Source organism: Panthera tigris, chromosome B1, assembly GCF_018350195.1.
Source record: "Panthera tigris isolate Pti1 chromosome B1, P.tigris_Pti1_mat1.1, whole genome shotgun sequence".
NCBI lineage: Eukaryota > Metazoa > Chordata > Mammalia > Carnivora > Felidae > Panthera > Panthera tigris.
This window is the reverse complement of record NC_056663.1, coordinates 25406105-25550283: the sequence shown is the minus strand read 5'-3', so window position 1 is coordinate 25550283 and position 144179 is coordinate 25406105. Positions and strand designations below refer to the sequence as shown.

General features: G+C 42.6%; 1 protein-coding gene and 1 long non-coding RNA gene across 2 annotated transcripts; both read left to right on the top strand.

The window, feature by feature from the left end:
• The first annotated feature begins 43665 nt into the window (after positions 1-43665).
• TRMT9B (tRNA methyltransferase 9B (putative)) lies at positions 43666-110967 on the top strand. Its single transcript, XM_007093985.3, has 5 exons — positions 43666-43765; positions 84736-84935; positions 97048-97256; positions 103041-103214; positions 109790-110967. The coding sequence occupies exons 3-5, from the start codon at positions 97103-97105 to the stop codon at positions 110818-110820; spliced, it is 1359 nt and encodes a 452-aa protein (XP_007094047.1). The 5' UTR covers positions 43666-43765; positions 84736-84935; positions 97048-97102; the 3' UTR covers positions 110821-110967.
• A 20337-nt stretch (positions 110968-131304) lies between these two features.
• Positions 131305-134139, top strand: LOC122237853. Its single transcript, XR_006216546.1, has 2 exons — positions 131305-131434; positions 132086-134139. It is a non-coding gene; the product is annotated as an uncharacterized LOC122237853 (long non-coding RNA).
• Positions 134140-144179: the final 10040 nt, after the last annotated feature.

The following is a 144179-nucleotide window of genomic DNA, read 5'->3' as shown; positions in this document are numbered from 1 at the left end:
AAAGAGCTGAAAATGGGACCTCAAACAAGAACATGTGCTCATGTGTTCATCGTAGCGTTATTGAGAACAACCAAAAAGCAGAAGAAACAACCCAAATGTCCATCAACAGATAAAGAGATAAACTGTGGTACCTACATTAAGTGGGACATTATTTGGCTACGAAGAAGAATGAAATACTGATATATGCTACAATGTGAATGAGCCTCCAAAATTATGTGATGGGAAAGAAGCCAGACACAAAATGTTACATATTATTTGATTCTGTTTATGAGAAATAATAAATAAATCCATAATAAATAAATCCACAGCCAGAGAACACAGATGAGTGGTGCCAGAGGCTGGATGGAAAAATGGCCTAATGGGTAAGGGTTTTACTTTGGGATGACGGCAATGTTTTGGAACTAGAAGGAAAATGGTGCTTGCCCAACATTGTGAATGTACTCAATTTCCATGCATTGTCCAGTTTAAAATGATTAATTTTATGTTATGTGAATTTTACCATGATAAGTTTTTTTTTAATGACACAAGGGAAGTAGGAGTGGATGTTTTAAAATTCTCCAATGTATTTGATCAATATAGATGCCAAGGCCAACAACTTAGGTGTAAATTTTACTTAAAATTTATCCAGGGTTCCAGAATGTCTTTTCCCATTAACTGGCAAAATTGCGCCAAAGAAAAGGTTTATTCCATTTCATTTGAGCACTCTTAATACCAGATATTTTAAAAGGAAAAAGAGGTCAATTTATTGGGGTAAGTGGACAAAAGATGAAAAGAAAGGTTGGAGAGTAGGTAAATCATGCATTCTCTACTTATTTTCCTACCCTTTTCTTAAAGGAGGATATGCTCATGGTCTGCATTTGTTTTTGTTTGTTTTGCTTTTAAAATGTTTATGTATGTATTTTTTATTTGAGAAAGAGAGAGGGGGTGGGGCAGAGAGAGGGAGAGAGAGAATCCCAAACAAGCTCCACGCTGTCAGCAGAGAGCCCAGTGGGACTCAGTCTCATAAACCATGAGATCATGACCTGAGCAGAAATCAAAAGTTGGGTGCTTAACCAAATAAGCCACCCAGGTACCCCTGCATTTGTTTTTTTCATGGAGCTAGATACTGCTGGAAATGAATGGGACATTAGAGATCTCTCTTGGACTATATATAGCTTGACTATAGCTACACTCCACGTTCAACTGCTTGCTCCGTAGAGAAACAGATAGTGGTTATGTCACTTAAACTCATCTGAAGCAAATACAACATACACCACCGTGATGGTTAATTTTGTGTGTCAACTGGGCAAAATATGGTACCCAGCTGTTTGGTCAAGCACTAGTCCAGATGTTATTGTAATGGTATTTTTTTATTATTATTTTATTATTATTATTATTATATATTTTTTTAATGTTTATTTTTATTTTTGAGAGAGACAGAGACAGAATGCGAGTGGGTTAGGGGCAGAGAGAGAGGGAGACACAGAATCCAAAGCAGGCTCCAGGCTCCGAGCTGTCAGCACAGAGCCCGATGCGGGGCTTGAACTCACGAGCTGTGAGATCATGACCTGAGTCGAAGTTGGACACTCAACCGACTGAGCCACCCAGGAGCCCCTGTAATGGTATTTTTAGATACGATTAACATTTACAATCAATTGACTCTAAAAATTACCCTCTGTGATATGGGTGGGCCACATCTAAGCCATTGAAGGCCTTAAGAGCTAAGACTGATGTTTCCTGCAAAAGAAGGAATTCTGCCTCCAGAATGCAACATACAAATTTTGCCCGAGTTTCCAGCCTTCAGATGCAAGACTGAAATGTTACATAAGTTTCTAGCCTGCTGGTCTATTATACAAATGTGAGACTTGTCAGCTCCCCAGTCCCAGGAGTTAATTCCGTAAGACTAATATGAGATAGATAGATGGTAGATAGATGGGTCAATTGATCTAATTCTGTGTCTCTGGAAAACTCTAATACAACCACTTCAGTGTCATCTCCTTACACTGATCTGAGGCTCTGCTCCTGGCTCTTAAGCAAAGCCTGTGCCCCCTCACCAATATCCCTCCCTCTGAGGCCATTCTATCAAAAGTAAGGGTTTAGCCCTCATAGGTTTATTTACCTTCGACTCAGAGAAACCAGGGCTTAATTATTATTGTTCTTTAATTCACGCCTCTGAGCAAGACAAGGTTTAACAACACCCAAACCACAGAGGAGTGGTGTCATCAGGTCCCAGTGACAGCATAAAATGACTGCAAACCAAAGGATATTCAATAGCTAAATATATTCAACATAATGTTAATTCCTTAGAGAAAATGAATTACAACATTCAGAAGGAAGTAGCTGACAGCTGTTTTCATTATCCTCCAAGATGAGATAATAACAAACAGAATTTTAACAATATCTTATGCATAGCCTGAATCAAATGAATTTGGAAGTGGCTACAGTTCTATTTCATCATGTTCCAGGGAGACAGAAGATGTTTAATGCACAGATGGAAAAAAAAGAGCAAGGATCTGCACTTACGTGTGGTGTGCAATAATTCAGCTTCCTCAGGGGGAACAAACCTTCCTAGGAGACCAAGAGAAAACTGTGGCTTTTAGCGTTCGTATATAATTCAACAACTCTTTTGTCTAAGATGCTTAGTGTTATTGGTAGTCAAAAGAAATATAAACTAGAAAAATAATGAAACCTAAAACCATATGATAATTTCAATAGACGCAGACAAAGCACTTGACAAAGTACAATAGCTATTCATGATAAAAGCCCTCAACAAAGAAGGTTTAGAGGGGACATATCTCAACACAATAAAGGTCACATATGGAAAGACCCACAGTGAACATCATACTCCTGGTGGGAAAACTGAGGGCTTTTCCCCTAAGACGAGGAACAAGGCAAGGATGTCTACTCTCACCCATTTTATTCAACACAGTACTAGATGCCCTAGCCACAGCAATCGGATAACAACAACACAAATATAAAAAATAAAAGGCATCCAAATTGGTAAAGAAGAAGTAAAATTTTCACTATTTGCAGATGACATGCTACTCTATATAGAAAACTCCAAAGACCTCACACACACACACACAAAACCCTACTAAAACTGATAGATGAATTCAGTAAAGCGTAAAATACAAAATCAATGTGTAGAAATCTTGTCCATTTCTATACACCAATAATGAAGTAGCAGAAAAAGCAATTGTTAAGAAAACAATCCCATTTACAACTGCACCAAAAAGAATAAGATACCAAGGAGCAAACCTAACCAAAGAGGTGAAGGACCTATACTCTGAAAACTATAAAACACTGATGAAAGAAATGAGAGATGACAGAAAGAAATGGAAAGATAGTCCATGCTTATCGATTGGAAGAATAAATATTGTTAAAATGTCTATACTAAGCAAAGCAATCTATAGATTTAATATAATCCCTATCAAAATACCAACAGCATTTTTCACAGAACTAGAAAATCCTAAAATTTATATGAAACCACAAAAGACCCTAAATAGCCAAAGCAATTACAAATTTCTTTTTAATTTTTTAAAATGTTTTTATTTATTTTTGATACAGAGAGAGACAGAGCATGAGTGGGGGAGGGGCAGAGAGAGAGGGAGACACAGAATCGGAAGCAGGCTCCAGGCTCTGAGCCATCAGCCCAGAGCCTGACACGGGGCTCGAACTCACGGACCGTGAGATCATGATCTGAGCCTAAGTCAGAGGTTTAATTGACTGAGCCACCCAGGTGCCCCTAAAATTTTTTTTAATGTTTATTTTTCAGAGAGACAGAGCACGAGCAAGGGAGGGAGAGCAGATACACACACACACACACACACAGAATCTGAAACTAGCTCTAGGCTCTGCGCTGTCAGCACAGAGCCTGATGTGGGGCTCAAACTCATAGACCATGAGATCATGACCCAAGCCATAGTTGGACGCTTAAACGACTGAGCCACCCAGATGCCTCAACAATTTTTAAAAAGAAAAGCAAAGCTGGAGACCACAATTCCAGACTTCAAGTTCTATTACAAAGCTGTAGAGATCAAAACAGTATGCTACTGGCACAAAACTAGTCAAATAGATCAATAGAACAGAAATGAAAACCCAGAAATAAATCCACAATTATACGGTCAATTAATTTTTGACAAATCAGGGAAGGACATCCAGTGGGCAAAAGATGGTCTCTTCAACAAACAGTGTTGAGAAAACTGATCAGCCTCTTGCAAAAGAATGAAATTGGATCACTTTCTCACACCATACATAAAAGTAGACGTAAAATGGATGAAAGACCTAAATGTGAGACCTGAAACCATAAAACTGCACAGGAAGTAATGTCTCTGACATTGATCACAGCAACATTTTTCTAGATACGTCTTGGAGGCAATGGAAACAAAAGCAAAAATAAACTACTGGGACTATATCAAAATAAAAGGCTTCTGCATAGAGAAAGAAACAATTAAAAAAAAAAAACTAAAAGGCAATCTACGGATGGGAGAAAATATTTGCAAATGACATATCTGATAAAGAGTATTCAAAATATATAAAGAACTATAGCTCAACACTAAAAAAACAAATAATCCAATTAAAAATGGGCTGAAGACGTGAACAGACATTTCTCCAAAGAAGAATGGCCAACAGACACATGAAAAGACGCTCAACAACACTCATCATCAGAGAAATGCAAATCAAAACTACCATGAGATATCACCTCACACCTATCAGAATGGCTAGAATCAAAAACACAAGAAATAAGCATTGGGGAGGATGTGGAGAAGAAGGAACCCTGGTGTACTGCTCATGGGAATGAAAATTGGTGCGTGTACTATGGAAAACAGTATGGAGTTTCCTCAAAAAGAAACAAAAAGAACTACCCTACAATCCAGCAATTGCACGACTGGGTGTTTATCCAAAAAGTACAAAAACACTAGTTCAAAGTTATACATGCACCCGTGTGTTTATAGCAGCATTATCTACAATAGCCACTTTATGGAAGTAGCCCAAATGTCCATCGGATGAAGAACGGATAAAGAAGATGTGGTGTATATAAACAATGGAATATTATTGAGTCATAAAAAAAGAATGAAATCTTGCCATTTGCAATGACATGGATGGAGCTAGAGAGCATAATGTTAAGCGAAATGTCAGTCAGAGAAAGACAAATACCCTGTGATTTCATTCCTGTGTGGAATTTAAGAAACAAAACAAATGAGCAAAGAGAGACAAACCAAGAAACAGACTCCTAGTTATAGAGAACAAACTGATGGTTACCAGAGGGGAGGCGGGTGGGAGGATGGTTTAAATAGGTGATGGGGGGGGGGCACCTGGGTGGCTCAGTCGGTTGAGCATCTGACTTCAGCTCAGGTCATGATCTCACCATTCGTGAGTTCAAGCCATTTTTTTAATTAAAAATTTTAAATGTTTATTTACATTTGAGAGAGACAGACAGAGTGCAAGCAGAGGATGGTTAGAGACAGAGGGAGACAGAATCCAAAGTAGGTTCCAGGCTCCAAGCTGTCAGCACAGAGCCTAATGCAGGGCTCGAACTCATGAGCTGTGAGATCATGACCTGAGCTGAAGTTGGACGCTTAACTGACTGAGCCACCCAGGCACCCCTGTTTTTCCATGTTTTTGTGTGTCTTCTTCAATTTCTTTCATAAGCCTTCTATAATTTTCAGTGTATAGATTTTTCACCTCTTTTGTTAGGTTTATTCCAAGGTACTTTATGGTTTTGGGTGCAATTGTAAATGGGATCGATTCCTGCTTCGTTATCGGTGTAGAGAAATGCAACCAATTTCTATACATTGATTTTATATCCTGAAACTTGGCTGAATTCATGGATAAGTTCTAGCAGTTTTCTGGTGTAGTCTGTTGGGTTTCCACACAGAGTATCATGTCATCTGCGAAGAGTGAAAGTTTGACATCCTCCTTACAGATTTGGATGCTTTTCATTTCTTTGTGTTATCTGATTGCTGAGGCTAGGACTTCCAACACTATGTTGAATAACAGTGGTGAAGGTGGACACCCTTGTCGTGTTCCTGACCCTAGGGAAAAAGCTCTGTTTTTCCCCATTGAGGATGATTTTCACAGTGGGTCTTTTATATATGGCCTTTATGATCTTGAGGTATGATCCTTCTATCCCTACTTTCTTGAGGGTTTTTATCAAGGAAGATGCTGTATTTTGTCAAAAGCTTTTTCTGCATGTATTGAGAGGATCACATGGTTCTTATCCTTTCTTTTACTAATATCATGTATCACGTTGACTTGTGAATATTGAACCAGCCCTGCGTCCCAGGAATAAATCCCACTTGATCAAGGTAAATAATTATTTTAATGTATTGTTGGATCCGCTTTGCTAGTATCTTGTTGAGAATTTTTACATCCATGTTAATCAGGGAAACTGGTCTGTAGTTCTCCTTTTTAGTGGGGTCTTTGATTTTGAAATCATGGTAATGCTGGCCTCGTAGAATGAGTTTGGAAGTTTTCCTTCCATTTCCATTTTTTTGGAACAGCTTCAAGAGAATAGGTGTTAACTCTTCTTTAAATGTTTGGTAGAGGGGTGCCTGGGTGGCTCAGTCAGTTAAGCGTCTTGACTCTCAGTTTCAGCTCAGGTCACGATCTCTTGGTTTTGTGAGTTTGAGCCCCGTGTCGGGTTCTGCACTGACAATGAGGAGCCTGCTTGGGATTCTTTCTCTCTCCCTCTCTCTCACCCCTCCCCCTCTCGCACTGTCTCCATCTCTCAAAATAAATATATAAGCTTAAAAAAATAAATACAAATAAATGTTTGGTAGAATTCCCCTTGAAAGCCATCTGACACTGGATTCTTGTTTGTTGGGAGATTTTTGATTACTGGTTCAATTTCTTTACTGGTTATGGGTCTGTTCAAATTATCTATTTATTCCTGTTTCAGCTTTGGTAGTTTATATGTTTCTAGGAATTTGTCCATTTCTTCCAGATTGTGCAATTTGTGGGCATATAATTGCTCATAATATTCTCTGATTGATGTTTGTATTTCTTCAGTGTTGTTTGAGATCTATCTTCTTTCATTCATGATTTTATTTATTTGAATCCTTTCCTTTTTCTTTTTTGATGACTCTGGCTAGGGGTTTGTCAATTGCGTTAATTTTTTCAAAGAACCTGCTCCTGGTGTCATTGATCTGTTCTACTTTTGTTTTTGTTTTGTTTTGTTTTGTTTTTCAGTAGCATTGATTTCTGCTCTAGTCTTTATTGTTTCACTTCTTCTGCTGGTTTTGGGTTTTATTTGCTGTTCTTTTTCTAGCTCTTTTAGGTGTAAAGTTAGGTTGTGTGTTTGAGACCTTTCTTCCTTCTTTAGGAAGGCCGGGATTGCCATATACTTTCCTCTTATGACTGCCTTTGCTGCGTCCCAGAGGTTTGGGGCTGCTGTGTTTTTTTTTTTTTCTTTTTTTTTTTTTTAATTTTTTTAATGTTTATTTATTTTTGAGACAGAAAGAGACAGAGCATGAATGGGGGAGGGTCAGAGAGAGAGGGAGACACAGAATCTGAAACAGGCTCCAGGCTCTGAGCCATCAGCACAGAGCCTGATGCGGGGCCTGAACTCACGAATCACGAGATCATGACCTGGGCCGAAGTCGGCCGCTTAACCGACTGAGCCACCCAGGCTCCCGGGGCTGCTGTGTTTTCATTTTCATTGGCTTCCGTGTACTTTTTAATTTACTCTTTAATTTCTTGGTTAACCCATTCATTCTTTAGTAGGATGTTCTTTAATCTCCAAGCAGTCATGATCTTTCCAATTTTTTTCTTGTGGTTGATTTCGAGTTTCATAACGTTTTGGTCTGAAAATATGCACGGTATGATCTTGATCTTTTTGTACTTGTGTAGGGCTGATTTGTGACCCAGTATGTGATCTATTCTAGAGAATGTTCCATGTGCACTTGAGAAGAATGGATGAAATGTTCTAAATATATCTGTTAAGTCCATCTGGCCCAGTGTGTCATCCAAAGCCACTGTTTCTTTGCTGATTTTCTGCTTATGTGATCTGTCCATTGCTGTAAATGGTGTGTTGAAAGCCTCCTACTATTACGGATAGGTGGAAATGGCTTCACCCAGCTCCCTAGTCTCCGGCATAGCAACTTCGTGCTCTCACTGACCCTCGATTGAGCACCCTTCCTTTGTCTCAGGCCTCCACCCGCTCCCTGCCTCTACCCTGCCCATGTCCAAGCTGTTCAGATGGGGTTGTGTCTCAAAACCCCACACTTCAGAGAGCCCCACGGCTTGGACCCCCGACTCTCAGGGGGAGGGTCTCAAGGAACAAAGGCCAGGTGCCTGCTTGCCCAAGAAAGCATTCTTGCGATGATTCAGAGATTATGGCAAATCACAACACACGGCCAGCACCAGGTTTCACCACACTCTGGCGTCTTTCACTCATACCAGCAAACATGGCTATTCTCCAGGGTCTGCTGGGAATTTTGCCTGGGGGGAGGCCTTATGGCCTCTACCAAATGCCTTCCAAGCAGGGGAACTGCTTCTCCCTCTGTGGCACGGGGACTCCTCAGACCCCGCTGCCTGCTCCTGGGGATCTGTCCTGCTTCCTCACCAGAGCACTGCCAGGCCCTGGGCTGATACTTCAAACTCTGTGCTCCACTGTTTAAAGAATCCTGGTGGTATTGAAACCTCTCCCTTCTCCTGTCTTCCCTTCAATGGTTTTGGGGAACAGGTTTCTTGTTCAGTCCTCTGCGAGTGTTTTCATTCTTTTATTCTCGCCAGCTACTTTCGGGGGAGTGCTTTTTTTGCACAATCCCGATACACTGCACTGTCCCCCTTTCTCTTTCTCTGTCCTCTCTCCCCCCAAAAACTCCCTACCCTCTGCAGCTTTTCTCTCTCCACACCAGGAACCTGTTGAATTCTGTGACTCCAGTTATGCAGATTGTTGTGCTAATCTTCAGATCAGTTTCCTAAGTGTTCAAAATGGTGTGGCGTTGATCTGGCTGCGTTTCAGGGAAGAGACAAGCTCAGGGTCTCCATGCTGCGCCGCCATCTTAATCCCTTCCCTGGACAAGGTTATTTATTAAAGCATCTGGGCAGTTATTTTAGAAAAACAACTGAAAATTATCTATAGGCCTGAGGAAAAGAATAGATGAACAAGTTCGAATATCTATCCTATAAACTATTAGGCATCGATTAAAAGTAATGAGTTACAGCTGCAAGTATTAATGTGGAATAGAGAGTTAAGTGAGAGCATAAGTGGCAGAGAGAAGTATAGGGTGTGACTCCACGTTTATCAAAAAAAAAAAATCCTACATTTGAGTCAACATGTTTGTTTGGATATGCTTGTATAGAGAAAAATGTGAAAGGATGCACACCCAAGTGCTAACTTTACTTCAGATAAGGTGGGAGCATATCAGGGGCTTGGGGTGGGGATGGGTGAGATTGTTAACGTTTCATTTTTATACTTCTATATTGTTTGACTTTGTATTGTTTAGATTTTAAAATTTTCTGTGTCTTATGTTTTGATATGCTAGAAAACCTTTCTGGTGGGGGAGAGATTGCCCCTCCCTGGGCTAGCCAGTCTCTGAGATAGTAAGAGGCTCAGCAGGAAGTGAGCCTTTGATGTGAAAACTAATCAACCCAGAGCCACACTTCCTGTACCTGGTCCAGGCCATCCAGGAGGCAATATTCCTTGGCCTTAATTACCTCAGGCCAGGCATCTAGGGAGCATCCCTATAGTATTAGAGCCCTCCAAAAGTATTCAAACGAATCAGTCCTAACTTGTTTCCCCTGCCCTGCCTTGCCTTTCCTGAGGAATGCCCAATATAGGCTTTGACTTTGATTTTCCTTTTGTTCCTGCTTTCTGTCTCCTGCCTCCCAGGAGGCTTCCCCATGGGGCCCTGCTATAGGTGTTGTTCTTCCTCTTTCTAGGACCTGTGAGAATAATAAACTTTGTTTTTATTTGTTTTATCCTGTGGCCCCGCTTTCGACCACACCTGACCGTTCATCACACACCAAAAAACACAGAACAGACCTGTCATACAACCATGTAAAATTTCAGTCATTGAAAAATATCCAATAATTAAATAAAGTAAGATCTAAAGTAAAACTCTAATAAATACGTTTCCTATACAAAGAAATAGGAAGGTGTGGATTCAGTTCGCCCTGAAGAATGAATGAATCTTAAAGTCCTGTGTTTTTATGACAAAGGACTAAACAATGGACACCACCAGAGGCCCGACGGATTCTCATCTATCCATCTCCTCTCCATTCCAGAGATGGGCACAGAACCATCCTGCTTGTTTCCTAGTCCCTCCCAAATGCCACTAATCTGTGTTCTGCTGGGGATGGTGAAAGCATCAGCTACGGATACTCTGATGTCTCTAGCACAGTTCACCTCTCTGGGTCTCAATTCCCAACTAAAATGGCAGCTAGATGAGAAGACGTCTGTCTTGGTGCCCTCACTACCTAACTGTGGCCCTTCCATTGACTCCTTAATACAGGACTGTTTCAATAGAAGTATAGCTTCTGGTAGAGATATTTAATTTTAGCCTCTCATTCTTTACTTTCAGTATGATTCAGCCTATTTGTTTCGAGCTTTTTGGCTTCATTTTAGGAAGCAGATGTTTAACCTCCTGTTCCTTGAGCTAGTAATCTCTATAATTAAGAGTTCTGAAAGAATACTGGAAGGGGTACAACCCAGTTCTTGGATAAAATTATATCTGTGCGTGGGAACTGTATTTCCTTCCGATTCCTTTAATTATAATCTGTGCGTCTATAGCATTTGTGTTAACATTTAGATTTTAACAACAAAGCTTCGCTTGAAAAAAATTCAGAGTTTCTTGAATGACTTCTTCCCAATTCATCTTTTATTTTTCAGTTACATATTTGCAGCCAGTGAATCTGTATGGATTTTCAAGTTTTAAATGTTTAACAGACTAAGCTAGGTAACGGCTTGGCTGTGTCTCGTGAACAATTAAACCCTGAAACTCTAGTGGCTTTAATGGCACTTTCACACAAAGTGAGGTGAATCAGTTGGCTGTCTTCCACTTGGGAATGGTGCCATCTGGTGTACGGGGTGTGCAGGGTCAATGTGGTAGAGGAGGAACGCCATGAAAGGGGTCGGGTGGGATCTTTCATGGGCCAGGACGTCAAGTGATTTGCTTCACTTTGCTCCAGATTGTAATTGGCAAACCCACACCCAACCCAACTGTATGGTTAATCCAAAGGAAGAAGCAGTGGATGGAGGGCAAAGAGAGGAGGGACACTTGTGAAGCACCATCAGTTTCTACTTTAGTTAGAAGTGTTTAAAATAAGTCCACAAAGTAGAAAAACAGAGCTGGAAGAGGACGATCTTAACAGTGTGCCGTTTTAGTTTGTTTGACATTGCTTTCACACTGTTTACTGGGGCATCTGGGTGGCACAGTCAGTTAAGCATCTGACTCGATCTCAGCTCAGGGCATGATCTTCTGATGCCTGAGTCTGAGCCCCTCATCAGGCTCTGTGCTGCTGGTGCGGAAAAACTTAGAACAAAATTTAAAACAAACAAAAAAACCCCACTGTTTACTGGACTCCACTGAGGAGACGGGGGCGGGGGGGGGGCGGGGTACTGATTCTTAGAATATGTGAAACAATCGTAGTTGGTGGCTACGTGTGGAACAGGCAGTGAGGACAGGTTCAGTTTAAAATGAAGTAAAAGTTGGGGCACCTGGGAGGCTGGATCGGTTGAGGGTCTGACTCTTTGTCTCGGCTCAGGTCACGATCTCACGGTTTGGTAAGTTCGCAGCCCAGGTGGGCTCCGCGCGGATAGCGCGGACTGTGCTTGGGATGCTCTTTCTCTCTTTGCTCCTCCCCCACTCGCACTGTCTCTGACTTTTTTGGGATAAATAAACTTTAAAAAATAAATAAATAAAATGAATAAAAGTCACGAGTGGCCCCTGTAAAGAGTGAAACCAAAGGAAAAGAGGCAGCAGTGTTGGTGTATGAAAAAGAGAACACTATTCAAGTAGGAGAGATTTCTGGGAGGAACAAAAGTCGGTAGATTTGCAGTTTTAGAAAATTTGCTTCGCACGTGGCCCCTGCCCTCATTTTTATGCTTTATGATTGCCTCAGTACTCCACCTGCCATTTCGCTACTTTCTTTGCTTCTCCTGACTGGTCACAATAAAAAAAAATTTTTTTTTAAATTGAAACTTTAATCCAAGGGGGAAAATGTAGAAGTTTTGAGACAGGCTAATATTGCCCCAGTTTTTATAAAGAAAACAGTAATACAGCCAGAGAGCTCCGAAAATTAAGCCTGAGGTTCACTTCTGTCATAAAAGATCAAGTGATGAATAAAGATAGTCCCTTTCCTCACATAGCTCACGATTCCATAGGAGGAGGCGAACAGTGATTATCACATAAAGTGACGTGGGACCTAAGGGCTCTATAAACAAAGTGTAATCAGAGTTTAAAGAGCATAGCAAGCATGTCTGTTTGTAGTACAGGGTCTCATCACAGAAGAGATATCTGAGTGTGTCTCAAAAAATGAGACTTGGGCAAAGTCAAAGATGCCTGAACTAATATCACTTGGTCTATAAGAATGAGCCAAGTTGGATGGAGGAAAATTACAGAGGACAATATTGGAAATATAGGCTGGGATCACAGGGTGCCAGTTCCCCAAAGTCAAATGAAGATGTCTGAACATTATTAGGGCACCTGGGTAACTCAGTCAGTTGAGCATCGAGCCCTTGATTTCTGCTCAGGTCATGATCCCAGGGTCGTGGGATCAAGCCCTGCATTGACTTCATATTCTCTCTCTTCCTTTCCCTCGGCCTCTCCCCCACTCATAAAAAAAAAAAAAAAAAAAAAAAAAAAAAAGATATTCGAACATTATCTGGTGAATGATAGCAAGTAATCACAGGTTGTAAAGTAAGGAAGTACAAAGATTATACAAGAAACTTCCCAAACTGGTGTTTGTAGAACAGTGTTCCTCGCCAATGTCTCTGGTTTAGGAAACATATCATAAGGCATTTCCTTCTTGGAGATTCACAAGAACTCCAATGAGTGTTGTATACACTTGAGAATTCTTGAAATGAAAAACTTGTTAACTTCGTTTGGTTCAGTATTTCCAAAATATGATTGAGTACATACATTAGTTTTCTATTGTTGTGTAAAAATGACCACAAGCTTAGCAACTTAAAACAAAACCCATTTACTAGCTCACAGTTCTGCAGATCAGAAGTCTGATGTGTAATGATTCCATTCTCTGCTCAGGTTATCACAGGGTTGAAACCGGGGTGCTGCCCAAGATAAATTCTCATCTGGAGACTCAGGGGTAGGGGCAAAATCCACCACCAAGCTCATTGATGGAAGAATTCAGTTCTTTGCCCTTGAAAAACTGAGGTCTCCATTTCCTTGCTGGTTGTTGAGCGGGACTTGCTTGGAGCTCCTAGGGGTCCCTTTCAGGTCCATCCCACATGGTATTCCTTTCCCCCTCAGACAGTTCACAGAACGGATTCTTGCTTTCTTTTAGCCCAGCCAAAGCACATCTCTCTCTTCTCTTCTCTGACCATGGGTTCATGTGCTTAGGTCAGACCCACCAGGACAATTTGTCTATCTTAAAGTGGGACTTTGATTACATCTGCAAAATCTCTTCACAGCAGTAAGTAGATTGGTATTTGATGAATAATTAGGGGCCAGGAAACTTGAGGATCTGCTTTAGAGTTCTGCCTACTACAACAAGCAACTTTTTTCATCAAAAATCTTTTAGGATACTGCAAATTAATGTTCCATGGCCACCGAGTTTGGTAAAAACTGAATTGGTGTTATTGAAAGAACACTCTAGAGATTGGAGATATGAGTGTGTAGAAAAAAACACACTAAACACCACAGGTGTGGACACATGGAAATAGGGTAAGAGGCTATTGTGGTTATCAAAACAAGATAAAATGAGCCCCTAAGCTAGAGATAAAATCAATATAACTTGATGAACAAATAGGTGAAGTAGGAAATTGGAATCTTTCAGGTTTTCAGCCCAGAATATTAAGGTAAGTGTGCTTACCTCAAACATAGTAGAAGTTCAGAATAAAAAGTGGTTTTCAATATGTTGTTTGAGTTCTGTGGTATATATGGGAAGAAAAAGGTTGAAACTTTGCAGAGATGTAGGGGCTGATAATGTCCATTAGGGAGTCATCACAATGGATGAGGGGTCCTAAATTGGGTGAATAGAAGGACCATGGGATAGGACTATGGATGGAACGAACAAACAAGTTAATTAAAGTACAAACAATGCCAAGTTAAACCCATAAAGTCATCTCCTTCTTAGGAGAACGCTATGGTTGAATTTATCTTAATACCAACAAAGTATGTTATAGAATATTCCGTGATATCCTTGCAGATAGATGAAAGTAACGTAGGGGCTCTAAGAGCTGCATAAATACCTGTACTCAAACAGTGATGATTCATGATTCATTGTCAAAAGGACAGTGAAAAAGAGCACTCGTCTCGGAGTCAGGGAAGGATCTGGGCTCTTCCAGTAACAGTGAGCTCACATAATAGATTAAACACCACTCACATACATACACACATACATCTTGAATACATGAAAAACAAATTGTATGTCCTTGAACCCACTTCTCAGGTCTCTGCTTCTCATTAATATGAATGTTGCATTAGGTATTCTGAAAAATCCTTTCATCTCCACAACTGTAAGGATTATAAACTACAGGGGATGAAGGGCCCTCTTGTAAAGCACCACGAAGTTCTTATCTTTGTTCTGCCCTGTTCAACATTTTTCTCTAAGATTTGGATAAGTTCATTTTTAGCAATTATTTCATTGAAACAAATCTGAGACACACACTAAGTAACAGATGGCAAAAATCAATATTAAATTGTTGGCAGGAATCTGGAAACAAAAACACAAATAATTAGCCAATACTCCGACTAAATAAAGATTGTTGTCAGAACCTAGAGTATACTTCTCAATAAATACGATTTCAAAGATTGTGATAGCCCAAAAGTCCTATTTGATCAGTTCCTGGGCCACGGGTTACGCCAGGTCATGTTCTATGGTGCTCCCGTGAGGCTCTGGGTGGGAACACTGCCTCCTGCTTCCCTGAGGTCAGCCAGCTTCTCTTCCTGCCACCGCTTTCCACCCCATCGTTTCCACGCTCCAAAATCACTTACTCTCTCATTTCTTTACACGGACTGCCCCTCAAGTGAAGATTTTCTTCCAGTCCATCTCAACTAGATGCTCTTCTAAAATACTTTATTATTTTTAGAAATCTTCAATGATCGTTGTTAATACAACGGACCTACACCTTTCTGTTAGCAGTGGGTACTAAAGTTAACACGTAAGGTAACACACCCCGTAGTCAAAATTCCCCCTGAGAATTCTGTAGGAAGATACCCCATTCAAGACCAGCCTATGGTTATTAGGTAAGTCCTGCACAATGATTGCTCCCTCATTGGTACAGATTGTTGTTTCTTAAGTTAAGCATCAGACGAAGTGATTGGCTTACATTCAGCGGCCTTATTATACCCAAAGACACCCACCCTAAATATTCAACCCACACTGAGCACTTCCAGGGGTTCATTCTGGAGGCCACGTGGCTTTCAATTTCTAGCTTACTCTCATTTTTATGCAGGTATTCATTGAGGCGAATGTGACTGAAATTATTTAAATCAATATCTATCTTCTATCCATCTCAAATTCACTCCTAATAGGGTTGCACTTCACCAGCAGGTTAGGGTAAGATGGCTGATGGAACAACCTGTCTTTCCACCTCTAAGACCCTAGAGACGACATTAAGTGTGCATATGCGTGCACGCTTTTTTTTTTTTTTTTTAACATGCCCAGGAAACAAGTCGGTTTGCTCTAAATGAACAGAAATTTTGAAAAATCCCTAAAAAGAGATGGGGTGTTTGAAAGATCACAGCGTGAAATATAAGTAAGAGAGCACCGCAGTAGAAGTTGGATTGAAACGCACCTTGAGGTGGTTGATGGGAGAGCTGGAGGTGGCCGTGGTGCAAATGTCAAGGTAATGGTTGGGGAACAGCAGGAAGAGCATCCAGGCCGGTCAGCCACTTCCTGTCTCCCACATGCACCAAGGAATGCACAGTATCATCTGTCCCCATGTCCAGAAGTCCTGCTACAGGCATTCGGAACCCTGTGATACACCCAACCCTCCCTGACAATCCTTGCAGACAGGCTATGAATTTTAAAAAATACAAAACTCACTAACTATGTAAACACACACACACACACACACACAATAATCCTCAAACATTTAGGGAAAATTTATATAATATATTCCAAACTTGAAACTCTTTGCCTCCAACTTTGACAAGTTTTAAAAATGGGTAATATCATACATGGCTGAGAATGCGAAGAAATAAATTCTCTCTTCTAGTATTTCTCGTAGTAAAATTATTACAGACATTCTTGGGCCATTTAGCAGGGTTTAAAAAAATGTTTAAAGACGAATATTCTTTCAACCCAGCAATTCCGCTCCTGGTACGTCTCAAAGAGAAATTCTCACACATGTGCACAAAGAGAAAGCCTTACACCTGTGCACATAAAACAGTGTACGAGAAGTCTCACTGCAGCATTATTTGTAATAGCCAAAAAAAAAAAAAAAAAGGAAAGAAAAAAAAAACCTCTTAAATATCCAACAAGGCAGTAGTTAGATAAACAATGGTACTTTGTTAGTTTGTGTAATAGTTTGCTCAGGCTGTGTAAGTACATACCCCTGGGTGCTGCACGGCTTAAACAACAGACATTTTTCTCATAGTTCTGGAGGCAGGAAGTCCAAGATCAAGATGTCAGCTTGGGCAACTTCTCAAGCCTCTTTCCTTGGCCTGAAGATGGCTGTCTCCACCATGTGTCTCTCCTCTGTGTTCTTCTGCCTATAGGCACGCCCACCCTAATGACCTCATTTCAATTCAGTTACCTCTTTAAAGGCCCTATCTCCAAATACAGTGATATTCTGAGGCCCCAGAGCTAAGGAATTCCACATACCAATTTGGGGGGAGTAGGGGAGAAACTTAAGCTCACAGCACTATTGAATGCCATACAACAGTTAAAAGGCAAAAGACAGGGGCGCCTGGGTGGCTCAATCAGTTAAGCCTTGGCTCTTGGTTTTGGCTCAGGTCATGATCTCCCGGGTTCATGGGTTCAGGCCCCGCATCAGGCTCTGGGCCAGCAGTGTGGAGCCTGCTTGGGCTTCTCCCTCTCCCTCTCTCTCTCTCTCTTCCTCTCCCCACATGTCCTCTCTCTGTCTCTCTCAAAATAAATAAATAAACTTAAAAAAAAAAAGCAAAAGAATATGTGTACAGACATAGTTCTTTAAGATGTAAAAGTCAAGCTTCAAAGGCAGATTGATCCCATTTGCTTAAACAGCATCTGCTTATTGAGAGTATTGATTCCACCTCAGGAGCAGAAGCTGGCTTAGGAGAGATGATCAACTTTGTTTTATATGAATTATTTGAATTTTTATGAGGAAGATGCATTTTTGAATTATTTGCAAATCCCACTCTAAAAAAATCCCCAAACCAGGGGTGCCTGGGTGGCTCAGTTAAGCATTTGACTCTTGATTTTGGTTCAGGTCACTATCTCCTGGTTCGTGAGTTCGAACCCCGCGTTAGGCTCTGTGCTGACGGCGAGCCTGCTTAAGATTCTCTCTCTCCCGCCCCCTCCCTCTGCCCCTCCCTCCCCTTCCTTTCTCTCTCTCAAAAATAAACAAACATAAATAAATAAATAAAGTCCCAAACCAAACCAAGAGAAAACATTGCATTCTCACTGTAAAATTTAACTTGGAAGTACCATCAGGAAAGAAGAAAAGTTTGCCCCTCTGCCTTCTCCGATGCGCAGCGTGGAGTGGACCCTCACACACGGCTCTCTACGCTTGCACAAACGGACGGGGCAGGTCACCACAGAATTTATTGCCCAAACTGGGACACTTTCGAACGTGGGAGGAGCACAAGTAATAATCACACTTGGAGAAATGGCAGGCAAAGACCACCGAGAAAGAAGGTTGTCTGTATATGTACAGGCCTTTTTTTCCCTGCGTGAATAAGATCATATTATCTACATCATACTGGGACTATTCTTGTCATCAGCCCTATGTCGTGGAATCGTTCCTCATCAGAACAGACAGGTCTTCCTTACCTCACCCTTTCCAATGGCCACATACTATTTCATGGTGCATGTGTCCTGCAATTTATTCAAGCTATTATTCAGAAGCTTCTAAAATGGGAAGTTAGATCCCACCCCCCCACCCCCCCACCTAGTCCCATTGCCCTGTGGTACCCACCTTTGCCAGCTTCTCATTGACAGTGTTTCTGGTGGGTTAACTTCATAATTTCACATAATTTCATAACTTACTGATTTGCTTCCTAGATGAACAATTTGATATCTCTATGAAAGATGAGAAATATCATGCATTTATCCGACCTGCCACAACCTCTCCCTGCCTCCAGTGCTCCGGTATTGAGAAATTACAGCGAGTAGAGTAAGTCCCACTGACGTGTGATGACTATAGACTCCCACATCTAGTTGCCTCCCGGTACAAAATGATTTCCAAGGGATAGAAATGAAAAAATATTTTAAAAAGTTGTGGACACGAGGCCCTCCAGTGGAGGGAGGCTCCCTTGCCTGAGGCTTTTCCACATTCCTCCCCCTGAGGAATCTAGCCCCATCCCTCTCAAACTCACATCATCCGTTCCGTGATGTTCCTTCTTGCTTGGGTGGGCTGGTCATTTGTGTGGGAATTTTTCATGCATCAGCTGGGACTCTCTTTACCAACGTGTATCTGCCTATCCGTTTACAAAGAGTATGGGGGAAGGGAGGGAAAGGTTCCCCCAAACGTCCTCTGTGATCTCTGCAGCGGTTACTGTACCTGTATACCCGTAGGCAGCGGATCTGCTCTCACTGAGTCTATTTCACTGAAGTCAAAGCCTGAAAGCACTAATGTTATTTCAGACATGGGTCCCGCCCAGGACACAACTTCCCTATCTGAGAAGGAAGATGAGTCAGACCCCAGGCTTGTCACTGTAATTAGATTTAGAGATGAAGGATTGCATTAAAGGGATTACAAATCTTTTCAATTACCTTGATTTAATCTCTTCTATTAACTTAATAGAAATCTTGGGCAGAGGAATCAACCAGGACTATTATGTCATTTGCTAATGAAAAAAACTGCATCAAAATAATGAGAGATATGACCCAGCTGAATGTATACAGCTCCTGGCACAGCACAGTAATACAGTCTTATTTGTTTCTTTTTACAGATTTAGGAAGGAAGGAAGGAAGGAAGGAAGGAAGGAAGGAAGGAAGGAAGAAGGGAGGAAGGAGGGAAGGAAGGAAGGAGGGAGAGAGGGAGGGAGGGAAGGGAGGAAGGAATAATCAATCAATTAATCAATTCCCAAACCAAACCAAGACAAAATATTATATGCTCACTGTAAAATTTAACTTGGAAATATAGTCAGGAAAGAAGAAATTTCTCCCCTCTTTTAAGACACTATGCTGAGGGAGGAAATCAAGAAAAAGAAAGAACTCAGATAAGAGGATTTCTTAGCCATCATAACTATTGATTGATGTAGCTAAAATTATGCCTCACGCAATCCAGCCCTTTAGTGAAAGTGGATTGCAGTGTAATGTCCTAGAAGTTTTATGTCCCTTGACTATCCCACGTGTGATTCTATGATCACACACAGATGCATCCTTGTGGGCCTGTCTATATATACGGAGTTTGGTTGATGGCCCAAGGGACACGTTGTCTGGACTACGAGTTTCCTTAGTAAGCAAATGCCAACAGATGATGTCCCTTGATGCAAAATCTGTGGACCCTGGATTCAAGGGAGGAATGTGCTAAATTTGAAAAGGCGATGTTTACAAACTGGGCTATGTAACCCTGCATGTAGGACCATATTTCAATTTATTAAGGCAGTCTCTGAGGATATTCTGTTTCCTGTGAGAAGACAGAAGATCTGGGGGGGGTGAGGGGGGGTGTGGAAAGCATGGTTTGAGTATTCCTCCACAAACAGCTTCAGCTTGCTTCCTGAGATATTCAGACCTAAGTGCAAGAATCTTATTTCAAAACAACTTCCGTGGACTCCAAATTTTAAATCTCATGAGTATTTGATTTCTTCTTTATGCTTAAATATTTGCTAAGTTCTTTCTACCAGGTGTAAGGCACTATGCTGTGCATTCCAGAGGCTAGAAAAATGAAAAAAGCAGAGGCCTTCATCTCCAAAGGGAATGTGGGAGAAGAAGATCTGAAATTCAAGGAGGGTAATTTGGGGTAATTGAGGGCGGGCAGAGATATATGCAGCATGGTGGCCAAATACAACTGAGCAAGCCAGAAATTCCATATTGGCACCCTCATAGGTAGGTGCAGCTTGTAAATACTGTCTCAGCATCTGACTGTTAATGGAGTATTTTCCCCGATCTGGGGGCTGAATACAAGCTTGAGTAGCAAGGTTCATTTAAAAATCCATTTCGGTGTCTGGGTTACATATACTGAGTCCTGCCAAGTACTGTCAATACCTTGAATCAATAGTTACCTCCCATCTCTGTTGGCAAGTAAGTGCTTAATATGTCATAAACAAAGAGATGGCTGGTGAGGGCTTAAAAGAAGCATCTGACCCCTCCCGCTGAGTCCCTCCAACAAACTGTTTCTAAGTTCAAGGTCTTCACAGACAGATAAGATATATGCATTTTAATATGTCCTTGCTGGAAATCATCTGACAAAAGCATCTTCGTGAAATTCCTGAAACCAAAAGACGAATAGACTTAAATATTTTACTGCTGTCAGATTGGAAGGCTCTTGGAACATTGAATTTAAGCTAGAACATTAAGTTTAAGCTTTTCAATCTTTTAGCTACTGGGTAGGAACTGAGTGGTAAGGACAGTGAGATGGAAATGAAAATATGCCCAAAGAGCCTTTCAGATCATCTTTACTGTACTTTGATCCGTCCCCACGTTCCCTGATGCGTGGCTCCCGAGGCAACCGGTATAAGTAATCAGAACCCACTTGTGAGTCCTTATCAACCGTGTCGAGAGGGCAAAGGACACCAGGATGAGAAAGACTGCTTATTTGGGAGTGCTACCCAACTGTGAGTTAGATATTTGCTAAGACTGTTCTTAAAACATTAAAAAAAGAAAACCATAAATCACAAAAACTGAGATCTGGCTGTAGGGAAGAGCGACAAGTGATTTTTACACTATATACGTCAGGCACGAAGCTAGGCACATGACATTTCCTACCTCGTTTACACCTCCAAACACCCACAAAGGTAGACAGGCTTACTTATTATAGGATGCAAGCCAAATGCGTATGTCCTTTTAAACCCCTCAAGTGTTACTTAGCATAAATTCTGGTCACCTGAGAGTCCGAAGTTGGCTCATCTTGTGAGGAGATGGAAATACTATAGTATAAAGTGAAAACGCTAGAACAAAAATGCTCCGCTTAAGAAAAACAGAGATGAGGCTCCTGGGTGGCTCAGTCAGTTAAGCATCTGCCTTTGGCTCAGGTAATGATCTCACGGTTTCTGAGTTCGAGTCCCGCAGCGAGTGAGCCCTGCTTCTCTCTCTCTCTCTGCCCCTTGCTCACTTGCACCCTCCTCTCTCAAAAACAAACAAACAAAGATGGAAAGGATAAGAAGAGTAGAGGAGAAGGAAAAGAAAAGGCTGCATGGGAGACCACCCAAGGAGGAAGGGGAGGAAACCGAGAGGCTGGCCACTGAGGAGAGATATCAGGATGGAAAGGAAATGTTTATAGGATTTTAAGATGGTAACTTACTTGCTAAATGAGTGCATTGTAAATCATTTCCTCCATTTCTACACACTGCCCTTTAAAAAAAACCTATTTTAATAAAATTGACATTGAATTTGCTTTGTGGACAAATGTTAAATCTTGCCTCAAAGAGGGCATGGAGTGGGAACAGAGGCTGCCAAGGCCAAGGGGTGGGGAGCAGTGACTTTGGAAATTCACAGAGTTGGGGCAATTGAGATTCCAAGAGTTTTAGTGACTTCTTCAAGATATCAGATGTAGGGTGTGGAGCCAGGATTTGATATCAGACCTGTATGATCACAGAGTCCTTTTCTCTTTTGTCAATGCCAGTGGTTCACTAGTGGTCCCTGGGCCAGCCCCAGCAGCAGCAGCCTCATGTGGGAACTTGCTAGAAACGCAAACTCTCAGGCCCCCACCTCAGACTTATTGAATCACAACTCTGGGGGTGGGCCCCAGCAACCTGTATTTTAACAAGCTCCCCAAGTGATTCTGATTCGTGCCCGGGTTTGAGAACCACTGTTCTACAGTCAAGACTCTATCCCACACTGTCTTCCCCAGGGATTTGGGGACCATCAAGGTCGACCTCTTCATCCTACGAACAGAGAGCTGAGATTCAGAAAAGTGAATTGATTTGTCCAAGGTCAAATGGCTAGTTTAAAAATAATAGCTGAAACTAGGACTCAGATTTTTTTTTTTTTTTTAGGTTTTAATCCAATGAACTTTCCACATTTTTGTCAAAGTCTCCAAAAAACTCAATATTGCCAAGCCCAACAGGAACTTCTCAGTTCCATCTAACCAGAACTCTCGGCAGTGTTTTAAGGAGTTGGTCAGTCCTCCCTTCTTGAATCAGCTTGATCTCTTGGCTTTGTTGATACACCACACTCTCCTGGTTTCCCTCCGAAACCAGGAGCCAGCCTGTTGCCGACGATGGTCAGGCATTGGTGCTGTTTAGGAGCTCGCCCTGCATTCACAGCTGAGCCTTGGTTCTTCTCTCAAATATGGACACTTTCACAGAACATCCACCTCATACGAGGCCACTGTGTGATCATTAGGCATAAAACAAACAAACACAAGCAAACAAAAAACCTCCACAAACAACAACAAACAAACAAACAACTGCTTCCTGATGCTATCTTAACACGGTCCTACCTGTGAACACTGTCCAAACCTACAGAGTCACAAACATCCCTCTCTCCTGGCTAATTCAAGGGACCGCTGCTTTGGGATCAATTATAGCCTGACCCTGGCTCTAGTCTTCTCTTCTTCTCCAGAGACTTGTTCAGAAACCCAATCATAGAATTGTTCTCCCTTCCTGACAGCATCTAGTCTAAACCAAAGAGCCCTGCATCGCTCCCCATAATCACCGGACACAAACCCAGATCTTACAACGGAGTCATTCTGACACTCTTATTGAGACGTCCGTGGTTCCCTAAAGGGTGTGTTTCCCTTTGCCGCCTCAAGTAACAAACTCGACTTTGCTCAGTTATAGGCGTGTGCCTGGAGAGCACGGACGCTGCCTGCCTCACTGCTGTTTTGCTCTGTCTCTTTGTTGATCACCTTCCTCTTCCGACTGCCTAGAGCTCAGTTTTGCTGCACACTCCCCTCCCCTCCGCTTTTCTTCTCTTCTCTCCTCTCCACACTCCCTCTATAGGAATCCCATCCACAGTGTTTGCATACTGATGACTCCCAAATTTATATATTCCAGTTTCCCATAAACTTTGGTCTCTTGTGTTCACCTGTCTATACTATAGATCCATGTGAATATCTAACAGGCATCTCACACTTGCCCAGAATTAACTCTAGATTTTTTTTCCCTTCAAATCTGTCCCACCTCCAAGGTTTGGAGAAACCTAGAGAATTCCAAACTGGAATCCTAGAAAATGGTACCACAGTTAATTCAGTTGCCCAGGTCCAGAAGCCTTGTAGTCACTCTTAACAATCCTCAATCTCTCTCACTGAGCATCCGATCCATCAAAATCCTGTGAGCTCCACTTGTAAGATATATTCTGAATTCAAACACCTCTCACCAGCCTCACTTGCGACATCCCACCGTCATCTCGCTGGCAAGAACAAGTGGCCTCCTAATTCCCTTTCCAGTCTCTACCTTGGCTCCCTCTACTGGGGTGAGACCGGAATCTGGTTAGTGTAGCAGAAAAGAAACTTACTAGAAGCCACTTTAATGGCAGAATCAGTGGGAAGACCGAAGAAACAAATGCCAGTTTGAGCTCCCAATAAAAACTTTGGTGATCCACTGTAGAACCAGGCCTCCAAGGGAGCCGCCGCCACTCCTCCAATCACTCAACAGGCAAGCACACGCATCCCAAACCATGCTGCTTTGCCACAAACAAAAAGCTGCCATGATCAGGAGAGGCCGCTTCTCCCGGCAATGATGCCTGCCAGCAGAAAATAGGAAAACCAAATGACTCAGGGCCTTTACCTGACTAAATCTCATGCAAATGCACCCGATCGGCAGAACGTCTATCACAGGGGATGTGGTTTTTAGCACTCTAGTCTCTGCAGGATGGGAGGGTGGGGTTCTCTAGAAGGAGGCTGGGATAGATATTGAGCACCAGATCCCAGGACCCATTACACTCCCCTACTGCACCACTCAAAAGCCAGAGTAATTTTGTTACACACAAACCTCACCTTGCCACTCCCCTGCTCAATACCCTCACAAATGGTTTGCCATCATGCTTGGATAGGATCCCAAGTCCTTATACGATTCGATCTGGCGGCAGGCTCTCCCTCCAAGCTCTTCCTTGCTCTTTCTCCTGCAGCCACTCTGGCCTCACATCTATCGAACACACTAGAACATGCCTGCTTCTAGATCACCTGCTGTTCACCGTGCCCAGAGAATATCTCTTAGAGACTTCTCTTGCTTATTGCCCTACTTCACACGGATCTCTCGGCCAAAGGCCAAGGCAGCCTCCTCTGAGTACCCTGTTGAATAGCACCGCCCCTCCCCCTCCATCCACACGTCTCCCACCTCACCCTAGCCCTTCTGTCACACCCCTGTTGTTTTCTATGTCTGCACTGTGCTTCAGTTTTTCTCCTAGCTCTTGTACTATTTGGATTATATTTATCTGTTTAAATCTGCCCACCTCATTGAAATGTAAGCTTCACAGCTTTGTTTTGTTATCCTTGGGACCAAGAACAACAGTGCCTGGTACACGGCGGGTGCTCAATATATATTTGTCAAATAAACTGATGGTTCAGTCCATCAAGATAATCCCCGAAACGTGAGCGCGAAGACATGTGGGTATCAGTAATGAAGTACATGCAGTTCAGATCTACAATTCCTTATCTTCGATTTTGAACCCCAAAATGCTCTATTAACTCAAAGATGGATTTTTAAAAAATAACTCGTCTACTTTGTTCATGGAGAACCATTTTTACCTGAAAGAACAAATTATGGAAAATTGTGGTTATTCAGACTTGGGTGTTCGGCAAGCACTTTCTTGGAAATGGAATGAAGATCTATTGCTCCAAACAAAATAACTGACAGTGTTTATTGCTCATGATAAAATTTAAGCTTTTACATGAAAACTAGAATTTTGGAGAACGTATATTCACTATAGTGACCTTGTCAGCTTTCCAATACTTGATGGCTTTTCTGATGAAATCAGTGGTGATATTAATGAATGGAATTTTAAGATTTTGCTTAATGGAATGTGTTAATATTTGGAAGGTCACCATAGCTCCATAATACTTGCCAAATGTCCAATACATCAAGTTGCAAAATGTATGGGTAAAAATGTACTAAGAGTCCAAGGCAGATGAATGGATTTTAATGAATTAGACTACAAAAATTTCATTGATAATGTTTCAGATTCCACATTTTTCCTAACCTCATAAAACTGCTACATATCAAGTTGTAGTGTCGTATCAAAGGAAAAATATCCGCACTTATCTGAAAATGTTATTCAACACTTTCCTTTCTCAACTACATATCCATGTAAGGCCAAGTGGTTTTTTCATATACTTCAATCAAAACAGCATATCGCAACAGATTGGATGCAGAAGCAGATACAGGAATCCAACTCTCTTTTATGAAGCCAGGCAGTAAAGAGATTTTCAAAAACATAACGTTACATTTTAAAAATGTAAAAGAATGCCACTCTTCTCACTGTTTTTTGTCTTGTTTTGTTTGTTTTGGAAAATGTAGTTTTATTTCGTTTTTAAAAATTTTATGTAAGAGGACTTTTTTCCCTCTTTTTTAGGCTGGGAATCTGTTGTTGTCTGCCTCAAGCTCCATTTTACTTGCCCAGCAGCACCAACTGGGGGGAGATTAGGCAGTGTGGTAGCACGCCTTCCTGTAGGCTAGTGAGAAAGCACAAGGTTTGCTTCCTGCATTATTTTTATATAATCACAAGTGGATTAAGGAGAATTTTAATTCCTTATTTCAACTGTCATTGTTCAAAACATATACTTATGTATTGTTACAAAAACAAAATTCAGCTGAGTAAATTTGGAGATGTAACTGGCTTTATTAAACAATTTATGAATCAGGCAGCATTCCATCTATCAAGCAGAGGGGAGCCCCCAGGAGTCGTATCAAAAAAATCTAGTTATTTTCACAATAAGCCTGTAATCTATGTTAAAACATAATGTGTCTTATGGTTATTTTTAATGAATTAATGAATATTTCTAATTTTTTTCATTTCTAACACAGTAAATATTGATAGACAAATCCCAGAGGAACAAAAACTCTCTGAAGTCCTTTAGTTTTTTTTTTTTTTTTTTTAATTTTTTAATGTTTATTTTTGAGAGAGACAGAGACAGAATGTGAGTGGGTTGGGGCAGAGAGAGAGGGAGGCACAGAATCTGAAGCAGGCTCCAGGCTCCGAGCTGTCAGCACAGAGCCCGATGGGGGGTTTGAACTCACAAGCCGTGAGATCATGACCTGAGCCGAAGTCGGAGGCTCAACCGACTGAGCCACCCTGGCGCCCCATGAAGTCCTTTAATTTTTAAGAGAATAAAGGGACCCCAGAGAACAAAAAGTTTGAAAACCACTGTTTTAAAGCATTTTATCAAGTTGATATATAAATTTAATGGCAATGAAATCACAGTGCTAATGATTTATTTTATGCAACTCAACCAGTTAATTTTGAAGTTCATTTGGAAAAGAAAAGGTGCATGCACAACCAAGAAACCTTTGAAAAGTATACCAATGAAAAGGGACACCCCAATTTTGTTAAAACCTAATATAACACTATAGCAATTTTAACTGTATAGTTGGTACAGAGTAGAAAGATGAATGGAACAGAAAAGAAACCTGCAGAAATTACCCCTTAAAATGTAATCATGGAAACTCATTAAGACAGAGACATTTCAAACAAAAGGAGAAAAGTGTGCTCAAATGTCAGGACAGATTTGGGAGAAAAGCAGAAAGTTAGATCTTGCTTTGGTTAAGACTCTGAGTTCTGGGCAATCAAGTTTTCTCAAACTAGCTTACGATAAAAGGAATTGAAACAAGGAGGATGTGGAGTTCACAAAATGCTACAGCGCATAAGCGAAGAAAAAGATCGCAGGCTGCATCTCCAGGAATGACTACCAAAACCACACCACGGAACTAAACAGCCAAGGAATTGACGCATGAACTACAAGAGGAAGCTGCAAAACCAGAAAGTTGTACCACAGCTGTTGCTTCGGAACCACACCCCTTTGCCATCTCGAAAGCTGCCAAAACAGGCATCCGTCTGCCCAATTAGAGGCAGCCACCATAGCTGCTGATTCCAGAAGTCGCTGCCTCTGCCATGATTCGAGCCTGCACAAGAACGCCCATGCACTTTTTTTCTCTCTCTCTAAACAACTCAGTTCAAATACAGTTGTAAGTGCCTCCTGTTGGTAGAACCAGACTCACATCCCCAAACCCCAGTTATATGGAATTCTGGAAGGAGGGTGGGATGGTCATTCAGTGAGGCATTTCACTGTGTCGACCACGATCCTTATCTCACACCGTAACAGCAGCGACAACGGTAACTACAACAAAGGCATTGTAAGAAAACACAGGCAAGGATTTTTATAATCTTGGGAAGGAGAAAGATTTTACAAGCAAAATACAAATCCCAGAAGCTCAGAAGATGGACAGTTTTGACTACCTAAAACTGTAAAGCAGTTGTGTGACAAAAAATACACAAACAAGATTAAAAAGACTTGTAACTGACTGGGAGAAAATATTTGCAACATTTAGAGCAAACAAAGGATTATCTAGAATGCATAAAAGTCTCTTGCGAATCAATAAGAAAAAAAAATCCAAGTATGAAATCCGAGAATAGGTAACTCACAAAAGAACTATAGATGGCAAAAGTTGTTCAACCTTCTTACCAATTAGAGAAATGCAAAATAAAGGAACAAGGAGGTATTTTTTTTAATCTACAGAGTTGGCAGAAAAAATTACAAAGATTTTTTTGTTAAAATTGTTTTTAATGTTTATTTTAACATAGTTAAATAATGTTTATTTAACTGCAGGGGAGGAGCAGAGAGAGAGAGAGAGAGAGAGGGAGACACAGAATCCGAAGCAGGCTGCAGACTCCAAGCTGTCAGCACAGAGCTGGATGCGGGGCTCGAACTCGCGAACCGCGAGATCATGACCGGAGCCGAAGTCGGATGCTTAACCGACTGAGCCACCCAGGTGCCCCAACAAAGATTTTCAGTGTCCAGCATTGACAAGGGGGTACCGTCATACACTGTTGGGACAATAAATAGGTGGGGTTTTTGCGGAAGGGCCCTGAACATTCATCAAAATTGTAAATGTACTATAAATATCCTTTGATACAGATATTCCACTTCTCACATTTCACCCTGCAGGAAAACTCATACGTGCGCACAGATGGTCAAATGCAATGATTGCCATTATGACTGTGCATAATGACAAATTCAGAAGTCATGTAAATCTCTACCAACAAAGACGTGGTTAAATGAAATGTGGTAAATCTCACAGTGGATGACACAGCAGCAGTTAAAAAGAACAGGTGAAGCTATGCATACGAATTTCCAGGAGTTTTCAAGACACAGTGGGAGAACAAGTAAAGCAAGTGGCAGACTGATCCATCCAGTCGGACATTTAGGGAAGAGCTGCTCCCCATCCCACACACCACATCTGCATAGAGGAATGCGTGTTGGTGATAGCACAGAAGCCTAGCGGGATGACATACACTCTCGCCAAAGGTCACTTCTGGGAAGAAGAGTGTATACGCTGAGAAGGAGGCTGTGGCAAGGGCCTTTCTGTTCCTGTACTTATTATTTGAAGTTTTACCAAAACACGCTTGGGTATTAGCTGCGCCATTATAATGTAAAAGCTCAGTTAGCTGCCCTTGTATAATATTTGGCAAGAAATACAGATTTCCACCTCACTTACTCATGAGATACCTATTTCTTGATTTCATAGTTGCAAAATGCTTTATATTTTCTTTTCTGTTTGTAGGAATCATTGCTGAGCCTTTGGTAATGGAGTCAGCATCGCCTACTACCACCTTCCTAATTTCTGCCCAACAATTACATCTCCATTTTCCACCTCCATACGAGCACGAATCTGTGATCAATCATAGAAACCACACAGGAAAAGGAATATATGATAGAAGACTCTAAAGAAACCCTGTCTTTCCTGAAATCTTGCAGCAGTATTGATTTAGAGCAATTGAATCATTACGATCTCTTCTGTAAATGCATCAATCAGACAGAAGTAGCTTATGAGAAGTGAACTTCTTCCTGCTCAAAAGTGCTGCGAGTGTAGGGTAACCGAGACTCGTGGAAGACTTGAAATTGCGATTGGGGGAATCTGGGTCAAATTTAGTGATAAATTTCCCATCTGTGAAAGTTATTAAATATTTGAAGAACTATAAAACTCTGATGAACGCGTACTCTAAGAAAAAAAAATGTACCTCTATCATTGTCAATGGCACTTTAGCTATTCCACAAACTTTTTGAGTGCCTCCCATGTGCCAAGTTCTCTGTCTGTGACCGGGAAGTATAAAGATAAATGAACCATGATCTACACACAAAGAATTTACCAAACCTGTGGGAGAAATGAAATGCACTCATCTGTCCATCCATCCATCCATGCATCCATCCATGCATCCATCCATGCATCCATCCATGCATCCATCCATCCATCCATTAGTTGACAAGTATTATTGGGTGATAATAAATGCCAACCACTGGACAAAGCACTGGGGATATAGTGGTGACCAACACTCAGCTAAGAACTTACAGTAAGGCAACGAAGCTGTGTGACAGTTGAGCAAGATTATTCTGCCTCTCATATGAAACAAAACTTCAAACGGGATATTGGTGCTGAGTCATATGTAGCATTTTAATAGGTAAAGATGTGGAAGGAGGGAACACCAGGTTGAAGAAAGAGTAGAAGCAAAGGGAAGAGAAATACATTAGTATATACTGGCGTAGTGCATAACAGAAACTCGGGACATGATAACACGATGGGATATTAGATGCTGTAACAAACAACCCCCAGATTTCAAGAGCTCACATCACAGTCCGGTTTAGTATTCACATGGAGATTCATGGACCTATGATTCTAGGAGTTGTTTTCCATATGAATTCTGCATGTGTGTATGTGTGTGCACCTGTGAGAGAGAGAGAGAGAGAAAGAGAGAGAGATCATATCTAGAGGAGGACGTAGGGAGTAAGGACTAACACTAGAAAGGCATACATCACTTCTTTCCACATTCTTTTGGCCAGGATTAAGTCACACAGACATCGTCCCACTTAATAGAAAAGGAGGCTGGGCTGTGCAGTTTCCCCATGTGCCAAGGGGGTAAATGGACCTGTCCTGAACACTTAGCATTATCTCTGCTAGATAATCTCAAGATTATCTATAAAGGCTAATTCATATAAGGGGACTACTGTGTAGCATTTAAATATTTAGTATTTAAGAACCGAAACACTGAACAGAATACAATCACGTGTATTGCAAATAAATGTTGAATATTTTGCAAGATAAAGTGTTAGATTCTGAAATGCAAGAAATGATATAATTTACTGAAGAGGTTGACAACTCAGGCGGAGATCAGCACTTACATATAATAAGAAAAATAACACAGTGTAAGGAATGGTAAGTACCAAAACACAGAGCAGCACTTTATGAACACTTTAGTTTACAATTCATGTAATATTACTATAAAAAAATTGTATTGTATTCTCTGGGTTTCCATATATAATTTAAGGTAGTCTTATAGTCTTCCCCAAACACAAGACAAATGTATTGCCCTTTTAAAACTCAAAGCTTTGTGGGCCACCTGGATGACTCAGTGGGCTAAGCATCTGACTCTTTTGGCTCAGGTCATGATCCCAGGGTTGTGAGTCGTGGGTTGGAGCCCTGCATTGGGCTCCACACTCAGCTGGGAGCCTGCTGGGGATATTCTCGCTCTCTCGCTCTCTCTCTCTCTCTCCCCCCTTCTCCCCTCTCTCCTCTCCCCCCTTCTCCCCTCTCTCCCCTCTCCCCTTCTCTCTGTCTCTCTCTCTCTCTCTCTCTCTCTCTCTCTCTCTCTCTCACACACACACACACACACACACACACACACACACACACACACACACACAAACAAAAATAAAACTCAGAGCTTTGAAAAAGCAAATGGAAGATGTTGTCCAGAGAGTAATTATCTGTTCTCCGAGGGAAGATGCGGTTGATGTAGCTGTCACGGTGATTTATTCAGCAAGGCTTCTCTGAAGGATGTTATTTGATTGCTTGACGAGGTTTAAAAAAAGGTTTTGCCAATTTATTTGCATCATTTACATTTCTCACGTAGAGGTGGTGTATCATAATCACTAACAGTATTGGCGTTAGAGTTAGAACCAAATCGTTTCAAGGCACAGCCATATCACTCATTGGCTTTGGGTGAGTCACTCAACCTCCCTTACCTCAGTTTCCTTGTTTGTAAACAAAAGAAGGATCTTTTAAAAAGGATCTATGATGATGATGCTAAGATCAGTGTTTCTGGAGATTACTGAACAGCATGGATATGTTGCACAAAGATACAATATAAAGCAAAAATAGATATAATATCAACCTAATTTTGATTTTCAAAATATTGGACGGACAGGGACACGCAGGAAGGAAATGCCCTAAAACGTTAACAATGATGTCTTTAATTGGTGCAGTTATGGATTTTGTTTTGTTTTGTTTTTCATGTAATTCTAAATTATCAGATATTTTTAGAATAAACATTTGTTTCCTTCACACACTCTCTATTGTCTCAAAAATCCCTTACAGTTTTTAAACTTTGTATGCACACATAATTGCTTTATTAACATGATGTGATTCTTTTATGTTATTTTCTCATAAAGACAAGAAGACCTCCCTAAGGAAACTCTTTGCTTTACTCTTGTGTTAGAATAATTGGCCAGCAACATTAAAAATTAATTCACTAAGAAGCAAATAATTTTGTCTTGTTTTGTTTGCTTTTAGATTTTGTTTTCCTCTCTTAGTAATAGCTCAATAGTAAAGAGCTAAAATATCATTTCAATCCTTGATGTTTCCCTTCTTTCTCTTACATGCATCGGGGTCCTGAATCAATACATGCTGGAAAAATTCCAAATAATTTTTTTTATGTTTATTTATTTTTGAGAGACAGAGAGCATGCACACGAGGGAGAGGAGCAGAGAGAGAGGAGGACAGAGGATCTAAAGCCGGCTCTGTGCCGACAGCAGACAGCCCAATGCAGGGCTCGAACTCACAAACCATGAGATCATGACCTGGGCCGAAGTCAGGTGCTTACTCACCAACTGAGCCCCCCATGTGCCCCTAAATAATTCTAACATAAAATTTCACTAACAGTTGAACATGACAATCAGAGATATAGAACTCTAGAACTCCAAGCTATTTCAGATTTTCTTCAAAGCTGGAGCTTTGATATACCAACATTATACATATAATTTATGAATACGGGTATAAAATGAAATTTTGAAAAAAAATTTCATTTTTATTCCACATAAGATGGCTTTCTCTTGTGAATGAACATTTGTTTCTTCAGTCAATTTAACTCTTGTGTAAAGAAAATTCTCTTAACGTGTATTCAGTTTGGATACAGGAAATTGTGTTTGACATTCCTCTTACGTTGTTCTCTTCAGGCTATACTGATTTGATTTCTGATCAGATAAAACTGAGCTCATGAGGAAAGTCTACCTATATTACATTACATTTGTCTATGTGCGGCCAGAATAGTGCAGAAAAGCTTTTGCCCTGGGGATGAAAGAGCCACTGTCCAAAATGATGAATGAGTTTTCTCCTGCAATAATAGAAAATGCATGGGCAGAGGACTTTCACACCTGTCTGCCCCTTGGCAGTGACTTAACCTCTGGTCCATTTCCCCTGCAATCTTCCCCTCAGAAAGGCATTTTCGCCTGGTTTCTGATTCTTGTTGGGTGATGGCAATTTATTTTCGCTTTTAGACAAAACAAAATAGAATATCCCAACCCAAATATCCTTATTTGGCCTTTTGTGGTTGTTTTAATTGTTCAGTTGGATTTTTTTAATGCTTTTGATCACCTTCCTACTGATGATCTTTATTTGCTTATTTTATTTCCTTTCTTCTTTCATGTTAAGTGAGAAAAAGGAAGTACAAATTCCAGGTCAGCAGTATGAGCAGCCTTCTGCTTAACTCAGAACGCAGTTTCCCCTGATGACCTGTGCACAGGTGCCCCACCGTCTCTAAAGCATACTCCCGCTCTGGTCTCAGCCGTGTTCCTAATAATGGGCTGAAACCAATCATTGCACACCCCTTCCTTCCCATGTTATTTTGTACCTTGGCTTGACTGCCGTTCCCACACAAAGCCAGGGTCTTTCCTGTAACAGAGAAGATGAAAGAGAAGGAAAGAGAAAGAAGATTTGCAAAGGCTGTGTTGTAAACACCAGCCTCACTCTTTGTCCGCACACCTGAACAGACTTCGTGTTCTGCCATGTCTCCACACCCTTTGTCAACAGCACATCAAAGAATCTCAGCTCTGGAAAGGACTCTGAGGTATCTTTGAAGCATGGCGTGCTATCTGATGTATGGATTCCCTCTTCAAACATCAGCCATAAGTGGGCTGGCCTCCTTGTCTGCCTGTCCAGTGACAAAGAATTGTACCTCTTGAAGGGTGCCTGCTTTCCGGCAGTTCACACTTCAGAAATACCTTCCTCTTCTTGAGTCTAAATGTTCTCCCCTATGACTCACTTTGGCTGGCCCCAAGTTTGCCCTCTGGATCCTCTCAGAATACGTCTCTTTCCTCTTTCCTATCCCAAGTCCTTCCTAAATTCTTCACATTAAGTTAAATAGAAGCTATGACCAACTGTTAACTCCCCTTCCAAACCTCCGAAATCCAGCTTGGAAAATAGAAACCTCCTACTCAGCCTTCTCCTACCCAATCTCCTTCCCCATTTTTCCTAGAACTGACTTGATCATAAATGAATAAGATAAAGAAGACACCAAATCCCTTCTTAACTTAAAATTTTCTAGAAACAAACAAAAATGCTTTCTGTTTTAAGAACTGTGTGGGACCCTCAGGGATCTTACAACTGAACTCTCTCACTTTGCAGGTAAGAACTCTGGTTTTCACTAGGATTGTGGTAGAGTAGTATTGTCTTGTTCTCAGAAGATAATAATTGTACTTTGACAACTGCAAACGGTTTTCTAACAAAATTTTCTTATTGCAGAGTTTTCGGAAACTATTTTACAGCAAGTTAACTTCTGGTGACATATATTCGTACCTAATCTTAAACACTTTTTTTTTTTTTTCCAGAAGCTATACTCTCAGGGGCACCTGGGTGGCTCAGTCAGTTGAGCGTCTGACTCTTGGTTTTGGCTCAGGTCACGGTCTCACAGTTTATGGGTTCGAGCTCACATCAAGCTCCCTGCTGACGGTGTGGAGCCTGCTTGGGATTCTCTCTCTCCCCTTTTCTCCCTTTCCCTCTCCTGCTCACTCTCTCTCTCACAATAAATAAGCTTAAAAACAAGTTGTACCCCTAAAAGTTCCAAAAGTATCATCAAAGAAAAATAAAAATAACCGCATAAAAATTCACCTTTCATTTTCCCCAAACTATTAAATCTCCAGGAACTACACATACACACACACGCACACACACAAGTGCACACATTTGCACACGTACACACAGATCTACTCCATTTTTCCCAGAACTGACTTTCATAGAAACTCAAGATTACCGTTACCAATAGGTAGATGCAATCAAAACACTTAGCCAGAGAGCTGACGTTTCGTTTTACCTCACAAACAGGATGGAACACGACAAGTAAGTTAGCTACAATACAATATGGGGCACATATGGCTGTGTCTGTGACGTAGCTGCGAATAGCTTGTTGGTAAGTGAATGCTGTGGTAATTGGGAAATCTATATTTAAAACAACTGGACTTTCTCTCACGACTGCCCTTGAGAATTTAAAATAATATTAAAGAAAAGGAACAAGACAGCTTTCCGCATGTCGATCCTGCTTCTCACACGCTTGATCGGTAATGGCAGGGATGCAGTGACAATAAAATCCATGAGGACTGCAAATAGGCTCCGTCGTGGCTGCAAGTAGGAATATGTTTCGCCCCCAAACTACATACAATCCTTTGCTCTTCAAAAAATGTATAGGAGAGTGTAAAAATGAGAGTTTCACCACCCAGAGGAAACCACTATTAACATTTTGGCATTTTCCCCATACAAAGATGTAAATATGATATTTACAAAATAGTGACCAAAATGCCTTTCCACTTAACATTACGTTGAATTTCCAGGTGACAGCATTGTCTTCAAAATCATAATTCCACATTTTCCCTGCATGATAGATATTCCATTTTTTTTTAATGTAGCACATTCTCTGTTATTGGAATTTATTTTTTACAGTCTTTCTTTGTCTACCATGACTAATAAGTTCCTCTCTCCCATTCCCTGCCCACTCTAAGCCAAAAACAAACAACACATAGACACACAAAAAATCATACCTGAGATTCTGTGTCTGAGAGTGCTTCTTGCAAAAGAATTATATAACAGCATGGTGGGGGTGGGGGAGAGAGGTGGGGGGGGGGAATATACCAGGGGACATGTGTCACTCACTGTTCCAGCTAAAAGCTGACTCCAAAAATCATAAGATGACAAATAAAACCTCATGAAAGAGCAACAGGGCAGAAGTTAGGAGAAGAAGCACACAGAAGCAACACCCAAATTGCCCCAGAGGTGGAGAGGAAGCAGGAAAACGACACAAACGATAGCGGAGGATGACACTGTTGCCCCTTGGGGCAAAAGACACAGCGTTGTTTTCCATCTTTGGCAAACATTATGAACTGTAAGGAACAATGGGCTTTGTGCTGGTAAGCACAGCATATTACTAGTGAGAATAAGAACAGTAAAGACTGTTCTTGATAACGCTCTTGCTAGAATAACAAGAGTCTACATGTTGTGATGCAGGCAAGGAGAAGGTCCATCTGGAGCTAGATGACCCATGGATTTGTGGTTATGGAAGCGAAAGCAAACAGCTTAAGTGGCTGTGTGCTGAGATCAGCATCTGAGGACATACCTGCTGTGTATTTTATCCAATACTGTGCAATACAGAAAGTGTCACATACACATCAGAAAGAAGGAGATGTATCCGTTCCTTCAACAAAAACTTATTAAACACCTCCACAGTCGTGACTCGGGGCCAGACTCTTGAGGGCACAGGATGAATCCTAGCCCTGCGTTCCCTTTAGGGAAAGGCGGGACGCATGAGTTTTGATGACATTCTGTAATCTTCCTTCCAGATACACGTTTCAGTTGCGAACGACACATTTTATCTGTACTGTCTGTGATAATTCGATTAATGGCAGAGATCCCACTAGACCACAGGTTCCACGAGGAGAGCTGTTTCATTTTATCCGTTTTGCTCACCAGTGTTTTCCTAGCACACTATCTGCCACATAATAACGGTTCGGTAAATACGTGTTGAATAAAGAAATGAACGAATCGTTTTTGTAAAAGTTAGTGATATGTGTCTCAAATAGGATATAGAGAAAGAAAAATAGGATTTAGATTTAAAAAAAAATTCTCAGGACAGATTGATGAATTCCAGATAAAAGCTAAAAGGTTTGGGGAAAGAGATGGCCTTGGAAGTCAGGAGGCCAGATTGCACAATTATTATAATCATCCAGGTGAGAAGTAATGGGACATAAACATGGGCAGAAACAGTAGGTAGGGAGAGGAGTAGATAAGTAAAAGTATTACAAAGATACAACGGGCAGCTGGTGGGCCCCGGAGGGATAAGAAGCGAATAGTTTAAGGATGTGCCAGGTGTGCCAGGGATTCATAGAAGAAAGCAGAGAGTAGCTGGATTAGTTCAACGAGGCATCGGATCTCCGATTCAAATGTACTGAGGTCAGAGAGGGCAAGCAAAATGCTAGCAACGAGGATCCAGAATTTTAGGAGAGGACCAACTCAGAGACACAGATTTTTTTTTTTATCCATCTACACAGAAATTCTGCTTGCAGTTATAAAGTTGGATGAAGCTGTCCAGGGAAAGATTACGGAGAGAGAAAAGCAGAGAACCAAGGACGGGTGCTTGAGAAGTATTGCAATTTTTGGCAGGGCTATTTTTTCTGTAATTCAGGAAGACAGAAAGCCCATAGAACCCTATCAGATAAGAAACCACTGATTCCTTCACGCTGGGAAATTCAGTTTACCCCAAAGAGGCCTTGAAGGCTTCATAGGTCTGGAGAATGCCAGTTCCTTAGAAAAAGGCAGAGCAGTTCTAGCCTCTGTGAGCACCACGGCAGCGGGAGAAGGGTTTAGGACTTAGGTGGATGGTGTCCCGGACCCCAGCCCATGCATGCCCCAGATGCCAAGGACAGCTCTTCCTAGGATGTGCTGATTTATATTATCAACAGCCGTGAGCTCCTTGATCCCCAGGCCAGTCTGACTGGTTTATTATGGGGAAGGCTTTGAAACCAATGAGGTGACAAAGCTTGAGCCTTTCTTATCCCTATTGTCAGACTATTTTAGCTCTGGTCTCCTACAGAGATCATTCTGGGAGCACCTATCAATTTCTTCCTATAATCTGTAGGTAACTTCACCTCAGTTTACCATTCCATTTGTTGAGAGGTCCGATTTTCTTATGCACCAAGATGTTATCTTTCTAAACTAGTTAGGATCGCTCAAAAATACGGAATGACTTTGAAAGGAGGAGAAACAAAAACACAGCAATGTTTTTTTTTTTTAAAGTCTGTCTCTATTGTGGTAATAACAAATAAGCACCCAAGTGGTTAAAGCCAGTACTGACCAGGGGCGTTTTATGTAGTAGACAGCCAAAGTTGAAACGAATGAAATAGTTTTCTAAGTATCATTCAGCACAATCCGAGGCTTATCGCAATACATGCAAATTAATTAATTCAAATGTATGCACTGAGCTCTAACTAAATGCTAAGAACTATGATAGGCAAGGAGGACAAACTGAATAAATGGTCACAAGCTCTAGGAAAACAGCTTCTATGAATTTTTTTTTTTTTTAAGTTTTTTTATTTATTTTTGGGACAGAGAGAGACAGAGCATGAATGGGGGAGGGTCAGAGAGAAGGAAACACAGAATCTGAAACAGGCTCCAGGCTCCGAGCTGTCAGCACAGAGCCCGACGCGGGGCTCGAACTCACGGACCGCGAGATCATGACCTGAGCCGAAGTCGGCCGCTCAACCGACTGAGCCACCCAGGCGCCCCTATGAATTTCTACATAAATGCCATAACTTTAATTAGAGGCCTGGAATTTAGGGCTGTATAAGCTGGAGAAATCTCATGATTTTCCTTGAGCCCAGAAAGGTAGCTTGGGGCCAGGCCGTGAGGGGCACTCTGGCCTATTCTATGGGATGTGTGGTATTTAAAAAGCCGAGGAGAGCTGGTATTGAATCTCAAGCAGAAGGGATGTGAAATAATTTGGTTTTAGTAAATATTGATTTGTATTTTCCCCCATATTTCCACTAAATAAATGGTTAAAAATAACAACTGCTAAATTCTGGATATAATTTTCATGATGGTTCAGAGAAAAGAAATGCTATTTTTTGTGGGAAAAGATTCACTTCACTAAAAACAATTGCTGGTAAAAAAGGTGATTCGATTTGTAGACAGTTGATTTCGGATAACATCTCTAAGAAGGAATCTTCTGATTTTATCAGGAGGAAAGGAGACCACTAAAAAAACAGAGCCACGGATGGACGGGATAGTTATATCTCTGTTTCCTGTCATGGCAGGTGTTACAGACCACCAGTATGCTGTGTTCATTCAGGTTACAAAGAAGAGAAGCCGGTTATCTACTTTGATAAGACTTAACACGAAGCTACACGACAAAGTAAGGAAGCCCAAGGTCCTGGAAGGTTAACGAGGAAACGCAGCTCCCGGTAGGATAGTAGGGTGAGTTCTCAGCCGTCAAGCCACCCATCACTCCTACATTGTGACTTGGCCATGTGTATGTGGCCCAGTTTAACTCGGTCTTTGCCTCTCTCGGGGCAGAGAGCAGACAGGTTAAGACACAGGCTCTAGAGCACTCGCTAACCGGATTCGAATCCAAGCCTCGCCTTTAAGCCACTTAGGAAAGGATCTCATCAGGTCTCAGCCTCCGTACTGCATATCTCTATCTGGCAGCATGCTTCCAGCCACCGCCTCGTGGGCCACAGGACAAACCAGACAGCTCTGTTAGGCGGACACGAACCCTTTGTTGGGTGAGTCACGTGATGGCAAATATCGTACCTCTGTGTGAGGAACCACCGTCACTGCCTTTCTCTGAAGGCACAGAGCAGATACTCAGAGAAACATGGCCTCCCATCTGCTCAAGAGGCACGTGCCAGACTCAGAGTTCACAAACTAAGGAACTGAGTTGACTAAGCAACATAACAATAATACAAAGTAACATAACGTGTTACACAATAATATATAATATAGACAATATTATATATAGTTATATATTCGTGTTACGTTTTCAATATAACATATTTTATATATTTACGTGTATTATGTATGATGTATTCACATATTTATTTTACATACAGTGTATATGATACACAAATATATATAATAATAAAGGAATTTAGTTAACTAAGCAATACAAAATGAAGTGTAAATTTATAAAGAAACAGGAGAACACTTGTTACATGTTCCACAGTGATCTAACTTCTGTTGAGGCCATCACCAACACTTACTTCATAATTAACTGTAAGAGAAGACCTATTGTTTCTATATAGACTCTACTTTTTAAAAATTTTTTTTTAATGTTTATTTATTTTTGAGACAGAGAGAGACAGAAAATGAACGGGGGAGGGGCAGAGAGAGAGGGAGACACAGAATTGGAAGCAGGCTCCAGGCTCTGAGCCATCAGCCCAGAGCCCGACGCGGGGCTCGAACTCACGGACCACAAGATCATGACCTGAGCTGAAGTCGGACGCTTAACCGACTGAGCCACCCAGGCATCCCTAGACTCTACTTTTTAATAAAACAGTTGTCAACAAGGGACACCTTCCAAGACTCCCAGTGGATGCCTGAAACCGGGGACAGGACAGAACACTATGTATACTATGTTTTTTCTTATCACACATATCTCTGATAAAGTTCAATTTATAAGGTAGGCACAGTAAGAGGCTCACGACGATAACTAATAATAAAATGGAATTATTCCACAAATATACTGTAATAGTAGGTATGGGAAAGTGGTCTCTGTCTCTCTCAAGCTATTTTATTGTTCTGCATTCACCCTTCTTCTTATGAAGATATGAGATGATAAAATGCCCTGGAGAGGGGAGGAAGTGAGGTGAGTGACTGCAGTGTTGTGACGTAGCATTAGGTGACTGTTGACGACTAATGTTCTGATATATCAGAAGGAACGTCTGCTTCCGGACTGCGATTGACAGCCAGGTAACTGAGACCACAGAAAGTGAAAACGTGGGTAAAGCGGGACTACTGGAATCTTCTGTGTGGCATCACTGCCAGACTTGTATTATTTCTTTAAAAAAAATTTTTTTAATACAGGGGAACTTGGGTGGCTTGGTCAGTTCAGCATCTGACTCTTGATTTTGGCTCAGGTCATGAGATCGAGCCCTGCATCAATCAGCATGGAGGCTACTTAAGATTCTCTCGAAAGAAAGAAAGAAAGGAAAAAAGAAAGAAAGAAAGAAAGAAAAAAAGAAAGAGAAAGAAAAAGAAATTTTAATATCAAATTTCTATTTTAACCAGCCAAATTAAGAAATATCATAGGGGTGCCTGGGTGGCTCAGTCAGTGAAGCATCCGACTTTGGCTCAGGTCACGATCTCATGGTTTGTGAGCTCGAGTCCCGTGTCAGGCTCTGTGCTGACAACTCAGAGCCTGGAGCCTGCTTCAGATTCTGTCTCTCTCTCTCTCTCTCTCTCTCTCTCTCTCTCTTTCTCTCTCTCTCTGCCCCTCTCCCACTCATGCTGACTCTCTCTCTCTCATAAATAAATAAACTTAAAAAATTCAAATGAAAAGAAATATCATAGAATTGGTTATGTCTACTTGAGAGCAAAGATTACTTACCTTTGTTCACGAATAATGTCAAACGTCACATGTACGGAGATGATAAATCAATACCCTGCCTGTCATTCCCCTCTATGTACCCGCCCTGCATCAGCCATGCTTGACAGACATATTTTATTTTATCTTTTTGCTGAGAGATTCCTCTACGGCACAATTTCCTTTCTATTCCCTTGGTCATTGCCCAAATTCTGGTGGTGGCCACGGAAATGCCTCTTATGATGGCCTCAAGTAGAATAATCTCCTTATTTTTCTCCCTGCCGCCGAATGAGGAAATGGTAAGTCAAGTCCACAGAACTCTAGGGATTCTGTAGATTTGCCTTAGCCAGTCTGTGAAATCCCAGAAAAATATAGGCAAACATTTTTACATTTGTTTTTTATATAGGAGCGTTCCAAAACTTCTCTCAGATTCTTAGATGAGCCTAATACCTACAAAATGTTAAGAACCTCTTGTCCTGCCAGATCTCAGAAACATAGTAAACAGACTTTCTTACTTTCATCCCTTAGCCGATTCTCCATAGCAAAATCCTGCACCTGTCACCACCTCCAGGGCGCCTTCCCTGACCGCGTCACTTTTAACTGATATCCCTCATGCTTTCCCGCAGAATTGGAAACAGCCCACTTTTGTATTTATCACACACTGTTGAGACCCCATTCACTGGACAGGTATTTACTAGGTACCTGCTATGTTTAAGTCACTATACTCATTTAGGTGTGCCTTGTCCCCTAGTGCACCGCTAGAAGATGGCACGGGACATCACAGTGTCGAATATATGTATCTTGCACTCAAGGACATACTGCGGTTGCATCTCCATGGAATAGAAATAAAAATCACCAGTGGCACTTCAGTGGGCTGGGATCCAGCTCAAGAAAAACATGTGAAATCAGGCTCATGATTTTTCCCCCTTTTAAATGCAAAAGGGAAACTTCTACAGAAAGAGGAAATGTCGATTTGATTCTCCTGAGCATGGTAATACCCAAGTAAAGGTTCCCTCCCCTACCCCAATATAGTGCTGCACTGGCAAATTATTTCAGAATCACAAACTATGTATGCTGATCTCCACCCACCCTCTTAGTAGTACCTTAAATACACCAGTGTCTATGGGAGCCCTAGAGTAGCGCCCCCCCCCCCCCCGAGAATTTTTTTTTTTTTTTTTTTTTTTGTAATGCACAGGCTTCTGACGACTAGTGAGTTGTTTACTAATAGGGGTTGAAGATGATCACACCAAGGACTTGGGAGAAAGTAGATAAATCCTATTGTTACAGAAGCAAGAGGGTGTGCATGGGGCAGACGTGTCCAGTTTTAGACACAAACTTCTAACCTAAATTCCATCCCTCCTTCTGATAGATGCTATTTTGATGGGGTTAGTTTTGCAAAACTCTTTGAACAGGTTAAGCATCCCGTTTCAATGACAAGATCTGGAGACTCTAAGCATTGGCACCTCGGACTTCGGTTATCCCAGAAACCCAACAGGCACATCTCCGTTGAAGTAGGTGGTTGCAAAAATCAAAGGAGAAAAGACGCGCTAAAGCGTCACGTTGTTGTCACCCCCAGGTACCGCGTTGCTGTGCTCCGGGCCGGCCAGGTGTACTCCCCTTGGCGTCCTCTCCCACGTAGGACCGGCCACGCCGGGAAAGGCTGATGCGCAGAGCCTGGGAAGGAGGCAGGAAGGTCACCCCCATCCCCGGGCCGGGCGGGAGCGGCAGAGCCTCACTTCCCGGGAACGTTCGGGCGGGGCGTCCCCAGGACACTGGGTTGGGAGGCGACACTCCCCCGGCTCCGCTCCGCCGCCCCTCCGAGGCCGTCAGTCCTCCCGGCCTGGAGGCGCCGCCGGAGCCCAAGCGCCGCCTCCGGAGAGGTGAGGGCGGGTCGGGGAGGCGGGGACGGTGACGGGGGCGGGGAACCGCGCGCCCGGGCCGCGGGCGGTCGCCCAGCTACTGTCGCGGAGCCCGCCCGAAGGCCCCCGAGCCCCGGGAACGGAGCTTCCCGCGCAGGGCGCGCGCGCGGAGGAGGGCGCGCGAAGCCTGGACCCGGGCGGCGGCGGGAGGAGCTCGCGGGGGGGGGCCAGCCCCGAGCTCCGCCGCCGAGCCGCGGCCCGGGAGGCCTCGGGGCCCTCGCCGTAACTTCTCTTTGGAAGCCCCGGCAGGGCGGGCGCGCGCTCCCACTCGGGCACGCGCGTCCCGGAGCCCCCATCCCCCCCGCGCGCGCTCCGTCTATTTTTCCCTACCGCTTTCGCTCTCACACTCTAAAATAGGTCAAGGGGTGGAAGTTACACCTGGTACGGCCCCCGGCTCTGATGCAAAAGCAGCTTTTTCTCCCCGGCTCCGGGAGAGCGTTGCAACTATTCGGTTCGGTAGAGTCTCCCGCCCCCATACCGTGCAGAAAGCGCCGGAGACCGTGGCGCTGACAATGGTCCGCAGAGGGGAGCGGCGGCGAGCCTCTTTCCCACCCTAGTTCTGCCCGCCCTGCGCCCGCCCTCCCCCAGCACGCGGGGAGTCGGGGGCGCGACAGGTCGCTTCGCGCGCTCGGGCCCCCTGTGTCCGGGGTCTGACCGCCTAGGTGAGTTCGTGCTCTCTTCCTCTGTCGTTCCGGGCGCCGAGAGTGACCTGTTTACCTTGAAAACTTAGACGTGATCAAAACAGGCGAGCCTGCCATGCGGCAGGGGATTGCGGGATGTGCTTCAGATGTTAACATCGGATAAGTCAGAACTCAGAGCTGCAGGGGACATGTTTAGTGTCTTAAAGGTGAAAATAGATTTCTGTTTTCACGGAGTACACGTGTATCTCTCCCTTTAGAAGCTACCACTTGGGAATTGATTTTTAACTAGCAGGAGACAGTGAGCTAATAACTTAAACCCAGAAAGTTGGTCAGAATATTTTTTAGGTGATGTGAAAGAACTTATGGACGTAGTCAAAGCTGACAACAAAAAACACAGTTTAAGAAGGAATTTCAAAACGGGATGCTAGGATTTGTGTAATATTGCTCTAGGTGTATCTCGTGGTATTACCTGGGTTCTTTGTGGTAAATATCATGAGGATAGAAACGCTTTATGTAGAAAGAGGGTAAGGCTGTAAATATCTACGTGCAAAGCTTTATATCAGTTGGTATGCATGGATTTAAATGTACATTGAACGTTTCCTGTGGGCAGAGAGCTAGAAGAGATCTATATCGTTTTGAGGTTAAGGTTATTAGCAATATTACAGGCAAATGATTGACATTTAACTCCTCCTTTCAGCTGTTGAATGTAATACTATTCGTGAGGCTCATTAACTATGGAATCCTTGACGTTACTGTCTAATGAATGGTTAATTCCGTTTGAAGTTTAGATTGTGGATTTTTCTGTCCTTGATGCCTGACTGAACATGCAGTGTAAAGGACTCTCCAGTGTTGGTGAGGGATCTTGGGAGGACCTCAGAGGAGAGGGTTGTTTGCAGAGAATGGAAGCGACTCCCTGATGGCCACAGATTGCACATAACTTCTTTTAAAGGAGACCTTGACAAGTTGGAAAGTGTTTCCTCACTAAGGAGACCACTCCAGAGACAACTGCTTTGCGAATGCATTTGGTCAGATTTGAAACTGGAGCTCCCTATAGGCTCTTCTTGTCATTCAAAAGAAAGCCCATTTCTAGAAAGGTTCAATTATTGTATGACGTTCTCTGGAAATTATTTGTCCGTGTGTGTGTGTGTGTGTGTGTGTGTGTGTGTTGCTGTGGCTAAATCACCAAGGTAGTCAAGGTTTTAACAAAAATTTTACTTACCAGCGGGATGTGAAACTGAAAATACTATGTCTGCATGGTTAATTCTGTTTTAAAATGGAGGGGCAGAGGTGCTTCCCAAATAAATCTTAAGTCTCTGTTTATGTGTATTTTCTAAAGCCAAATCTTGCTGGAGATTAAGAGGACTCTAAAGAAGGTATTTCTGGCGGGTAGATATGTGACTACTCATATGCATGTCACTATAAATAATTCATATGCACCTTTAGAAAACTAGTATCCAAAATTTGAAACACATGATGAAGGTTCTATCACTCTATCCTTTACAAAGGACCAGTCAAGCTTGGCGATATACAGGAGAAAAAAATGCAACTAAATCTTTCTTTACTGCATGGTGATGTTCTGATTCGTATTTTAGATAGGAATTGAGTCAAGCTCTCATTGTCATTTAGCCCTGGGTATAATGCATTGTTGGTATGAGGCTGTCAGCACTTGTCTGTGCAATCTTATGTTTCTACCTGTAGGGAAAGTGAGAAGGCACTCTGAGAAGACGGGTATGGAAGTGTTAAGATGCCAGGGATTTATTTAAGACCACACCGAAGGAAATAAAAATGGAGCCTGATTGTGGTATAGCTTGGTCCCTGGAAGGTCTGCAAGTGTGGTGGTGCCTCACGGCCAATTGAATGTCCTTCAGCTTTTGTGATTTTCTTCTCTTGATGTCGTAAGAGAGTACGTCGCGTAGAACCCCTACCTAAGAGGTATCCAAGAGGAGTCGACGGCTTTCTCTCTGGCTACTCACTTCCCAATCAGGCACACTTCTAACCACTCAAGAGAAGGAATTCAGAGCGTGCACTGGAATACCTGGAATGAATCCCATCTCGGGGCCATTTCCTCACCTGTGAAATGGCGATAATGAGCCTTCCCGAGGTGGTGGGGAGAAGCGCATGGAGTAATTTGTAATATCGAGTGTGCGGTTAGCACGCTGTGGGCAGTCGTATTAGGAGGAGAAATGTGTTGCCCTAAATGTCATCTCCGGGGGGCTATGGAGGGATTGCTGCGTAACAGACAGGAGAACCGAACGTGCAGGCGAACGGGTCATTCTCCTGTCCTGGTGCATTCTGTGTGCTCTCACAGTATACACTAGTATATGCTAAGCTCCTAGTAGTTAGTCTTTTGGGAGCTAGAGGCTCACCCTGTCAAGCCTGCATATCTTCTACCTTACGCAGGCCTTTGGCTTATCTAGGGTTAAAGACGTTACCTGCGGTGGTGTTTAGAAATGATGATGAGACAGTACGGGGAGGGAGAGATGACCAGTTGGAATTCTAAAATAGAATTTAAACATTAAATTGGCTAGTTTCTGTTAATGCCATTAGAAGTATGGCCCTCCTGGGGCGCCTGGGTGGCTCAGTCGGTTAAGCGGCCGACTTCGGCTCAGGTCATGATCTCGCGGTCCGTGAGTTTGAGTCCCGCGTCAGGCTCCGTGCTGACCGCTCAGAGCCTGGAGCCTGTTTCAGATTCTGTGTCTCCCTCTCTCTGACCCTCCCCCACTCGTGCTCTGTCTCTCTCTGTCTCAAAAATAAATAAACGTTAAAAAAAAGAAAGAAGTATGGGCCTCGTAAAATGATAATAGTTTCTAGTTTTCCCATGGACAGTTACATAGTTTACAATGGAGCATTTGGACTTTGGGGGCGAAACAGCCATAGCATTCGTTTAGCTTTTCACTTGTTCAGCACTGTCTAGGCACCTAAGGCACTATGCTGAGCCTTCAGAATACCATAGCAAGAAAAACAGACCTAACTTTTCAGGGAACACCTGTCTGCTGGCATACATACGTAAACCTGTAATTACACCGGTGCTCGTGCTAGGCAGGAAAAATGTCAAGGGCAGAAACAGGGAATTTGACTTGTGAAGGGAGGGATGTCAGGAGTGCTTGCTTAAGGCGGTGGTGGTGGGGTTGTGAAGGAAGGTCCTTGAGGAAGGAAGAGCATTTAATACGCAAGGAACAGCGCCTGCGAAGACTGTGCATGCGCATGTATACTGTAGGGGTGGGCCAAGGAGAGCCAGGTATCTATGAGGAAGGGACAATGTTGTAAATGAGGCTGGAACAGCAGGCCTGGGCTCTGACACACATTTTCTCGTCTTTTAGGCTAAGGATTATGGTCTCAGAACTCTGGTGTAAGCAAGCATCTTAGGCTCTCAGACTACTCTAATGCATTACACAAAAGATATTTACAATCATTTTTTTTGAAGCTGATCAGAGCCTAAGCCGATATGTACCATGATTGACTAGTTTGTCAGCTCTTTGCATTACTAATTGCCTGACTTGAAAACCACTGGGATTAATTTTCTCTTGAAAAATCTAACAGATTTTTGTTTAATATACACATCTTGTAGATTTCCAGCTATCCTACACACACATCTGTGTCCTATATACAAATTTATTTGTGTATTTCCATTTTGTGTATTTCCAGCTATTCTCTCTCTCTATGCATATATACACAAAAATTTATGGGTTATACATATTTACCCAGTTTGAATTTATATGTCTATTCAAGAGCTATAGGGACAGAGTCACGTGTCTTTCACCCAGGGAAAGGCCTCCTGAGTGTGTATGTGAGAAGCCTGAGCCCAGCTCTGAGAAGCTGTGAGCTAGGCCTGCAGAGCAGGGGCAGGAAGCAGCATGCATCCTTGGCGGACCGCTCTCCAGCACCATCCAGGCAAGGTCAGGGAACAATCTGGCATAGGCTTCTCTTCGCCATAGGCGTGCTTTTATTCCCTGCTATTCCCTGTTCTCATTTCCCTTCTTTTTCCTTCCTCTTTCCCCTGTCATTTTTTTTTTTTCCTTAATGTTTTTTTCTTCTCTCTCCAGGGGTCCCCAGAATTATTTCTCAGCCCTCATAACTATGCTTTGGCTTTAACCTCAGGCCCTGCAGTGTTGGCCCTCACTTGGGTAGATCTGGATGGTATGGCCCTTGATCTCCTCCCTGTTCTTAATGTATAACCGTATGTGTCAGATGGGCACAAACTTTTTCCCTTTGGCAGTTCTTCCCAGGCATCAGAACTAATGTCTTGTGCACTGAATTCCCTCATCTCTCCCTTCTTCCCTGTTGAGGGAGGCTGCAGATAATAGAAACTATCCTAGTTACTGTAAGCAAAACGGTTTTTGTACGGGAGTTAGGTGTTGACAGGGTTGGAAGAAGAGGTTGCAGCTGAAAGGGGAGAAGAGGATCCAGGCTGAGCTCTAAGGGTGACACCCAGACAGCACAGCGGAACTGCCCCCCCCCCCCCCCCCCCAGGGCTGCTGCTGTCATTGCCAAGGGATGAAGGTTGGGAATCAGAGCCACCACTGGAGCTATTGACAGTCCAAGGCACAAGTGATCAGATTAGCTGCTTACAAAGTGCAATTCCACACAGGAAGCCAGTGACTGAACACAGCTACTAATGACAAAAACAAGCTAGCAAACATATTTTTTTTATATATACCCTCTCCCTCCCTTCTCATCCAGCTCATCCCATGGGCAGAACCTGATCTGTGCCCAGAACCCTAGCTGCAAGGAACTCTGGGAAATGTAGTTTACACCTTTCCAGCCTCCACAATTGAGGAAGGCATACTTGAAGGAGACTGGAATGAAAGCTAAGTGACACCCCATCACGTCTTACATATCTAAAACATATTTCATCAGAGCCTGAGCTAGCATATTTCATTCAAAGCAGGTAGATGATATATTGTAAGAATCCAAAAAGGATCTGGTTGCTAACCAATTTCCATTTCAAACAGATGGATATGATAGTCATTATAGTTGAAATTGCTGGAAAAAGCATCAAGCAAATAAATAACTAAAAATTACCAAGTGCCTGCCTCTGCATGTGGGTTCTATCTGAATACGAAATAATATTCCTTTGTTCTGGTTTAGTAATCAAAGTCAAATACCAGGAGAATTGATTTCTAAAAAAGTCCTCCCCACCAAAGTCACAGATAGGCTATGTTTAATGCATAGCAATACAAAGGAAGAATTCAGGGCGTGATAACAGAAATTATAGCTCCTGGCAGGCTGGCTCTTTCATTAGATGAGTTATCTGTGTCTCTATGTTTCTACTAAATCTTTCTTTCCTCTATAACTTTAATGTGCTTTTTTTTTTAAGGATCATAAAGATAGAAATGACCTGTTAATTGGAAATTAAATAAGAGTATTGACTGTAATAACATATTTCATACCCTGCTACTTGTCAGATTCTGTTTTTGCAAACCATTAAAGTAAATATGATGGACTGTCTACTATTACTAAGCCATAAATGATCGTTTATCGGCAGTCAGAAATTCCATTGGCGTATCTAAGACTTAATCTTGATTACTGAATGCAGTCATTTTATATTTGCCTCTGATATTTGGAGTTAGAAAATGAAAGCAGAGTAGCAAAAACAAATAGGGTAACTTAGTGAGTTTGTCAGTCTATCATATCTATTTTTAATTGATTTTTATGTCTCAAAAGGCAACACTCCATTCAGATATCTGGTAGGTGGTGAAAGCATTTAAATGCAGAATTACAAATGCTGCCTGGGGTAAACCACACTCTAATGTGAATACATTCTTTCAAGTCCAGTGGTGACACCGAGTTTAGCCATCCCACCCAAGCCACCAAAACTAAACCTATGAAAATAAACACAGGGCTTTTGCTCTGTAAATGCAGCTTCAAGACAAATCCACTGTCCTCCCTCCTGAGCCCCCACCTAAGCCCCACACACAGTGTATTCTCAGGAGGGAAGTGTTTGTATCTAATATTACACTATTGCTTGATTAATTATAAGGGAAAGTAAGTAGTATTAATCTATGTTACAGTAACACATTATGATCTCCACTTCCCGCTTCCCACAGTTTTTCTCTTTCCTTCCTATTTGAGCAAACATTCAAGAGAAAAATCTCGATTTCCCTCCCCCTGGGTTATAAGGGGGATGAGTTCTTGTCTTCAGCTATATGGAGCGTAGTGGCAGGTTAAGTTGTAGGACACAACTCCTTTCATGGACTGAAAATCAGGGGCACCTGAGTGGCTCAGTCGGTTAAGTGTCTGACTTTGGCTCAGGTCATGATCTCACGGCTGTGCTGACAGCTCAGAGCCTGGAGCCTGCTTCCGATTCTGTGTCTCCCTCTGTCTACCCCTCTGCCGCTTGCATTCTGTCTCTCGCATTGTCTCAAAAATAAATAAACATTAAAAAAAAAATTTTTTTTAAAGTCAAAATGATCTGGCCACCTGGGTGGCTCAGTTGGTTGAACCTCTGACTTCAGCTCAGGTCATATCTCGTGGTTGTTGAGTTCGAACCTCGAATCAGGCTCTGTGCTGACAGCTCAGAGCCTGGAACCTGCTTTGGATTCTGTCTCCTCTCTGCCGCCCCTCCCCCGCTTGCTCACGTGTGCTCACGCGCTCTCTCTCTCTCTCTCTCTCTCTCTCTCAAAAATAAATAAAAAAAATCAAAATGATCTTTTGATTTTCTAAGTGTATTATAAAGTAGAACATCCAAACCTGAACTCACTCTCTGCTTGGATCATCAATGGGCCAAATTGAAGCAGGAGGTGGGTAGAGAAGGCATGGTGTTTTGGTGTATTTTTTAAGGCAGAATTTGAGGACGATCAAGCAAGACGAGTATTTGAACATCATTGAGTGATCTGTTTACTCACTGTCTCAAGATGTATCTGTTAAGAACCTCCTTTGTAGCATGATTGGTGCTGGGTGCTAAAGATGTGCAACTCTTCCTTTGAGAGACTGACACTCGCTCTGGGGGAGACAGTCAGAAAGGGTTTTGGCAGGTAAAATGGTGCTCTTATGGTGAGGATGGAGAACGGTGGCTTTCTCAAAGAAAAAGTGGGGTATTTTCTGATCGTAAGGTGAAAAGCAGAGTTAATTGAAACAGACATATCTCTGACTTCAAAGACTGTCTGCTGCTATCTTTAACAACAGCAAAACAACAGAACGGCAGCCAAAAGAGGCAACTATCTCGGACTGGGCCTTTTGTCTGCTCCCTTGAACCTGCAGAAATTGAAAGGAGCTTGTCAAAAGTTAGAGGGTTTTGGTTTAAAGAAATTATGACTTTGTGAAGGAAGAGGACTGCTTTTGGTACTTTAGTCAGGGTTCAGAGAGTAATCTACATAGCGCCTGGGAGGCTCAGTCATTAAGCATCTGACTTCCGCGCAGGTCATGATCTCACAGTTCCTGAGTTCGAGTTCCACACTGGGTGAGCTCAAGCCCTGCTTCTCGTGAGCACGGCTTCTCTCTCTTTCTCTTTCCCTCTTTCTCTCCCTCTGCCCCTCCTGGGATTCTCTCTCTCTCTTTCTGCCCCTTGCTCACTTGTGCTCGCTCTCTCTCTCTCTCTCTCTCTCTCGCAAAAAAAAAAAAAAAAAAAAAAAAAAAAGAGGGGGGGCAAAATCTATTAGAAATAAAAATTAAAAATAAATAAAAAAAGAAAGTAATCTATAATCTTTAAAAAATGTTAAGGGTGGCAGCAAGGAAAGGGGGACCTCAGTCCTATCAGGGACTTCTGTCCTACGACCACAAGAATTTGAATTCCATTCCAAAAATGGGCTTGGAAGTAGATTTTCCCCCAGAACCTCTGGATGACAGCTCACCCTGGCGGATATCTTGATTTCTGCTTTGTCATATCCTGAGCAGAAAACTCAGGCCTGTTGTTCCAAACTTCTGATCTACAGAACTGTCAGCTAATAAATGGGTGTTGTTTTAAGTTAAAAAAAAAACAAAGATCAGAACCCCTAACATTCTGTAGGCCATTGAATTTACAGAGTAATTTGAGAAAATGCAGGTGCATTCTGAATGTTCAGATATTTGCAAATGAGAATGGCCATGCGATGATTTATGCGATTATGAAACAGATCTAGGGGGACTATATGACTTCTTGTTCAATCTGGGACACTGTTAAGGGTGAAAGGGGTACTATTAACGATTGCCCTGGGCAAAGAAGCAGAAATGGGGACTTAGGCCAGCAAACCAGGATTCATGGTCACCCAAGATTAAGACGCTTGTTGTATAATATTATTGCATTAATTGCAATATTGATTTCTTAAAGATTGTGGTAAATATATACATAACATAATATTTTCCATTTAAACCATTTTGAAATGTACAGTTCAGTGGCATTAAGTATATTCATATTGTTGTGCAAGTATCATCATTCGTCTCTAGAATTTTTATCATCATGATCATTGTGCAGCGCTGAAACTGTACCTATTAAGCAGTAAGTCCCCGCTCACCTCTCCCCTTCGCTCCTGGCAACCACCATTCTACTTCCTGTCTGTGAATTTGGCTACTCCAGGTACTTGACATTAGTGGAGTAATAAACTACCTGTCCTCGTGTAGCGAGCTTATTTCACTTAGCGTAACGTCCTCAGGTCTTATCCGTGTTGTAGCATGTATGAGGGTTTCCTTTCATTTTAATGAGGAATATTTTTCCAAGGGTACGTATTTCCACATTTTGTTGATCCATTCATTCCTAGGAGAACACTTGAGTTTGGCGATTGTGAATAATGCTCTCGTGAGCCTGTGCAAAGATCTCTGTGAGCCCTTGCTTTCCCTTCTTTTCCATTCACAGTATTGAGTTGTAAATGAGGAAATTAAAAATGGAGGGAAAAAGAGCATTCTTTTCCTTGACAGGCTCTCTCTGTTCATCCTTCTGTCAGACTGGAGTCCCGCTATGCCTCTATAGAACTCAGCAGAAAAATCAGCGGCTGCAGATAATCTAAAGAAACTGCCTGCTGAAAAAAAAGCATGCACAGGCTCAAATTCCATCTCCACACAAGGAAGAAAGCTAGTTTTTCTGTCTTCACTACCATATGCATTGATCATGGATTTTGCAAGTGAAAAGGGCTGGCATCTAGAACATCAGAATCTGAGTCAAGTCAATGGCCTTCAGCAGCACAAAGAACCAGGAAATCAGCAGCAGGAGACTGAACAACAGAAGGCTCCATGTGACCAAGAACATCTTTGTAACACAGGGGAATGAACTTCCTGGAAACAGGCAGCAGAACCAACCAACAGCCATCTGTTGATTTGGAAGCTGAGATGAAAGGAGACAGGCTACAGGACTGTGGGCCTTCCAGATACTGAGAAAAATGTTCTTTTGGCTGTAGAAGTAGATATCAGAAAGTCAATGTCAAGAACATTGGTACATCTGATCTCAGCTTAGATAATCCCTTTTTATAACTTAAAAAAAAATTCTTTAATGTTTGTTTATTTTTGAGAGAGACAGAGACGGTGTGTGAACAGAGGAGGGGCAGAGAGAGAGGGAGACACAGAATCTGAAACAGGCTCCAGGCTCTGATCTGTCAGCACAGAGCCCGACACGGGGCTCGAACCCACGAACCGTGAAATCATGACCTGAGCCGAAGTCAGACACTTAACTGACTGAGCCACCCAGGCGCCCCCAAAGTATAACTTTTTACCTGAAAATTTAAGCACCTTTATTTCCACTAGGGATTTATAGTCCTGGAAAGTAATGTTGACATGTCTGGAACGAATAAGGGATTGCCACCTCTCCCTCTCTAAGTCTCTGTGGCATATGTCAGCCCTCTCTGGAGTCAATAAAAAAACGAATTCATTTGTAACACCTTGAAGGAACTTGATAAACTTTTGGTCATTAGTAATAACCAAGCTTCAGAAAATACATCTGCAGAGGTTAATCTGCCAATCTCTCAGAAATGGTAGCTGAGAGCCCAATAGGTATTAAGGAGCTTTGAGAAAAATGGACCCAAAGTGAATATCTTACAGCTTTCCAGAATGAACAGTGCCCACAAGTCTGTTCTCACCAGACCGCAGCTGTATCAGTGGGGACTGAAATATTAACAGGCAAGTCCACACGAAAACCTGCACACGGACGTTTACAATATAAACACTTTTAAACTGCAAATAACCAACACATCCTTCAGCAGGTGAATAGATCAACAGTGGTATATCCATATGATAGAATGATATCCAAAGATAAAAGTATCTTTTAAGCCATGGAAAGACATGGTGGAACCTTAAATAAATATTGCTAAGTAAAAGAAATCATCTGAAAAGGCTAGATACGATATAATTCCAACTGTATGACATTCTGGAAAGAATAGTGTGTGATTCTGGACTGAGACAATAAAAAGGCCAGTGATTGCCAGGGATTTTTTGAGGGGGGAGAGGAGATCAATAATGGAGCACAGGGGATTTTTAGGACAGTGAAACTATTCTGAGTGGTACTATAATTATGGACACGTGACATTTTGTATTCAGCAAAACCCACAGAACAGTACAATACAAAGAGTGAACCCTGATATAAACTATGGGCATTTGTTAATAATAATGTATCAATATTGGTTCCTCAGTTTTAACTGATGCTTCCCGGCAATGCAAGATGTTAAATTAGGAATTGCATAAACTACGTCTTAAAAAAGTAATGCACGCTTTGCCTGCTGCTAGAAGATGCTGAAACTGTTACCTTCAGGGGTCCAGGTGATGGCATGTCAAGTGTAGGGAACATAGCTCCAAGTCATTGAAATGAACAAATGAGAGTTCTGTCATTTGTTCCCAGCTGAAACAGCTAATCAGCTACACTGAACCTGAAGTGCGAACTGTTCACCCAGGCTCTCAGCAGGTGAGGAGGATGCACGCAATGAGACTTCTGAACAAACTACTTCCTTTCCATAGTGGTTAAAGACTTGGGTCAGTGGAGGCGGGGTGGGGGGTGCGGCGCCTGGCTGGCTCAGCTGGTTAAGCATCCGACTCTTGATTTCGGCTCAAGTCGTGATCTCACAGTTTGTGGTTTCAAGCCCTGCATTGGGCTCTGTGCTGACAGCATGGAGCCTGCTGGGGATGCTCTCCACCACCACCCCCCACCCCCCGCCCCTCCTCTGCTCTCTCTTTCTCTCTCAAAAATAAATAAATGTTAAAAATTGTTTTTAATTTAAAAAAGACTTGGGTCCGCGCTCACAGGATCCATCGATGGACCTGAAACCAGAGAAAATGCTGGTCCTGAAGCTGCACAGCCAATCACCTAGTCCCTCCAACTGTCTGCCATTAATTTTCCCCACTGCAGACCTTGACTGGATTCTCCATGCTGGCTCTCTTCCACAGGAAGCTCTTAAGGCCTTGCATCAAGTTGGCAGAAATGCAGACCGAGCTCTTCTTGCTTTTGTAGTGAGGCATGCTATAGTTCCTACAGAACTATGGCAAAGTGGGCTAGACCATACACCTTAAAAAAGCTATATAGATACCCACGCACACCCAGATGTATGCAGCATATAGAAACCAGCGAGCAGAAGGTCGAGCTGGATATTTTTAAAGATATTTTTTTTAGCCAAAGTAATCTGTGACCTTTTGTCTGATAATTTGTTCCACTCATGCAAATTTGGGCCTCTTGAAATGTACTGGCAGTGCGTGCATACGAAAGCTTTTTGTTCTTACGAAGATGACATATCCTTGCGTAAAACTGATGGTTTTATGGGGCGCGTATCACCTTACAGTGATAGTGAATCTTTGAAAAGCAGAAGCCACTAGAAATCGCACCACTGGTAGAGCTGAAGGCAGATCAACGTAATACTGGCTCTCTGTGCTGCAGGCAGGGTATGCCCTCTTGACTCAGCGGTGAGCTTGTAAACTTTCAAGCACACAGTTTGGTGTTCTCAATGATTCCCAGTGCTCTGTGTATTATGATTCATCCACTAAAACAGGACATCGAAGAATACTTGAACAATAAAGCAGTGGAGGAAAACTCTGTTCTATTTTGACGTGGAAATTTTGATCATAGGTAAACAGTAATCACTAAAGCATTTATGCAGGTTATTGAATACTTTGTGCACCAACTACTCCGGACAAAGCCTGTTTTCCTGGATCTGTTTATTTAAACTAGACTACAGTGTGGTAAGCTGGGCCACTGGGCTTGGAGAATCAGTACATGTGGATTCTAGTCCTTCGTCCTTGAGAAACACAAGGGCGCCTGGGTGGCTCAGTCAGTTAAGCGTCCTTAAAAAACTCACATAGGTTTTTTTTTCCTTAAACAGTTGACTCTCAAGTATTTATAAGTGACCCTAATGGCATTAGTTTTCGCCTACGATGACATAGAGCCTAAACCTCTTTCCACACGCAGCTGACGTTTTCCTCGACCCCACCTCAGCACGATGCTATTCCCTGTTGGCCTTTATACCCTGCCTGCCCGCCTCCCAGGTCTTGCTCAGGGTCGGTGCCCTTCACTGGGGCAGCACATTAGCTGTGCCAGGCTTCCTGCCTGCTGGATGACCAGCGGCTTCAGAAAGAGTACATTCTGGTCCGTGTGCTAACGGTCAGTCCCGGGGTGCCAGCGGAATGATCATCCTGTGCAGTTCAACCACAGCTGTTCTGAGACCTGTGATGCTGCTGTAAAACCTGGTGATGGAAGCCTGTGGCAGGAAAACCCGAGAGACTGTTGAGATGGAGTGGTGTTCCAGGGCAGGGAGGCCGCGGCGGGTTGACAGGCGAAGGAAGGCCAAGGAAGTAGGCAAGGCTCGCGGACCCCTCTTGGAAAGGAGGAGAAGGGGCGTCTAACGCTGGCGGGCAGATGCAGGGCTGGGCGTGGCTTGTCTTGGTGTGTGGTTTTCTGTTCCTGGTTCAGGAGAGGAGACGGTGGCTGTGTGGGCGAGGACAGGAGGCCACTGGGGGAGAGGCTGCAGAGAGACAGAGGGTTGGCTGACGGCCAGGAAAGAGGAGCTCAACAGAGAGATGCTGGCCTTTGAGAGGCAGCCGGTAATTCTGGGGGGCGCGGGATGGACAAGACTTGGGGTGGCAAGGAGGGAAACTGAAGAAATGTGCATTTTCTCAGCAAGGTAGGAGCAGAGTTAGCCTGATAAGGCGATGTTTTGTCAATAGCTGAGGTTGTTCCGGGGAAACTGAGTTAGGTTCCCAATGTAAACAATAAAACTTTAAGCTTTGGTTTTAGATCTACTTGCCCATTTGGGGCCCTCACTTTCTTGTGCATGAGCTCTGCACCATCTCCTTTTCTAACAATTTAGGAGGCCATAAAACAAAGATCAGGTGACTGAAGCAGACTATTGGCCTTTTTCTGAGGAAAAGCTACATTAAAAAACTCCAGTCGGGCGTCTGAGTGGCTCAGTCGGTTAAGCGTCCGACTCCCGATTTCAGCTCAGGTCAGGATCCCCGGGTCTTGAGATCAAGCCCTGCATGGGGCTCTGCACCGAGCATGAGGCCTGCTTGGGATTCCCCCTCGCCTTCTGCCCCTCCCCCGCTCCTCCTGCTTGTGCACAGCACACTCTCTAAAAACAAAAACAGAACTAAAAACCTCCACTCATTACTGTCACCTTCACCGTTTGTGCTTTTTAAAAACTACCTTTGTAAAATATTGTTAATTCACCTTTTTTTAACCTTTCGGGTTTCAACGTCATGGGAACTGGGGGGTGCGTGTTACAGCTGATGGTGTCTCATCAGCTTTCTTGGCAAAATAATTGTGCCTATGACAAAATAGAAGGTGTCTTAGGATGGGCTACCATAAGAGAACACCACAGACTGGGTGGCCTCAACAATAGATACCTATTTCTCACAGTTCTGGAGACTGGAAGTCCCAGATTGAGGTCCCAGCCAGTCTGGTTTCTGGTAAGAGCCCTCTTCCTGGCTTGTGGATGGCCACCTTCTTGCTTGTCCTCACATGACCTTTCCTCTATGTGCACATCAAGGAAGAGTTCTTCAGTGTATTTTCTTGGATTTTTTTTTTTTTTTAAGTAGGCTCCACACCCAACATAGGGCTTGAACTCTTGACCCCAAGATTGAGAGTCATATGCTCTACTGACTGAGCCAGCCAGGTACCCCTCTGCTCTGTTTTCTTATAAAGATGTAAGGACATTAATCCTATTGGATTAGGGCCCCACCCTTATGACTTCATTTAATCTTAGTTACCTCCTGATATATAAGCCCCAGCTTCAAACACAGCCACATTGGGACTTAGAGCTTCGACATATGAATTTTGGGAGAGACACAAACATTTAGGCCATGCTATATAGCCAGCACTAAGATGGAGATAACTCCATCCACCACAGGAGTTTCAGGTTAAATCTTTTGTCATATTTACTCTTAATTTTTTAAAATTTAGAATCAGAACTCATATTGACTTTTAAGGAGATTATGATAAAACCCTGCGAAGGTTAAAAAAATGGTATTTCTAATTCTAAATGAGAAATAATAGACTGTATCCTTATAGGCTTATCTCCGAAGAGACAAACACGGTTATAAAATGGGGGATGAAAATTGGAAAAAAATGAAACTTTCCAGAACAGTCTGGTTTATTCTGGGCACAGACTTAATAACTCCTGCTGCTAGAAGAGGTACAATTTACTGCCACAGCAAAGCTTAAAATGTCAAACATATTCTTACAAAACACAATGCAAGCTGCCTGCAAATTAGACCATTCTTTCAGCTGGCATGTCTCCTATTTCTGTGCATCTTTCATAATTGCGGCACTTAGAACGGAGAGACTCTGTGCGTGGTGTAAACATTCAAACCCTACCACCACATCACTTTTCATATGCATGAAGCAGGGGTGGGTCCCTGCCGACAATACAGGGAACTCCAGGATCAGAGCTATTAGGAGCTCAGTGTAAAAGAAACAAAACTATCCTTGAAGCAAAGGCACAGCAAGGAGAGTGTCAGGGAGCTCTGGTTACAAAGCAAAAGCCTGCCGATCAGACGGCCAGGCTCAGAGGGCCAGGCCCCGGGGACTCAGCAGGAGGTCACCCCACCCGTGCTGCCAGCCTCTGCCAGCATCCAGGTCACGACTCAGAACCAAGAAGGCAGAAGAGCGGTCAGTACAGATGTCACCAAATTGGCTTATCCAGAAACGGTCAAGAAGTACTCAAAACCTAATCCTATTTAATGTAGATGCACTCTCCTAAGCCCCAGAGAGCAAAGTTCTCATACTCAGCCTCTATGTGACCAATTAAAAAAATATGTTATTTATAGGATATTTAGAAAGACAATAAAAATAGGTGGTATATGTTAGTAAGGTTATGTAAGGCGAAATCGCCTTACATAAAGGCGATTAAAATAAATAATATCTTTGTCAACCTCCGCTAGTTTTCATTTTTTAAAATTTTACAGGGAGAGAGGGGCAGAGGGAGAGAGCAGGTTCCAAGCTCAGTGATCCTGTGACCCTGGAATCATGACAGGAGCTGAAATCAAGAGTCGGATGTTCAACCGACTGAGCCACCCGGGCACCTGAACCTCAGCTATTTCTAATGTTAAATTATGTGATATAGGTTTTTATTAAAATTGATCTACATTGGGGGTGCCTGGGTGGCTCAGTCGGTTAAGCCTCCGACTTCAGCTCAGGTCATGATCTCGTGGTCTGTGAGTTCGAGACCCGCACGGGGCTCTGTGCTGATAACCCGGAGCCTGGAGCCTGCTTCGGATTCTGTGTCTCCCTCTCTCTGTCCCTCCCCCACTCATGCCTCTGTCTTTCTCTTTCTCTCAAAAGTAAATAAACATTAAAAACAACCTTTTCTTTTAATTGGTCTACATTGGAGTTCAGTCCGTATTTATTTAGCACAGGACTTCTCAGCCTAACACAGGAGATGGATGGCGCATGCTAATCCCTTCCACCACTCTGGCTTCAGGGGGATGAATCATCCTCTCCGAGATGGGCTTAGCCTGTTTGTTCAGGAGTTGGGCACAGTGGGAAGGTGCCTGCTGGAGGACTCAAGGCCTCCTTTCTCCAGATCACAGGAGCGAGAAATTGAGTTCACAACATGTCCATTACCTTGTTTACCTTTTACAGTGTCTCTTTTGATTTTTGCATTATGTGAATATAATCCTCATACAACAAAACGCATTTTAGGATCACGTAGCATTCCTCCTCAGTACAGACACCAGTGGTTAATAGTCCTGAGGTATGGGAGGTGTCCGTAATAAAATTCTAGATAGCATGAAAATAAACTTAAGGTACATGAAAAATCGGATCAAGAAGCAGGAATGTTCTATGGGTTTCATGTTAAAAAAAAAAAAAACAAAACTGCTTCACTCTAGGGTTCTGAGTAAATCATTTCCTGTATTTGTTTTCTCTCTGAAATGGTCATCTAAAGAGCTATGTGTGGTGCCCAGAAATCTTTGCTGAGTTAAACTTAATACTGGTATGTTGGGCAAAAGCATATGTAAAAAACCACCCAAAGGCTCAGGAACAAATGGATTCCATAATGGGACCAGGCACTGTCACAGCTCCGTCTTTGCCTCAGGACCCTAAGGCATCAAAGTCTTGTGCTCGACTCCTGCTTTCCCCTACCATGTGCACACAGCCTGAAGCTCATCAGACCACAGTGAAGGTATAGGGACAAGGACAGTGACCATGTGCTCGCCCTAGAGGTTTTTCTTGTGATAGAACTGACATTAAAATGTTAACATTTGACCGATTTCGATTATATTGAACTTTTCTTCACTAATGCACTACACCTAAGTGTATTCCTTTCTACAGAAAGCTGCCCTTTACCGTTGGTAAATTCTGGGGAAGACAAGGCCTCCTGAGTTTTCCGCTTTTCTTGTTAATTAAGTGGGAAGCTGTCACTCTCAAAGTATTAGAATCACGAATCCACTCAGAATGCCAGAAGAGTATTAAATACATTTTCAGAACACTGTCTTAATTCCATAGAGTGATTGTCAATATGAGTGTAGTAACGGGGACTAAGCTGCTAACAAATCTTAAATTTGTTTTGAAGCATTGTTACAAGTCATTGTATAGGCTGAAGGACCTTGCGTGTAATACAGCTTCTCAAAAAAGACAATAATAAAGATGAGTTTCTATTTTATTTTTTTAAGTTTATTTATTTTGAGAGAAAGGAGGAGAGAGAGACAGTGAGGAGGGGAGGGGCGGAGAGAGAGAGAATCCCAAGCAGGCTCCCCACTGCCAGCACAGAGCCTGACGCGGGGCTCGATGTAGGGTACGAAGCCACAAACCGTGAGATCATGACCTGAGCCAAAACCAAGAGTCAGACGCTTAACCCACTGAGCCACTCAGGCACCCCTAATGAATTTCTATTTTAAATGAGATGTCACCCCAAACACAAAAGACATACACACTAAAAGACTTTAAAGGCCTGCAGAAGATGAGGCTGGGAAGAGGAACAGAGTGGACAGACCTTCCTGATTTCGGTTCCTTTAATCTAGAAAGCCACTGGCTTGCTCTGTGGAATTTTCCTCTCACAGGCAAACATTAATCCTTTAGAAATTTCTGATTGCTTTGTCCTAGAGAGCTACTCTAGCTCCTAGTTCACTACCCAAGTCTCTACCTGTTCTCTACTCTGAGGTCTGGGGACATAAGAAGAAATTCGAGTCTGGCATAGAATGTCAGTGCTTGAAAGTTATGTTGCACTTTGGGGATGTTAAAGTACGTTTCTATATGGCAGTCAGTCTTAGACGAGGAAGGGCACTTTATACCTAAGACAAAGTAACACATTCCTGGAGAAGCTAAGCGACTTGCCCAAGGTCGCGCTGAAGTGACAGACCTGGGCCCTGGGTATTCTCGCAGTACAGTATTTTCCATCACACCAAAATGCCCTGAGTTCTACTTCTGAAGTTTTATTTGTGAGGTTTAATGTATTGATGTTCCAGTTTTCGAGCTGCATATTTTATTGACTGAATGAATGTAAAGGGAAAACACGCTCCTGGGAGTCTTCTCTACTCTGAGTACAATGACTTCACCATTTCACTTCTCCTCGCCAGATGTGATTCTGTGACAGCAGCTGGGTGCCCTACAATTTAGCTCAGTTGCAAAAACATCTACCTGGAGGTAGCCTCAGATCCCACACGTTAAGGGTTCAGTCCCACAAGATCCCCTGTCCCCCACGTCAGGTGCCAATTACAGGTCCAGCTTGTCACCTGTGCTTCTGACAGGCTATACGTGAGGTGTTCCCACAACCCCTTCTTGCTGGAGTAGCTCATAGAACTCAGGAAGACACTTTATCTACTAGATTACTGGTTTATTTTAAAAGATATAACTCAGGAAGAGCCAGATAGAAGAGAGACTGAGGGCATGGCCCAGACCTCATTAAGGCGCCAAACTTCTGTCCCCTCGGAGATTGAGGTGCGTGCCCTCCTGACACATGCCCTCCTGACACTTGTCAACCAACATGGAAGCTCTCTGAACTGTATCCTTCAGGTTTTTTTGAAGGCATGATTGATGAAATCATTGGCCATTGGTATTTTTTTTCTTTCTAAGGTTTTATTTAAATTCAAGTTAGTTAACCTATAGTGTAGTATTAGTTTCCGGAGTAGAATTTAGTGATTCATCACTTACATACAACACCCAGTACTCATCCCAACACGTGCCCTCCTTAATGCCCATCATGCACCTAGCCCATCCCCCCACCCAGTGCCCCTCCAGCAGCCCTCAGTTTATTCTCTATAGTTAAGAGTCTCACGGTTTGCCTCCCTCTTTGTTATCTTATTTTTCCTTCCCTTCCCCTATGTTCATCTGTTTTGTTTCTTAAATTCCATATATGAGTGAAATCATTATGATATTTGTCTTTCTCTGGCTGACTTATGTCACTTAGCATAAATACACTCCAGACAGGAAACCAACAAAAGCATAGAGGACAACACAGGCAGCAACCTCTTTGACCTCGGCCATAGCAACTTCTTTCTAGACACGTCTCTGGAGGCAAGGGAAACAAAAGCAAAAATGAACTATTGGGATTTCATCAGATGAAAAGCTTCTACACAGGAAAGAAAACAACAAAACTAAAAGGCAACCTACAGAATGGGAGAAGATATTTGGAAATGACATATCGGATAAAGGGCTAGTATCCAAAATCTGTAAAGCACTTACCAAACACAACACCCAAAAATAAATAATCCAGTTAAGAAATGGGCAGAAGACAGACATCTGGGTGGCTTAGTCAGTTAAGTGTCTGACTTTAGCTCAGGTCATGATCTCACAGTTTGTGGGTTCGAGCCCCACTTTGTGCTGACAGGTAGGAGCCTGGAGCCTGCTTTGGATTCTGTGTCTCCCTCTCTGTCCTTCCCCTGCTCACACTGTCTCTCTCTCTCTCTCCTAAAAATAGATAAACATTAAAAAAATTATTGAAAAAAAAAAAGAAATGGACAGAAGACACAGACACTTTTCCAAAGAAGACGTACAAATGGCCAACAAACACATGAAAAGATACTCAACATCACTCATCAGGGAAATACACATCAAAACAACAATGAGATACCACCTCACACCTGTCAGAATGGCTACAATTAACAAGTCAGGAAACAACAGATGGTGCCAAGGGTGCAAAGAAAGGGGAGCCCTCTTATGCTGCTGGTGGGAATGCAAACTGGTGCATCCACTCTGTAAAAGAGCGTGGAGGTTCCTCGGAGAGTTAAAGATAGAACACACAATGGCCCAGGAGTCACCCTGCTAGATATTTATCCAAAGGATACAAAAATACTGATTTGAAGGGGCACATGCACCTCAATGTTTACAGTAGCACTATCAACAATAACCCAAATTATGGAAAGAGCCCAAGTGTCCAGTGACTGATGAATGGGTAAAGAAGATGTGGCGTATGTACAATGCAAATTACTAAGCCCTCAAAAAGAATGCAGTCTTGCCCTTTGCAGTGACATGGATGGCCACTGATGTTTGAACTTAACCTCCGTTCCCTCTCTCTTCTCTGGAGGTCTGGGGGTTGGGCCTGTAGTTCCAACCCTCTCCTCCCCTGGCAAGCAGCCCTTCCTTAGGGGCTTTGCAAAGGTTACCTCGTTAACATAAACTCAGGTGTGGTTGAAAGGGGTTTGGTATTTATCAATAACAAAAGATACCCATTTCACCTTTAAGCTCTGGAGCCGCTGCAGGAATATCTAGGGAAAAAAACTAAATATTACAACAAAAGATGTCCCCAGGGCTCTTATATAGGAAATTACAATGGTTTTAGGAGCTATGTGTCAGGAACAGTAGTCAAAGACCAAGTATATGTTTTTTTTTTAATTTTTTTAACATTTCTGAGAGAGAGAGAGAGAGAGAGAGAGAGAGCGCGCGCGCGCGCAGGAGCGGGGGAAGGGCAGAGCAAGAGAGGGACACAGAATCTGAGGCAGGCACTAGGCTCTGAGTTGTCAGCACAGAGCCTGATGGAAGCTCGAACTCAGGAGCCGTGAGATCATGACCTGAGCCGAAGTCGGACGCTTAACCCACTGAGCCACGTTTCTTATTATAAATCACAATATCACACCGAATGACTATCTCATGGATTATATGCCCTAATGTACAAGAAAAAAAATTGGAGAAACCCCCACTTACAAAATTACTAAACAAGAAAATGGGGTGGGAAAGAAGGAGGAAATGGATATTGCGGAGAATTTTATAAAAGTCAACTCTTTATTTTCCCCTGAATCTATTGGCAGGTAGTTATAAAATTTATATATTATAAGCCTATTTTCATGATCAGATTTATTTTGTGTTTTATGTTTAAATGAAATACTTCCTGTTCATTTATCCAACCAAGATGATTGGGCACCTGCCATACGCCTGGCCATTGTGCAGAGTGCTGTGTGTATCCATCAGTGAACCAAAAACACCGGATTCCATGGTGTTTACCAACTAGTTGGGGGAGGCAGGCAAGCAACAACTCCAGCAGGGTGTGGAAATGGAATGTTCTTGTTTTCACTAATGCCAGAATAGAGAAGTACTGGTGTCAGGTTGGAAAAATGGAGGCCGCACTACTTACGTGAACAGAGGGAATTTGATACAGGGAGCTGGTTAAAGAGAGATTAGAGAGCTTTACATGCACAGTGGGGACAAATGAGGTAGGACAGCAAGAGGACCTGCAGTTGCCACCGAGTGTTGAGGGAACAAAGAGAAGGGAATGGGCTTTTCGGAACCCGGCAGCTTGGAGGAGGGCCCTGGACCTGGGGCCAGACCTGGGTGGGAACTCAGAGGGGCCCGGAGTCGGGGCCAAGACTTCCGAGAAGGGGGCCCTGGCCAGCTAGTGCTGACACCTCAAGAGGTCCTGCAAAGGCCCCTGAGCAGTCGGGACACAGATCTCTTGGCGGGGCCACAGCGTCTGGGGTCGAGCGTAAGCCTGAGCAATAGAAAGGTTGGTAGAAGCAGCCTGTGGCAGCAGGCCAAGGGGGACTATTTGGGAAGTACCAGCGCTCTCCCTGAGGGTGGATCACAGGTGTTTGCCTTAGGGGTGCCTCAGTGGCTCAGTCGCTAAAGGGTGGGACTTCAGCTCTGGTCATGATCTCTTGGTTTGTGAGTTGGAGCCCAGCATCCGGCTCTGTGCTGACAGCTCAGAGCCTGGAGCCTGCTTCAGCTTCTGTGTCTCCCTCTCTGTCTCTGCTCCTCCCCTGGTTGTGTGCTCTCTCTCTCTCTCTCTTTCTCTCTCTCTCAAAAATAAACATTAAACATTTTAATTCAACAAACAGTTCAAAAATTTTTTTAAAAAGGTGTTTTCCTTGGACCAGATGTGGGCCACACAAGACAGATGGCATTGGCCCACCGGCTGCACACGATCTCATCCAGAGGGGCAACAAGACGGCAGGTGAAAACGCAGGAGGCGTAGAGCAGGTGACCAGCTGCCGAGGGGCCCTCGTAAGCTGCCAGTGGGACGGTGCACTTGTGTCGGGAAACTGCAGGTCTGAGGTCTGCAGCAACGAGGGTCTGCAAAGAACCAAGGAAGTGTTCCATGGAGACCATCAAATGCTCCAGGAAATAGAGAAGCAGCCGTTAGTTCCCACCATGCCAGGAGATCACAGACACCAGCTCACACCAGTCCCTGTCAGAAAGGGACTTTTCTGGCTCCCCGACATCTTCTTGCCAGGAGATGCCACCACAGCACTAAAGGTGTGAAGCCAGCTGGACCTGGGAGTAACAGAGGAGCTCCAAAACAGAGGCCACCACGCTCCATCTTTCCTGCCACTGGCCTCATGACGACAGCAGGTCCGAGCCAGCCATGAGAAGCTTCAGATTGGAATGAAGTGTGGACCGTGATCTTCTACTGGACGAGGAGTCTTCGTTTCAGAAGTAAGGCTGTTTGAGAACAAAGAGGCTTGGAGAACGAGAGCAGCGGAAGTATGAGTGCCACAGAATGGGTCTCCAGGGACATCAAGTCACCTGCAAATCCCCCTTGTCCCACCCGACAGTTCTGCAAGTAAATGTTTCAGGTGGCGGCCAAGGCTGTGGCCATAACAAAGCAGAGTGTTGCTGTCCGCAGTGCTGTCTGCTCTGTAGTCAAAGCAATGACTTGGGGTCAGTGGAAAGTGAATGGCACTTCGATGCCACTGCATTATTGGTAAAACAAAAGCATTTAACCTCTTTCTTGCATAAAAGGGGGACAACAGCAGCAAAGCTTTTTTTTTTTTCCCTGAAAGTAGCCCCCCTGACCACTCCACTTGCTGGTTCTAGTATTGTGGTCTGGATTGACAGTTGTTTTATGATCAGCACGATGGCAGAAAATTGTGCAATAAGAGGGAAGCCAACAGACAGACACAGTGTTTTTGAAGAACTTTGCCATAAAAGGAAGCAGCGAAATTAGGGCTTAAACTGGGCAATGATCTGTGGTCATGCCTGGAAGGGTTTTTTTTTTAAGTTAAGAGATATTGAAGCATATTTTTATACCGATGGGAAAGATACAATAGCAGAGGGAAAATTGATGGTTGGGAAGCAAGGGGAGAGACCTGCAGGAAGGAAGCATTGAGCTGTCAGCATACAGCTGATGGGTTTGCTTTATAGGCAAGTATGGACAGCTCATCCCTTATCTCTCTTCCAGGAAGAAGGAGTTTATTAGAACAAATGCAAGTAGGTTAGCAGCTGTACTTCCGTGAGCCCATGGAAATCGGAATGTTACACATGCACACCCAAACAAGTTACTTCGTAGGGATAGCAAGTATTTTGTTGAACATATCACTGTCAAATATATGTATTCCCCAGTCTAAAATTTAGAACTCATTTGGGACTACGTCAGATTTAAGACACAATCCTTTCTGCGTCCAAAGACACAATCAACAGAGTGACAGGGCAACCAGTAGGATGGGAGATATTATTGGAAAGCACATATCTAAGAGGTGTATAGCCAGAATATATAAAGAACTCCTACAACTCAACAAGGAAGAAAGAAAAAAAAAAAACCTCAATTGCCTGACTTTGAAAATGGGCAAGAGATTTGAAAAGGCATTTCTCCAGAGAGGATATAAAAATGGTCAACGTGCATGTGAAAGATGGTCAACATCACGAATTATTAAGAGAGATGCAAATAAAAATGAGGTATCACTCCACACCAATTAGATACTTTTTTTTTTTTAAGAAAAGAACAGAAAATAACTTGTTGGGAGGATGTAGAACCCATGCACACCATCAGTAGGAATGTAAAATGGTGCAGACACAATGGAAAATAGTATGGAGGATCCTCAAAAAATCAAAAATAGAACTACCCTATGACCCAGCAACCCATTTCTGGGTTTTTATCCAAAAGGATGGAAAGCAGAATCTTGAGGAGCTTTTGTACACCCATGTTCTAGCAGAATTATTCACAATAGCCAAAAGGTGGAAGTCACTCAAATGTCCATTAAGGGATGAGTGGATAAACATTGTGGCATGTACATGCATTGAAATATTATTCAGCCTTAAAAAGGAAGGAAATCCATGGATGAACCTTGAGATCATCATGCCAAGTGAAACAAACCAGTTACCAGACAGGGGCGCCTGGATGGCTCAGTTGGTTAAACGTCTGACTTCAGCCCAGGTCATGATCTCACAGCTCGTGAGTTTGAGCCCCGCATCGGGCTCTGTGCTGACAGCTCAGAGCCTGGAGCCTGCTTTGCATTCTGTGTCTCCCTCTCTCTTTGCCCCTCTCACACTCATGCTCTGTCTCTGTCTCCTTCAAAAATAAGTAAACATTAAAAAAAAAAAACAAGACAGATACTGTATGAGCCTACTTATATTAGGTATCTAAAGTAGTCAAATTCTTAGAAGGAATGGTGGTTGCTAGGGATTGGGGGTAGGGGAAAAGGGTAGTTATTTAATGGGTAGAGACTTTCAGTTTTGTAGGATGAAATGTTTTGGAGATCTGTTGCAGAACAATGTGAATGTACTAACACTACTGAATTGTACACTTGTAAATGGTGAAGATGATAAATTTTACATGATTTCATCACAACTAAAAATAACAAGATTTTTTTTTAATTTATAACTTAATTTATAATTGTAATTAATTTTTTTTTAATTTTTTAATTTATAACTTTAAATTTATAATTTGCCTCTTTCTTTTTAAAAGTTGTGAATCAGGGGCTCCTGGGTGGCTCAGTTGGTTAAGCATCCGATTTCGGCTCAGGTCATGATCTCGCAGTTTGTGCGTTCGAGCCCCGTGTCGGGCTCTGTGCTGACAGCTCAGAGCCTGGAGCCTATTTCAGATTCTGTGTCTCCCTCTCTCTCTGCCCCTCCCCTGCTCAAGCTCTGTCTCTCTCTGTGTTTCAATAATAAATAAATGTTAAAAAAAAATTAGAAGAAAAAAGTTGTGAATCAAACAAAACACTTTTTAACTGATGCTTCTAGTTGTTTTGGGAGCTCATTCATTCCTTTAGTTGGCAATTTTCTGCCACCACCAGATCTGCCGGATACAGTATTATGTGTTAAGAGATATTATGGATGAAGAGATACGTCAGGTATGGTCATACAGAGCTGAAAGTCAAGTTGGAGGAAACAAACACATAAACTAGTGAGTGCCAGGTTTTTCCAGTTCCATGTGACCCATGGTTCCTAACCGTAAGCAATAGAAACTGGCTCTGGCACTGATTAGGAATTTACTGAAAGCATATGGATGTCCTAGAAAGAGAACCAGACTTGGAAAGTAAGTACACCTTAGTGCAGCTCCAGAACTCAAGACCGTGAGGTCCAATTGTCAGCGTGACCAGTGACCGGGACCTACTGCCACAGATTCAGAGTTCTGCCACACGAGGCTCCCCTGCCATGGTAATCCCTTGTGTGTGAAAACCTCTAAACCCGCAAACCCAGAGGCATAACGGAGAGAAAAAATTTAAAAATTGATTAGATTGAATTATTACTGGCATTGCTCTACATTTTCACTCCACTCCTACCTCACGTTTCCTGGACCGAAGACCCAGAGGAAAAAGAGTGCCACATATCACATAGTTCAGAATAATATATACAAAGCCACATCTCAAGGTCAGAAGATGTTGTTTTCCACTTGTACCTTAAATGAGTCTTTCTTAGGCCATCCTCCCATTAGAATAGCCAAGGATTTCTAGGTGATTGGGTAAGATCAGTGATGGGGCATCATTTATTTCTTTACTTCTTTCATTGTAAGGTAAATTTTTTGGTCCAGAAAATTCTTGTGTGAAATACCATGTATTTGTTTCATTAACACCATGTGAGGCACCCAGAATGGACCAAACAATGGCCACCATGGGGCCAGTACTGATGTGTATCTATGTAATAAGGGGAGGTACAAGGGAGCATGGGGAGGTCAATCCAGCTGGGGAACAGGAAAGGCTTCGTAGAGAATATGGCACAAGCTGACCCTTCAAAGTTAATCATGTCTTTCAGGAAGTCTATGGGAGCAAGGTTTATCCAGGCAGAGGGAACAGATGCACAAAAAGCATGAAGACATCAAAGGTCTAAAACATTCAGAGACTCTTAGGTCCTAAAGGTAGAGCAGTGGCACTGGATAAGGAGTTTGTCCTTGACTACAAATAAGCTAAGTCACTGAACCGATTCCCTTAACCTTTATCGTAGCAAGTTTCTCAATGAAAGAAACAATCATTGATCTACGTTCTGGTACAAAGTCTATCTCATGGTAACAGTTTGCTGACTGGCTATTTTGAGTGGAACATCATGGGGGGAAAAGCAGGGTAGTGGGCTGGGGTCAGATCGCAGAAGGCTTTGGGACATGCTGAGGTATTTGGACTCTCTCTTCCAGTCTGAAGAGGAGTGAGACATGACCATGATCGTGCTGTTGAGGTTGAATTTCAGAGCACAGAGCTGTGAAGGCTGAGGGTCTCGTGGGTTTGGAAACCGTTGTGTTAATCTGATCCCCAAAACTCAGTTCTTTATTCCAGTGTTGGTTTGCGATCAATCTGTAGTAGCAGAATGAAAAAATTAAAGGACGTTCAGCCAGTTTCTCACAAAACTAAAGTTTATTCAATTTTAAAGGACTTCTTTAGTTCGAAATTATGGCTTCCCAACTTTTGGGGGGGGGTAAATTATCCATTCTTCTGTGCAATTATGGTGACAGTAAATAATAGCCTTTAAAAATGTGTGTGTGTGTGTGTGTGTGTGTGTGTGTGTGTGTGTGTCCTAGTCTTCGAGAAAAGAACCAACTGGTCCCTCTTGTTCTCCAGATGCTCTTCTGAGTTTTTGTAGGTTTTTTTTTTTCAGGGGGGAGGGGTTGTCTGTGAAATCCACAAGAGTGGGAACTCCAAGCTGAGGCAATGGAGAAGAAGGTGGGAGGCACATGAGAGGAGAGATGTAGGTTCAATCTACAGGATAAGATGTTTGACATTACAGATCTTACTATACTTCCTATGCATGTAACTCTCTTCCTGAACCTCAAATAATCAGATTTCTTTTCAGAACAACCTCATGCATACCTCTTTTGAATCAATTATATGATAAACATATTTAAGACTATATAATTGTCCTCACATTTATCCCCTTAATTCTGTTCTTAGAAAGTCATCGGATGTTGTCTTCTTTTATATTGATACTGTGGTCCTCATGTCAAACTCCTTCTTGCACAGTCATTTGACAGCAAGAGGAGTGTGGGATTTCTCATCACCTGACCTGCTGAAACCTTCTTTCCTTAGAGGAAGGAAGATGGGTCATGTTCCACTTCTCCACTGATGTTGACTTCCGTAACTCTGGAACAATCCTCTTGCAAGCTGCCATTCTGGAGATCCTATATTACCTTTATCTGAACACAGACTAGAGCTGGTTTTGTCAAACCACCAGCAGCAGCAAATGCCTGGCATAAGCAGGGTGCTGTGTTTTCCTTTTTTCTTGAAGCTCACACTTGATTTTCTGGCAGTCTCTAATCTACAAAATCAAAATGAACTGTAATGGAGTTCAATGAATCTGGCCTAGTCGTTCATTGCCTGTAGACGAGCAATCTTCGACAATGGATCTCATCATCAATATTGTGCTGTGAGTTCTTATTTCCTACTTTGTATTCTCCTCCTGTGACCACCCCTCTCCCTCGCATACTCATGCTTCTCATCCAGATATCACCTTCCCTTCCTTCACTGAGATGCTGGAGATAGTATCTTGCTCCTAAATGAAGTCAACTTAGACATGTAATCTTTGAAAAATTTCAAGGAAAACAAAGTATTCTTTGGGAATATATGCCCTCTTTCCCCTTCTTAGATATACTTCCCTCAATGTCCACATTCTTTCAACATACATTTACTCTGGGGTAACCTTTGGACCCTGTTGGACTTACAGAGAGGGTCATATTCTCCTAATGCTACACATTGTGTTATTTGGAAGCCCTTTGTTCTGCTCATGAGATTTTAATTGGAAATGCCTGTTGTTCCCTTTCCTACCATTTCTACTGTAATCTCTCTGGTGTATCATTAAGGGGTTCTGTGTAGGGTAGGGAATATTCATGAGAACAGCATCCTGTTTCCCTTGCCTTATTACAGAGAGGGGATAATACTCAAAGTGTCAGTACAAATCATGAAAGCTAACACCGCTTGCTGTCTATATTTTTCTATCAGTAAAGCATGTGCCTGCCTCGTACGGTTATCATTCAGCTGTTCTGTGTTACTCTCGTGTTAGCCTATAGTTCCTTGAGAGGAGGGACCACCCATCTTCTGCTCTTCTCAGAGCTACCAAAGCAACTGTTGCCTAGTCAGGACTCAGTCAGTATTTCTTGAATTATATTTAATTATGGTGGAGCTCTAACAGCAGCCCATGGCTAGCCTTTCCTCTACACCTGTTGTTTCTTGTTTTGTTAATTTTAGCCATTCTGACAGGTATGAAGTGGTAGCTCATTATGGTTTTGATTTGCATTTTCCTGATGATGAGTGGACATTCAGCATCTTTTCATGTGTCTGTTGGTGATGTGTATGTCTTCTTTGGAGAAGTGTCTGTTCAGGTCTTCAGCCCATTTTTAAATTGGATTGTTTTTGGAGGTGGGGTTAGGGTTAGGGTCAGTAGGGTTAGGGTGTGGGAATGCATAAGTTCTTTATATATTTTGGATACTAACCCTTTATCTGATATGTCATTTGCAAATATCTTCTCCCATCAGTAGGCCGCCTTTTAGTTTTGTTGATCATTTCCTTTGCTGAGCAGAAGCTGTTTGATTTTGACAAAGTCCCAATAGTTTATTTTTACTTTTGTTTCCCTTGCCTCAGGGGATATATCTAGAAAAATCTTGCTATGGCTGGTGTCAGAGAAATTACTGCCAGTGCTCTCTTCCCAGAGTTTTATGGTCTCAGGTCTCACATTTCAGTCCTTAATCATTTTAAGTTTAATTAAGAAAGTGCTCCAGTTATATTAGTTTGCATGTAGCTGTCCAGTTTTCCCACCACCATTTGTTGAAGAGACTGTCTTTTTCCATTGGATGTTCTTTCCACCTTTGTTGAAGACTAATTGGCCATACAATTGTGGCTTTATTTCTGGATATTCTCTTCACTATTTGTCTATTTTGTGCCAGTGCTATACAGTTCTGATTGCTACAGCTTTGTAATAGAGCTTGAAGTCTGGAGTTGTGATACCTCGAGCTGTGCTTTTCTTTTTCAAAATTACTTTGGCCGTTCAGGGTCTTTTGTGGTTTGACACAAATTTTAAGATTGTTTGTTTTAGCTCTGTGCAAAATGCTATTGGTATTTTGATAGAGAATGCATTAAATCTGTAGAAAGACATTTTAACAATATTTGTTCTTCCAATCCACGAGCATGGAATGTCTTTCCATCTCTTTGTGTCGTCTTCAATTTCTTTCATTAGTGTTTTATAGTTTTCAGAGTACAGGTCTTTCACCTGTTTGTTCCTAGGTATTTTATTGCTTTTGATGCAATGTAAGTGGGACTGTTTTCTTAATTTCTTTCTGCTGCTTCATTATTAATGTATAGAAATTCGACAGATTTCTGCACATTGATTTTGTATCGTGAGACTTTACTGAATTCACTTATCAACTTTGGTAGGTTTTTCGGTGTAGTCTTTACGGTTTTCTATATCGAGTATCATGTCATCTGCAGATACTGGAGGTTTGACTTCTTTACCAATTTGGATGCCTTTTATTTCTTTTTCTTGTCTGATTGCTGTGGCTAGGACTCTCTCCTGTACTATGTTGAATAACAGTGGTGAAAATGGACATCCTTGTCTTGTTCCTGACCTTAGGGGGAAAGTTATCAGTTTTCCCCCTTGAGGATGATGTTTGCTGTGGGTTTTTCATATGCGGCCTTTATTATGTCCTCTTACAATTGTATTTTTGTGGTGTTGGTTGTTATTTCTCCTATTTCATTTGTAATTTTACTTCTTTGAATCTTTTCTCTTTGTTTTTTGATGAGTCTGGCTAGAGGTTTATGAATTTAGTTTATCTCTTCAACGAACCAGCTCCTGGTTTCATTTATCTGTTCTACTCTGTGTTTTTTTTGTTTTGTTTTTATGTTCTATATTATTTATTTCTGCCCTAATCTTTATTATTTCCTTCCTTCTGCTGGTTTTGGGTTGCTTGTTGTTCTTTTCCCAGATGCTTTAAGTGTAAGGTTAGGTTGTTTATACTGAGATATGTTCCCTCTAAAACTACTTTGTTGAGTGCTTTTATCATGAATGGATGCTGTACTTTTTCAAATGTTTTTTTTCCGCATCTATTGAAATGATCATATGCTTTTTGTCTTTTCTCTTATTGATGTGATGTCTCATGTTGATTGATTTGCAAATATTGAAACGCCCTTGCATACCAGGAATAAATCCCACTTGGTCGTGAATGCCTTTTTAAAATGTATTGTTGGATATGGTTTGCCAGTATTTTGCTGAGGACTTTTGTGTCTATGTTCATCAAAGGTATTGGCCTGTAAATCTCTTTTTTCCTGGTGTCTTTATCTGGCTTTGGTATTAGGGTAATGCTGGCCTCATAGAATGAATTTGGAAGTCTTCCTTTCTCTTCTCTTTTTGGAATAGTTTAAGAAGAATAGGTATTAACTTTTCTTTAAATGTTTGGTAGAGTTGGCCTGTGAAACTGTTTGGTCCTGGACTTTTGTTCATTTGAAGTTTTTTGATTACTGATTCAATCTCCTTGTTGGTAATCAGTGTATTCAAATTCATTGTTTAGTAGCATATTATTTAGCCTCCATGTATTTGGGTACTTTCCAGACTCTCTTGTGGTTGATTTCTAGTTTCATAGTGTTGTGGCTGTAAAATATACATGGTTTGACTTCAGTCTTCTTGGATTTGTTGAGACTGTTTTGTGGCCTGCCATGTAAACTACTCTGGAGAATGTTTCGTGTGCCCTCGAAATGAATGTGTATTCTGCTGTTTTAGAATGGAATGTTCTGAATATATCTATTACGTTCATCTGTTCCAAAGTATCATTCAAAGTCACTGTTTCTTTATTGACTTTCTGTTTTGATGATCCATTAATATAAATGGGGGTGTTAAAGTCCCCTACTATTATTGCATTACCATTGATTACTTCCTTGTGTGTTATTAGCTGCTTTATGTATCTGGATGGTCCCATGTTGGATGAATATTTACAATTATTATATCTTCTTGTTGGATTGTCCCCTTTATTATTGTGTAGTGTCCTTTGTCTCTTGTTTCAGTCTTTGTTTTAAAATCGATTTTGTCTGATATAGGTATTGCTACTCTGGTTTTCTTTGGACATCCATTTGTATGATAAACGTTTCTCCACCCCCTCACTTTCAATCTGCAGGTGTCTTTAGGTCTAAAATGAGTTGTCTGTAGGAGGCATATAGATAGGTCTCATTTTTTATCCATTCTTTCACCCTGTGTCTTTGGATTGAAGCATTTAGTCCATTTCCATTCAAGGTTATTATTTTATTACTTGTTTTGTCGTTATTTCTGAAGTTTTTCTCTGATCCTTTCTTCCCCTTTTTTCATGGTTTGCTGGTTTTCTTTAGTGATAGATTTGTCTTTATTCTTTGCATAGCTGTTGCTGATTTTTGATTTGTGGTTACCATTAAATTTCTATATAACCTCTTTGGCATGTAGCAGTCTGCATCAAATTGATGGTTAAGTTTGAATCCATTCTTTACTCGTCTCCTCTCCAGGTTTTAGGTATATGGTTTCATATTTTACATCTTTTTCTGGTTCCTTGACTGATTTTTTACAAAAATATACATTTTCATTGCTTTTGCTTTTCCTCCTTTTATATGTCAGTTTTGGTCTTCCCTTTCCACTGAGAGTCCCTTTTAATATTTCTGATAAGGTTGCTTTAGTAGTCATGAACTCCTTTAGTTCTTGTTTGTCTGGGAAACTCTTTATCTCTCCTTCTATTCTGAGTGATAGCCTTTTTAGATAGATACTTGGCTACAGGTTTTTACTATTCCACACTTTGACTATATCATGCCACTTCTTTCTGGCCTGCCAGGTTTCTGCTGAAAAAACTGCTAGTTTTCCCTTGTAAATGTCTTCTTTTGTATTGTTGCTTTTATTTTTTTTCTTTATCACTACATTTTACCTTTTTAATTACAATGTGTCTTAGTGTGTATCTGCTTTTCTTGATTTTTGTGGGGGGGTTGTCTGTGCCTTTGGATCTGGATGTCTGTTTCCTTCCCCAGATGAGGGAAGTTTTCACCTATGATGTTTTCAAATACATTGTCTCCCTCTTTCTCTTTTTCTTCTGGGATCCCTATAATAGGAATGTTATTACATTTGATGGAGTCACTGAATTCCCTAAGTCTATTCTCGTTTTGCATAATTCTTTTTTCTTTTGTTCAGCTTGATTACTTTCCATTACCCTGTCTTCCAGATCATTAATTTGTTCTTCTTCTTCTTCCAGCCTGCCATTCATTCCATCAAGCCTGTTTCTTGTTTTGTTTATTGAACCCGTTCTCTGCTGTGTTATTCTTAATCTCTGTGTGAAGGGTCTCACCAATGTCTTCCACTCTTTTCTCAAGTCCACTGAGCACCTTTCTGATCATTACTTTAGATTTCCAAAGGAGACTTTGAAATTCCAATAAAATTTTGTCGTTTCTCTTGTTGAAATACTTAAGTGGTTCCTCATTATGTTCAGGACAAAATCCAGACTCCCTAGAATGCTAAACTAAGACCTATGAGATCTGACTGCTACCTACTCTTCTAGTTCCTCCTGTCCTTTCTCCTTTCCCCAAGATGGAGAGTTAAGAGTGTGAACTCTGGAATCTAACTTTCTAGGTTGAGACCCTGGCTCTGCCACTTACTGGCACCGTAACTTTGGAAAGTCACTAATATTCTCTTTGCCTTGGTTTTCTTACTGTAAAATGGGGGACATACTAGTTCCTGTTTCATATAGTTATTGGGTAGATTCTTTTTTTTTTTAACTAAGGCACCCAGGTGCCCCTTTACAATTTTTTTATTTTTATTTATTTATATATTTTTTTCAATATATGAAATTTATTGTCAAATTGGTTTCCATACAACACCCAGTGATCATCCCAAAAGGTGCCCTCCTCAATACCCATCACCCACCCTCCCCTCCCTCCCACCCCATCAACCCTCAGTTTGTTCTCAGTTTTTAAGAGTCTCTTATGCTTTGGCTCTCTCCCACTCTAACCTCTTTTTTTTTTCCTTCCCCTCCCCCATGGGTTTCTGTTAAGTTTCTCAGGATCCACATAAGAGTGAAAACATATGGTATCTGTCTTTCTCTGTATGGCTTATTTCACTTAGCATCACACTCTCCAGTTCCATCCACGTTGCTACAAAGGGCCGTATTTCATTCTTTCTCATTGCCACGTAGTACTCCATTGTGTATATAAACCACAACTTCTTTATCCATTCATCAGTTGACGGACATCTAGGCTCTTTCCATAATTTGGCTATTGTTGAGAGTGCTGCTATAAACATTGGGGTCCAAGTGCCCCTATGCATCAGTACTCATTTATCCCTTGGGTAAATTCCTAGCAGTGCTATTGCTGGGTCATAGGGTAGGTCTACTTTTCATTTTTTGAGGAACCTCCACACTGTTTTCCAGAGTGGCTGCACCAATTTGCATTCCCACCAACAGTGCAAGAGGGTTCCCGTTTCTCCACATCCTCTCCACCATCTATAGTCTCCGGATTTGTTCATTTTGGCCACTCTGACTGGCGTGAGGTGATATCTGAGTGTGGTTTTGATTTGTATTTCCCTGATGAGGAGCGACGTTGAGCATCTTTTCATGCGCCTGTTGGCCATCCAGATGTCTTCCTTAGAGAAGTGTCTATTCATGTTTTCTGCCCATTTCTTCACTGGATTATTTGTTTTTTGGGTGTGGAGTTTGGTGAGCTCTATAGATTTTGGATACTAGCCCTTTGTCCAATATGTCGTTTGCAAATATCTTTTCCCATTCCGTTGGTTGCCTTTTAGTTTTGTTGGTTGTTTCCTTTGCTGTGCAGAAGCTTTTTATCTTCATAAGGTCCCAGTAGTTCATTTTTGCTTTTAATTCCCTTGCCTTTGGGGATGTGTCAAGTAAGAGATTGCTACGGCTAAGGTCAGAGTGGTCTCTTCCTGCTTTCTCCTCTAGGGTTTGGATGGTTTCCTGTCTCACATTCAGGTCCTTTATCCATTTTGACTTTATTTTTGTGAATGGTGTGAGAAAGTGGTCTAGTTTCAATCTTCTATATGTTGCTGTCCAGTTCTCCCAGCACCATTTGTTAAAGAGACTGTCTTTTTTCCATTGGATGTTCTTTCCTGCTTTGTCAAAGATGAGTTGGCCATACGTTTGTGGGTCTAGTTCTGGGGTTTCTATTCTATTCCATTGGTCTATGTGTCTGTTTTTGTGCCAATACCATGCTGTCTTGATGATGACAGCTTTGTAGTAGAGGCTAAGGTCTGGGATTGTGATGCCTCCTGCTTTGGTCTTCTTCTTCAAAATTACTTTGGCTATTCGGGGCCTTTTGTGGTTCCATATGAATTTTAGGATTACTTGTTCTAGTTTCGAGAAGAATGCTGGTGCAATTTTGATTGGGATTGCATTGAATGTGTAGATAGCTTTGGGTAGTATTGACATTTTGACAATATTTATTCTTCCAATCCATGAGAACGGAATGTTTTTCCATTTCTTTATATATCTTCTTCAATTTCCTTCATAAGCTTTCTATAGTTTTCAGCATACAGATCTCTTACATCTTTGGTTAGATTTATCCGTAGGTATTTTATGCTTCTTGGCGCAATTGTGAATGGGATCATTTCCTTTATTTGTCTTTCTGTTGCTTCATTAGTGTATAAGAATGCAACTGATTTCTGTACGTTGATTTTGTATCCTGAAACTTTGCTGAATTCATGTATCAGTTCTAGCAGACTTTTGGTGGAGTCTATCGGATTTTCTATGTATAGTATCATGTCATCTGCAAAAAGTGAAAGCTCGACTTCATCTTTGCCAATTTTGATGCCTTTGATTTCCTTTTGTTGTCTGATTGCTGATGCTAGCACTTCCAACACTGTTAAACAACAGCAGTGAGAGTGGACATCCCTGTCGTGTTCATGACCTCAGGGGGAAAGCTCTCAGTTTTTCCCCATTGAGGTTGATGTTAGCTGTGGGCTTTTCATAAATGGCTTTTATGATCTTTAAGTATGTTCCTTCTATCCCGACTTTCTGAAGGGTTTTTATTAAGAAAGGGTGCTGAATTTTGTCAAATGCCTTTTCTGCATTGATTGACAGGATCATATGGTTCTTATCTTTTCTTTTATTAATGGGATGTATCACGTTGATTGATTTGTGAATGTTGAACCAGCCTTGCATCCCAGGAATGAATCCCACTTGATCATGGTGAATAATTCTTTTTATATGCTGTTGAATTCGATTTGCTAGTATCTTGTTGAGAATTTTTGCATCCATATTCATCAGGGATATTGGCCTGTAGTTTTTACTGGGTCTCTGTCTGGTTTAGGAATCAAATACTGGCTTCATAGAATGAGTCTGGAAGTTTTCCTTTCCTTTCTATTTCTTGGAATAGCTTGAGAAGGATAGGTATTATCTCTGCTTTAAAAGTCTGGGAGAACTCCCCTGGGAAGCCATCTGGTCCTGGACTCTTATTTGTTGGGAGATTTTTGATAACTGATTCAATTTCTTCACTGGTTATGGGTCTGTTCAAGCTTTCTATTTCCTCCTGATTGAGTTTTGGAAGTGTGTGTTTAGGAATTTGTCCATTTCTTCCAGGTTGTCCAGTTTGTTGGCATATAATTTTTCATAGTATTCCCTGATAATTGTTTGTATCTCTGAGGGATTGGTTGTCATAATTCCATTTTCATTCATGATTTTATCTATTTGGGTCATCTCCCTTTTCTTTTTGAGAAGCCTGGCTAGAGGTTTATCAATTTTGTTCATTTTTTCAAAAAACCAACTCTTAATTTCATTGATCTGCTCTACAGTTTTTTTAGATTCTATATTGTTTATTTCTGCTCTGATCTTTATTATTTCTCTTCTTCTGCTGGGTTTAGGCTGTCTTTGCTGTTCTGCTTCTGTTTCCTTTAGGTGTGCTGTTAGATTTTATATTTGGGATTTTTCTTGTTTCTTGAGATAGGCCTGGATTGCAATGTATTTTCCTCTCAGGACTGCCTTTGCTGCATCCCAAAGTGTTTGGATTGTTGTATTTTCATTTTCGTTTGTTTCCATATAGTTTTTAATTTCTTCTCTAATTGCCTGGTTGACCCACTCATTCGTTAGTAGGGTGTTCTTTAACCTTCATGCTTTTGGAGGTTTTCCAGACTTTTTCCTGTGGTTGATTTCAAGCTTCATAGCATTGTGGTCTGAAAGTATGCATGGTATGATTTCAATTCTTTTATACTTATGAAGGGCTGTTTTGTGACCCAGTATGTGATCTATCTTGGAGAATGTTCCATGTGCACTCGAGAAGAAAGTATATTCTGTTGCTTTGGGATGCAGAGTTCTAAATATATCTGTCAAGTCCATCTGATCCAATGTATCATTCAGGGCCCTTGTTTCTTTATTGACCGTGTGTCTAGATGATCTATCCGTTTCTGTAAGTGGAGTGTTAAAGTCCCCTGCAATCACCACATTCTTATCAATAAGGTTGCTTATGTTTATGAGTAATTGTTTTATATATTTGGGGGCTCCCGTATTCGGTGCATAGACATTTATAATTGTTAGCTCTTCCTGATGGATAGACCTGTAATTAGTATATAATGGCCTTCTTCATCTCTTGTTACAGCCTTTAATGTAAAGTCTAGTTTGTCTGATATAAGTCTGGCTACTCTAGCTTTGACTTCCAGTGGCATGATAAATAGTTCTCCATCCCCTCACTCTCAATCTGAAGGTGTCCTCAGGTCTAAAATGAGTCTCTTGTAGACAGCAAATAGATGGGTCTTGGTTTTTTTTATCCATTCTGATACCCTATGTCTTTTGGTTGGCACATTTAGTCCATTTACATTCAGTATTATTGAAAGATATGGGTTTAGAGTCATTGTGATGTCTGTATGTTTTATGCTTGTAGCGATGTCTCTGGTACTTTGTCTCACAGGATCCCCCTTAGGATCTCTTGTAGGGCTGGTTTAGTGGTGACGAATTCCTTCAGTTTTTGTTTGTTTGGAAAGACCTTTATCTCTCCTTCTATTCTAAATGACAGACTTGCTGGATAAAGGATTCTCGGCTGCATATTTTTTCTGTTCATCACATTGAAGATCTCCTGCCATTCCTTTCTGGCCCGCCAAGTTTCAGAAGAGAGATCAGTCACGAGTCTTATAGGTCTCCCTTTATATGTGAGGGCATGTTTATCCCTTGCTGCTTTCAGAATTTTCTCTTTATCCTTGTATTCTGCCAGTCTCACTATGATATGTCGTGCAGAAGATCGATTCAAGTTACGTCTGAAGGGAGTTCTCTGTGCCTCTTGGATTTCAATGCCTTTTTCCATCCCCAGTTCAGGGAAGTTCTCAGCTATGATTTCAAGTACACCTTCAGCACCTTTCCCTCTCTCTTCCTCCTCTGGAATACCAATTATGCGTAGGTTATTTCTCTTTAGTGCATCTCTTAGTTCTCTAATTTTCCCCTCATACTCCTGGATTTTTTTATCTTTTTCTCAGATTCCTCTTTTTCCATAATTTTATCTTCTAGTTCACCTATTCTCTCCTCTGCCTCTTCAGTCCGAGCTGTGGTCGTTTCCATTTTATTTTGCAGCTCGTTTATAGCATTTTTTAGCTCCTCCTGACTATTCCTTAGTCCCTTGATCTCTGTAGCAATAGATTCTGTGCTGTCCTCTATACTGTTTTCAAGCCCAGCGATTGATTTTATGACTATTATTCTAAATTCACTTTCTGTTATATTGTTTAAATCCTTTTTGATCAGTTCATTAGCTGTTGTTATTTCCTCAAGATTCTTTTGAGGGGAATTCTTCCCTTTGGTCATTTTGGATAGTCCCTGGAGTGGTGCGGGACTGCTGGGCACTTCCCCTGTGCTGTCTTGAATAACTTGTGTTGGTGGGCGGGGTCGCAGTCAGACCTGATGTCTGCCCCCTGCCCACCGCTGGGGCCACAGTCAGACTGGTGTGTACCTTCTCTTCTCCTCTCCTAGGGGCAGGATTCACTGTGGGGTGGCGTGGCCCGTCTGGGCTACTTGCACACTGCCAGGCTTGTGGTGCTAGGGTCTGGCGTATTAGCTGGGGTGGATCGGCAAGGTGCACGGTGGGGGGGGGGGAGCAGGCTTAGCTCACTTCTCCTTAGGTGATCCACTTCAGGAGGGGCCCTGTGGCGGCGGGAGGGAGTCAGACCAGCCACCGGAGGGGTGGCTCCACAGAAGCACAGCGTTGGGTGTTTGCACAGAGCAAGCAAGTTCCCTGGCAGGAACTGGTTCCCTTTGGGATTGGGCTGGGGGATGGGCGAGGGAGATGGCGCTGGCGAGCGCCTTTGTTCCCCGCCAAGCCGAGCTCTGTTGTCCGGGGCTCAACAACTCTCCCTCTGGTCGTCTTCCAGCCTTCCCTCTCTCCGAGCAGAGCTATTAACTTACAACCTTCCAGATGTTAAGTCCCGCTTGCTGTCCAAACACACTCTGTCCGGCCCCTCCGCTTTTGTCAGCTGGACTCGGGGGCTCTGCTTGGCCGGCGAGCCGCCCCTCCGCCCCGGCTCCCTCCCACCAGTCCGTGGAGCGCACACCGCCTTTCCGCCCTTCCTACCCTCTTCCGTGGGCCTCTTGTCTGCGCCTGGCTCCGGAGACTCCGTTCTGCTAGTCTTCTGGCGGTTTTCTGGGTTATTTAGGCAGGTGTAGGTAGAATCTAAGTGACCAGCAGGACGCGGTGAGCCCAGCGTCCTCCTACGCTGCCATCTTCCTTATTGGGTAGATTCTAAAAGTTAACGTAGGTTATATGCTTAAAACAGCCTGGATGATAGTAAATTATGAATGCGTGTGTGTACGTGTCTTGCTATTATTAATTTACTTGAAGTTCATCAAAGAGAGTGTAATAGGTCTTGTTTCTTTTTTGCATATGCTGTTTTCTATGCCTGGAATCACCCACTCCCCCTTTATCTGACTTACCCTCTCTCTTCTGAACTCCTGCTCTGATGCCAGCCTTTCAAGGGAACCCTCACTGTCTGCCCCTGCTCCAGGCTGGACGAGTTACCTGTCCTATGCGCTCCTATAGTACCTGGATCATAATATTCATTACACCAGATATGGGACCAAGGCGTTTGTGGTTTTGAAGAATTTTAAGTGACCTAAAGGGCTATGATGTTTAGTAATTTGTAGTGGGGTTAATTATATATATCATAAGACTATTAGGATTAAATAAGGTACAGCATACGTTTGGGGATTCAGAAGCTCTCAGGATATATCCATTCCTAAAGTCAAGTTTCTACCACATTTTCGTTTTCTAGTTCTTTGTATTGTTTCTCATATTAAATTTTGGGTTCCTGAATGGACAGATTGTTTTATCTCTATCCCTAGTGCCTTATATGTACCAGAAACTTAACTAATATTTGCTGAGTGAATGTGTAAAAGAATGAATTTTTATGTATCTCAAAACTGACTTGGCCCTTAAGCCATAATTTTGAGGTGCTGACCCATTTCCCCAGGGAAGAGCACACATGGCTAACTGCAAAATTTCAGAAGGTTTGAGTTACAAACCTTTGCCCTAGAAGATAGTTTCCTATTTATTCAGGAAAAAAGGAGAAGATATACATTTTTTAATACTAACTACTCTAGAGATAGATGGCTAATATAGTTAAAGGACTCATCTGAATTCAACATTTTAAACGGAATATACTACCCTCTTTTGTCTTTGCCCAGCAACTTCTTGGAGAAGATAAAATGATTCACACATTTTTAACAGAAGCAGATTTGGATCATAACTTAGTAAACGTGAGGAAAGTCAGTTATATGTATAGGTGTTGGAAGGATGATTTGGGCATAGAGAAATCTTCCCCACCCCTGCTCCCACCCAAGTAGTTAACAGATGCCTTCTGCACTGTCTACAATTCCTTTCGTTAGCTACTTTTACTGACCCATCTTCAGTGGTGTATCTGAGAGGGTTAATTCATTTAGGCACTAATGCCTGAAGGAAAGGCATAGCCAGCCAAGTTGGCCGATGACAATGGAGTGTTTAGGTCAGGACATGGAAGGGTGAATCCTAGCAGAGAGCACTTATTTTGGGGACCGGCATGAGGGCTCGGTAAACAAACGTCATCTCCTTTAGGATAAAGGTAGGCTTTAAAACCGCATGAGGAAAGATGAGATCGTTTAATAGCTCTTTCAAGACCGTTCTTAAATGTTCTTCCTAAAAGTCAGGCTTTGTGGTTCTCGGTGGCACAGAGCATATACCTGATATGACTGAGAGATGACTGTGGCTTAAATGTATAGGCATATTCGGAAGACCCAGAAGCTTTCCAGAGCACATCCCGATCAGTGATAATTAGATCCGGACCAAGATTGGGGTGGAGTGGAGAGCAGGGGGAGGTTGGGGGAAGCCACATGCATGCCCCACCCCCCGCCATCCTAAGAATCACTGTATATAAGAGGTGCAGCGTGTGGTAGTGAGGTATTCACACAAAGAATACGAAGACTAGGGAAAATGGTGGAGAACTGTGAGCTACATTAAGGTCCATTTGCTTCATTTACAGATAAGGAATCCGGCCCGAGGTATTACAGAATTGGCTTTTCTGCCACACCAGGCATCTCTCCAGACCTTATTTTATACCCCAAGACTTATACATTGCAAAATGCTTTTTGGCATACAAGGTCCTTTTAAGTAACTAAGTCTTCTGATGGGTTTCATGACAGACCCACTGTACTATGTACTATGAAAAAAGAAAAATAAATGGGAACAACGAAGAATAGGAGTAATTCTTAAAGTGATGCGGAAGTAGCTGGTATTCTGAACAAATACTGAGCAAACAGTACTGGAATGATTTAATGCAGTTTAGTAATACTGTCTGAAATAGTATCCATTTCATTAAGCCATGGGATTCAGAGTTGACTCTCCAGGCTGGTAATTTTTCTAGGAACCAGATGAAATCATTCAATGTAATTTGGGGAGACAGTACTGTATATTTTATAGAGAGCTTAGGAATTAATTCAGAAACTGGTCTTATAGTTCTGGCATACTCCATGTACGAACAGTTCTTTCTAATCCCATCTTCCCCGGGTAGTTTATGTGGAGGTCAAGAGGTCACCCTGGGCTGTGGCTGGTTCAATATTTTTGTTACGTAAAACGACATTCAGTATTTGTGTTTTTCCTAATAGGGCTTGTGTTCACTTGAACGACTCGTGCAGAATTGCTTCATCGCGTGAAGGACCCCGCTGTTTGATTTCCCTCCTACTACTTTTCCTTTACATCACACACCGAGAAAGTCATGAGCAAAAATCGTCACTCTCTGAGGGTAGAAACTACCATGATTCACAAAGACAAGAAGTAAGTTTCCTGTCATCACAAGATGACTCAGGTTAGTAGCTTTTGTTATTGCAATTCAAATAACGTGAGGGTGTAGGGCTGTATGCAAACCTAATTAGGCCCCGTGTCTCTACTTTTAAATTTATGATGATGTGATATAAAGGAAGCTGGAGTTTATTTTTGCACTAGGCAATAAAAACCAGTTTGAAAATAGTTGTACAGGGTAAGTTAAAATTGCAAGAATATATTTAGTATCTTTTTAGAGAGGAAAATGCTTTTCTCGTAAAGAGCGTTATTAAATGATCATTTTTATCATAGAAAAGTTTGCAAGCTGTACTTGGAGGTAATATGTAGATGTTAAGTTTTAAGGATTGTGGATTAAAAGGTTAAAAAAAACAAACCACAAAAACTCAAGTATTTTTTTATAATCAAATCTTTGAACTGTCCTGACCCAACTTGTGTTGTTGTGTTAGAATTGCAGTTTGAGTAGGTCTTTGAAAGTTAAAGCAGTGTTGTGTTCTCTTTTTTAATATTGTGTCTTCTGTGGGATTTAGAAATAGGTGAACAATTTAAATGCTTATGCTTGCTTTTAGTTACAAAAACGTGACTTCTGCATGCCTACGGTAGGTCTGTAAAACAAGGGTCTACCGGGACAGGAAATCCTGAAATACAAAACACAACTAGGAAAGCTCGGTCTTAGCCCTGTTTCCTCCCAGTGCCTGTTGCCCCCTGCAGGGCATTTATGATTTCCGATCAAAGACTCGAGCACCTGTTTGTCTGGAGTAAAGTATTGTTGCCTTGCAGAAGGAGCGAAGGAAAGAGCTTAATGATACATTGATTCTATGGTTAATATTGAGTGTCTGCTCTGTGTTGAGCATTATCCCAAGCACTCTGTGATATACACAAGAGGTCATGTTCTAGTTCCTGCCCTCCAAGAGCTTCGAATCTAGTTGGGCACATATACAAAGCTGAGAGTTCAAGATGGTATCAGAAATGTCCTAAGAGTGACAGAGATAATAAATATGCAGAACACAGAAAGAGTGGGGGAGCTGGTTTATACCTATGGCTCTCCATGAAGTCTTTATGGAGGCGGAAAAAGCTTGCTAGACATTGAAGGCCAGGTAAGATTTTGGAAGGGGAAGGTGATAGAGCATTTCAGATGACAGAGAACAGTCTGTTGGCTTTAGCAAAGACCTGAACGAGGAGCTCTTTTAAGACCCACTCAGGGAAGGGCGAGTAGAGGTCTTTGGGTAGAATCCGAGAATTTGAGATACGGTAGCACCAAGATATAAGACCTGGGAACACAGACTGGCACCTGGTCATGGAGGGCTTTGAATGCCAGACTAAGGAGTGCAAGATTTTTCCTACAGAGAGCAGAGGCCCCTGAAAGGTTTTCAACAGGGAGGGGATATTATTAAATGGCCATGATTAGAAAATTATCCAGCATTGGCAGGAAACAGATTCTAAACTGCTTTTCTTGGGTTCATGGAGGGAAAACGACAAGCTGCAGCCATGAAGCCAGGAGTAACACATATGCTGGGTGGTCCCTGCAGCCACCTCTTACTACAAGAGCACACAGTGTCTCCAGCAAGTTAATGAGGAGGAGGGGTGCAACTCCCAGTGTTATGGATGCCTGAGATGAGGGGGGTGGAAGGCAAGGGGGACAGAGAGACCGGAAAGTTGTAACAGCAACTCATATACTAGGTTGTGGCAGAACAAAACAGAAAGGCAGGAGACGGAAAAGATGGCGGGACTACTGCACCCGTGATCTTCTCTTAGGCTAGCGTGGTTCCCACAGGACGCTGCCATCCCAGTGTCCCCAGTGCCCCAGGGCTCCGACAAGGGTCTCTGCATCTGTCTATGGCAAGTCCTGTCGGAACACCGGTGACCACGGTGCACTCCTCCACTGTGGCACCCCAAGGTGCATGTTGTGGTCGCAAAGACACGTTCAAGTCCGTAACGAAGTCCGTTGGCAGCAAACGTCAAAACAAACTCTCCCTCAGGCACGAAGGACGGATTTGTTGGGAGTGTACCGAGTAGCTGATAGAAGAAAGAGCTGCAAACCAAACCTCAGGAAAGGCAGCCCTTGGAAAAAACCCCGAGGATCTTTCCTTTAGGCTTGTGCCCTAAGTGATTGGGCTCCGACTACCTCTTATCAGTTTCCCAGGGGAGAGAGAAGGACTGTCCTAGATCGCATCACATGTCCACCCCTGGTGTATGTGACCAGCGGACCCCAGCATCACTTGGAATCTGAGAGAGGGGCAGTTTCTCAAAGGAAGAAAGGATAAGTAGAAGTTTTTAAAAGTATTTAACCTCTAGGGGCGCCTGGGTGGCTCAGTCAGTTGAGCGTCTGACTTCGGCTCAGGTCATGATCTCGCGGTTTGTGGGTTCGAGCCCTGTGTGGCGCTCTGTGCTGACAGCTCAGAGCCTGGAGCCTGCTTCAGATTCTGTGTCTCCCTCTCTCTCTGCCCCTCCCCTGCTACTACTCTGTCTCTCAAAAATAAATGAAACATTAAAAAAAAAAGTATTTAACCTTCTAAAAGTTCTGGGATTTCAAATAATGGTCATAAGTTCATGGCTTCAGGCTTGGGGAGAAATCAACTCTTTTGCAGAATCTCAGATTCCCAATATTATTTTTCCACAACTACCTTTGGCAGACCCTCAGCTCTTCCAAACTGAAGTTTTACTATTAAAAAACAGACAGACAAATAAACAAGTATTAACCAGAAAATCACCTCCAGCAATCCCTTCATGCTTTAGGGTCCACACATTAGTGTCCTTTCTCCCTCCCACTCTCCTTTTTTGTCCTTTGGTAGCAGTCCATTCTTCAAACACATCAAGTGGCCTGAAGCGATTTGATTTTTATGCCCTAGCGGTATTAGAAACAGGGCCTTAAGAAACATAGTGCCGTGCCCAGCTTTGGGTGATCTTTGAATTGATGCTTCTTGTAAGTGCACTTTAACTGAGTTCTAGGGCGGCGATCCCCACTTCTAGTGCACTCATTTGGGGAAGTGTTACTTTACATACAAGCAGGGCTCACGATTTCCTTTTTAACAATTTCCAGTTACACTGGAAATGAACATAATATATTAAACGCCAACGTAATACAATTCCAGACTTCTAGAGCAAGGGTTTTTAAGCTTCTTTGGCATTATTTTGAATGTTAATTTTTTAAAACAAGGGTCCAAGCAAATCTCAGTTACAAGTTGTCAGAGTCTAACTTCTATGATTAATGGTAATACATTCTATGAACAATAAATATTAGAATGTATTAACTTTGTTCTGAGCCCTAATTGAAATAGATATAAAATTAATAAAAACATAAAATTCCATATTCTATCTCTTCTTTCCTATTTTTGTTTTTATTTTTTTTTTAACATTTATTCATTTTCTGAGAGACAGAGCGAGACAGAACATGAGCAGGAAAGGGGCAGAGAGAAGGAGACACAGAATCTGAAGCAGGCTCCAGGCTCTGAGCTGTCAGCACAAAGCCCGATGCGGGGCCTGAACTCACCAACTGAGAGATCTTGACCTGAGCCAAAGTCAGACGCTTAACCGACTGAGCCACCCAGGCACCCCTCTTCTTTCTTATTTTTATCCCTATAAAATTGGACTCTTAGATCTTTGTCTACTTTTCCTCCTTTCCATGTCTTGATTCTTTTGTATTAACATATAGGAAGCACACAGTCATCATTTGATATATATTTGTCTTCCTTTTTCTTCTCTTTTTCTCTTCCCCTAGTGCCTTTCTCCTTTTCCTTGTCATTCTGTGTTTCTCCTTTAAAAAGAAAAACTGTATTGGCACATATTTCTGGCTCCTTTCTTTGTTTTGGGGGAGAACCCTGTTTCTTCTGTTACGTATGCGTTGTTCAGGAGATTAACTGTCCAAGTATCAGGCTCCAAATTGCTGTTTCCTTGGTTCCAAGGCTTATAAATATTATGAAATCATTCAGAAAGATTTTATTCTCCAATAAGCTCAGCAGGTTTTTCCAATAAGTGTACTCACAGACAGCCACATAAACAACTGGCTAAACATTCCAGCTGATCGACATAGGAGTAATAAATCAGGGAGTTTCAGTTTGTCCAAACGTTTCTAACAAAGTACTGAAGTAGCTGAGAAGTGTGCTAATGACTAACAGTCACAACAGAACGAGGTAATTAGAGAATGATGGTAAGTAAGAATAGGACCCACACACTGTTATAAGCTGAGGATAAGGCAGCATCCTTCCTGGATTCTTTACATAATTTCTGTTCCCATCCATTTATTGAGATCCCTAATCCTCATATATCAATTAGTTGTGACTTGGAGGCTGTAGCTAACATAATTCATCCTTAATTTCACATCGAATGTTTAGAGAAAGCTATTCAGTATCTAGTAAACACACGAATCTAATGTTGGTAAAATGAGTTTCTTTTCTTGAGTGGACCAATGGGGTCACTGACCTGCTGCCATAATATCACATCCTTTTTAAGAGCAAATATACTTTTTTTTTCACTGGTTACTGGATAATCTGACATCAGACATCATCTTAAATTATTAAGAAATCCTCAGTTAATTTCCCTATACCGTCTCCATAAGGGTTGCCAGCAAGGTGTTTGTGAATCAGAATTATTGTGTGGGTTGTTGAGGTCATAGTGCTTGGGTTCACATCGCAAGCACTGGGTTTATCTGTGTTTCGTTAGGTCTTTTTTATGTTCTTCAATAAAGTTTTATAATTTTATTCCAAGAAAAAAGAGAAAAGAAATCCTCAGTTAAATTTCTTCTGAGCTAAAAACGCGCTCCGCAGTTTTTTGTACATACTATTACATAATCTAATTTCATGGGGATACTGCCTTGAAATCAAATCCCCACTCATCTTTGAACCTAGTGATCTCCAGTTTCTAGGTGTCCCCAAGAAGGCACTAACTGAGTGGCATTCATTCATCCTGGGAGTGGCAGGACACAGCTGAGAAAGAATACTCTGCTCAGCTTTGAGTTTTAAAATGCTTTAAAGTACATAGTAAGACAACTGTCTGAAAGTGAAAGGGTTTTCTTAAATTGAAATATAGAGAAAAGTACATGTAAGTGTACACAAAATAAGCACACTTGTGTAACCAGAACCCAGATCAAGAAATAGAATATTATCCGCACCCCAGGATGGTTCTCCCATGCTCCTTTGCAATTACTACACCTCCTGGTAACCATTATCCCACTTCTAATGGCAAAGATTTGTTTTACCTGGTTTTGTACTTTCCATAAATGGAGTCCTACACTTGATACTCTTTGTGTCTTTCTCTTTTAACATTACATTTATGAGACTGATCCATCTCATTGCATATAGTCACAGACTTTTCATTCTTGTTGCTCTACAATATTTCATTTCATGAATCCATTACAATTTATTTGATCATTCTACTGATATTAGGCATACAGATAGTTTCCATGTTTGCGCTGTTTTGAAGAGTGCTATGTGGAAATTCTGTCTCTTGGTGAACATGTGTGTGCATTTCTTTTGGATATGTATACACATACATAAAGAGTAGAATCTCTGAGCCACAGGATATGCATAGGTTTGGCTTTGGTTGTCACTTGCCAAATAATCTTCCAAACAGGCTGACACAGTTTACACTTTAACTAGAACCATATTCTAATTCTGGCAGCCCCATGTTCTCACCAACACTTCATATTCTCATTTTTCTTCATATTAGCCATTCTCTCATGTAAGTGTCACACTGTGGTTTTATTCTGCAACTGCCTGTTATGAATGAAGATGAGAACCTTTTCATGTGTTTCCTGCCCATCTCCTGCCCACTGTGAAGTTCTGGGGGTGGGGGGGAGGGTTGCCCATGTTTATATTGATTTATCGGTCTCTTGATTAATGATGTGGAAGAATTCTTTGTATTCTGGATACAAGTCCTTCGTCAGATGTACGTACTGTGACTATCTTCTCACATCCTGTGGGTTGAATTTTCACTCTCCTACTAATGTATTAGTTTTAATACAGTCTAACTTATTTATTTTCCCTTTTATGGTTAGTGCTTTCAAGGACCTGTTCAAGAAATCTTAACCTACCTCAAGATTCTATAGATGTTCTCTTCTTCTAAAAGCCATATTGTTTTACCTCATAGCAAGAGGCTTTAATTCAGAAATATAGTCAGTAGGTATTTTGAGATGGAATTAAATAAGAAAAAAAAAAAAACCAAGTGTGTTTTCCATTGAGCCAAAACATGGAACACTGCAGAGAAAATAACGGTGCAGAAGGAAACTCAGGATAAAAATGTAACAGAAGTTCCCGTCACAAACAAAAGACAAATCCCTTCTGGTGATTGGGCCATGAGTTTAGAGGCTATTAGCTCAGTCTCTGAGCTGACTTTCCAGGAATGGTTACTATAGACACTGTTCTGATGATACGCAGCTATAGTGAATCCTCCCTAGGGACAAGGAGCCACTCCTGGGGATGAGACAAGGTCTCTCAGAGTTCCCTGTGTTCTCTGTAGGTCAAGTGCAATGTCTCATCTCCTTGATGAGAGGCTAGGAAAATCTTTTCTCGTGAAGCCTTTTCAACTCCTCTGAATATTTTTACTGTTTATACATTTGTGTGGTAGGTGTATAGTTTGACAACAATCGCTAGAAGTATTTCATCTTTCGGTGCTCACATCAAATCTCAAGGTTGCGTTTGGAATTGTGGGTATTGGACATATGTCTCGGTGTGCACCCATACATCCCTGTTTCTTTACCCAGAAACATGGCATTAAGAAAAACTAAAAGGTGGGAGGGATGGCTTACAGAGGGGCGCAAGGAAACTGTGTGGGTGATGGCTATATTCATTATCATAATTGTCTCAGGGTGCCCAAGGTATGTCCATCTAAAACTTACCAAATTGCACACGTTAAATATGTGCAGTTAGTCATATGTCAGTTGTACCTAAACTGTTAAAAATAAAATAAAAAAATTAAAAAAATATATAGTTTATTTGGCTGGAGTTTCATTTTCCATTTACTCATTAAATGTGGTTAGACCTGTTATACTTAAATCTAGTGCTAGGCAAAGATGTATATTTAATGTTGTTTCTTAAGTAACTCTACCAGATTCTGAACTACTAAAGTCATTGTAATACTTGGTAGACTATGAAACACATCGATTTAGGGATGAAGGAAATTACATTTATTTGAGAAGTTTGGAGAAAACCACAGGCAAAAGTCACTTCTTGGCTCACAATATTAAATTAAGTTTTAAAAAGTGGGATATAGTACTATATCCTGTTTTCTCCCAATTTTGTTATATCTATAGTAAAGAGGAAAATGTTAACGTGTATGAAGAAAAAAGTAGGATAGACTCACATAGTCACAAGGTCCCTTTTAATAACATAGGATTGATAGTCTGTTTTATCATTACCTATTCGGCATTTATGATGAGCTGTTTATTCCCCCCTTTTTTGGCTTAAAACATACATCCTGTCTGTCCATCAAGAGAAATCGCTCGGGGTGGGGGTGGGGGGGGGTGTCCTACATCATGCTATTTCCATGATTTTGCAGAGACACGCAAAGGGTAGTGGAGCTATAGGCCAGCTCATAAAGCTTCTCCCCAGGTGTAATCCACATCTTTTCTGATATTTAATGGTCAAAACAAGACACATGGCTTTGCCTGAAGGAAGTTGAGTGGGGAAGTGCTATCCTGATCACATGCCCAGAACAGGACATCTAAACATTTGTGACTTCTTAATGATGACCCGGTGGCTAGAAGAATTGCTGATGTCCTTCTCTTTGTACCTCTCTCCATGGGAAATACATCAAGGCACTGACCTCTTTTGTTAGTTTCCTATCACTTTCTCGCCTCTCTTCCATTTTCTAAGGACTACAAACTAGAAGTAGAACAGAAAAAGAAAGCTCTTGGTAGAAGTAATGCTGAACGAGAGAGGACTCTTGTGCTGGCCAGGTCAGAAACTCAACAAGAGTAAGCACAAAGGGGAACAGACGGACCCTGAGTTGGGTAGGAGGAGTAGCCCCCAGGACTGCAGGAACCAAAGTTTCCGGGAACAGAACCAGGATTTTATGCTTGCCATGATTCTTTTTCCCACCGCATTGGTCTCTCGTCTATTCACTTTGCCTCACTTCATTCTCTTTTACCTAAAGACAGATCTTTGCTATGTGGGGAAAGTTAGCCACTGGCAGCCCGACCTTCACATCTTTACAGCTCTGTGATGCCAGAGGTGGGGCCACTTGTTCTTTAGCTCCACACGGAGCTATCTCAAGGAAGGACTCTGATTGGCTCACCTTGCATCGCCTTGAACCAATGATTGTGTCCCGGGATAGAGATACCGTGATTGGCCAGGCCTGGGTCCCCTGCTCATCCGGGGAGGACAAGATACCAATTATCGGAAGAAAGGGGGTTGTGACAAATAAAATAATAGCTACTCTAAAAGATATGCCTAGAGGGATCTTTTAAAATTATAAAACCAGGGGTGCCGGGGTGGCTCAGTTGGTTAAGCCTTGGACTCTTGATTTTGGCTAAGGTCATGATCTCACCGTCATTGGAGGAAGCCCAGAGTCAGTCTCTGTACTGGGCATGGAGCCTGCTTAAGATTCTTTCTTTCTCTCTCTCTCTCCCTCCCTCCCTCCCTCCCTCTGCCCCTCCCTTACATGTGTGCACTCTCTAGAAAAAAAAAAATTAAAAATTAAAAAAAATTTTAAAAATTGTAAATCCAAACATGTTACCTACCTCCTCCAACCCATCTACCAACTTAAAACTATTTTCTACTTTCCATTGCACTTAAAATAAAATCCAAATTAGTGCTTTGAATTTTCAGTGCATTACTACATCTGACTTCTCCTTACCTTTCAAATTATTTTCCCTTCTCTCATGACTCACCAACAAGGCATCAGCTAGCTACAAGGGCCTAGAATTTGACAGCCCACAGGTTAAAAAGCCTGGCTAAACCTAACCCTATCTCCCTAGCTTCACCCTGAACCCCACTCGTATTTTATAGTACCAACCTCACTAGTTTAATCACATGATCTAATCCACAAGGAATTTGCTTATATGCATAAAATTCATATGGAAAATATTGCAGGAAATTTAAATCCAGTGTTAAAAATGTCACCTTGGATAGTCCCAGCTCCACAAATCAGTTTCACAGCTAATCATTCTGCAGTATATACTCTTAACTGTAAAATACAATAAAAACAAAGTGGACTTACATTGTTCACACACTTTAAAAGAGCTCCTTGTTTACGGTAGAGGCCAGGCAGTTTGGAAGAGGACTTAGTGAAAGGTCTCCAAGGGGTACTGTTCAGATACTACAAATTCTGATCTTGCAGGTAGAGCCAGATTGAAGATAATTATGTTTATGTTGACTGCCAATTACCATGTGCAAGTAAAAGAAAGTAAAATTTATTTGTTTTAGGGTTCCTCCAAATTGTATTGCCAGATCTGATTCCTTGAGGGAAAAAAAAAATTTAAGCAGACGTAAGTCTACTGAGATGTTGATTAAAAAGAAAAGCGCTCAGTGTTTGGGTTTTTCTGGTGTGTAGGCAGTTATAGCCGGCCATATGTTTACTTTGTAAATTCCAGTTGAGGGTGCAATATAAGCTGTTTCAGTTTGGGTGGAAGTTTTGTCAGACCTCACAAATGAGATTTGTACTCTGTTAGGAGTTTGCCAGATTTTCTGCAGGGGCTGTGGGCAGCCCGTAGTAATTAAGGATAGTCTACTGCTCATTTGCTTTCTTAGGAGTCAATCCTGAAAAGCTCTTCCTTGCCATAGAATGGATGATGGAATTGAAATATCATCATTTGGTGATAATTATAGTAATAACTGTTTGGGGCAAGCATCACCAATGGATAGGATGCTACAACTAGTGGATGAGAGTATGAGAAACAGGATATTTATGTTGTCTCAAAGTATCTCTCCACAAGATATTTCTTTCTTTCTTTTTTTTAATGTTTATTTTGAGAAAGAGAGAGAGACAAGTAGGGAGGGGCAGAGAGAGAATCCCAAGCAGTCTCTGCTATCTCGGTGCAGAGCCCTATGCAGGGCTCAAACTCACGAACTGTGAGATCAATGACCTGAGCTGAAATCAAGAGTCGGATGCTTAACCGACTGAGCCGCCCAGGCACCCCTCTCCACAAGAGATTTCTTAAATGCAAAGGAGGGTAAGAAGGGAGGTACTTTGCAATAACTAATCAGATACCATCTTGCTCAAGCGCTTTCTACTTTCCAGGGTGGGACTGGTGAGGGGGACGGAGGGTGGGGAGCGGGACACACAGGCTGTCTGCTGTCTAGAGACTGTACCCCTCTCTTGTCACTCTTTCATCTTCAAGTTTGTGAGTGTATCTCTTCCCACACTCCCCAGGGTCACTCCCTTTTCTACCAAACCCAGTGCCACCCTCTGGACTCAGGATTAGTCAGTTCTGCTTGTGTTTGTTCGTTATTGAGCATCTGCCGTGTGCAAACTCTGGCAGATTCGGCATTAAATAAGGCGAGCCCTTGAACTCTAGCATCTTCCAGCCAGTGCTAGAGGCAAGTATCCAATCAATGATTATAGCCCTCTGTGTCGGTGGCAGCGTGCACGGGATGCACGGGAGTAAAAGGGGCAGGAGCAAACTAGCTGATACGCACCAGTGGGGCCAAATGGGTTCTTAAATGATTGAAAATACTTTCATATTGATTGGTAAAAAGCTACAAGTGTTATGCCCAGAATTCGTGATCCCCAAAGACCACCAGGGAGCCGAGTCCGATGCAAAAGCAAAAGAACCTTTATTCGAGCTAGCTCGAGCTCAATCCCCTACCTGCACCGACGCAGCGGTGAGATACCAGGGAGAGAGAGCGAGTTTCAAAAGCACAAAGGTTTTATAGGGGTCTAGGGGCAGTTGGTGAGGTAATGGCTGTGGCCTCAGCCGATTGGCTGGGGAAGGGTCGTGGCCTCGGCCGATTGGCTGGGGAAGGGTCGTGGCCTCGGCCGATTGGCTGGGGAAGGGTCGGAGACCTGTTACGCAGGTCGCTGGGCGTGTTTTGATCAGGAAGTTTGAACGGGTGAGCGGGAGGTTACTCAAGGGGAGGAGGCCCGGCCTGAGGTTTCTGTGATTTTCCCGGAAAAGGGGTCATGTCGGGGACATAGTCACTCAAGGTGGAGAACACAGAACAAGATGGAGTCGGCCGGCGTAGGCCCGCCCTTTCACAAGCTGAGCCCCTGGCCACTTCCCTGGGATACTCTTCACTCACATGCCACAGGAGAATAATTCAAAGATTAAACCTAACCCAGCAGGGGCCTCTAAGACTGCTCTTTCATTTTCTCACTCCTTTCTGATTTCCTGATCCTGCATGAGAGGTCAGAGAAGGCTTTCTGCAAGAGGTGATGCTCGTGTCAAGAATGAACAGAAGTTAGCCAGGCAAAGCATAAGTATCCGTTCAGGCCCCTGGATGAGAGAGTGTGTCGCGTCTGAGAAACCATGGGGCACTGAGCAATACAGCCTCATCTGATGCTAGGGAAGGGCGGTGAGAAATAGCTTCAAGAGATAAGTTGAGGCCAGATCAGAAAGAGCCTTGTATGCCCTACTAAGACACCTGAACTTGACTGGACAAGCTATAAAATGCCTTTGAAGAAATCTAAGGTGGAAAACAACATTATTAGATTTCTGTTTTAGGAAAACAGTTGTGGATAGTTCCTTCCATAAGTGAAGGAAAGGGATTGAGTGGCAACCAAAATCTGTCCCCCCAAAATCTGTTTACGGCTATGAAAGTAATTCAGACAAGAGGCGAGCACCTTTTCTAAAGCTGGATCAGTAGGGAGATTGAGAAATGGTTAGCATCCAAAGACGTTAAAAAGGTCGAATCAGTAGGGCTTTGTGATTGGATTGGAGTGATGAGCTACCTGTTATAAAATTTTAAAACTTCTGTAGCATTAAATAGAATGATTTTATCCAGGGTGAACCATTTGGTGAACCTTTTGTATATGCTTCCAGAATTAAGAATTGATCTTGTACAGGAACTTACACTGACTGGCTCATTTCCAAACCATTATTTTCTGAAGATATGCAAGTAAAAACTATGCATTTGCTAGTCTTTGGACAATTATGGTGGGGTTACAGTGCAGATTTTGTTATTTTCAGTTAAAAAAAAAAGTATAAGGACAGTATGACCTTGGCAGTTGTAGGTTCCTAATCTTAGAAAATCTGCATCCTCCTTCAGCTCCTTCTGCTGTGTACTCTGACCGGCATTTCTTGGGGGCGGCCCCATTCCCAGGATGGATCATGAAGCTGCCCAGCTGGAAAAGCAGCACGTACATGATGTGTATGAGGGCACCGCACCTTACTTCAATGACCTGCAGAGCAAAGCCTGGCCTCGAGTCCGCCAGTTCCTCCAGGAGCAGAAGCCGGGCAGCCTCATCGCTGACATAGGTAACCCCGGGGTTGTGCCACATAGTCTGAAATATATTCTATTGTGCCTTTCCTTTTCAGATTCATTTTACATTTTTGTTCTACCCAGAAGTCGAAAATTGTGTCCTTGGCCTGCCACGACCTAGAGTATTCACTTTATAGCAGAAATTCATCAAGTCAGAAAGTTAGGAAACTTCCTGAAAGCTACATTTATACAATGGTGACCTTTTCAAGAACCTCTGCATACATCCTCCCTCGAAATCGACCTGACATTGAATGAATAAATCATGACAAATGACTGCGGGTGAAACTGACCATTTGAAATGTAGAGCGACTCACATCTGTAAATACCGTTTTGGTGGCTCACCTTGAGCGGCTCTCATGCCTTCTACAGAAGAGCCAGAATTGTGGGACTACAAAAGAAGTCCTATAACCTCTTATTAATCTCATAGATCCTTTCCCTTAACTATTCTGTAGGTCTTTCATTATTGGAGCATATCTTTAATTAGGTCATACCTTCATAATCACTGATTTGCCTGGAAGACTTTGGCTCAGTGTCTTTCTGAATCAGTGGTAAACCACAACCCAGTAGATCTAAGACTAAGTTTAAGACACGGTAGGGTTTCTATTTGAGGCATGTCCATCTAAAACTGTTTCCAGCAACTGCATGCAGACTGTGCCCAGAAGTCATAAATTTCTGTAGTTGTAAATTCCATCTGATTTGCCATTTACTGTAAATATTTATTCTAAATATTAGCAAGAGATATTAGTATTAGTCCCAGTGCCCAGGACTTTTAGCATGTTAAGGATGGTATGAGCAGTGTGGAATTTGGGGAAGGGGTGCATATCATGTAGAAATGGAGAGTCTCTGAAAAATGTAGCATGCCATTTTTTTTTTAATTAAATGTGGTTTCAGAAGATACCTCGAGTTTGGAACTCTTACCAACCACAATGTTAGCAAAATGCCAGAATATTAAAATAGGAGAAAAGGAACCATTTAATAAATGACTTTGGGATAAACAGTATCATCACATGCTACATTTTCATATCTTACACCAAAAATTCCAAAGATTTGGGTATAAGAAAATGAAATCATTAAAGGACTAGATGACTGACAATTAGATTTTTTTTTTTTTAATATCCACCTAGGACAAAGCCCCTCTGTAACACCAAGTCAGAAATCATAAAAGAAAATACAGTTGTTATTATTCACAGTCCCTATGTCAAGTTTATAAAATTGCCATGAACACTGAATTCGTGAATACTGAATTATGGTCCCTAAAAGAAATGTAGGATTAGGGTTCCTGTGAGCCTCTGGTCACATTTTTGTCAACTGATCAATACCTAACCTTGTTTCATGTGTATATCTATTTGAAGACACATTATTTACTATATAGTATAGATTCATTAACATTGAACTCAAGGCCAACACACTATAACTCAAGCCTGAACAAAGTTTATTTAACATGTATATCTTGTCCATAAGGCTCGTGATAGCCTTCTTGGGCTTAGGAACCCTACACACCACTTGAGCCCTATGCTCAGAGGCCATTTTAAACAATGAAATCATTGCGCAAAGCACAAAAATGCAAAAAAAAAAAAAAAAAAGTGCCACTAAATAGACCACATAAAGGATGCTTGTTGGTAGGGTGAGAACCAAAATAAGACATGGGTAATGGGCCCCTTAGACAACTCAAATTTTTCCAAAATTTTTGCTGTTCTATACGCCGGCTTATTGGTAACCACCGTGCAGGTGCTTGAGTATTGATTTGGGGGTAACAAATAAATTTTATCCAGCAGGTGAACATGCAAATACAGAACCTGTGAGTAATAAAAATGGACTACATCGATATCTTTGACCATATAAAAATTTAAAAGTTCTACAAGGCAAATATCTAGACAAATATATAAGTTAAAAAAAAAAACAGACAACTGAGTAAAAATATCTGTAACTTATCTAATAAAAATACTGGATCATTTGCTTCACCTACAGAGCATTCTTCAAAGTCAGTACAAAAGAATATGGTGAACAATTCAAAAGAAATAGTGAGGAAATATGAACAAACGATGAAAAAAAGGAGGAATCCCAATTGCTGAAATTTTTTTTGATAGGTAATCCACTTACATGGCTCCGTAACAAAGGTACAAAGGGGCGTACAGTGAAAAGAGCATGCCGTCCCAGTCCTGTGGCACCAAGTAACCCATGCCAGAAGCAGTTGGCTTCTTGTATAATCTCGAGAGAGTTCACTTAAGTATAAGCATATTTGTGCATACAGGTGTATATATGGGTGGGTTTCCTTCTTTGATTATGCAAATGGTGGTATGTTCTACAAACTGTTAGACACCTAACTTGTGTTTCCTTTAATATCTGGTGGAGATCATTCCATGTTTGTACTTACAGAGCTGCCCAGTATTAAAGCTGCACACCATTCTCTGATAAATAGCACCGTACTGACAGATATATGGTGTTTGCCATATTTTGCTACTACAAATTATGGTACAAATAATATTCCTTGGGTGCCCCTGTGAAAATTCATAATAATATCCAGTAAGTATTTGTTTACCCATTTGTATCTTTCAAATTTTGTGCTTTTACATTTTTACTATTCAATAAATCAATGATACTGTTTTGATTACACAAGGGGATAGGTTTTAAAATAAGAGTGAAGTTAAGAAGTAAATGAAAGACAAAAGCCCAAGGAGAGTAGAAGAGAAGAAAGTAAGCTAACACGACTATCTCCAAAAGGACATTTTTTTTTTTTCTTTCCCAGGTTTTCCACTTGGCTAAAATCAATGGTTTGTTATATTGGTTAACTTGACTGGTTACTAGATTAGCAATCCATAGTTAATTACTAGTAAAACTTTGCATAAATAATCAACATCTGGCCATAATCAGGTTCCGGTTGCCTACAATTTTCTAGGCTGTTTTCACTATTTAAGTGGTGCAACTTTTAGTCAACTCAGATTTTATTCACCACATCACCCCGTTCCCCATCATTCCATCACCAAGAGTTCCTGATGGAAACTAAGTCGTCTGGGCCAGTAACAGGAATCAAGTGAGCAGAAATTACAGCCTAAGTGAAAAGAACTTCGAAGATTCAAAGACAGCAGAAATCCAAAGTACTCTCAGGAAATACTATGATCTCTTCAATCATGACAATATGGCTACCTCAAATGGGCTAGTCGATTAAGGACATTAGATGGTTCATGGAGGGTGTTCTGGGGTTTGAGATCTTTGTTTAGATTAGTTTGGAAAACAGGAAGAAGACCAGAGCCAGATTCTTTTTGAGCAAGGTTACCTTTTTACCTGACATCAGAGACAACCATCTGTCCTAATAGTATTAAAAATGGTATTTTTGTGTACATAACAAAAATTTCCTTTTCAATAATTAAGATTCCCTTTGCCTCTTAACTCTATGTATTTATTCCCAGTCTCTGTAGTAAGATTTAATTTACTAAGTCATTCCCTATTTACCATTCCTTCACGGAGTCAATAAAAATTTAGAACTCTTGCTCCATGGCAAGCACCATGCCTACAGAATAAAATGTATCCCTTCATCTCTGCTTTCAAGAAATGTATATAAAATGGGAAATAAGTAGGCTTTACTCTTGTCTTTCCTACGGGAAAAGAGAATTCTGTTTCAGATAAAGGTCTTAGCAAAAACTCTTAATTTAAAAAAATGTAGTTGTTCCTGCAAACTCGAGAGGAAACATTCAAATTAGTTATTTCTGGCAAACACTCGCCCACCATGCACCAAAACATTTCGTTGAATTGAGGCAATTATGTTTTTTTCTTTGAGTGTGGTACAGAATAGAAAATAGAGACGAATGTAAGCACGCACTTTGTTAGCTCTCTTCAATACTGTGAAAGGTTATCATTTAATGAGATTCTGTAAAGCAGCATGACTTGTGTACTGGAGCTTGCTGCCGTATCAAAAATGTTTGATATACTTCTTGCACATTTAAGATAATGGGGTCACTAGGCTTGGCAGGAGTTCTGATTTCCTCATTAGGATAAAATCTTCCCCTCTCTATCGTCTCAGTGTAGGCAGTTGGAAAATAAATAATTGCATCATGTCTGCGAGATCCACCACTATGCTTCAAAATGAATGCCATCAGAAACGAAAATGGGATAAATCGAGGGTGCCATGGGCCCTAGATGGTGATGCTGAGATTTGACAAGGACTGGGTTGCCTCAGTATTGCCAGATGCCCTCTGAACACCTCCCTCTAGCTCTAATGGTCCGTGAACCTGTTCTTTCTGTTTTTACTTTTTAATTCCTGAATTAATGTACAATGTTATATTAGTTTCATGTGTACAATGTCGTGATTCAACAAATAAAAATAACCCCCAAATAACCCCCAAAACAAAAACAACACAGCGATTCAACAGTTCTGTACATTACTCAGCGTTCCTGACGATAAGTGTTACTTTTAATCCCCTTCACCTGTTTCACCCATCCCATCTGATAACCACCAGTTTGTCATGAACCTGTTCTTACCAGTCGAAGGTAATTTTCTCTTTCATTTTTCTAAATGTATCCTCTGAGCCAATTAAAAATAAAAAAGCAAACACATTTGCCAGATTATTTTCCTTCAACCAGGACCATCATCTTTGAAATATTCAGGATTGCAATTTTAAAGTACTTTGTGAATCCTATTTTCCTCATAACTCCCCTCAAATATTGGTCACTTTTCCTCATAAGTATTCTTAGGAACAGTAGCTATGACATCTAAAATATTTCTAAGACCCCAATCACATTAAAATGACGACATTGGAAATCTTGTTTTTATTCACGTACTTGCCACCGTCTCAGATGGCATCATCGATGAACTTTAATTATACTTTTGGTGTCTCATATAATTTTGAATGGCCTGCAATTTTGGAAGCAGCAAACTAATCATGCTTGAAGAGTGGTAGGTATTTTTTCAGGGATATCAGCTCCCATGATATCTTTAAATATTTCTGAAAAAGGAATTCACTGCTATGTCCGTGTTACAATCAGACCCCAGAAGGTCTTGTTTCAAGATGGTTACTCACTCCTGTTACTTCCCTCTTCATTGTAGTATCAGATCTGATTGATCTAGATCTTCGGGTTGTGTAAATATTGAATTACTTGGGTCTCTGCCAAATGAATGTCATAAGTGGTCTGTTTAAGAAGAAAAAAATAACTCTAAAGCTTGTATGCTGAGTCAACAGAGATCATTTAAAACCAAGAACTGATAATAGATTGGATAAAAATTTCTCGAAATTCCCTTTTCATTCAAATTCAAATTCCAAATTTTTGAAAAACGTGTGTTATGGTATAGATTGTTTTGTTTATATCCAATGAAAACGGTTGGCAGTAGTTTGTTTTATGCAGCCGGTAAGTGTTAAGAATGTCTGGAGAGATAACATGAGAATAAATGCCATCACGTACGGACTTCTGCATAATGAAATATGTATGTGAAGGTAGTTTTGTAAAGGCCTGGGCACCATTCCTAGGGTACTAGGAAACTCAGCCACTGTCATGAGCCAGCTAACAGTTTTTGGTTGTGCTAGTGGGCCAATCCCTATGGACGTTACCTCATTAAATATTCAATAAATGTTATTTCTTTTTCCCTATCCTTTTCCATCTTCTGTTATGGATGAACATATGTAAGTGCCCTCTGAAGATCTTTCTTTGGCTTTTGTGAATCTTCAAACCATGTTGTAGTCTGTCTCGGTTAGTTAATACAAAGTTGTTTCTATTCCTTGTCGTAAGACAAACTGACCGTGTTCCACTTTCCGGGAGGACAGTATGTAACACAGGTTTTTCTCTTACAGGTTGTGGGACTGGAAAGTATCTTAAAGTGAACAGCCAGGTGTACACCCTGGGCTGTGACTACTGCAGGCCATTGGTAGAGATTGCCCGGAGTAGAGGATGTGAAGTCATGGTATGTGACAACCTTCATCTCCCCTTTAGGGATCAGGGCTTCGATGCCATCATCTCCATAGGAGGTAAGGCAGCCTGGTCACACATTCCCTCTTCACCAGGACAATAACATTACATGAATGGTGGAGGCCATTCTCACAACTCAACATTCATTCTTTGTAGAAATGTCAGTGTGATTCATTTCATCTAATTTTTAAAAATATTTCAACTGGATCATTTGACTAATCCCAAATGTACATAAGGTGCTACATAGGATTGTTTTCACTAGTTAAACCTTCAAACTGGTACTGTGTTCTGATGACTCATTCCAATTTCTTTTACTTATGAGTGAGAAAGTATTAGAGGAATTTTAGTCATCGAAATATTTCATACTCTGTTATACTGAAATGGAGCCAGGCTCTCCCAATGCGAAGTAGAACTTTAGAAGTCTTATTACCTACTTCAGGTCATGACTGTGTCCTTTATTAGCAGAACACTGTAAAACTCATGCACTGAATGTCACCCGGCAGGATGTGTCATCCAATCTGCTACTCACTGGTGCATGAGGGCACCGGGGAAGATGGCCCCACCCGGTCCCAGACTACATTAGTTTTACATCACTCGGCTCTCTTACTGCCAGAGATTGTTCATACTCTAGGGAATATGTTCCTCATATTTTCCCATCAAGTGTGCCCCATAAAAACACACAGTCCACAAATGAAAAGAAACAACAAAGACCTGTGCCTGAAATATACACAGATATGGCTCATTTTACTCAATACATGTAATCCTGAAACTTAGACTTTTAGTCCCATTGAAACGTGCTAGGGAACCTTGCACCAAGTTCTTTTGCAAAGAGGAAAATCTTTTGCAAAGCAAAGGATTTGCTCCAATACACTTAAAATTAATCTATTTGACTATAGATAACTCACAAAGCAAGGTGATCCTATATAAAGCTGACTAGATAAAAACTGGGAGATAAAAATTCACGAGGAGACTGCTCTCTCCTGAAGGAAATGAGGACTTAATCTATTCAACAACAGATGGGGACTATATCTTTGCACAGTGAGGGGATGCAGGCCTGGAGGCCACAGCCTTGAAACTAGTCAGGACTGGCAGGAGGTGGTTGCCGTGGAAACCTGCGGTAGGCCAGCCCTACTTAGTTGCAGTTGAAACTGTCAAGTCCATTTTGGGCATAAACATTATGAGGAGGGAGTCTTGTTACACCAAGAAACTCATTAAAGTGTTTTGAATCTTTAGTGGAAAGAAAGCTTTTGGGTTGGACATTCCACCTAAAGAATGAGAAATCGGGGAGAGGTCAGAGAAGTGTGTTCTTTGTTGTGTTCCTTTACATTAGTTTCAGAGGCTAAATTAGTTCGTTTACATGAGTTTCAAGGCTGTGCCATGAGCCACTGTGGCGGGCACGGGGATAGCGCCCGGCTGTCCGACTTCTGGCAAATGCTCCATGTGTACGTGGTTAGGTGCTTCTCTGCTTCCAGCTTAAGTCTCCTGCTTTGTCCGCGGAAGAAATGCAACATACCTGGTTGCCGTCTTCTGAAGAAAAATGCTTCCTTAGGTGGAAACACACCATGTATTTTTCGGAACTGTAACTGTATTAATGTGACGTGGTCATTTTCAGTGAGGTTTCACATTTAGAACTATATTATGAACAATTTTGATAGTCTGTCTTATGTCCGTACATATTTACTTCCCTATTTAGAATTTTTATGCTGGCACTTTTGCTAATCTTAGCATGAAGAAATATACATATAAAGAGACATGCTTTTTCCATGACTCCTAATAATAATTTGAGAGGTCAGCACCGTATCTAATTATACATTCCACATGTTTTTCTGACAGCTTGGAGAAAGAAACACTCTTTCCACTTAGTTTGAGAATAGCTTGACAATTCTATGAAAATTTAGCAATATATTACAACAGTGCCAATCGACTACTTATTTTATGCCAGTCATTCTCGGCATGGGGTTATGGTGCCCCTTTCACCCTTGGGGGACACTTGTCAATGTCTGGAGACATTTTTGGCTGGCTCAACTGGATGTGTGTACAACCTCCTGTCATCTAGTGGCTGGCCCCCTGCAACAAAGAATTATCTAGCCCACAATGTCAGTAGTGTTGAGGTTGCAAAACTCTGCTTTACGCTTGCAGTTAAAGGAGACCTGCACATTGGAAAAGTTAAATGACAGCATATAATAAAATATCAAGAATTAACAAGACTTTAAAGATGATCTTCTGTAACTTCCCATCGAATTCTAGAATCCAGTACTTGAATTCAACCTACCTATTTTCTGGGGTCTTAGCAGGAACATGTGGCTATAGTATACATAAATTGACCAGTATTTTTTTAAGTTTGTTTGTTTGTTTATTTATTTATTATTTATTTATTTATTTTGAGAGAGAGAGAGAGAGAGAGGAAGAGAGAGAGCAAGCGGGGAAGGGGCACAGAGAGGGAGAGACAGAATCCTAAACAGTCTCTGTGCTGTCAGCACACAGCACAAAGCCTGAACTCACGAACTGTGAGACCATGACCTGAGCCGAGATCAAGAGTCAGACACTTAACCGACTGAGCCACCCAGGTGCCCCTATTGAATACTATTTTTGCCTTTAAGTTGTGATTATGCTTTTTAAACAAAAGGGGATTCTTTTTTTTAGCCTTTAAAAACTCAATATAGTCTCTGGGAATGCAAGCTGGTGCAGCCATTCTGGAAAACAGTAGGGAGGTTCCTCAAAAAACTAAAAATAGAACCACCCTACCACCCAGCAATTGCACTACTAGGTATTTATCCAAGGGATAAAGGTGTGCTGTTTCGAAGGGACGCATGCACCCCCATGTTTATACCAGCACTATCAACAATAACCAAAGTATGGAAAGAGCCCAAATGTCCGTCAATGGATGAATGGATAAAGAAGATGTGGTGTATGTGTGTGTGTGTGTGTGTGTGTGTGTGTGTGTCTGTGTATACACACACACACACACACACACAATGGAGTATTACTCAGCAATCAAAAAGAATGAAATCTTGCCATTTGCAACTACGTGGATGGAACTGGAGGGATTATGCTAAGTGAAATTTGTCAGAGAAAGACAAATGTCATGTGACTTCAATCATATGAGGACTTTAAGAGACAAAACAGATGAACATAAGGGAAGGGAAGCAAAAATAATATAAAAACAGGGAGGGGGACAAAACATAAGAGACTCTTAAATACAGAGAAAAAACTGAGGGTTACTGGAGGGGTTGTGGGAGGGGGGATGGGCTCAATGGGTAGGGGCACTAAAGAATCTGCTCCTGAAATCATTGTTGCACTATATGCTAATTTGGATGTAAATTTAAAAAAAAATAAAATAAAAAAAAACTCAATATAGTTTCCTGACATTTATAATTCATAAAAATGCATCTTCACATCCCATTTCGGTTACATTTATAATCTTTTTACAAAGAATATATAGATGCATATATAATACATTTTTTATATAATGAAGAAATCTTCATTTGTAAAGTTTTTCAAAAAAAATTGGCCTAAAAGTTACTTAGTATTACATGTTAAATATAAATATAAAACAATATAAAAGATTCAGGTATTTCCTGGGTGATATTATGCTATTAAAGTGAATCATCACATAACAGATGTTTAAGGAACTATTATGTATAAAAACTTTCTTCCTTTAGGGGCGCCTGGGTGGCGCAGTCGGTTAAGCGTCCGACTTCAGCCAGGTCACGATCTCGCGGTCCGTGAGTTCGAGCCCCGCGTCAGGCTCTGGGCTGATGGCTCGGAGCCTGGAGCCTGTTTCCGATTCTGTGTCTCCCTCTCTCTCTGCCCCTCCCCCGTTCATGCTCTGTCTCTCTCTGTCCCAAAAATAAATAAAAAACGTTGAAAAAAATTAAAAAAAAAAAAAAAAACAACTTTCTTCCTTTAAAAAAAGACTTCTTTTGAAGCCCAGAATTCTAAAATGTTGAAGACATAGGAATCTGCTAAAAAGAGATTACTATATTAAAGTGGTCCTATTTTAATTTTTTTTTCTTTTTTGGCCCCCAAAAGGAACGCAGTCAACTGTCATTATTCACAGTAATTATATTCTATGAAGTCTCCTCGAACAGTTAATTAGCGAATACGGAGCCATTGCTCCCAGGGGAAATAAAGGACTAAGTTCCTGTGAGCCTCTCGTCGCTGCATTTTTTGTCAACTGATTTGTACACAACCTTATTTTACATGTATTTCCGTTTCAAGACAATTTATTCAATTTTGAACTCCTGGCAACGGCCCGAACGAAGCTCATCTAACAAGACGTACCCTAGCCTTCTCACACTCAGGAACCCCACACAGCATTTAAGCACTATGCTCAGGGATCATTTTAAACAGCGAAATCACCAACAAAAAGCACTAAATGCAAAGACCATGGCACTAAACAGGCCACCAAAGGACACTTGTTGACAGGGAGAAAGCCAAAACAGGCAAGTAGAGGTCGCCTTGTTCAGCCTTAGATGGAAACACGCACATTGGGAGCTCTGTGCCACCACACGCATGTCAAGAAATGACCAGGAAAACACTGAGAGTGCTGTTTTGGGGGCTACAAATACATTTTGTCAAGTAGCAAAATTTGCAAATATGGAATTTGCAGATAACAAGGGATGACCATATGTAGAAAATACACCCATAGACATTCTGGAGTGGATTAGGTGCAAGTCATGGGAGATATTCACGGCCATGAAAAGTCATAGATATGAACATTAGGATCATCCTACCTCTGTCCTCACCTCTGTGCCTCCTTTTAGCTCAGTGACCAAGACTCTGCCTCTAGAAATGTAAGCTTTCAAATTAACCATTAAAAAGGGCTCTCTGGTGGGGCATCTGGGTGGCTCAGTCAGACAGGCGTCCAACTTGGACTCAAGTCATGATTTCACGGTTCCTGAGTTCAAGCCCTGCGTTGGGCTCTGTGCTGACAACTCAGAACCTACAGCCTGCTTTGGATTCTGTGGCTCTCTCTCTGCCCATACCCTACTCGTGTTCTCTCTCTCTCTGTCAATAATAAACAAACAGTAAAAAAAAGTGGGGGCTCTTTGGGAATTGGAGTGAGGAACAGTCTGAGGCCTAGCGAAGTCAAGTGATTGGTCAAAGATCACAAGGTGAGTTGCTGTCAGATCTAGGATAAAATATGCTGGTGTCCTGTTCGTCCAACCCATTTTCGCGTCATCGTACGTCTGGCTTCTCACGCCTCTGCATGGCAGGACAGTGGACGCCAGGGCATGTGTGCTGTGTGAGACCGTGGGGACGAAAACCTGATTGGTAACAAGACCGCGTGTGCCTGTTGACTGATCTTCCTTTGACAGCTTTCTCTATACAAGAATCTCATTTCAGATATTTACCATCTCTCTGTGGCAGGTAAACTAGAGATGTATTTGTCTAACACCACCGCTGCCCGCTGGACCATGGTGAGGGTTTCAGGAACCCTCCTATCCTCTATCTCTCGTCTTACTACTCATACCTGAGCGTAGTGTCCAGACCTCCCTTGGGACTAACTTCCTTCCTGAGACACGGGGTAGGCCTTACCCCTCCATGTGGAAAAACAATCTGATTTTTTCTCTTGACATAGTACTGGGATTGGACTCCTCTCAGAACTCATAGACTGGCACTTTCCACACACTGTTTGATGAAAACACGCCTAATATTTTCATCATTAGATTGGATAAAGACAGTCTTACTTGAATTCCACTTTAACTTTGCAGGGATTGGAAGAAAAACAATGACCTCTATATGTTGATTTTTAAAAACACATCCACAGCCACTTTATATTAGTATTTAAAAAAGTAATAAGCAATCATTTGGACTTTTGCTAGGCTGGCTTATCTTTGCATTATCTAAGTAAGAAGACAATCTTTAGCATTTTTCTCCACTTCTATTTGCTGTATTAATTTTATTAACATTGATTAGTGGTGTTAATCTTTTGGTGCATAAGAAGTACCAATTATTTGTTAAAGAATTATCTCATAGTCTTCCACTGGGAACACTTACCTAACAGTGCTCCCATGAAAATTTCCTTAATTCACATTGGTCATCCTTCTACTTAACAAATTCATAGGATTCAGGAACTGGAAGGATTTGGAACTTACAATTTATCTATGTATTTAGACAAATTTTTTTAATGTTTATTTATTTTTGAGAGAGAGAGACAAAGAGCAGAGCACAAGCAGGGGAGGGGCAGAGAGAGAGAGGGAGACACAGAATCTGAAGTAGGCTCTGTCTGGGCTCTGAGCTGTCAGCACAGAGTCGGACGCCGGGCTTGAACCCGCGAACCATGAGATCATAACCTGAGCTGAAGTTGGATGCTTAACCAACTGAGCCACAGAGGCGCCCCCACATTATTTAAGTGTCTTATTATAGATGAACAAACTTGAAATCCATATACGTTACATAATTACCTAAGATTGTGTAGTAAGTATAGGAGCCAAAGATAAGAATTCTATCTCCCCTTAAACAAGGCTTTGCTATACCCACCATGTGCCCTGCCCTGTAGGAAATAAAGAGGTTTTATTGTGTGTTGAAATTGCATTGTATGAAATTGCATTATATGTAAAAAGTAGCATATAAATTTGAGAGTTTCTGTATGTGTATACACACTGAAGTCTCGTTTCTTCTTTTTCAGTCATCCATCATTTTTCTACAAAACAGAGAAGAATCAGAGCAATAAAAGAAATGGCCAGGGTCTTAGTTCCTGGAGGCCAGCTGATGATTTATGTTTGGGCCATGGAACAAAAGAACCGGCACTTTGAGAAGCAAGATGTGCTTGTCCCGTGGAACAGGGCCTTATGCTCCCAGCTCTTCTCAGACTCCAGCCAGCCTAGGAGAAAACAGCAGTGTGGACATCCGGAAAGAAGCCATCCCTACCATCCTCCTTGTTCTGTCTGTAGCTGCTCTGTTTGTTTTAAAGAGCAAGGTCATTCCAAACGGTCCCACAGCATGGACTATGAACCAATGATGGCCAGAGCCTGTTGTGCAAATATCTCTGAGGAAGGAGAGGAAGAAAATGGATTCTATAACACATTCGGAAAGTCTTTTCGTTCCTGGTTTTTCTCTAGGTCTTTGGATGAATCAACTCTGAGGAAGCAAGTTGAGAGAGTGAGGCCCCTGAAAACTACAGAGGCTTGGGCCAATAGCACTATATCGATCCAGCCTTCCAGACACTCCAGTTTAGACTTAGATCGCCAAGAGCCATTGTCAACAAGAGAGCAAACTTCAGATGAAGATGTGTTTGTGGAGACTTCGCAAAAACAGTTGGAGTGGCTGAGAGCACCAGCCACAAAGAAACATCTGCGTGGAGGCCAGCAAAGAGAAGTTAGGAGAAATGGAGATGGGAATTTTCTGGAAAGCACCAACACCAATGCGAATCGTGTGAATGCAGGTGATGTAGAAGAAGGCGACCCTTCTAGTAAAATACTGAGAAGGATTTCTGCAGTCGACTCCACAGATTCCAACCCAGATGCCACAATGTCTGTCGAAGAACAACAGCCCGACGTTTTGGATTCCAGAGCCTTGATGCGCTATTACCATGTGTTTCGAGAGGGCGAGCTCTACGGCCTGCTGAAGGAGAACGTGTCGGAGCTGCATGTTCTGAGCTCCGGGAACGATCATGGCAACTGGTGTATCATTGCCGAGAAAAAGGACAACTGCGATTGACCAGATCATGTTAGACAGTTCCTCTAAAAGATGGACCATGGTCTTTTCACAGGGTTTGGTATGGTTACCTGAATTTGCATCCAACTTTATTATTTTTAATGCATTTTTACTTTGCTTTGTAGAGATGATGACTTGATCATCTTTTAAATATTTGGATGAACACAGAGCCTGGCATGTAAAGCATTTGACAAAGGGTATTCATAAATTATTAATATAAAAGAAGCAGCAGTATAAAATGAACTTCAATATGGTGAGGATTTTCTTTTCCCTGAAAGGCGAAGTTATGATAAAGATACACGTGTATCATTTTTCAGTATTACACACAGATTCTAACAGACAATTCTGGTTGTTGTCTTTTTTTTTTTTTTTTTTTAATTACTATTGAAGTAGAGTCAACTTACGACATACTAGTTTCAGGTGTACAACATAGTGATTTGACAATTCTGTACAAGATTCTCTTTTTAAGTATACCTTTTTAGAACAGCATTTTTATAATGAAGGGGGGTAATTTCTGCTTCTCTGGTTATACTTTAGACCTGTCTGCAAGATAACAGGTAAACCTTTTCCGTGGCATGCATGTAAATTGAATGAGGTGATAAATTATTTTGTTGCCAAGGCCTTCCTCATACTTCAGAAAAGCCAGAGATGGTAGAGAGAGACAAGTTGTTACGAGGGCTTTTCTAAATGGTAAGCAAACTTGCTTCCAAATACGTAAATGACAAGGCTTTCAGTGTTGCTCAGAAGGTTTTTAAAGGCACCGTCAGCAGGTAGGGAGTGCTATGTGTAGGTATCAGAAGTTGTTGCAAGTACCCCAGTGGTATCTTTCTGACCTTATTCGAAGCAGGAATGTCTACTTAGGATAAGACCAAGATTGACTAAGGAGCTTTCATCTAGAATGATGCTTTTCTTATGAACTGAAGGAATACTTAGGAAATGAGAATCTGGTTGAAGCGGTTTTATTTTGGCTCTCAATATAAATAGATGGTTAAGGGGCAAGTTTTTGTCCTTGACAGAGGATCTGTTGTTGGATTTTTAAAAATCTGGGCATTTATCTTACTGCAAGCCACATTTTATTAGCCATATTAGGGATTTAGGCAGAATTAAGTCCTACGAATGAAAGGCTGCGTTTCTGACACTCTGTAGACAAACAGATTAGATGTTGTATGGTCACTACGCCTGTTCAGATTTAACCTTGGGTCTGTTTAAGTCCATGGGGGATCAGGAGACAGATATAATCAGGAGTCGACATTTGACAGAAGCCTTTTTAATTTATGGACCTCTGTAATCCTGGACAAAAATCCAATTCTTGTTTTGTATAACATTTCATCTGTCTTGGGTTCTTCTTCCTGCAGTGATTGTGCTCCATCTTGAAATACGATGCCACTTTCAAAGAAGCGTAAGGGATTATTTTTAATGTTTATCTGAAAATGACTGATGTATAGAACTCTCTTTTGGCTCTAAAATAAGACCACATCATCACCTTTTGGGTTGGTGAGGTTGTCTGGTAGAAATGACACGTGGGATTTGTATTGTTCAGTGCACAGTCTGCATTGGAGGGGCAATGAAAACAGACCTAGAAGTGGGATATAAATTAATTTCGTGTCTTCCATTAAATTAGGACATTAAACATGAGTATAAGCGGTTTTCTTGGTAGAAAGAAAATCTTCTCAGAGTTGGAGAAGTTCTTACAACGAAGGCTTGATGGCCTTTTTATTATGAGTGGATTTTTCCTCTCCCTGAAGCTTGTTGTCACATGCATCTTTAATCCCAGGCTTCTGCTAGAAATCTGCTTGAAGTCCTCTCTTTCTGGTGGTAGTGTGCCACTTATACAGAACCCGGTTTATCAGAGTGCACCAAAAAAGCTTTGCGCTAACCTGTGTGAGCGACCACCTACGCATACACCCTTCTTTACGTAAGAGGATTCTCTAGAATGGTTCTTGAGAAAGAGTTTCACATAATTTTGACAGGACTGTAAATAAGAAGCCACTTAATAATAGCAATCTTTCGTTCTTCATCTGCTGAGCACAAGAATTCTATGCATCCAGACATTATCTTGTATGCAAATACTGAACTCTGTGGCTGATAACCTCTCTTTGGTATATTCATGTGAAAAGCACTCTTAACTCTAACTTCTGCTTTTGGAGATATATACATATATGTTGTTGAAGAGCCAAGCTAATGTAAATATCATAATCATTTAAAAATCTTGCTCTTCATTAAGGATTGTCCTCCAAAGGAAATACAAGTCATAAGCAAGTGTAAGCATACACAGTTTACTTATGAGTGTTCAGTCTGCCTTAACTTGCTTAATTATAAATTTTGCTGCTCTACCTGAAGTAATATGAAAACTTGGATGCCATTATTAATACTGTATCAGTTTCTTTCCTGTTCACTGACGGCCCTACAGAGTCCCACTATCTGAAGTAACCGGAAATGTCTGGGAGATTACCGGAAGGTTCTTCCTTCAACACCTCTGCTGGCTTACTGATGCCTCGCTGACTTATTTAAGGATTACACGCAAACAGGCAAATGATTTGGGGTAAACTGCATTAACATGAGGGAAAGAATGCAATCAAAATATCATTATAGGGGCGCCTGGGTGGCGCAGTCGGTTAAGCGTCCGACTTCAGCCAGGTCACGATCTCGCGGTCCGTGAGTTCGAGCCCCGCATCAGGCTCTGGGCTGATGGCTCGGAGCCTGGAGCCTGTTTCCGATTCTGTGTCTCCCTCTCTCTCTGCCCCTCCCCCGTTCATGCTCTGTCTCTCTCTGTCCCAAAAATAAATAAAAAACGTTGGAAAAAAAAATTAAAAAAAAATATCATTATAGTGGGAATCATGCGTGTGACCTATGTAAATTATTTTTTAAATTGTCACTAGAGTGTCATGTAACTACCAAACCATGCGACGACTATCTCAGATTATCTTATTGGTCTGGTCTTCCTTACTTATCACACTGTTCTGTGCAGGATGGTGTATGATTCTTATGTCTAGTTTTCCCTTCTGTTTCTTCCAAATTCTAGATGTCAGTCAAGAATTCCTCTGTATTTTAACTGACCATCAATTGAATGGGCAAAACTTGGAGGTAATCCAGAGAGAAAACAATTCACATGCAAATCATCCAGGAACATTAATGTCATTGCCTATTAATGGCCACACAAAAAAATAAGCACTGATTTTTTTTTTCAAAATAAAAATAAATGGGTTTGGAGGAGGACAGAGGGACTAATTGAGTTGTTGAACTTGGTCGGGAGCTGTGAGCACTTAGTTTGGAAGGGATGGAGGCATGGAGGTCTAACTACTGGCCAAGCAGACGCATCCTAGGAAATACAAATCAGGGCAGGCCTGAGCTTTTCTCTGCTATCGTGTAGAAAATATGAAATGATAACTATAAAAGCAGCTATCTTTTCCTAAAATCTAACAATTATTTTATCTGTAATCCTCACCACAGCCCTCTGAGATAAATATACTTATGGTTTCCATCTTGCAGATAAGGAAAACTGAAGCATAAAGAAATTAATTGCCTAGTATCACATGCGTAGTTAGTATCATACATCTAGTAAGCGGCAGGGTTGAGATTCAAAAGCAGGTAGGCTGGCTCCCAGCCTGAGCTCGCAAGCACAACACCATATATGCCCAGTCATGGTCAAGGCAGATTATAAGAGCCTTTCAAGGTAAATGTGATTAACCTCTTTACACATGAACTTCAGCAGAGTTAAGCAATGATTTCACAGTTACACAATAATTCGACAGCAATCCCTTACATAGTTCCCCCACCTTTACACCTATTTTTTTCATTTGTGAGTCTGTTTCAATTTGATTTTAATTTTAAAAAAAAGTCTTTGGTCACAAAATGCTCTGTGATCACGTCTCTTCAACTCTTCCCACCTTCAATCACTGCATTACTGTTTTTCCATTTATAGGTCAGAAAAGGGAGGCTATTCAGGGAGGCTCCTTTTATTTGTTGACTGCACCCTGCTCTGTGCCAGATACACGGGATATAAGGCAGTGCAGGTCAGGTAGGTGTGTTGAGTATACGCAGGGCATTAAAATTAAGTGACCTGAAAGTGCCAGGCTGGAACAGTTTTGTGTTTGTTGTATACCTACGACCACGTTGTACTGTTTAGCTGAACTAATATATGAAACCCCCTCTTAAAGAATCACCACGCGTATCAGCATATGTAAGGCCTACCCTAAAGTAATCGTGGACTTAACGGAGCTTGCCCTTGGCACATGAACATCCTCCAACACAAGCATTCTGAGAAGCATATTTAAGAAAATAATGTGTCCGACAGAAAAAAAATGCAGACTCCTTCGGATGGTATCCAGGCTCTTTGTAAACTGCCAACTATTTTTCAGCCTGATCTCCTGCGGTCGCACCCACTTTTTTCTGTTCTGCAATCTGCTGCTTTAAACAACCTCTTTATTAGAAATTATATGACGACAAGTAATTAACGCATCCCCTAGATATAAACTTGGATTTCACATGCCATCATTGTAATTCTTCTCCAAAGAAAAACGCGTGGCATGGGCCTCACTCCACCGATTCAAAGGGCATATGAGGTAAGTGTTATCACACACCCATCCAGCAGATGGAAAAACCATGGGAGCAGAAAGGCGTTACAGCGGCTTCCGCAGACCCCAAACCAGAATGTTCTCCTCCTCTTTTCCCAGCCTTGACTCAAAACTATGATTACCGGTTTTTCACTGTACACACTCCCTATCAATTGTCCACAGAACTGGAGCAGGGACATTTGAAAAGACCTCTCACCAACCAAGAACGGAAATTACAATGCAGATAGAAAGCACTCAGGCATGGCATGGAAACACACACACACACACACAGAAACCTAAGAGAGCTGATTGAAGAGAAAATACTAACTGATTTGTCCTATTTTTGATTCCCCAAAAATTGGGTCCCCCAATATGGGATGCATTAGTAAGAACGTCAATCCTTTCATATTCTGTCCCCCTCTGAACGCAAGTCTTCCTCAGGTGACTAGGCACCTTGATGGCCTATCTGGGTGGGATTAGGGCTAACATGCCATCCATATGCCCAATCTGATGGGTCACTTGTGAGAACCGATTGTCAAACTGGATCCCTCATTTGGCAAATAAATACATATTTTGTCTCTTCTTCTACTGCAGCTGGGAAAAATAAAGCTTACCTCAACCCAATTAATTCGTAGTTAATCCGTATGAAACAATCTATTTTCTCCACGCGAAACTGCTTTTCTCTGGAGACTACCCCCACATAGAAAAGACGGTGGGTTACCACGGTTAACCTGTCTCCAGGGTCACTGAAGAAGTGACATTTATATTTACACTCACCCTGCAAGGAATTTGGTTGAATGACCAGCATTTCTGTAATGAGCTAACCATACCACTTCCATCAGATTTTCTAGTAACGTAGGTAGAGGGACTCCATTAGGGAAGGACTCACTCCATTCTGAAGGCTCACTAGCGTCACTCTAGTGGAGGTCTGAGAAAACTACACATGTGAAAACTGACCCATTTTCTTTAGATGTTCTTCTAAGTATGTGTTCTGTAAATGTATGTGTATACATATTTAGTGTTAGTTGTCAATAGTGACCAAGAAAAAGTAGTCCTCGTACTTGTTGAAACATTAAATTATCAATTACCGTAGAAATGCATTTCATTAATGGACTTTTTTGGTTTCAGGGAAATTGAAAAATAATTGTTAAATATGGCTGTGCTTCTTCTGATGTTGGCATGTCTATTTGTACCAAAAGTGCAAAAACTTTTTTTCCTACAGTTAAAATTTAGGTTTTCCCAGAAGCAGCTAGCAATAGTTTTACAAGCACAAACTGATGTAAAATATCTTGACTGTTGTAATAATCTGAAGATCTTTTATTTGCATTAACCAATGATGTTTAGAATTTTTTTGAAATCATTATTTAAAACGGTGTAATTTGTATGCCTATGACATATATTAGGCAGTTTAAATTATGTGTAAGGGTACTTTTAAAAACTGTTACTAGATGACCAAGATTTTGCCTTTTATCTCCACTCTGAGTGTGACTGGACAGGCCTTGTCCCCCGTCAACTCAGCTAGCCACCTCTCCTTATACTTCAAAAGAATCGGGCAGATTCGTATTTGAATTCTATTATTGTCCAAAGGAAGCGACACGAACCATTTAATAAGAGATGGTCTTGAAAGGGTCAGTAAAAGAATATCATTGACTAAAAAACCATCTTTTAAGATGAATAAAAATGTGTTAGACTATCCCAAAGCGTGTGTGGAAACATGGTATCAATATCGAAATAACTTGATTTTTTACCTTCTCGGAAGGCCGGCACCTTCACTGCCCCACGCCACCTGCAGGCTGTCAGCTCCTTCTCGGAGTCAGGTGTGAAGTAACAGGGCTCTGTGCCCGCCACTGCTGTGGCCCTAACGCAGCTTGGCGGGGGTGCGTTCTAGCAGCATATGGTGCCCTGGCTGGGCGGGGGCGCAAGCCTGACCACCTCCCATTCCTCCCATTCTCTGGGACAGGATGGAAGAAGCTACATTTCCCTGAGCATCAGTTTGCCCCTCATGGTGGCTGCTCAGAGGCAAACCTATAAAGTCCTGAGAACAAAATACACTCTATGCCAAACTTTTGGCAAGAATCCGTGAAACCTCGGGCATGTGTCTTGTACTCTTTGGCAGAAGTATCTCCGTTTTAAAACATTGCTAATGGGGCGCCTGGGTGGCTCAGTCGGTTAAGCGTCCGACTTCAGCTCAGGTCATGATCTCACAGGTTCATGAGTTCAAGCCCTGTGTCGGGCTCTGTGCTGACAGCTCAGAGCCTGGAGCCTGCTCCAGATTCTGTGTCTCCCTCTCTCGCTCTTCCCCCTGCCCCTCAAAAAAATTGCTAGTTATTGTCCTTACAAACCATCACTTTGTCCATCTTTGTGCTCATCTTCCATTTTTAAAAAATATTTAAGCATAAATTCAGATGAAGAGCTATCTCCTTAACAGATTTGTCAGATTTTAGTTTTTTCCATGGTTAGATCTGAAGGAAATAAAGTTTACTACCTGGCTTTTACTGTACACATCACTCCCTACTCAGTCCCCAGGGACAGGGCACGGAGAACAGTCCCTACGAAGCCGCACCCCTGAGCAGCCTCAGCCAGTGGAAAATTGCCAGATGTTTGAACCACCAGGGACCTTAGTTGCCACCGACTCCAAGGAGGGATTTGCCCAAGCTAGGACCCAGACCTGCATGTCCCCCACCACGCCACACTGTTTGCATTCCTTGTGGTCCTCTGCGTCCCCATAGATCTTTCAGAAGCACTGCCTGAACTCCCTGCTCTGTGTTGATTTTCTTGCTCACCATCCTATAGCCCTTTCCACATAGGGGATTTTACAGCATTACATACCATATTTACCTTTAGCAATTAAAAACCTTTTTATTTATTTTCTTAATGTTTATTTTTGAGAGAGACAGAGCACAAGCAGGGGAGGGGCAGAGAGAGAGGGAGACAAAGAATCCAAAGCAGGTGCCAGTCCCTGAGCTGTCAGCATACAGCTCGACATGGAACTTGAACCCATGAACCGTGAGATCATGACCTGAGCCGAAGTTGGATGCTTAACCAACTGAGCCACCCAGGTGCCCCCAAATGATCTTGAATCACCCACAACTTTTTCCCTTATGTTTTTCCAATTAAAAAAAGGGGGGGGGGGCCCGGGGAGTTGACCAAGACCTTTCCAACTCCAGTCACTTTTCTGGCTGGTATCTTTGTTCTCCATGTCAGCCCCAGCCCCAGCCCCAACCTCTAGGAACAAACTTGCATTTGCATTATTTTTTGAGACAGAGAGAGAAAGAGTGAGAGAGAACGAGTGGGGGAAGGACAGAGGGAGAGAGAGAAAGAAAGAGGGAGGAAGGGAGAACGAGTGGGGGAGGGCAGAAGGAGCAAGAGAATGCCAAGCAGGATCCACACTCAGCACAGAGCCCAACGTTGGGCTCAATCTCACGACCACGATTTCTTGACCTGAGCTGAAATCAAGAGCTGGATGCCTAACCAACTGAGTCACTCAGGAGCCCCCTGCATTTGCCATTAAAAACATTTTTTTTTTAATGTTTTTTGAGAGAGAGAGAGAGAGTGAGACTGAGCAGGGGAAGGGGAGAGAGGGAGACACAGAATCAGAAGCAGGACCCAGGCTCCGAGCTGTCAGCACAGAGCCCGACGCGGAGCTCAAACCACGAACCACAAACTACAAGAACATGACCTGAGCCGAAGTCAGACGCCCAACCCACTGAGCCACCCAGGCGCCCCTCGCATTTGCCATTTTAAAGGGCCTGCTGCAAACAGGTATAAAGGAGCTCTCCCACCCACCACTGACCCCCGGCCTGCCTTCTGGGGAGGAAGGATCTGGGTCTGGCTCTGGCTGACGGAATTCAGTTCCTGGGATCAGCTGGCTGTGGAGGGCCATGTCTCAACCTCACTTTGTCTTCCACCAAGAGAAGCTCTCCTTTTAGATCCTGCGGGTCTAAGTCCCTGCTCTCATCGTCCTCTAAGACTCCCAGGTGTGAAGAATAGGTGTTCATTTACTCGAGAGATTGTAACTACGTTCCCCCCTTATCTGCAAGGAATATTTTCTGAGATGCCCAGTGGATGCCTGAAACCACGGATAGTACCGAACCCTCCGTATACTATGCTTTCTCCTACACATATGCACCTAGGATAAAGCTTAATTCATACATTAAACACAGTAAAAGATTAACAATAGCTAATAGTAAATAGAACTCTAGCGATATACTTTTATCAAAGTTATGTGAAAGTGGTCTCCCCAAAATTTATCAAAATCCAGCACTCACCCTTCCCGTGGCGACAGGAGATGAAAAACTGCCAACACGGTGAGATGAAGTGAGGTTCCTGACGTAAGTTTTGTGACACAGCACAAGGGTAGGAAGCAGGAGCGCCCGCTCCGGCCCGAGGTTGACCGTGGTAATGAAGCTGCGGAAAGCCAAACCTCGGATAAGGGGATGGCTGTGTCTAAGTACAGGTGAAATCGATGATGTGTGCTTGGTCCTCAGCGTTAACTGATCAAGGGCTAAAATGAAATCACCCGTGACCAATATTTAGCCATCAGTTACTACCTTTTTCTTTCCCTTGAACAGAAAGGGGCCAGCGGATTTGGTTAAGTGTACAATGAAGGGCGTGACATTTTGAGGTTCAGAGAGAAATCCCTTCTGTGTTCAGAGTTCACTTGCGCCGGAGGAGAACAAGACCGTGAAGTCAAGCCCATCCATGCCTTTGAGAGGGCGGAGCCCCCAAGGGTTTATCAATGGGGATGCTGTATTGAGAGGAGGCTCCCAGGGAGCCAGATGGGGCAGTGAGCTGGGCCCCCGACACTACCCCGACACGATGATGATAGGGGATGGCCCCCTGTGTACCACAACCCAGAGCACTAGCCCCACGTTTGGGAACCTTGGCAAAGATTCCTATGCCCAGGCCTCTTCCGTAGGCCTGCTACGTAGGTATGTGAGACCGGTGTGCCCATCCTGGGCGCAGGGAGGGTGGTGAGCTGCAGGTTGTCATCAGCATCAGAGGCAACTGAAAGATTCTCATCAAAAGAAATGCAGTTGGATCCCCAAATTTCGACGAAATAAGAAGACTCCGTGTGAAGCTGATTGTTAGGGCGTCCTAATCGAATCCCACACTCCTCTGTTTTATTACGGGGGGGAGGGGTGGGGAGCTGAAGTGACTTGCACATTCCCACACCTGCAGAGCTCTGGCTTCTGTGGGGTGGGGGGGGGGGGATGGTGATACACAGCCATCCCAAAGAAACTCACCCAAGCCATCTTGGGAGGCCTCAGTCCTCAAAACCGGGTGATATATGGATAACTTGTCTTTTTTCACTACTTTGTTCACCCAAGAAAGGTACTAAAAACGTGGGAACAGAAAGCTCTTGTTTTTCCATCATTTAAAAAATGGTGATTTAGGGCCACCTGGGTGACTCAGCCAGTTAAGTGTTTGACTCTTGATTTTAGCTCAGATCAAGCCCTGTGTCAGGCTCCACTCTGGGCCTGGAGTCTGCTTAAGATTCTCTCTTAATTAATTAATTAATTAAAAAAATAAAGATAGTGATTCAAAATCTCTTCATTTCTCTGTAGTTTGTGTTAAACAACTTCTGAACAATTTCTCTGGGCAAGGGGAATTCTAGATACTGTTAGAGATCTTATGAGAATAAGATACAGTTCCTGGTCCTGTGAAATTAAAAATAAGCAGGACCAATGTGCACAGTTCTCTCTTTCTGGAATATTCTTCCACTCTCCATTTGGTCCGATTTAATCATGGTTCCACCTCAGCGGAAATGTATATTGCTCAAGTGGGCCTTTGGTGCCCCTGCCCTAACCCAGACCAGATAGAAGTTATGGTCTCAGAGCCTTGTGTAGTCTTTCTTTTGAATTCATCATACCTACTTATTTCCTTAGCATTTCCTTTGTCTACCAGAGTACACATATCACAAGGGCCAGGATGTGGTCTGCCCCTCTCAGGGCAGAAGCCTACAGTGCCTAACAACAGCGTGAGGGGAAGGAATTACCAAGCCCCTTTACAGATGTCGAAACTAGGGCCTAAAGAGGTCTGGCTCCTGTCAGTCACAGAGCTGGGGGCCAAAGGCTCTCAGCTCGGGTTGTCAGTGCAAACCCCCTTGGTATACTCCCTACATGGGAAGGTGGCTTTTGTGAGAGGAGGTAAAGGGCAGAGAAGCCTGGAGAAGCAGGTTGCAGACCCTTTAAGGGCCTGAATGCCCTTAAAAAGGGTTTTAAACTTTAACCTATAATGCTACAGAGCCTTTCCAGATTTGTGAGCAGGCGCTCCGGAAAGATTACTCTGGAAACCGGCGGAGGTGTGGGTGGGGAGGGGGGCCTGATAGCTGTAGCAGGGAGCGGAGACACAACGAGGAGCTGGGACAGCAGGTTTAGAAATGAGAAGAAGATATGCAGACCTAAGGTAGAATGAACTAGAATCTGATTAGAGAGCTGCTTGAAAGTAAGGAAAAAATGGCTCCTAGGTTTCCTCCTGGTTAAACAGACCCCGCCAGGCCGGCGGAGGACGGCGCTTCGGAGGCCTCCACAGTCAGAGTGTGGCTCTCGGGCGCCCTCTTCTGGAGAAGGAAGCCGGCTGCCGAACTGTGCCGTCAGCAGAACCCGCTGAGGCCGCCCAGTGGACACTAGCGGGTCTTTCAAACAAACACCTGCTAACTAACACGCTGTGAACCGGAGAGTGGACCCCAACAAATCGGCCTGTGCGGAAACAAAAGGCTGTCAAAGCAAACTGTTACATCTTCCAACACATACTATCCCAGACTTAGAAGCAGTTTAGGGACAACAGAAGAGAATTGTACTTGCCTGAAAGTAGATAATATTTATTTGTGTTGGAAAAGAGAAGGCAGAATTCTTCGGGGAATACTAAATATGTTTAGAAGAATTAAAGGACTGAACTCATGATGGCTCTTCAGCTGCTGAAGCTACCCTGGAATACTTCAGACTATCAACTGTTCAGATGCGCAGGGTTCAGACAACTCAAAACTGTTACATGTGGAATTTGGCAAAGATGACCAACCTCAGGAGAAGAAAACAGGACTGAATGGGTGGGACTCACTCAGTGGGAGGGCTCCAGGGCTTTTCTCACAGCCTATGCCCCACGACGCAGCGAGGTGTCTACCTCCCCATCCAGCGCCCCCCCAAACTCCACATCCACCCATGGCATATGCCTGGCCTGGGCCATTAAATGTGGCTGTCCACATGGGAAGAGCCAAATGGTGGTCAAGTAGTCTCAGAATGGTGGACAGCATGGTGGCTTTGTTCTGAGAGCCATAGAAGAAAATTGGGGGCACCTGGGTGGCTCAGTCAGTTAAGCGTCTGGCTCTTGATTTTGGCCCATCATGACCTCAAGGTTTGTGAGCTTGAGCCCCACATCAGGCTCCACACTGACAGTTCGGAGACTGTTTGGGATTCTCTCTCTCCCTCTCTCTCTGCCCCTCCCCCACTCATTTTCTCCCTCCCTCTCTCTCTCTCTCAAAATAAATAAAATTAAAAAATAAAATTGATAATGGCCCTCCAGGACCTACAGCACTGGCCCCATTACCTTCTCATCTTCTCCCTTACTTAGCTTCCCTTGTTCCCTCAGGTCTAGATTTACTACTTCTCTCCTGCTCGTCCAACATTTCAGGATTCAGGTACCTCAGATACTGTGCACTTACTGTTCCTTCTACTGCAAGTGCTCTTCCCTGAAGTATAAACAATGTTCCCTCACTTTCTCCCAGCCTTGGCTCAGATGTCATGTTATCAAAGTGGTCTCCTTTGATGAACCTATCGGAAATTGCACACCGCATTCCTCCCCCACAAACCCCCACCCCCCACATACTCTGTTCCCCTTGCATGTTTCATTTTTCTCCATGGCCCTTGTCATCTTTAAATATGACATTTTACTTGTATGGGTTATCGGCTCCCCTTATCCCCAGGATGTAGAGCTCCAAGAGAACAGGCATTTTGTCTGTCATTTTTCTCCACTGCTCTGTCTCTCACACCAAGAACAGTGCTGGGCATAAGGCAAACACTCAATAAATACGTGATGGGTTACTGTTGGTTCTTGGATTCGCAGTATCCAGTGTCTCCCGCACAGGGACAATGTGGTCAGCCTTGAGGTGACTGGGCGGGGGGGGGGGGGGCGAGGCCCAGGGGGATCTCTGCAGCCTTTAATGACCTATGCCTTTCCTCCCAGACTGGGGAGTCTAGTGTGGGGATGAGAAAAAAACTTGGCCTTTTACCTAGACAGGAGTTTTTGGAGTTGAAAAACCAAGAACTGACCACCTTGGATTTTAGGTTTTGAAGGGACCTCTTTCTCCAAAGGTGAGTGTGGTTCCCCATGGCGTTCTGCCTGGAGAGAAAGTCCTTAGGGACCAAGTGAACCCCTATAGACAGCATGGTGAGCCTGGACCAAGAAGAGATAATGGAAGCAAATGGCTTCCTTTCTTTGGTGTTACTCCCCTCTCCTGGGGGCTCTCTTGCTGCTGTTAAGACTGACTGGCCTGGGTGGCTCAGTCAGTCAAGCATCTGACTTCGGCTCAGGTCACGATCTCATGGTTTGTGCGTTCGAGGCCTGTGTCGGGCTCAGTGCTGACAGCTCGGAGCCTGGAGCCTGCTTCAGATTCCGTCTCTCTCTCTCTCTCTCTCTCTCTCTCTCTGCCCCTCCCCCACTCACGCTCCATCTCTCTCTCTCTCAAAAATAAACATTAAAAAAAAAAAAGGCTGACTGACTTGACCAAGTTGCTTGACCCCTCCTGAGCATCCATTTTCTCATCTGTACAGTTTCTTCAGCTGTAAAATCAGGTTAACGATAACAGTCCTGGAAAATCAAATAAGACATAAACGGAGTCTGAGTTTCAAAGTGTCAGGAAAGGAAACAGCTATCAAAGAAGGCCACTTACACAGGGCAAAATGTAATACGTTGACCAAATGTGTGACACAGAAATTGTTTTGAGGGACAAACAGGACCACAAGACTAACTGTCAAGTAATGAAATTACATTTGTCCTTTCTCTTTCTAACTGTAAAATGAAACACATAGTCCTCTATTGGTTAGGAAAAAAACTTAAGGTTGAAAGAAACAGATAGGAAGCAGGCACTTATACCACCAACAGGTCAAGTTCCAAATTTCTAATTTGTACAAAGGCATTTTTCTGCTAACACATCCAACGAGGAACTAACTGCCAGATGGTCAGGGCCAGGTCAGGGCCAGGCTTAGGTAAACCTGGAAACTGTCTCCACCGATTTTCATCATGCTCCCCTCACCCCCGCCCCCACGCCGTGCCCACCGTAGTTCCTCTGCGTCCTGTGTGTTCCTACAAGCCTGGAGACTGGGACTGGGCTGTAGACCAACTTCCTGGGAGACATGTCAAGCCCACAGTGGCAAATTTCCAGAACTGGCCCCTCACCTCACCAAACCAGGCAATCTCGCTTCCCAGGCACAGCCTCTCAGTCCACGTGGACTCAACAGTCCGTGGGGATCCCCAAAGCCCCCCTGTGGTTGAACTCAGGTCTCCTGGGCTGTTTCACCGGCTGCAGCTCCACACAGCTATCAGTCACCTTAGATGCAAACCGGCTTTAAGGACCTTCCCGGGGCGCCCGGGTGGCTCAGTTGGTTAAGCCTCTGACTCAGGCTCAGGTCATGATCTCAAAGTTCGTGGGTTCGAGCCCTGCGTCGGGCTCTGTGCTGACAGCTCTGAGCCTGGAGCCTGATTCAGATTCTGTGTCTCCCCCTCTCTCTGCCCCTCCCCTGCTCAAGCTCTGTCTCTCTCTCTCTCTTTCAAAAACAAAAACAAAAAGACCTTCCTGGGGTGCTCCTTTGCTTACACAAGTGTTTCCCAGACTGGTTGCAGGTGAGAAACATCTGTGCAGCTTTTTGAACACACTAGTGAACAATGAACACGCTAGTGAACAAGACCCACCCAGAACCACTAACACGGGCCCGGCTAGTGTGCAGGGGGGTTGGGAAGCCTGGCTTATAAAGCCCCCGACTCCTTTTCCAGCACACAAAGCCCCCTGTGGGGTGCTCTCTCCCACCTCAGCCCTCACCACACTCTCCCCACACCCACGCCAATGCCCCAGCGCTGGTGCTCCCTGAAGGCACCTCAGCATTTCATGCCCTCAGGGTTCTGTACGTCCTTCTGTGGGTCTAGGACCGAACTCCTCTAAGTGTGTCCGCAGATGGACAGCGTCAGCCTCACCTGGGAACCCAGAGCCACAGAAGCAGAATGCACGTTTCAGCAAGATCCCAGCTGACTTGTACAAACGTTCAAGTTTGCGAAACACTCTAGATTCTTTCCTTGCACCCCTGGGGAATCCACACTCACGCTTGGATCCCTAGATCCTTAGCTCAGGGAGCGCCTCTTCCACCAAGACTTTCCCAACCTCACCCTCTTTGCGCCCAGCCCTCTCCCGGAAGGAAGGAATCCCTCCCTCCCTCACGCTACCACTTTTGTAGCACCCAAGAGCTGAAACCAATAATTCCTTGCACCTGCATTACACAGTATTAGGATCAAACAAAAACCACCTCGCTGCTTGCTTCGCAAAATACAAGTTCCCAGAAGAAAAGGCTGTGAACCAACTGAACAGTTTACTTACAAAACTCACGGCTTGTGCAGGAAGAGTGGCCTCAAACCCCTTACTTCTCTGTGCCCACCCATCCAGAGAAAGCTATGAAGGCAGGACTCTGCCCAATCCCAATCGATTCCACCTTGCAAGACTCACCTTAAAGTCACCCAGCCCACGCCCTGGAGCCATAGGAACACCTTTCTCTCATTTCCTTTTTTGAGACATGACTAAGGCAATCAGGGTGATGTCTCCTTGCAGGAGATCTAACCATCTTGGCTTTGTTGAATCAGCAAGTTTTTCTGGTGGCCTTTTAGACAGTCGACAGGCAACACACTCATCACAGAAGATTGCAATTATTTATTTGGGCAGCAGATATCACCCTTGCCACCACCTTGCCTGCCTCCTTCCTGGGCACGTGCGTGCATGTGCACACACACACACACACACACACCATAGACTCGCACACAAAGCATCAAGGAATAGAACTAATGGGCTGAATATCTGAGAGGCAAGAAGGGTGGGAAAAAGAGAGAAGGGAAGGAAGGGCCAGGGGTTGGAAGAGAGAACAGGGCAGAGAGGAGAGGTCTTCCACCATCAGGAAAAGAAACAGTCCCCTGCCCAGGCTTCCTGGGCTCCTACTCGGCCCTCCCCCATGCCCTTCTCCCTGGAGAAGCTGAGCACAATGGAATTGAATACGTTACAGGAGCCACTTTCAAATCCAGACAGCCAGGGTGAATTTCAAGGATGCAATATTTAACGTGAACCTAAAGTTAAAGACTATTTTGTATCTTCTGTACATGCTTAGAGATTGATTACTTGTACTTGACCTCAACTGCATATGTATGTAATGAAATATAGTATATATGCATACCAGCTGGGCTACCTTTGTGTAATATTGCTTCCATCTCTCCAATGTTTATCGGGTCTCTCTTTCTGTCTCTAATTCTGTGAGAGCTACCAAAGACATAGAAAATCTGTAAAAATTAGATAACAGGGACAAAAGGAATTTTTGAGCGTATATTGGAAGGACAGGAGCAAGAATAATTGCAGAGCATTTCAAGTTTCTATGACCTGAGAATGAAGAAAATTTGGTTAGATTTATCCAAAACTTTCTAATCTAAATATGAAAATATTATCAGGTAATTTTTTTTATCAGTGATATATTGATTATCTATTGTGAACAAATTACCTGCAAACTTGGTAACTTAAGGTGACATTTATTTTCTTCCTCAGTTTCTGAGCATTAGTTTCTGACAGTGACTTAGTTGAGTGGTTCTGGGTCTCTCAAGAGGTTGCAGTCAGGATGCTGGCTGGGGATGCTGTCATCTGAAGGTCTGACTGGGGCTGGAGGGGCCACTTCCCTTAAGGTTCACGCAAATCGTTGTTGGCAGGTCTCGGTGTCATGTGGGCCTCTCTATAAAACTGCTCACGACTTTCTCCAGAGTAGGCCATCCAAGAGGAAGAGCACAGTGACTTTTAAGATCTGGCCTTTATGGAGCACCTGGGTGGCTCAGTCGGTTGAGCGTCCGACTTCAGCTCAGGTCACAACCTCGCGGTCCGTGAGTTCGAGCCCCGCGTGGGGCTCTGTGCTGACAGCTCAGAGCCTGGAGCCTGCTTCGGATTCTGTGTTTCCCTCTCTCTCTGCCCCTCCCCCGCTCAAGCTCTGTCTCTCTCTCTCTGTCAAAAAGAAATAAACATTAAAAAAAATTTTTTTTAATTAAAAATAAAGATCTGGCCTTTAAAGTCACACACTGTCACTTCTGCCTTAGTCTATTTATTAGAAGTGAGTCACTAAGTCCAGCCCACACTCAAGTACACGGGAATGAGGCTCCACCTTTTTGAAGGAATATTAAATATTTGTGGACATAATTTGAACCATCATATTTCTCCCATATGCAAAACACTCTCATCTCTCCCAACACCTCAAAATATCTATTAGTTATTCATCACTATGTAGAAAGTTATTCCAAAACTTATTGGTTTAAAGCAATGAAAATTTATCATCTCAGTTTTGGTGGGTCAGCAATTCAGAAATCGTTTTGCTGGGTGGTTCTGAGTCAGTTTCTTTCATGAGGTTTCAGTCAAGGTATCAGCTGGGTCTGAGTCATCTGGAGGCTCGAGGAGGCTGGAGGAACTGCTCCTAAGATCACTGAGTGACGTAGTTGTTGGCTGGAGGCCTCAGCTTCTCACCATGTAGACCTCTCCATAGACTGTTTAAATGCCCTATTGTCACAGAACTTAGCTTCTCCCACAGTAAGTGATCCAAGAGTGAGCGAGAAAGATGGAAGCCATGATGTTTTTTATGACCCAGTCTCAGAAGTGACAGCCCATCGCCTCTGCTGTGTTCATTTGGTCTCACAGGACAACTCTGAATGGACATGGGAGGGGACTACACAAGAGCATGAATCCAGGAGGCAGGTCTCACTGGGGGCCATCTTGGAGACAGGCCAACCCACCTGCTAATGAAGTAATGTCAGAGGCTGGACTTAGGCTCACTGTCAGAAGCTGAAGACCCTGGTCTGTTTTTGCCACTCTTCATACGATCTTTACACAGTAGCAAAATTTCTGGGTACCATGAAAATAGGAATCTTAGGTAATAACCATTTCAACCAGATGAATGATGATGGTATATTGACAAAATGACCAAGAGAGTTTGTGTGTGAAAACAGCCCATAGAAGTTTAGACATTGCAGGCATATGTCTATCTGAGAGGGCACTCTGAAGTTTTGTGAGCCTGGCAATTGTAAATTCTACTTTCAGCAATGTGGGCTTGGAAAAATCACTGGATTTTTTTATACCTCGGTTTCCTCAACCTCATAAAAAGCACAATACTAGGGGCACCTGGGTGGCTGAGTCAGTTAAGCATCCTCCTCTTGATTTTGGCTCAGGTCATGATCTCACAGTTCATGAGTTTGAGCCCCATGTCGGGCTCTGCGCTGAGTGTGGGGCCTGCTTGGGAGTCTCTCTCCCTCTCTCTCTGCCCCTACCCACCCCAAATAAAGAAATAAACTTTTAAAAACCACAATGATAGCTTCTTTGATGAGTTTTTTTGTTTTTTTGTTTTGAGAGAGAGAGAATGCATGCGTGAACAGGTGAGAGGGGCAGAGGGAGAGGGAGAAAGAGAGAGAGAGAGAGAGAGGGAGAGAATCTTAAACAGGCTCCACACTCAGCACAGAGCCTAACCTGGGGCTGACTCCCATGCCCCTGGGATCATGATCTGAACCAAAATCAAGAGTCAGATGCTCAACCGACTGAGCCACTCAAGTGCCCCATTCGTTGATAAGTTTTTATGGGAATTCAACCTTGTATTTGTAAGGTAAATAGCAATTATTAATCAATTCATAAATAGTAACTACTGTAAAGATTATTTCACATTTCATGATATTCTATGGTAACCATCTGAGCTGATAGATGTCTTTCAGTTTTTGAGGAGATGCTTATAAATGTATGAAAAGGGTCATTCTCTCATTTAATAATGCATATAACCATATTTCAGAAAACTAACACAAAAGGAAAAGGTCCTCCATTACCCTGCAGCTCTAACTTAATCACCATCTTTCCTTCGAGACTTCTTTTCTATGCACTTTTCCCACATTGAAGTCAGAGTGTACATAAAAGTCTGCTTTTTGTTTCTTCCACTTGTTATCTTGATACAGAAACATCTTACAAAGTCTGACACAGAAGCTTGTTCATGCGTCACGCTCAGAGCAGTGAGCAGGGGGCAGGAGGGGAGAGCTGGTGGAAAGAGGGAAGTCGTGGGCCAGTAAATGCTCAACAATGCTGTGTCATGATCAGCTGAAGTTCCCAGAAGCAGAGGTCCTGCAGGGTGTCAGAGACCAATGCAAGGAGACAGCAAGGAGGTGCTAAGAGATTCTGGAAGTTGTGGTCTGGGGACAAAAGGTGCTTAACCAATCTTCAGTTCAATTCCTCTTCTATAAATCATACATGTTCCATACACCTTCTGTTATAGGGCTGCTAGAAAGGTTAGTCAAATTAGCATATGTAAAGTGCCCAGCACCCAGAAAAGATATTATTAAAATGGTAAGATTTCATGAGTCAGGATATAGGATTTCCAAAAAAAGTGTTCAGCACCCTAGTTATTCCTAACAGACTTCTTTTTTTTTTTTTTAATTTTTTAAAGTTTATTTATTTATTTTGGGAGAGAGAGTGTGTGTGTGCACTAGTGGGGGAGGGGCAGAGATAGAGGGAGAGAGAATTCCCAAGCAAGCTTTACCCTGCCAGTGCAGAGCCCGACACGGGGCTCAAACTCACAAACCGTGAGATCATGACCTGAGCTGAAATCAAGAGTCAGATACTTAACCAACTGAGCTACCCAGGCGTCCCCAGACGACGACTTCTTCTTCTTCTTCTTCTTCTTCTTCTTCTTCTTCTTCTTCTTTAAGCAATCTGCACACCCAATGTGGGGCTCGAACCCACAACCCTGAGATAAAGAGTTGCATGCTCCAACCGACCGAGCCAGCCAGGCACCCCCTTGACAGACTTTTATTTTTAATTAATTAATTAATTAATATTTTTTGAGGGAGAGAGAGCGTGTGAACAGGGGAAAGAGGTAGAGGGAGAGAGAAGAAATCTTAAGCGGGCTCCGTGCCCAGTGCAGAACCCGATGTGGGGCTGGATCCCATGACCCTGGGATCATGACCTGAGCTGAAATCAAGAGTTTGATGCTCAACCAAATGAGCCACCCAGGGGCCCCTAACAGACTTCTTAAACATACAATTTATGTCCTAATATTTCATGACTATTTCTATAACATAGGAAAGTCCATCGGGATAGCAGACCAGGGTGGAGTTGATCATTAATCAAAACCATTGAAAGGAAACACCTAAGGGCAGGATGCTGGGAGGAGCTTGCAAGGTGGGCAGCGCAACCCCACCTCCAGGGGGCAGCAGCTGCTGGGCTTCCGGTTGCTCTGTGGGACTGCAGCCCAGGTTGCAAAATGATGCTACTACCACGTAGCACACACAGAAATTTACACACACAGAAATTAACAGCAGTTAGGCAACAGGGTTCCTGGTGTAGAGACAAGAATTATTATCTGCCTTAAATCCCTAGCCATTGGAGGTTATTTGATTGTACATATTAAAATACATTTAACGTATAAATTACATAAAAAGTACACACGGACATACAAAAACGCTTCAAGAAGTCCTCCTCGAGAGCCTAAAACCCATTTAACTTTCTTTAGGCCAGTGGTTGCCGTCGTATTTGACCCGGAAGCTCTGTTTTCCACATCAAGTGTATTAGCACCCTACGCAATACACGTTGGGAAAGGCTCTTGAGCTTTCAAAGGGAATACTCAAGTGCATCAATGAAAGCAACAGAATGCTATTATTGCATCATGTCTGCCCCCGCCCCCGCCGCGGTGGCATCCCTGCATCGGTCCTGATGGGCCTCTGCCACCTGCCATCCTTAGAGGACCGGATTCTCCACCTCTCCTCACTGCTTGCCCCACAGGGAAGAGGTCTGGGCACCATATTAGAGCTTAACAAATGTGAGTTTCTCCTGAATCCTTGGAATATACATCGTAACTACTTCTCTAACAATCGTCTTATGACAGCAGCTTCATGAGTATGTGAAAGACAGAGAAATAGCTCCTCTTACATGGCCTGAGTACATTTGGGACTGTCGGAACACAGCAAATTGCACTGTGCTCTATGCCACGAGTACTGGTGTGAGGGATTACAATGAGAGTACCATATTTTTCACTTCTCTTTCATCTTCTTTACTAGTCTGTGAACATGGAGAGCAGGGTGTGGTAGCCTTAGATGCCTTATCGGTAAAGCAAGCAGAATCATATTTATCTTGCAGAATTTTGCCAGCCAGAATTTTGGAATGGTCAAATAAAAAAGTGAATGTGTGTAAAGTGCTGAAAACAATGCCAGAGATGTAGCAGTACTCACTAAATGCCAGCTATTGGTATTATTTCCACACTTCCTGTTAACATCACACGCTTGAAAGATGGAAAAAGTCATGGATCTTAAGCATGTGCAGTCACTAGAGTAAGTCACGGAACCATAGTATTTGTAGCTGGTTGACATTTTTTAAAGGATTGTAAAGGTTCTTAGAAATTCTCTTTTACGGATGACAAAAAGAGAAACGGAGGCCGAGAAAAAATGAAGCAATTTGCCCATGTTTTTCACAGGAGCATGAATTACCAACACTCAATATTTGGATCCCACACGAAGAGCACAAAAACCTCCCTAAGAAGTTAAAAACCGAACAGGACTCCTATCTGAAGTGAACACACCCCCAAATCTCCGCTTTGCACGGTTCCAGGGATTCTTGTAACTTAATGTACATTTGCATGGTGAATAGCAAATCTGAACTTTCGGCGTCCTAAGTGATCTGCTGCAAGCGTTCCCAGTATTTTGTTTCAATCCCTGCTTGCGTGCCTTTGACTCAACAGGTTTTCTTCAAGCATTGCAGGAACCGGGCAGCAAAGCCTTAGCCCATCGCACCACTAGATGGCGCTACACCCACTCCGGGGAAGCCACGGCGTGCGCGGGAGGCGGAAGCTGGTGGAAGAGAGGAGTTTAACGTCCTGGTTCCGTTTTAAATGTTCATACCCAGACATGAAAGCAGATGAATTAAATTTGCCATTATCCCGCATACTTAAATCTAATTGGATTTGATAAAAATAGAGCAGAGCTGGAGAAGCGGCTGCCAGCCCAGCATCTCTGGCCTGTATTTCAGGCTGAGGGAAGATCCTGACAGAATGCAATCTCCACGCTCTAGACATCCCCAGTAACAGAAACAGGAAGCAAACACATTCTGGATCTTCTAAGAAAAGGCCAACCATTGTAATAGTATTTCAGAGACCATGGGAGGTGAATTATGAGAGCTGGTGATGGAGGGCCATTTCTAGAAGAACTTAAATATAAGAGGCTATATAATGCAGGGATAAGATGGGGAAATGAAAGATGACAACACGTGGAACGTCTCTCAGAAAGAAGAAAAACAAATGCTTCCACACCAACAAAGTGTGGAGAGTCAGGCAGTGTGGCTTGGAGTGGAGCTCAGAGTTAACAAAATTTCAAGGCTGGAAGGAGCCCTGTAAGGAAGCAGGACTGGGCCTGAGAAATAAAGAACTTGCTGGAAACCACACAGATCATGAATGGCAGACAGGCACCAGACCTGCGTTTGTGCGAACCAGTACTCTTTCCACTAAAACGCGTGTCCCTCTTAACAGCTCACTGAAAACCTTTCACAAAATCCAAGGAAATCCACGCAGAAGCGCCCTCCCGCCACCTCCCTGCATGCACATGTGCACACATCCACCGTCCTCACAATACAGGAAATTGAAGGAAGCCATCTGAAACTTCAGCGGCGGCCGCGGCCAACACAGATAACATATCAAACGAAAAGCTGGAAATCAGCACTGTTCACATTCACACAGGAAGCCCCAACTCAAGCTGTTTGACCCTATTTAGTAATCAGTTCCAGGCTCACAAAAGAATGCCAGAACAAAAACCGAAGGCAAAAAAAAAAAAAAAAAAAAAAATCCCGCAAAACAACAAAAAACATACTCCCAACCTTTTTCCTTGGGAAGAAGAACGACTCCAAGAAGTTTCAAGAGAGGCCCATCTGGTTTACAGCGTTTTGCAGGAAATCTGGTGACTATTCTGTGATGCCATTGTCTTCGCCAACCCCGGGGAGGTGGCACACCAAGGCGGTCACTGGGATAATTCAGGTGCATCAAAGCCATGTTTTACCTCCGTTGTGCTGATATTTTAGCCGAAGGTATTTTGGACCTAAACATCTCCGGTGATTGTCGGATGTATTGGTGTGATGGGAAGTGCTGGCAGGTCTGTGGCTCCGCCCCCCACTTATAGTAGCTGTACCCTAACCAACCCTTCTGAGCCTCCTTCTGTCAACACGGGACCGAATCAGTGTTACCTCACAGGACAGTTCTGAGGAGGGCATGAGAGAAGATGTCCTATGGCACAGAGGAGCCTCCGTAAATATCAGCCTCTTTCCTTCAGTTTAATTTTCAAATTCCCTTCTCACTTACACTGTGAACCTGGCCTTCAGCAAAGAGAAGAAAAACGTCTCATTTTCTTTGGAGCCACTGCTGAATTCTCTCAAGTTTTATCCAGGCCAGTGGCTCTCTGAACATTTTGGTCTCAAAACCTACTGACCCCTTTACAAATTGAGGATTCTGAATTTTTCTTAAAAAAAATAAAAGGTGGGGGCGCCTGGGTGGCTCAGTCGTTAAGCGTCCGACTTCGGCTCAGGTCACGATCTCCCGGTGGGTGGGTTCGAGCCCCGAGTCGGGCTCTGTGCTGACAGCTCAGAGCCTGGAGCCTGTTTCAGGTTCTGTGTCTCCTCTCTGTGACCCTCCCCCGTTCATGCTGTGTCTCTGTCTCAAAAATAAATAAACATTAAAAAAAAATAATAAAAATAAAAAAAATAAAAGGTGGGCTATCAGTATTTACCATATTATAAAGTAACACCGAGAAATTTTAAAAATATTTAAGAGTGACAATAATAAGGTATTACATATTAATGTAAATTCCGACAAATAACTATTTTCCAAAACAGAAAATATTTAATGAGAGTGATGTCATTTACATTTTACAAATCTCCTTAATGTCTGGCTTGAGAGAAAACAGCTGGATTCTCCTATCTACTCTGCTTCTACATTGTCTCTTGTAATGTCTTGTTTTGGTAGAAGCCTATGAAGAAACATCAGCCTCTGTATGAGGGAGGAGTATTTTAACAGTTTTTAAAGATAGGTGTGCACATTCTTTGGTAGTACACCCAAACTCACTAAGGGCTAATTTCTTTAAGTTAATTTTAATGTGGAATCTGGAACGTTTTCAATGAACTTTTTAAATGCTCTTCCATGAAGTCCATTCATCTATTTTGCACTTTCAGTGGTTCTTTTACGCACGCATGCTTTTGTAACATTTGGAAAATACTGACTCACTGAGTTACGTAGATCTTCCCAATTTCAACATAGTTTATTACACATGCAAAAAAATCACATTATTAATATACTGCCACCAATCTCATCAGAATAATTTCTATAAGGAAGCTGTCAAGCTCACTGTGATGGACATGGGCTTTCTGTAATTCTAATTCTTTCTTGAAAGTTAAAATTTTATCATTGGCAACTGACACTGTCAGTTGTTTTACTGGAGGGGACAAGCTCACTTTGTTCATTTTGAGAAAATACCTGTCAGATATCCAAGTCTAAATAACTATAGTTTGTCTTCCATTCTTTAGAGTGTCAAAGAATAATGTTCCACGGGGAATGAAAGGCTAGTTTGGCTCACTATTCAATTGCCAAGCGTTTTTCCTCAAGAAAACCAACACCCTTCATTATTCAGCAGAAATGCCTTATGTGTATTTTCCATTTTATCACAGAGACTATTAAATGCACATGTACTCAGAGGTCAAGATTTAACAAAACTAACAATTTTTACTGATTTATCAAGGACGTTCTTTTAAAACTTTTTTAATGTTTATTTATTTTTGACAGAGAGAAAGAGAGAGAGAGACAGAGAGAGAGACAGAGCATGAGTGGGGGAGGGGCAGAGAGGGAGACACAGAATCCGAAACAGGCTCCAGGCTCCGAGCTGTCAGCACAGAGCCCGACGCGGGGCTGGAACTCACAGACTATGAGATCATGACCTGAACCGAAGTCGGACACTCAACCGACTGAGCCACCCAGGCACCCCAAGGACATTCTTTTTTTAAAAAAAGATTTTATTTTCAAGTAATCTCTACACCCAATAGGGGGCTAGACCTACAACCATGAGATGAAGAGTCACATGCTCCACCAAATGAGCCAGGAGGAGCCCCTTAAGGACATTCTTTTTTTTTCTTTTTTCATTTAAATTTTAGTTAACCTACAGTGCAATATTGGTTTCAGGAGTAGAATTCAGTGATTCATCAGTTCTTTATAACACCCACTGCTCATCCCAACAAGTGCCCTCCTTAATGCCCATCGCCCATCTAGCCCATCCCCCCCCCACCTCCCTCCAGCAATACTCAGTTTGTTCTCTATCATTAAGAGTCTCCTGTGGTTTGTTCCCCTCTCTTCTCCCCCCTCCCCTTCCCCTATGTTCATCTGTTTTGTTTCTTAAATTCCACATATGCGTGAAATCATACAGTATTTGTCTTTCTCTGATTAACTTATTTCGCTTAGCATAATACATTCTAGCTCCATCCACGTCATTGCAAACGGCAAGATTTCGTTCATTTTGACGGCTGAGTAATATACCATTGTATGTGTGTGTGTGTGTGTGTGTGTGTGTGTGTGTGTACCACACCTTCTTTACCCATTCATCAGTCGATAGACATTTGGGCTCTCTCTATAGTTTGGCTATCATTGATAATGCTGCTATAAACATTGGGGTGCAGGTACCTCTTTGAATCTGTAGTTTTGTATCCTTTGGGTGAATACCTAGCAGTGAAATTGCTGGATTGTAGGGTAGTTCTATTTTTAGTCTTTTGAAAAACCTCCATCCTGTTCTCCAGAGTGGCTGCACCACTTTGCCTTCCCACGAACAGAGCAAGAGGGCTTCACTTTCTCCGCATCCTCACCAACATTTGTTGTTTCTTGTGTTGTTAATTTTAGCCATTCTGACAGGTGTGAGGTGGAGTCTCATCATGGTTTTGATTTGTATTTCCCTGATGATGAGCCACGTTGAGCATCTTTTCATATGTCTGTTAGCCATCTGGATGTCTTTGGAAAAGTGTCTATTCATGTCTTCTGCCCATTTCTTAAGTGGGTTATTCGTCTTTCGGGTGTTGAGTCTGGTAAGTTCTTTACAGATTTTGGATACTAACCTTCCAGGACATTCTTAAATGAAACTGGAATCTGTTTTCCTGCGTGTATGTGGTGACAGTTGGTGCCATGTGCCAAGAAGGCGGCCATTTTGCCCTCTACGGCTTTTGCATCATCAGAAGGGTCACCACAGTGAAAAAGCCAACATCTTAATATTAATATGAAAATAGTTTTTACCTTACAGACTCTCTGAAAGGATCTCAGAGACACCCCTTAGTGTTCCTCTCTCCTCAGCTCTCCAACCCCAGTGACCTCTGGCTACTCCAAATTCTGTTGCAGCACTTAATAGATTGGGGGTATCTCTGAGTCTGTGAGGTAAAAACTATTTTCATATTAATACTAGAATATTTTTGTTCCCCAAGTTCTTGCTTTGTAATTAATTCTACCCTCTATTTTTAACAATAATAAATGATTTGGCATATCTATTACATGTCAAACACTATTCTAAACATGAAAAATACAGTAGTCAACAGGACAAGTAAGTCATTGCTCTCATGGCCCTTATATTCTAAGATAGACAATAAACTTGTAAATAAATGAATGCATGAGACATAAGCCCTATAATGATTAAAAATAGACTGACGTGACCAAAGGCGAGCTTGTAGTGAGATGGCTCCAAAATGAGGGGTGTCAAGTGTGTGCTCTGGTGTGAATAACGGTAATCATGAGAAGAAATGAGGACGGGTGAAGTTTCCAGTAGACTCGCTGGGGTAAAACTGGAATTCCCCTGGAAAGCTCGGACAGGGAAGAGGGAAGAAGGCATGGTTCTTTGTGTTTGAAAGGAGTGCCATGTTATCCTTTCTGGGGAGGACGGTACCTCACCAGCCTTCTGGGGGAAACAGCAAGGCAGCGACTGGTACAGGATTGCTGAGGTTACTGGTTGCTGCTTGTTCTTTCTAGAGGCTGGTGGGAGAAGGGGCCAAGGAGGGAACTGGATTTATCTGTAACATGAAATTTTGGTTGTCCTGGTTGTGATACCCAGCCGACATCGACATCCAGAGGCTGGCTCTCACCTCTTTTTGTTGTGGTTGTTTATTTATTTATTTATAGAGAGAGCAAGCACAAGGTGGGGAGGAACAGAGAAAGAGAGAGAGAGAAAGAATCCCAAGAGACTCCGTACTGTCAGCACAGAGCCTGAGGCAGGGCTTGAACCCATGAACCATGAGATCATGACCTGAACGGAAATCAAGAGTGGACGCTTAACCGAGTCACCCAGGCATCCACGGCTGTCACTTCTGATTCAGGGTATTCTAAATCCACGACTAGAGCACACTAACAATTTTCGTATCCATATTCACCTAAGCCAGCTATCTGGGGGCAAAACCAAACAAATGAAAATAAAAACAAAGAAATCTCACAAAACTCAAAAGAAGGGCTTGTAGGTCCTGTTGCAAAAAGCACCTTGCGATGGAGGAAATTCTATGCCATTCACTTGAAAGAGTTCTGTAGAATCAGTTCTACAAGATGGCAAGAATCAGTTCTTGCCCTGTTTTCCTATCCCCTTTCCCCTAGAAAGGTGTCCCCGCTGTTCCTACTGAAGGAATGTGTCCTCTGCCTCTCCAGGGCACGTTTCCGGTGTTTTCTTCTGCTGAAGCTCCTCTCATTAGTCCAGGGGAGGCGTCTCTTCTCTCCTGGAGCTCCACCTTTCCCTTCTCTTCCCCGTGAGCCCGCTCCTCTGGGTCAGTGCCCCTTCCCCCATGCTGCACAGGAGAGCCGCGATTTTGTTTCTTGAGTTTCACCTTTTCCTGTAAGTATGAATTACTGTAACCCCAAAACAGGTATAATTTACCTCTTCTGTGTGTCCTTTTTTCCAACCACTTCATGGTTTTCAGAAGGGACATACCGGACAGGTCACAGGTCTCGGTGCAGAGTACTGTGTAAATACAGTGTAAAGTCGACTTACAATGTGACAAATGTCTCTCCCCTCAAAGTGCCCATCCAAGGCCATCCATTCAATCTCCTCTACCCATTAAATCAGAGCAGATTCCCCCTTCTTAGTAAAGCGTAAAATTCTGGAAGGCAGGGACTATTGTCTGTCACCATACCCCTATAACCCCAGCCTTTACAGACTGTTGACACTTGGATTGTAAGGGTGTTAGAAAAGGTGGTTCCCTCTACTCCTCAGAGGCAGCTGGGGGCGGGGGGTGAGGTGGGCATGCGTGTAGTGGGACCACGAGGGTTTCTCTAATCTCTATTCTGAGAGCAACAGTACTTCCATGGCTCCCACCCTCCCGCAACCACATAACTTATGACATGGTCCCTTTGGGGTTGGCTCTGAGGTGTTTAAAGCCAAATATATATGCCACATTTAGCAACTCTGCAGCGTCTTCTCACCAGTGTCTTAAGAATGAGATACAGGGGCACCTGAATGGCTCAGTCAGTAAGCGTCCAACTTCAGCTCAGGTCATGATCTCGCAGTTCGTGAGTTCGAACCCCAGTTGGTCTCTGTGCTGACAGCTCAGAGCCTGGAGCCTGCTCCGGATTACGTGTCTCCCTCGCTCTCTGCCCTTCACCCAGTCTCATTCTGTCTCTCAAAACAATAAACATTAAAAAGAAATTAAAAAAAAAAAAAAGAATGAGATACATAGGTTTCCTGGCTGCCATGTCCTGACGACCACGTCTTCATCATTGTTGTTCTGCCTTTGAACTCCTGAAAATAGACCCCCATATGAACTTTACCGAGTGGGTCCTGCATTTCCACCACAGGACCATTTTTCCCATTTTAAAGTCACACGAATCACAGTGAGCCTTCCCTTGGGGCCCTGGGGAACCCTGGAGGGGGAACAACACATTTTAATAAGGAAAGGGGGAGTCAGTCACAGGGAGCCAGTAGGCTTTCACAGCTGCCCACCCCAGTTCTAGGCCACCGGCACGCACTCTAAGTGACGCATGAGTAATTTGCCTTGCGTGCCTATTGACCGCACTAGGATGGGGGTACGTGGTAGCTGTCGGGGTGGGTGGCGGCCCAACTAGCAGGAAATCCTAGAGAAGACAGGAAAGCGGAGGAAGAGCTGTCCGGTTTTCCTGACAGCCTCGTGCTTTATGGTAAATTTATACACTGCAGGGTGAGGCAGGAAGACCGGGGCGCATTGTAACTGGCCACTTGATCCCTGCCCATCCCAGATTCTCAGCTTTATACCCAGCTTCTCCCCTTACTTCCAGATCTTTGGTTTCTGCAAGCCTCTGAGCCACCTCTTAGCTTGTTGAAATGTTCCTTCTGTCTCATGAAGTCCGATCGACCCCTTGCTTTGAGCATCTCCTTTTATCCTCTGGGAACCTGTTGAACCACGGACTCCATCACCACTGGCTGACCCGGTAGCAGCGCCAGGCATGGGAGAAGACTGCTACCAGAAAGAAATTCCGGGGCACAGCGCAAGCTGTCTTTGTGCTCCAAATCTTAACCGTTCAAATATCTTCCTCCAAGTTCTACTCTTCGGTATAACTAAGCTCACGGAGAGCAGAAATAAAGGGAGCCGAAGTCGTAACTAATGTAATTTCCATTGTGGAATGTCAGCTCATTTATTTTTAGATGAAAATGTATCCCGCTTTGTCACCTCCCACCTAAGGCCCCCAAGGAAGGTAGTAAGCATTGATAACGTTCGTTAAAAGCTGAGATTTCACATTTTGCTTATTTTTGTTTGGCTCTGCACAGCCAAAGGGCAAAGAATTCAGACAGCTTTCCTGCAAACACCCACTTTGCGTTTATACCGTGTACGAAAGCAAGCAGGCTCTGGCGGTTGCTGTCAGGGAAGAGGAAATTGTCCTCAGCTTAATTCCCAGAATGTAGAGTTCGAGCATGTGGCAGGAACATGGCGTGTGTACTTGAGAAACACAGGGCCCTGCCACCGCGCTGAGAGCAGACGGATGGCTTCAGCAATACATGGCCCGAGTTTGGTGAGGCCATTTCCTCCGTAAGAGGAACACTGTGCCTTCACAGGCATCTTGGTGGATTTAATTTTGGTTTTGGCTTACGGTGCTTTAAGATTGCTACTCCAGGGACACCTGAGTGGCTCAGTTGGCTAAGCGTCCCGTACTTTGGCTCAGGTCGTGATCTTGCGGTTTGTGAGTTCGAGCCCCGCATTGGGCTCTTTGCGGACAGCCTGGAGCCTGTTTCGGATTCTCTGTGTCCCTCTCTCTCTGCCCCTACCCCACTCATGCTGTCTCTTTCTCTCTCAAAAGTAAAACATTTTTCAAAAATAAAATAAAATAAAATATTCACTCTAGAAGCTGAATGTGTGAAGAAGACAAGTGCTTGTTCCCCCAAAATGTCATGGATTACATGGCCATGAACTGAACACCCACTCTGGTTTCTTGTCTTGTCAGGTGGCCCCCGAAGCAGAGCCCAGGTGCCTGGAAGCCAGGTGTTCATCACCTGGCCCTCCCCCACCTTTCCCATTTCGTATGTATTTAGTCAGGGTTCTGCAGACAAATGGAACCAAGATGTATCTAGAGAAAGGGACTTATTTTTAGGGATCTGCTCACGCAATTTGGGGGAGGTGGCAAGTTCAGAATCTGTAGGGCAGGCTGGCAGGCTGGAAAGGCCAACAAGACCTGATGCTGCAGGCTGGAAGCATAATTCCCTCCCTGTCGGGGGGACCTCACTCTTGCCTCTTAAGGCCTTCAACTCAACCCATCGATGAGGCCCACCCACATTGTGGCACATATCTGCTTTACTCAGAGTCTGCTAATTTAACTGTTAACCATATCTAAAAAGATACCTTTCTGGGCAAATACAGACTGATATTTGGCCAAACTGGACCCCACAATTTTAGCAAAGATGACTCATAAAATTAACCATCTGCACATAGTAAGTGCTCAACGAAATGATCTGCTTTGATATGCAGTCCCAGACAAAACATGCTCCTGAGCCACTACTTCTTCAGCTGAATGATATAGGGGTTGGACTTCCTTCCTCCAATTCTGCTAGGCCAAGGTTACAAATGTAAGTCTTGAGAATGTAGACAAGGTGTGACCTCTGGTCCCTTCACACAAATTGAACAGCTTTAAATCAGATGATAACACCTTCCCTCACCATTGTGGCTGCCCCCAGTATTGGCAGCAATAGAATAAATCCTATACGGTGGTTCCCCCCTTATCCTCAGGTGATACTAAGACCCCCTAGTGGGTGCTGGAAACCACAGATAGAACCAAACCCTACATATACTATACATACATACCTATGATAAAATTTAATTTAGAAATTCCGTGCAATAAGGATTAACAATGATAACTAATAGACGATAAAATAGAACAATTATAATAATACACTGTAATGAAAGTTATGTAAATCTGGTGTCTGTCTCAGAATAGCCTATTGTCCAGCACTCACCCTTCTTTTTGTGATGATGTGAGATGATAAAATACCTATGTGATGAGAGGAAGCGCGGTGAATGACGTAGGCGCTGTAACTAATGTCGGGCTACTACTGACCTTCTGACAACATGTCAGCAGGAGGGTCACTGCTTCTGGATCATGGTTGATGGCACGTAACTGGAACTGTGAAAAGCAAACCGCAGGTGGTGGGGGCTACGGAACAAAGTTCTATAATCCCATGAGCTGTCTTCTTGGTGTCCTGTTTTTCTCAGGCCTCACCACACCCAGGGGCAGGACTCAAGCTGCTTAGGGGGTCCAAATCACCAGTTCTCCAGAAGAAAAGGGCTCCTCCTCTAACAGTGAATAGGCTGCTTAAGAATTTAGAACCCACGGGTGAAGGAAATGCTTCTGAAGTTACTGGGGGCTCACGGAGAAGCTTCTAGAAAAATAGGCCCGAGTTCCATCCTTGACTCCTGGTCTCTTTGTTGTTTTTTTCTTTTAACCAGCCGAGGAAGGAAATAATGTCCAGTGTCACTGGACACTGGAAGAGAGTCCATGAGGAGGAATGAGAGTCAAACCACAGTCAACACACAACCCTAAAGCAGTGCCTTGTCCATAACACTCAGTAATATTCAAGGAATAGGAGTGCCTGGGTGGCTCAGTTGGTTGAAGTCCAACTCTTGACTTTGGCTCAGGGCATGATCTCAGGGTGCTGGGATTGAGCCCCATGTCGGGCTTTGTGCTGAGCATGGAGCCTGCTTGGGGTTCTCTCTCCCCTTCTCTCTCCCCTTCTCTCTCTGCCCCTCCCTTGCTTGCTCTCTCTCAATAATAATAATAATAATAATAATAATCATGGAATGGACCAGTTATCCTCTCATTTTATCCTTTCTCCATCTCTATTTTCCTGAACCCCTGCCCAGAGGCAGCATCCAGGGTCATGATTCCTTTTGCTCGATTCAACCCCAAGGCTTCAAGCAGATAAAACCAATACACTGGAGACCCTAAACACCATCGTGGTGCCGCAGCTTTGAATCCATATATCAAATAGGATGGGCGTTTCGTTCAGGCAATGTTCCACCAGGAGGAAAAAAAGCAAATACTTTAGTTTAGTTCAGATAACACATAGACCTATTTCTGTTTTCTGTCTGACTCCATGTGTATGAGGATTTTGACATGAGGAAGGCAATTTGCTTTAGAAATGCGTTCTTTCATTTAGATTTTTGTTTGTTTGTTTTGTTTTCTGAATTTGCAGCTCACTGACTGAGCCAAGTCACTAACTCATGAATCTGGCATTTTAGGCATCTAGATTACATCTCTTGACGGTTGTTTTTATATGTGGAGTTTATTTGAAACAAATGCACAGTCAAGGATAAGTCCTTGGACTTGGAGCCAGTAGAACTGGGCTGTGATGAAACCCTGGACGTCATGTAGTTTATTTCTGCCAATGTAGAATAGATGCATAAAGCCAGTGGTTTGTATTCCATGAGGCTTTGAGGGGATACTGAACTGTAAAGAGGTTAACAGGGACATAGGTCTGGAACTTAAAAAATGTATTGTGCTGTGTTGGATCAAGCTCAAAAAACACCAGCCTCAAATCGGGTGACCTTAAGAGCCATAGTCATTACCTTTTATATCTCAGGCTCATCCTTGTCTATCAAAGAGCTATAGCTCTCAAATGAAATACACAATCACTCCCTGAGGGATATCAGGAAGTGATATTATTTCCCAAGAAGCAAACAAACCGGCACAGAGAGAGACAATAAAGGGATGGGAGACCCTTAACCGGTTGTGCCGAGGAAGATTTTTTTCAGAAGATAACGTCCAGGCTGAGAACTGAAGAGTCAGAGCAGCCGGCCGTGGGGAGCTGATTTCACAGAAGTAGTGACAGTTAAGATGGACAACAGCGCGGCTGAGGAGCTGCGGGGACCGCGTGCCACCCCCATGGCGTCTGCCCCGCGCGCCTGGCCTGCTGGTGCTGACGTTCACAGAGAAGGCAGACGGGGGGGAGAAGGAGAGATGGGGAGGAAAATCAAAAGCTACGTTGTGGACAGGTCCTGTTTGTGACGACCGCGAGAATTCCAAGGGGAGATGTGGGGTAGGCGTGTGCGTGTCAGGGTCCTGGCAGGAA

Coding starts and splice junctions, on each gene's coding strand:
- TRMT9B (XM_007093985.3), top strand. CDS start 97,103: ATGGATCATGAAGCTGCCCAGCTGGAAAAGCAGCACGTACATGATGTG. Junction 97,257..103,040: donor CAGCCTCATCGCTGACATAG/GTAACCCCGGGG, acceptor TTTCTCTTACAG/GTTGTGGGACTGGAAAGTAT. Junction 103,215..109,789: donor TGCCATCATCTCCATAGGAG/GTAAGGCAGCCT, acceptor CTTCTTTTTCAG/TCATCCATCATTTTTCTACA.